The sequence below is a fragment of the Ammospiza nelsoni genome, chromosome 6 (assembly GCF_027579445.1).
Source record: "Ammospiza nelsoni isolate bAmmNel1 chromosome 6, bAmmNel1.pri, whole genome shotgun sequence".
Taxonomy (NCBI): Eukaryota; Metazoa; Chordata; class Aves; order Passeriformes; family Passerellidae; genus Ammospiza; species Ammospiza nelsoni.
The window spans coordinates 54,001,461-54,144,380 of NC_080638.1; the positions used below are offsets into that span (position 1 = coordinate 54,001,461).

At 45.6% G+C, this 142,920-nt stretch overlaps 1 protein-coding gene across 1 annotated transcript; it reads left to right on the forward strand.

Moving 5' to 3' along the window:
* The first annotated feature begins 33,745 nt into the window (after nt 1–33,745).
* On the forward strand, nt 33,746–115,552 carry RCOR1 (REST corepressor 1). The gene is made up of 12 exons (XM_059473847.1): nt 33,746–33,980; nt 34,076–34,135; nt 74,290–74,373; nt 91,885–91,937; nt 95,935–96,096; nt 98,752–98,870; nt 102,258–102,336; nt 106,806–107,000; nt 107,991–108,068; nt 108,234–108,291; nt 108,827–109,056; nt 111,191–115,552. The coding sequence occupies exons 1-12, from the start codon at nt 33,794–33,796 to the stop codon at nt 111,230–111,232; spliced, it is 1,347 nt and encodes a 448-aa protein (XP_059329830.1). The 5' UTR covers nt 33,746–33,793; the 3' UTR covers nt 111,233–115,552.
* The last annotated feature ends 27,368 nt before the right edge of the window (nt 115,553–142,920 follow it).

Consider the following 142,920-nt stretch of genomic DNA (forward strand, 5'->3'; position numbering starts at 1 on the left):
TGAAGTGTCTATGCCCTGTCCCTCATATCTTCCCCCCTAAGTTTTGTCTTCCTCCTTGACTTTTCCCCCTGCTTTTGACACATCTGTGAGCTTAGTTTTGCCATGTTTTGGTCCTTTGCACTGCACCTGGTATAATCCCACGCCATTTTATTAGAGTCTCTAAATCTCCCAAATTTTCTTTTTTTCTCCTCCAATTGAAGATCCTTTGAAGGTATCTCCATTCCAACGTGTTTGTAAGTCCTTCTTTTCTGTTTTGGCCTTCAGTGGGGATTAATTTTGGCAAGCTTCGCTGCATGTGCCTGCACTTGATGGCGTATGGCCTGCCTGCATTTTGATGGCTTTGACTGAGGGAAAGATTTTTTTTTCTTTTTATTTTTTTTTTTGAAGTGTCCTTGCCATGTCCCTCGTATCTTCCACTCAAAGTTTTGTCTTCCTCCTTGACTTTTTCCCCTGCTTTTGACACATCTGGGAGCTTAGTTTTGCCATGTTTTGGTGCTCTACAATGCAGCTGTTTTCCTCACAGCCTTGTTTTTGAAGACACTCAAATTCTCGATTTTCTGTTTTTTTCAATTGCATTTCATTTGAACCTATCTCCTTTCCAGAGTGTTTGTGAGCCTTTCTTTTGGGTTTTCAATGGGAACCAATAGAGGAATGTTTGGTGCATGTCCCTGCCCTTGATGGCATGCCATGCCTTTTGATGCCTTTGACTTTGGGAATGATTTTTTTCTTTTTTTGTTTTTGTATGAATTGTCCATGCCATATCCCTCATATCTTCCCCCCTAAGTTGTGTCTTCCTCCTTGACTTTTTCCCTTGCTTTTGCAACTGTGAGCTTAGTTTTGTCATGATTTGGTGCTCTGCAATGCATCTGATTTCCTCACTGCCTTTTTTTTTGAAGACACTAAAATTCCCGATTTTCTCATTTTTTTGATTTTTGTTTTATTTGTAGTTCATTTGTTCATATCTCCTTTCCAGTGTCTTTGTAAGCCTTTCTTTTCAGGTTCCCGAGATTCCTTTTCCCGTCTCGGAAAGAAACTGTGTACTTGCTGTCTCAGGTCTGGACTCCTCAGCTCGTTCTGGGCTGCAATATGGTTTCATGTTTTTGGCTGGGGCCCACTTAATTCCAGCACCTAGAGAGACAGAAAGCATACCCTTTGGCCCAGGGTATTAGTTGAAAAGGACCTTCAATTTTTTCAGATTCAAGTTTTCTAATTAAAACAGGAGGATTTTCTTGTAGTTTTTCCTCTTTGTTATTTTAAAATTTCCTAAAGGTTGGTGGATCAGGTTCTGCACCTGAAGCGTTTAGAAAATAAAAACATGCAAAGCCTTGTTCATCCTCATCTGTGGTGTGATCTCAACTCCCCCTCTCTGTTGATCTAAAATGCGTTTTAATGTTTTATGTGCCCTTTCAATATCTCCTTGGCTTCTGGGAGAGTGAGGAATGCTAAAGATGTGACAAACACCCCTTTCATTTAGAAACGTGGCAAATTTTTGAGATATATGTGCGGGACCATTGTCAGTTTTTACTTCTTGGGGTACACCCAATTAAGCAAAAGCTTGCAGAAAATTTTGACAGGCATGATTGCCTGTTTCATCTGTGTGAAGAGAAGCAAAAATTGCACCAGAGAACATGTCCACTGAGACATGAATATTTTTAAATTTACGAAAGGAAGGGTATTTAATGATGTCTCTTTGCCAAAACTGTAGACTTTGCAAACTTTGGGAGTTGACAGCTCCTGTAGAAACAGGAGATTGCACAAGCTGACAGTCAGGGCAGGTACTGATGATAGCTTTAGCTTGACTTTTAGACATTTGAAACATTCGCACAAGTGTTTGTGTGTTTTGGTGGAAAAAAGCATGACTGAATTTTGCTTGTTGAAAATGTTTGGCGAAGTGTTTGAAATAACTGTTGTTAGTTTGGCCGCTCTTGCGTTTCCTTCCACTAAACATCCAGGAAGCGAAGAATGAGCCCTGATGCAAGAAACAAAATATGGATTAGTTCTATATTACAAAGTCGTAAAAAGACATGAAAGCCAATTATATAGTTTCATTACTAACATTCTTTAAAATTGACCCTTCTAATCTCTTAACCACATTAGCAACATAAGCAGAATCTGTGAATAAATTAAAAGGTTGAGGGAAAAGCTGAAACACCCGAACCACATTAGCAAGCTCAACAAGCTCAACAAGTCGGATTCCCAAGCATTAGTTTTTTGATTCAACCAAGTTACAACTGATTTGTGACTTTTACTAGAGCCATCAGTGAAGAGGGTCGCTGCATTTAAAGGTTCTTCACTTAATTTAGGTTTTTCTCTGAAACTCAATTTTGCCTGCAATAGTTTGTGAGCTGGGTAGTGAACAGAACAAATTCCTGGGAAACCCAAGAATGCATATTGTAAATCATCAGAATTTTGCACTGCCCAATGGAGGTAATCTTTTTTAATGGTAAATAGATAACTGAAAATTCTTGGCCTGCTAAAGTTAGCAATCTGGTTCTGGCCTTAATGACAATGTGTGCAACCATTTCTAAAACTGTGAAAATAGTCTTTGGAAACCTGTAGGGAGGAAAAATCCACTCTATTATCAACAAAGGATCTAGCTCAGAAGGGTCCCACTGAAAAATGAGACCACAAAGTTGCATCTTCTGTCCTAAAACTGCAAAAAAGATGTGTCTGGAATGCAGCAATGAGCTTGTTGTCTTTGAAGAGTTGATGTTGCAGCCTTGGATTTTTGTCGTAGAAATGCCAAGTCCAGCACTCTGGATTTCAGTCCCAACACTAGCATGGGTTCGCTGCATCTCTGTTTGGGTTGAAGCTGCGATGAGCAAATCATCCATGTAGTGTAGAATCTTGGATCTTGGAAACTTCTGTGAACTGAGGACAAAACTTGTACAAAAAGATATTAGCAAATCATATACATCATGACAACCATATCTTAGGACAGGTAGAAAGTTGTTTTGGTTGGAATGCTTACACATGACAATCCTTTTTTAACATGACCAGGTTTACAACAAGCAAAGCAATGAGGCCTTTTGTCAGAGTCCAACTGCACAGTGCTAACAGAATTTTCCCAATTTTTTCCTTGTTTTTCTAAAAGCTTTTCAATTTTATCCATTCATTGTGTCAAATTATCTTCCAATGTTTTTCCTAAAGCATTGACCTGTAAATTTGCAAGATTTTGTGGACCCATAAGTCTGCTGCAAGCTGTTAGCATTTGCGTGACAGCTGGAGGCTGATCAGGCAAAGTTAAAATAATTTTTCTTCATTCATCATTAGCATTTACAAAAGCAAGGTTTGGAACAATATAGGAACGGGCCTGTTCATCTGGATATTGCCTTTCAACTGCTTGAGTTAATCTATCCAAAAACGAACCATAGGATTCTGCTTCACCTTGTTTAATCAGCAGATAAGAATTTACATATGTGCTAGCTGGCTCTACTGAAAACAAGGCCTTCCTAGCAGCATCTTTAATGTCTGCTAATACAGAGCAAGGCAAGTCTACTGCTTGATTTTCCGCTCTATGGTAAGGTGCATCACCTGCTAATTGAACAACATCTAAATCTGCATCATCAGTATCTGCATATTTTTCAACCAACTTATTAAGAAGTTTTTTCCATTGTAATTCCCATAATAGGTACTGTGAATTGGTTAAAACCAGAGAAGCCACATTTCGACAGTCAGCAGGGACTTAATGATAAGAATTAAAAGTACTTTTCAGCACATTGTTAAAATAGGGAGAAGAGAATCCACTTTCTTTCAAAGCTTGACGTAATTCCTTTATGTCATGGTGAGTCTTTCGTATTGTGGGTTACGATCATTACAACCATATCTTACAGGTAATGCAAGGAGTTGTTTCTTTGAGTCTAAATCTTTTTCTAATTTTTGGTTAAGGTAAGACCAATTAGGCAACCTCAATGGGAAGTCAGAACTGGAGCTGACAGTTTCACTGACAGCAGCTGTTCCGAGAACCCTGCCAGTGTCCGAATTCTTGGCAGGGATGTTGCTGTAGCAACAAAGTTTCCTGGGAACTCTGCCAATATGGACAGAAGAACACGCCCCCGAATTTTTGGCAGAGACATCCAAACAACACGCCCCCCTTGGAGCCCTGCCATGAGGGACAGAGGAGGGCTCAGCCAAACAACACGCCCCCTCCGAAGCCCTGCCAAAAGGGGCCGAGCGAAGGGCGTGTTCTCTGGACCCTGGAGGAAAGCCGAGATTCGAACTCCCCTGGGAAAGCAACCTTGGGTTTGTACTTTTGAGAATCTCTAAAGAATAATGGCATGTTTCACAAAGTCCCTTTGCCTGCGAAGATTCAGCTGGAGAACAGCCAACACCAGACAGAGAATTTAACACCCTATCCCTTCTCTCAACAGCAAAAGAAATAGATTTCGAATTCTTCAAAATCTCAGCTTGTTTCTCTCCAGAAACCCTTCGAAAATCTCCTGCTCTTTCCTCAAGCCTCTGCCCGGGCAGAGTGCCCCTAGTTTGGCTCAGTTCTTGGCTGCTGCCTGCCGCATTTGTCCTCCCCCCTGCCCTGTCCTGTGGACGAGCCCCACTCACTGCTATTTCATCCTATACATCAAAAGGCTGGCGAACAACAGAAAAACCTGGCAGAGGCTTATTTGAGCAATTTACCAAAAAAGAGCTCCCCGAATCACAAAGCACCCTACCCACTTGAACCGAATCCGAGGGGTTGCCTTCCCGAAAAGGGAAAAGAGTGACAGAAGCGACCGCCACAGCCCCCCGACCAGACACAGCAGACTAAACCAGTTTCAGCTGCCACTGCTTTTACAACTTCAGAACACATAATTCCTTTATCACAAAACCTGTGCAAATTCACATCTCCCCCCTCCGTGTGTCTTGCACCCGCCCCCAAACAAATTTCACGAACTCTTAAGTTCCCGGAACACAACAAAAATCCCAAACACTTTTCCCGGCATGGAAAGAGTTAATCATTTCCCGGAGGGGTGCTAGAGAGATTATTTTCTGCCACAGGGACACAGAGAGACTTGGGGGAAACAGAAGATCCGACCCAATCTGAAAGCCGTTCTGGTTCCCAGTTTCCGGAGGACGGGTCGCAGCCAGCATTTCCGGGAGAAGCACCGGGCGAATCGGGAGGGAGGGAATCATCCCGACCGATACCCGAAAAGTTCCCCGAGAGGGACGCAGGCTCAATTTTACTTGGATTTAAAGAGTCTGAGCAAGATATTTTGGTTTGTGGTTCAGAACTGTCTTGGTTACTGTCAGTTTGTTTGAAACACTCCAGCAAAGCCCTGGAGGTAGGGATAAGTCTACTTAGACTCTCATCTTTTTTGAGAGGGAACAAATTATAGATTTTCCAGTTTATTTGATCCCAAAAATCAAAGGTAAAAGCAGACTGTAAATTTATATTTTGAGTGTTCGCTTTCACCCAAATGAGTAAATCTTTAGGTTCAGTTTTTGAGATATCTGAACGTCCTTTATCCTGTAAATTTTCTCAAGCTGGTAAAAAACGTCCCATTCTGTTTTAGATAAATGACTTCCCATTTCCGTAACCCAGGAGCCCCTAGAAAAAATTACTTACAAACACAGAAGATGCAAATGACGAGGGGATTAAATATTTCTCCTGATTAACACCTGGGTCTCCGATGGCCGGGTTTTCCCACGATTTTCTTTTTTATCCTAGTCTAGTTTTCTTCCTCACAGAGGATAGGCACCATTTTGCCATCAGCACATTATATACAGCCACGAACAGAGACAGGACACCCAAAATCAGTGCCGTGAGCTGTTTATTTAGAACATCAGTATCAGTACATTGTTAGGACAATGGAGACAACTGATTCAAATGGAATGCCAAGAAAACGTCACGTTACAGCATAGCATAAAGCCATCTCAGTCCAAGTTTCAGCCAATCCCACATAGAGCAACAACATATTGACAATAATTCTATCCAATCATATGAAACACACATAACTGTAGTTAACACAATAGAGACTTATTCTTTAACACAATGGCTCGTTTATGAGAGACAAAGCCCAGAGACTCATTCATATTAACCTTCTAAAGATATACCTTAAATAAACTTGTTGCAACTAAAAGGGTAAATCACAGAGGCTTATTGTTATTCTATTATTCTTCTATGTTATTCTATTTCTCACATCTGCTCTACAGCTTAGAAAAGTTTTTCTGCTGCATTAGCACTGTTCACAAATCTGCTGTCTGAGGCCTGTCTTTTTTACCACTTTCTCAAAACCCTCTAATTTTATGGATCTCAACAGAAGTAATTAAGGTTCCACTGAAAATGCAACTTCTTGACCTAAGGCAAAAGTACTAAATTTCAACTGAGTTTTACTTTATAATCTCAGGTTCGGCTTCATAGCTGTGTAACATTTTATTGCTGATGGTGGAAACAGGGCTCTTGTATCCTCCTTTTGTTTTGTAGTGGAAGTTCACAAAGGTATAAAAAGCCCCTGAAAACCCATTTCCTTCCCTTCACAAAGCAAAGCCTATGATGGGGGCAAATATATATTTTTTTCTATTTAGGGTGCTGCAAACAAGCACTTTTAAATGTTCACTTCCACTGTAGGACTGGTGGTGGGGTGGCCAGGGTTTGTCCTTTTTTCACCAGGGCTGGGATAGGTTGTCTTATGATGCCTGGATCTTGTATTGCTGAGCTTTGGAGCTTCCGTCCCTTAAACCCTTCTGGGTGACACCTGCCCCAGGTCAGCTCTGGCCCTTGGAGCTCTGAAAGTGCTGCCAGCCCCTCACCAGCCCTGAGGGTAGGGATGGGAAGGGAAGCTGCGCCTTGCCTGCGTCTCCCTGAGAGCAATTTCCATGCAGAGGTGGGGGGAAGTTTAGGCCTGGCTCAGGGAGAGGGTGTGTAAAACTCACACTACAGCTGTCTGGAAATCTGGCCAAATGGGAATATACCCAAACCTCTTAAAAATCAATAAAGTAAGAAAGTGATGTGGACTCTTTAGAAAATCAGATGCTCCCATTTTGTCACAGAAGAGCATTCCATGCTGTCTTTTTATTAACTTGCAGGCATTCTTGAACAGCCTTCTCTTGTCATCCCTCCTTCTTCCCCTTGAACATTTCTAAAGGTTTTCCTGGAAAGAATGGACAAGAAAATGGCTGGTGCTTAATGGAAAACTAAAAGCCAACTGTTTTAGAATGACTTACAGGAACAAACTTTGCCCTGTTTGTCTGGGAAAACTTTACTTGGTTAGCTCTCTTGGATGAATCACTGCTGTTAACAGGAGAGCACTGCTGGTCTGGTCTCTACTGCATCCTCTTGCACCTCATCTCCAGAATATGTGCTGTTCATCCTATCTGGAGCTTGTTACTGCCTTAGAATTCTCCCTTTTTGGCTGGACAGGGTTGCTGCTACTGTTTATTAACAAGCAGAGTTAAAATATGCTGCTGCTTTTTGCCATGATGCTGATTTTTCTGACCCCAGCACCAGGAGCTTGGCTTGCCAGAGCAGTGAATAGCTGCTCCTGGAGCCTGGATCACTGCTGTCACAACCCCCTTGCTACAGAGCAGTGGTACAGCAGGAGTTCCTGCTGCACATCTATTGTATTCATATAGCTGTTATATTATTTCTAGAGTCCTGTACCTTATGAGCAGTTCTTCTCAGCAGTGTTGTTCCCACTGCTTCATCAGGGCTCCTCCAAGGCTCTCCCTGACCAGAAAGCCCACCCCCCCTTTTATCCCAGTTGCCTTCACGAGCCACAGCTGCTGCCCAGTTAAGGACTTCACAGCTGCAGCCCATTTAGAACAACTAGGACTGGGGCAAGGCCACTTATACAATACATAGATTTTACAAGGACTCCTACTACACACATCCACAGGGGCTTAAAACATTCTGACAAGTAAACTCTATGGGCTGGCTTGACGCAGGATCAGATAGAGTTTGTCAGGGCTGCTCCAGCCTCATGGTTCATTGGAAATTACCCATCTTCCCCCAGCTGGCATGGCCCTGGCACGTAGCTCCCAGGCAGCTGCAGTGCTCAGGGGAATCCAGGCCCCCTGTGCTTGGACCTGACCAGGACCAGTTCTGGACTGTGGGGAGCTGCTGGTGTTCACTCCTGGTGAGGGTGATGCCATGGCTGGAGTGAGCAAGGCCTGTTCCACCCTGCAGCTGGCAAATACTGCAAAGGAGCAATATTTTAGGGGGGCAGGCAGATCCTAGGGGACTGCCAATGCGCTGGGTAACCCAGCCCAGGCAAAGCTTTGCTGGGGCACAGATCACTGAGCCTCACCTGGGGAGGAGCTGGTGTGATCCTCAGCCCTCACAAACCCAGAGGCAGCTGAAGGGGTGCAGCCCAAGCCTGGAGGATCTATCCCTGTCAGAATGAGGAGTTCAGTATTTGTGGAAGAGGAGATGGATTGTGTTTGCTCAGCAGACCCAGGGGAAGCTGTGTCCTGGGGAGTAGAGAGTGGGAGGCAAAGGGAAAAACAGAGAGCAATTTAAAGGAGTCCTTCATTCACTGCCTGTGCTTGAGGTCAGCAAGGAGCTGACCTGTTTGGGAGCTTATGGCACTGCTGCTGCATTGTGGCATTTGCTAACACAGCTTCTACATCCAAGGGGGGGAGAGAGAGAAAGAAAATTGAAAATAAACTGAAATTTTTAGTTTAATATAAAATAAAATCTGTTAGATACAAAAAATGGGAATAACTTTCTCCCTGTCAAAATACTTTTGGATACAGTTTGGTGTGCAGACTGCCTCATTTTCATCCGTTTTGCAATAAAAAGCACTCGACTTCTCACCGGGGCTGGCTCTGGCAATATCCCTCAGTGACGCATTTGCAGTTGGCAGGGGAAGGAGGGAGAGGGTTCATGTGGGGTCAGACTCATCCCAAACGGGTGCTCCTCCAAGCGGGGAGAGCTGCAGTGCAGAGATGCAGCTGCGGTGGCTCCTTCTCCTTGGAAAGGCCCTGCAGGGCTGGGGAGGGACAGCAGTGTTCCTGTGCCAGCTCCCATGGGTGTTCAGCAGAGCCCTTCCCTGGGTTTTGGTCCCACTGGCTCCCTGTGGGCTCCTTGTGGTTTGAGGAGGGGCTGTGATGACCTGGGGCAAATCTTTCTGCCAGGCCTGTTCTCTGTGGGCTTTGGGTGATGCTTGGGTAGAGTTTGCTGTGTGTTTGTGTCTCAACACCCTCAGTTACTCCTGTAAGACGATACCTGCTCTTCCCTGCAGCCTTTAGGACAGCCTGGAAAGTGTCAATGTCTGGGTGCCACAAGCAGTGCTGGTCAAACCCCAGTGTTTGTGTTCCCTTTCGGTGTCCTCAGGTGATTATGTGTATGAGCCACACTGCTACTGCCAGATAATTGACAGCTCAATGTTTTCAGCATTAAAAAAAATCTACTTTTCTTGTTCTAAATGATTTCCAAACAGAAGCTGATTGTCTAGATTATTCCCCTTGTACCAGAGAGTTCATCTTCCCGTGTTCAGCACAGGGTCTAGTCCAGTAGTAGGGCTTTGGTTGCTCTGGCAAACAGTGATGATCAGGAGGAAGAATGACAGTGATGTGAAACAAAATACACTGAGCTGGACTGGTTTTCTTTGCAGGCATTTTGTTTTCTGGCAGCTGCAGAACTCTTTGCCGGAGGATCCCGTGCTGAGAAAAATACCCTTGGGAAAAGCAGTTCAAAGGCATTTTTGGGAGAAGCAGCTTTCTCCCAGTCCAGCCTTGACAAAAGCACACACAGACCAAAACCCCTCTGACCTCTCCCAGCAATGGGCTGGACTCCTCAGAAGCCACAAGCCTTCCTTTCTCCAATTCTTAACTAGAACCATCCCAGATACCAAGGGCTTGGCATCTGAATCATACAATTTGTCAGTGACCTGTGCTATTTGGAGGCTTGGGAATGTGCCACCAGGATGCTGAGCAAGGCTCTGTTTATAAGTCATGCTGCTGCTGTAACATGTCCTGGAGGGCAGGTCTCAGGGACACCAGCTCTGAGGTGAAAGCTCCCCTGTTCCCCCAGACAGGGAGAGGTGTCCAGCCCTTCCTGGACCAGTGCTGGTTGTGGTTTGGGGCTGCAGTGGAGGAGTTTTCATGTGGAGCTGGGGACTCTGGGGGAGGAGGGCACCCAGCCTGGCTGTGCTCAGAGCTGGCATTGGCCTGATCTGCTGGTAATTATCTGACCTCTCTTAATTAAGGGAGGGAGCCCTGGTTGGGGTGATCATCACCACAGTGGCTCCTTGCTGGTGCTGAGCTGTGCAGGGCAGCAGTGTGGGGCTGCAGACTGGGCAGCTTTCTGAGCAAGGGTATTTTAACAGGGGTTTCCAGAGCCCACACAGACCTCTGTATGCACTGAGCAGCCTCTGCATCCCAGGAGGGCATTAAAGGCAGCCCTGGAAGGGAAAATGACAGGATAGGGGGGCTAGGAAGTCATGGGAAGGGAGGCAGAAAAGATGTTAACCGAGGGCCTAATTAGCACAAGTGAAAAAGTGCTAATAGGGTGAAGAGAGACTGGGAAGGGAGGGAAGAGCTGTGTGTATGTAGAGACCAGCTGGTGGAGAGAAACCAGATGAAAGGGAAGAAATCAGAAACAGGAGAGGAGCAGGGATGGGGAAACAAGAGGTGGGAGGCAGAGAAGGAAGGCAGGAGGATTAGTTATTTTGAGGGACTTTTTCAGCAGAAGTATAAGGTTAGGGGAAATAGCATCTGTGAAAAGTAGAGAGGTGAGTTGAACTGAGGGAGGAAAACCTGTGCTTTAATATTTCTCTTCTCCAGGAAGAGAAGAAAATGGTTTCAGGGTAGCTGTGTGCTTGGTTACACTGAGAGGAAAACCCAGAGCAAGAAAAAGACCAAGATCCATGGTGAACAATAAAAGAACAAAGGAACAGGAGGAAGTTGTGAGCAGTTGGTTGCAGAGAGAATGCAACTGAATTTTCTTTTCCCCACTAAGCAGAATAAACGTGGGCTCAGCTCTCCTTCTCTCTCTGAGTAACCCTGAGGTGGCAGTTCTGCTGTTTCTCTGTTGATTATGCTGCTGTTGGGTTACATCCGTGCTGTGCACATTGAGCAGAGCTTGTCCACAGAGCTGTCTCCTATTTCCAGGCCTTCCCTGGGGGTTTCTCCTGCAGGGCTGGCTGTGGCCACTGGCTGTGCCTGGGTCTGCAGCCCCAACACAGGGCTCAGAAAGCCATTTTGTGATGGGATGCTCTCCCTTCACAGCTGCACCCCAAGGAAGCTAAACCTTGGCTGCAGCCTCCCTTGCTCCATGTCCCAGCTGTGTGCCAGGTGAGAACTGTTTTAATTACTGAGCAATAACATTTTTCACTCTCCCTTTGGAGCCACTGCTGTTGAACTATGCTGGTGTGCATTGCTCAGGATGCTGAGCACCTGTGTGCATCTGCCATGCCCAGAGCACACAGCCAGGAGAGAAACACACACCTTGAACAGCCCAGACCATGGAGACATGGCTGTGGTGGGACCATCTCCGCTGCTGGGCACAGACCAGGGAGTGGCAGGTTTCTCATTTGTTTCCTTCTTTCTGCAACATTGACCCTCTATAATTCCAGTAACAGGGGTGAAATCATGTCTAGAGGGCTCAGCAGCTCTTCTTCCCCAGTTCGTACAGCAGTACTATAGGCACAGGAACCTGGGTGTGATTGAAGAAACTGCCTTGGCAGTGCAGACTCTGCTCATAGCTGATGGCTGGGCATGTGAAGAACAGTTCTTTTTGGCCTGGAAAATCAATTGCAGGATTTCTTTGGTGTGTGTGTGGTTTTTTTTGCAACTTTGTATTCTTGATGTGAATTTCTGACAGACCTGATGAAAATGTTTAACAGCTTCCACATCACTTTAAACGTCCCCCCTGCCTCTCTTCCCCTTACTGTAATGAGGGGTTTTGTAAAATGGAATGAGAATTACCCTTGTGGTCTATCAGAGGTGCCAATGGAAAGGGTCCTTCTGTGAAGCAGAAATAGTTTTGCATTTTAATGCCCTTCTGGACAGATTTTGGTTCTGTGTGAGGTTTGCACCCAGCAGAGAGGGGAAAAATGTCTGTTAAGCAAAAATCTTTTATCAAAATGATGACACCATAATACAGACCCAAATGCTGCCTCTTGTCACCACCCAAGTAATCCTGTGGAACCAAAGGCAAGTGCCACTCCTGTAGGAATCTCTAAATCAGCTGTGGTGGTGGTGTAAGTCAGGAGTGACCCCAAAAAGTCAAAGCATCACCTTTCTGCTTGTCTCCTGCACGGGGAAGGCACAGCAAGTGCTGTGAGGTGAGGGATGTGAGCATGGTGTGCTCCTGCACATTCCAGCCCCCAGGGCAGGACTCCACAGCCACGGGGGAATCACTCTGGTGGAGTCATGTGTCCCCTCTTTGGGGGGATCCCCCCACCTCTGCAGCTGTCCTGCAGCACAGGGGAGCTGGTTTGCTGCCCATGCTGCTTGCCCTTGCTGCAAAAGGAACCATTGTGCAAACAGGGCTCTGCCTTTGATGGGGGAAGGCAAAATCCAGGACAGGGCAAAACTGAAAGCAAGGTGATCCCAGGTGAGTGGAATGAACCCTGTCTGAGGACATAAGTGATGGCAGTGGCCATGGGTGTTATGAGAAAATCCTCCTTCGATGGGCATCTCTGCCATAATGTAACTGCACTTCAGGCAAAAGGCACGTCTGATTTGGCAAAAGATAAAAGCTAAGTGAAACTCTTCTTGTTTATTTTTCTGAGCTTTACAACTCATTACTGGAGTGGCTGGGTTTCCTCCACAAAAAATGCAAAATTTAATGACATTGAAGCAGCTGAAAGGTAAAGCTAAGAAAAGCTGAACAGTTCCCTGTTTTTCTAAAAATTTCAGACTTTCAAACTTCAAACTTTTCTTCTGTTTTTACTCAATCTTTATTAATTTTAATAAAAACCTGAAAATCGTGGTTCAGTACCAGACCAAGCATTTAATTTCACATCAAACTGAAGTGCCAGTGGCAATAGTAATCATATAAACAGCAGTTTTAAAATACAGAGAAAGGGACATGCCGAGGCTGGAGATCTTGTTTGGAATGGGGGACTCAGTGGCTGCCCTCAGCAGCAGGAACACAAGTGCAGGCAGTGGTCTGTCCCTTTCATTGACAGAGTAAGATCACACAGTCAAATTGTACAGTCAGATTGTACAGTCACAAGCCTTACAGACAGAGAAGTCCTTCTGGGATCATGTGGTGCCTCAGAAAGTCTGTTGATGCTGCTCAAAGTCTGGGTCTGGCTGACTGCAAAAAGTGTTACCCAGCTTTTGTTCCCTTGGCTTGGCTTTCCTCTTTGTCCTCCCCTCTTATTTCTTTCTCCTACTGGGTAAAGTGAGCATTTGAATCTCCAGCAAATACAGACTTTAGGCAATTTAACAGAACCATGACTCCCACCAGCTCATGCTTCCTGTGCTCATGCTGCCTCCCTTTCTGGCAGACACAGGTCTCTGTATATGAAGATGTGTGTGTATATATATATATATACACACACACATACACACACACTTGTCATATATACTTATCATAATGTGTGACAGAAGCAAGCTTAGGTTTACCTCTGGGTATCTGTGGTTTTTCTGGCACTGTGATAATTTGACCTCTCCCAGCTCTGCGAGATGAGGAAGCTGACTGAACGTTTATTACATTTGTAGATTACATTTGCCCATCTACAGCATATGTTTACAGCAAATTTATAGACCCCTATAAAGGGGCTAACAGGTATTATATTTAATTAATGTGGCAGAAATTATATCATTGTAATAACTGCCTGGCCTTTAGAGGTAAAACTTAGTGCCAGGGATTCCCAGATGAATCATCTCTGATAAGAACCAGAAATGACATAGGCCATATATTGTATGGTGAATTTGTTTGGATTGGTACCTTTAGGGTATTCAGCCTTGCCAAGTCTCTGTGGTGCTGACACAGTTTATTACACATTTTCATTTATTAAGAGATTATTTGACTGCAGTTTGTTGTTTTATTGTACAGCAGGTGATAATTTTACACTAAATTAACTGTAACATCTCTGTTAGGAGCAGGCCGAAGAGGCTTCTTGCTATGATGCTAAATACTAAGTAATGGCTTTTATTCATCAAGGGAGTAATTTACTGCCATGTGCAGGGCTTGAATAAGACTTTCCACTTACCTGTGGAATTAGTCTGTGTGTGTTCAGGTTAGGGTTAATGGTCTTGTGCCAACACAGACTCCCTCTTAAAAACAGATATCTGTGCTAAAATTTCACACTTTTCTACTTTCAGGCTGGACTAAAAAAATTATTTGAGGCTACTAAATCTACACACAGGCAGATAAATAGCTGCTGAGGTCTGGAGATGGGTGATGCTTATTATGTCAGTCCTTGAGCTGGGATTTTAGCATCAGGAGAGGTTACAGATGGGCAGGCAAAGAAGTGAAAGCTCCTTGCAGAGTTTGACTCTACAATAAAATAAAAATATGTTGTTTCCACCCCTGGTTTAAATATTTGTTATTTCAACCAAATAAATAATTCAACCAGAAAATAATTTTCAAACCCTTTATGAAAACAAAGGAAAAAATAAGCAACAATAACTGTGCCTCTTTTTCCCCACAGAAATTAATAACTTTTGAAGGAAAAATATTTATTCAAAGCCCCTTTTTCCATTTAAAATAGATTACAGATGAAAATAATTTGCCTATCCCTTAATGAAATCCATTATACCAGACTAGTTTCATAGTCTGTCTCACACAGATACCATTGAGTTAAGCTTTGTGTTGGGAGATGGGAATTCCACACCAAATTGAATTGGAGACTGAAGCAGGAACAATTATGGCTGCAAATTATTAAAGCTTTGCTATATTGGAAATTCACAGCGTGCTTATAGCAGTAACTTACCATTTAGAAGAACCACACTACAAAGCTAAAAAATAGAGGAAAAAATCAGAACCATATTGCTTTGATCACAAGTCCATGTTTAAAGAAACCAATCATTGGCAAAATAATCCCCTTCCCAACAGCGCCGTGGATTAGCTTTGGTTAATGCTAACACTGCCTTTCTGTGGAGCACATCAAGGGAAAAATTATCAAATAAAATCTGGGGCTGCCTAAGTAATTCACAGTAAATAATGTGCTGGAGGGAAGTCCCTGACACACACACACACACTCTCTCTCATTCTTGCTCTCACTCAGGACTTTTCTGAGTGCAGGGTGAGCGACACTTCCCGAGCGGGCGGCTCTGAGTCACACACATCTGCTCTGACTGGACAAGCACATCCAGTGTTATGTTTCCAGCTACTGAAAGGATGATCAGAGCTCCTAAATTAGCTGTCCAGTGTGAATTTTTTGATGATTAGTTATTCCAAGCTGTCTTCTGGGGAATATTTTCCGAGCCTTCTTTCAAAATTTGCTGCTCAGATTGCTCTGCAGCAGGCTTGTTAGCTGGAGTGCTCATGGAGAGCTGCTCCCAGAGCAATGTGCATCCATATGCTGAGGATATGAAATAATATTCCTAACTCCTTTTTAGCAGTATTCCCCAGATCTACTGAATGGGTATGCCTCTTTTATTTATTTGGGGATGTTATTGATTTTAGATGAGGGAATGTGAGACTATATAAATGGATGTTGTCTTGTTGCCTTTTGGGAATGACATTTGATTTCCACCCCCCTTCCCCAATGTTTTTGGAGTCTCTGTTTTCTATAAAGGGAATGTACAGAAAATTTCAAGCTCATCCTTAATGTTGGATTTGTTGGTGTTTTGTTTTTTTTTTTTTTTTTAAGAGCAGGAGCAATACCAGCCTATGAAACAAAACTCTCCCAGGCCCCAGGCCTGGGAATTAAGAGTTGGTGAGTGGGAGGCTCTACCCATACATCCCAGCTTAGGTGTGAACATTTGAGGAAAAAACCTGCACATTTGAGAGTGGAGGAGGTGCATGGCTCTCTATGGACACCACAGGCTCAGCTGCATATAAGGGACACTTGAGAATGAATCCTTTGCTGGACAGCTATAAAAGCTGCTGCTCCTAAAGACACCAATGCAAAAAAAAAAAAAGAGCAAATCTTGGAACAAACTGGGAGATTCAAACAAATATTTTGTTTATATTCACAAAATATTCATAATTTTTTTGGGCATAGGTGAGATTTTAAATGCTTTCAATCCTTCAGAGGGAGTTTCAGTCACTGTGGTTTTAGAGGGATGTGGTCTTGCACCTAGCCTGCCTCAGCAGTAGCCCAGTGCTCTCCATCCCTGTGGATTTTAGGCAGCATACAAAGCACAATGTGAGCTTGTAAAGCCCTGAGAGATCCCTGAGTGAGGGCTGTTCTGCAGGGACCCATGGAGATTACAAATCCTGTTGTGTTCAGGCAGGATTGCAAACGCTGAGGTGAGCTGGCATGAGTGACATCAACACCAACTAGATCATGACTATTTTTAACATCCAGCAAAACTATTGGAACCAGTTATCATCTCTAGGGCTAAAGCCCCCTGAAAGGAGAAGGTGTTGTGGGACACCACATAGAAAGTGATGCTTGGAGGATACACCGCAGTACATGTACTGCATTACATTTCTACCCATCTACCATCCTTGTAGCCTGTTCAAAGAACTGTAAGTAAAAGCTGAGCTGCTGATAACCACCTTACAAATGAAAACCTTGATTTTATTTGATGGTGTAAGACTTGTGAAGAAAATTAGGGAAGAACATAGAACAGAATAAATTTTATTAGTTGAGTAGATGTGGCAGAATAATTACAGTTTCTGGGAGAGTGTGGAGAACAGTGTAAGAAGGCTGGAAAAAAAATAGCAGCTTAAAATGTGATTGTCTGTTTGGGGTGATAGTAAAGTCAAAAGTGCCATTTCCAGTCTAAAATCCCTACATCCAATACTAAAGAGCATTAGAGCCTAAATAAGGATTTGAATACAAATGTCTTCAACTCCAGCTCACCACAAAATTAAAGGATCTGTTCCAGGAAATACAGTGTCTGCATGAAGAGACCCCCCCTAGATCTCTGCCTTTGAAGCTTAAGTTTTAATTTAGGATTAAAAAAAAAAAAAAAAGTTGCACAGGGCCCTGCAGGAATCTGACAGTATCCTAGAAGAGATCCTGTGCTGCTGAGGGCTCAGCAGAGCAGGATTGGATTGGCGGTCTTGCCACTTGCCTGCCCTGGAGAAGGAACACTGCCCATGGTGATGCTGCTGATGCAAGAGTGATTCAGCTGTGAACAGGGAGAGAAATGCTGAATATGAGAGAGAAGCAGGGAATTCAGGGCAGGCAGGATGGCACACAGGCTGGCTGAGTCCTGCTGATGCTGGTTGTAAAGCCAAACACACATGGTTTGAATTAAGGCTGGCCTCCCTCTGTCCAAATGCATTGCAGATTATGGATTATGTGGGTTTTGCATGGGTAATTTCTTCTTTTTCATCTCAGTATAAGGCAGCCCAGGAGACACCATCATGTATGATGTGAGCATTTTTCTTGTGCTCTGTGTTTGATTTAATCAAAAGAGCTTTCTTAGCAGCCTGGATACACTGGGTGACCACTTCTACTATTCTCAGCATTTTGCAACATGATTATTTTGCCAGTCCTCTTTTATGTGCAGGCTTGAGTGCACTCAGAAGCATCAGGCACAGCTCCTTGATTTAGGGTCATCTGATCTGGGATAAAATAAGACAGTGGGCAGCTTTTACCATTGTGTCTTCACCTCCTGCTGTAGACAGGGCTGGAGGCAGGGTTACCTTCAGCCCATGGGTGCTGCTGTCAAGCAGAACCCCTCAGTGCTGCAGTGCTGTGTCCCAGCAGCAGCAGTGGCAGTCCCTGGATGCAGGACATTCCTCAGCTGGACTGCTGGGAGCTGACGCTGGCCCGCAGCTCCAGTGGTGTCTCACTGTCATGGTTTGTGGCCTCTCTGGTGTTGTCCCCAGGCAGGTGTCACAGACCCAGCAGCACCAGGAGGCTCTGCCTCAGGGTGACAGTGGGGATTTGCTGCCCTGCCTCTGCCAGCTGCCCAGTTTGCTTTGCAAGCAGTCCTGAGATTGGGGTACGTTTTTATTTATTCCATTACATAAAAAAATTCAAATTGGGGAAAAAAATCCAAAAACAACCCATGCCAATATCAGGAAAGCCCCCATTACCCAAAGGTGTTTCCAGAGAAGGATATTTCCCATTTGCTCCTGCTGGGCAGGGCTGCTGTCCCTTTGTCCCGTGGTGCAGTGCTTTCCATTTTGAGGTCTGATGCTCTTGGCTCAGACCTGGATGCAGGAGCCTGTCCAAATCAGGGGCCTGCTAAGCCTGGCTCATGGACCACCTGCAAGCCCCCTCCAAAGTGAGTATATGCAAATTCACTGATTGTATTCCTTGTCTTCCTGGAGCTTGTTGTGGAACTCAAGATTGGTTTCTGAGTCATCCTGCTGTGAGTCTCAAGTCCCACAGGAAGATGTGCCAGTGTGAGCCACATTAGTGAAAAGATCCAGTAAAGGGGTCGGTGACTTCATTTGAGCCAGTGGGGGAATTTGTACAGCTCAGCTTGGGCTCTGAGGGCAAGGAACCTTTGGTGAGGGGCAGCTGAGAGCAGACAAGGGGTAATTTTTTCACCTGGAAGAGATGCATTTTCCTGAAGAGGGAGGAGCCTCTGAATATCTCCTGTGAGCTCTGGAAAACATTTTGAAAATTTTTTTCTTCTTCAAATAAAGAATTCATTAAGTTTTCTGTTCCTCTGAGTCCCTGTGCTTCCCATTCCCAGAGGCATAATATTGAGCCTAATCACCAACTAGAACAACTGAGTCCTTTATTTTGGTGTAAAGCTGCATGAAAAAAGAAAATCCCCTGTGTATGCAGCTGTAACACTTGCATAATTTTAAGAAATATGGAGAAACTCACGACTGATTTCCAAATCTGTGTCTTCCTTTTTCCAATAATGAGTGTGATGCATAATTTACACAGGCAAGGAAATGTAGGAAGCTGATTACTTTTTTCTTTGTGTTTATTTTCCTTCAGTTCCAGAAGGGCTGGAACTGCAGAGAGCTGAGATAAGAGCCCTACCCCTTCCTTGGTGTGGTGAGCACGAGATGAAGGATGAAGAGGAACTCAAGGTACAACCAGCAGGACTTAGCTGGGTTTTTCCAGCAGTTATCAAAAACAAATATGTCTCATCTGTCTCCTGCCTTGAAAAGGAGGATCATGAGTGCTGTGGAGTGAAATGCTCAGTGAGTTTGGGAGCAATCACAGCCTCAGCCACTGAGATACCTAGCCACACCCACAGCTCTGGCAATAAAATGCTGACTACAAGGAATATTATAAAAATTCCTCCCTGGATGCCACAGACGTGTCGATGGTTTTGCATATGTTGAAAACTCCCTGGCTAATGACATATTTCCTCTTTGGGCTGACTCATGAGCTGCTTCTCCTTGTTGCTATGAAAGTTGGAAGCACTTCAATGCTGTGTGCTGCAAGTACATTTCATGAAAGGAGAGGAAAATCTCAGTATTATTTCTGGATTCACAGATTTGACCCTCTCACTTTTGCAGTCGGTGAGCTCTGCCACTTTGACATTTATTAAATAGCTTGTTAGTGGCAGGAGGAATGGCAATAAAATTTGTGTGTATAATTTAAAGCAAACAATCTCCACTCTTAATCCAGCCTTCAAGGCCTGAAGTAAACAACTGCATGCTACTGAGAAAAGGAAAGGTCTGGTGGGTGCTGCTGCTTTTAAGCATTGAGACAAAGTGTTTAACACCCTAAAAGCTCTAAGCCCTGCTTGTTCTGGGCAGATAACAGCTCCATTAATTAGATGATCAAATATTACTTTATTGGTAAATTCTTGCATTGGCCTGGAATGGCTTGTGCTTGCTTATGAGACATGTAACTCAATTCTTTTGAGCATTTATAATATTCTATAATATAATATAGATTATTTAATGTAATTGCCATAATTCTCTAATTTAAGTAATATTTTCATCAATGTTGTGTGTTGATTATGACCTGGACCAGGATGTTTATCTGTGCTGATTTTCAGCAGTTCTCGGGGAAAAAAATAAAAGGTCTTTTCATGATGTGCAAGATTGACACAGTGTCAAACCTTGTTTTTGTCCCTCACCGGGACAGGTGAGACTCTGTGTACATGAGCTCAGTTTGAGTTTGCACCATGCCAGCACATGAGCAGAGGGAAATGTGAGAAAAAAGAGGCCAGATAAAGCCTAAGGGCTGCTGACACAGAGACCAGGAGCTGACCTGGCTCCACTGCATCTGACTCCTGAGCAGGGGCAGTTTATGTGGAGGTGGACAGCACCTTCCTCTGTGTCTGTTTGCCCTGGTGCACTGGTGGTCAAACCACCTATGAGCTGCTGATGGCCAGAGGTTACAGCCTGGGGGCTTAAGGGAAGCTAAAATCACTGCTAATTCACCTTGAGAAGTGGGCTGCAGGCAGCGTGCTCAGGGCTGCAGCAAGAGCCAGAGAGGGGAGCTGGGGGCACACACAGTGACAGAGTTCTGCCAGCAGAAGTCACTCGGCCCTCGAGCCAGCACCAGGCTGTCTTGCAGGGACGTGGGCTGCGCAGACTGGAATCGCTGGTGGATTTAAATCAGTCCTAGCATTTCACAGCCTCTCCCTGCAGCTCCCTATGTAGGGACCTATACATTTGTGTACCATACAGCTCCTTCACAGCCTGCAGTACTTTTAACACATAATATACATGTTTAGCTCAAAGCAGGATAGACACCAATTAACACTGCTCGTTAATGAGGGCACAATCAACTTGCATAACCTTGAACCACTGAATACACACAGTGATGTATGAATGAGAGGTTAACTGCAGATGACAGCTCATTTCTTTTTGCTCTTCTGCCCAGAACATCCTGCCAATACACACATTATAAATAACATGTTCTCGTGATGGTAATGGGGGGGCATTTCAGAAGCAAGCATTGCTTATTTTTTTTAGGAGTGATTACATGACATTAGGGGGTTCAGCTTTAATACCATCTGTTACCTCGGCCGCTGGGATCAGCTGTTTCTGCTGCAGGATCTCCACTGCTGGTATCCTTGACCACAGCCCAGTTCTGCGTTCTGAATTAGAAAGTTGAATGTGAAACAATTTCACAGAAAAACCTACAGAAAAGGGCAAGTTGCATTTTTGATGCGCCTGAGACACCGGTGCCCATGTGACTCACAGTTCACGACTGGCAGAGTGGTGTCATTCGTAATTCGTGTGAGCGCTCCCTTGCTCACCCACACCCCCGTGTTATATCCTGCTTCTCCATGCAAAGCACTCTGCCAGCCACACAGCCCAGCCAGCAGCACGCTGTCTCTGCTCTCACACAGACTGCCACACCAGCGTTCCTTCTGTGGGGAATATATTTACTTGCTGTAAGGAGCCATCTAGTGAGGGTTTACTGCACATAAAATTAAAGTAACCGTTTCTTTACTGTTTGCCGGCAATACCGAAAGAAAACATGCTTATTTCTTCCCCTCTTCCCCCCCCCCCCCCCATGTTCTCCTTGCCACTCTTAAGGTGCAGCAAAAGCAAATGTCTTGAGCAGGTGAGGCTGTGCAGGATGGAACAGATTGCCCTGTGTCCCTGCACAAAGCACAGGAGCACATGTGCTCACCCTGGTTCAGCTGTGCTCTCCCACATGTGCTCACCCTGGTTCAGCTGTGCTCTCCCACATGTGCTCACCCTGGTTCAGCTGTGCTATCCCACATGTGCTCACCCTGGTTCAGCTGTGCTCTCCCACATGTGCTCACCCTGGCTCATCCCTGCTATCCCACATGTGCTCACCCTGGTTCAGCTCTGCTATCCCACATGTGCTCACCCTCGTTCAGCTCTGCTATCCCACATGTGCTCACCCTGGCTCATCCCTGCTCTCCCACATGTGCTCACCCTGGTTCAGCTGTGCTATCCCACATGTGCTCACCCTGGTTCAGCTCTGCTCTCCCACATGTGCTCACCCTGGTTCAGCTGTGCTATCCCACATGTGCTCACCTTGGTTCAGCTGTGCTATCTCACATGTGCTCACCCTGGTTCAGCCCTGCTCTCTGGGGACCCAACAGAGCCAGCACAGTCCGCAGGGACCTGCCCTGGGTGCTGGCAGGAGCGAAAGCCAATAGTGTGGGTGGAGAGCACAGGGAAGGGCCAGGCTCAGCAGAAAGGAAAGGCCATAAACCCAGTCCTGCTGCAGAGGCAGCTGGGGAAAGTGCCCGTGGTCACGCAGGCAGAGATGGCATAGCTGGGAGCTTAATTTAATTGGCAGAAGGCTGAGCCAGAGCCTCTGTCAGCACACAGATAAAAGAGAGCAACATTAGAATGGTGGGCACTTTGTGTGAGTTTGCTTTTTAGGTTTGTTTTGTTCTTTAAAATCTATGAGCTTGTGCAGATGGAAATGTGAGAGTGGAGTTGAGAGTGTCTGTGCACTGCCGAAAGCTGAAGTTACTGCTCCTGGAACATCAAAAGCACAGCTACAGCGCAAATTCATATTGTTAGGAACTGTGCAGTCCATAAAGGGACCAAGCACACAGTTAAATATTAAGCCCTCAGCCAGGGAAATAACAGCAGCTTTGCCACAGGTTAGAAGTAAGATTTTGTGTTGTGCTCTGAGATTTTCCCCAGTGAGCGCAGCTGGGGGCAGGGACAGGGCAGAGGGGCAGCACCTCCTGTTTCAGGGGTGCTGGAGCAGTCTCCAGACTGAAACCAAGCAGGCACTGGGGTCTCCATGGAGGTGTGTCTGGATGCTCCACAGCAGGCCATGTGCTGGAGCCTCCACCCTGACATTCACTGAGGGGGCTCCTCTGGTCCCTGCCAGCCTCCTGGGGGGAGTTTGCAAGCAAGAGAGCAGCTGCACAGCATTGGAGCAGCCTCATGATGTGCTGGCTCTGGAGTAACCTCCCCATCTCCTGCCTGCCTGTTTGCTGCTGGCTCTTAGCAGGGAGCTCTTCTGCTCCTCCATAGCTCAGCTCTGGCTCTCCCACGTTGTCCTCAGCTCAGTTCCCTTAGGCACAACTGGCCAGCCCTCAATGGGAGAGCTCCAGCTCCGTGGCACACTGGGGGAAAGAGACACTGAGAGGTTTGACACTGTGATACACAATAAACAGGACAGTCATTTTTCATAGCTGCGATGCATATCAGGATAGGCAAAGTAATCCAACTTTCATAAACAAGCCCATATTCTACAAAACCCAGACACTCTCTCATGCACAAGAAAATGCCCTGAATTATGAATATCTGCCATTTTACAATTTTTTCCCTGAAAATGCAATCAATTAATTTTTTTTACCTTTTTTTGTTTTTTACGGTGAGAAAATTCCCATTTTTAGTCCGTGGAAATTATTTGACTACATCAATGATTAATAGGTTTAATGTAATAGCTGCAATGGAAATTTAGAAAGCAAACAAGCCAAACAGAGCTGAATGGATTTGGTATAATGATTTCATTAGGGATTTTTAAAAGTTTGCTTTATACTTGCAGTTTGTTGTCAGAAAGAATTGGCTGAATTCAGTCAAAATGGTTTGTTCTTTGTCTGTCCGTGGTCACCATAGCTACCATTTCAATCTGTTAACATATGTGGTATTATTTTGTTCCTTTCTCTTAAACTCTGTTCACAGATGCTGTCAAGATTTCCCTTTGTACATATCTGATCAGTTCATGCCAGCCTTGGCTCCGTGCCTTTCCAGGGGAGAGCCTCCACCAGCAGGACAAGGTGGTTCAGCCCTCGGCGCAGCAGTGGAGACAGGATTAGAAGCTGGGCTGGGGGTGGCTCCCACTCTACAAGGCATGGGATCTGTGAGAAATACCTTGGGAAGACATTGTCAGAGGTGTGCCTTTTTCTGGAGAGGTGGGTATTGCCTGGATGTGCTCCTTGGCTGCCATACATCAGTATAAATGCATTCATTTTAGTGGAGGTGTCGTGTCTGCTGGAGTCAGGCCCTGTGATGTTGGTCATTACACAGGTTTTGGGTAAGGAGCCAAGAGATGAAGGGAGGCACGGCTACAACATTTTAAATAAATAAGTAATAAGACTGTACAGCCTCTGTTCTTTTGCTTTTCCCAGTCTTAGAAAAGGTTCAGGTTGCCACTGAGGATAGAGGTATGTCTGCTCTGTGCTATGGAGGGGATTGGAATATTTAGTGGAGATCAGATTATCCACATTTTGCATTTTAATTGGCATTGAGTGAGGAAAAAAATCAGGTTTCTCTATTGCTGAATGTGAAGGTGATTGAGATGGCTTCATTTTCTTTCCAGCTGTGAAGCAGACAGGTAAATATATTGATGTATGGATGCAGTACAGTTTACAGTGAAGCTGTAAGAGAAATCAGTCTGGAAAATACACAATTTCCTTTCCACAAAACACTCACAGTAGAGAGTAAAGTTAAGGTGAGTCTGTATATTTATATTTTTAAGAGCATAAAAGCATTTGTTTAAAGCTCTGTGGCTCTGATTTTTCAGAGCCACTGAGCACCCTGCTCTCTGGTTTCTTTTAACTGGAGATGTAGGTTTTCAGCATTTCTGGCAGCCAGGCCCCCCTTACTAATGCCTGAAGAGAGTAGCTGGAGAAAGTGTGAGAAACATTATTGTAATGAGGGGCTAATTCTGCCTCTCCTTCCTGCCTCAGTGCAGATGAAAGAGTGCCTGCAAGTCGTGTTATGTGCACAGGAAAAGGGAATTCTGATTACTGGCTCTGGCTCCCCAGGGGCAGGGATGATCTCCTCGCACAACTCACAGTAAGTCACATCTGCATTTCCAGTATAAGGCCCCTTTTTAAGGACTCCTAGTTTAGCTATAAAAATTCACTTAGCATGCATGAATAGAAACCAAATTGACAAGATAGACCATAACTGCTCTGAAAGGGCCATTAGTTCCTGTCGTATGAAAAATCCACATTTTTAAAAAGCAAGTATTATTCACATTTGCACAACAGGCTGTAACTGTTCCTTCTAAGTCATTACAGACTGTATAGAAATAATAATTTTCAAAATCACGATTGATACCACAGGCACAGAAACAGCAGGAGACAGATGCCTTTGCTTGATATTAATCCAGAGTCTTCCAGTGCCACTGAACAGGTTGGGATCAGTTTAAACCTTTGATTTACACCCATGTAACTGAGAAGAGGAAGACCACAGAATAAAGATTTGGTCTGATATCTGAGTTTGGTGCAACATTTCTGGTGTCATCAGAGGAATCCCAGAGGGGCAGTGGCTGTAAGAGGGTACCAATGAAAAACCATCCATCTCCTGTGCTCAGTGCTGCTGGGCAGGGGAAATGAATCTGTATTTGGTGTGTTCCATGCTTAATAAGGGGAAAGCTTGGGGCAGATAGGAATGTAGCTTTTATTTTATTTTTTTTATTGTGATTTTCAGAGGTACTAGGTCATGGCTTTTTATAAAATTGTTTCTTTTGGTTCATGATTAGTGCCTCACTTGACAGCAAGCAGAGGTTCCACTGATTTTTAAAAATTTCTTTTCTGGGTTTTCATGTGTTGAGGGTTTTCTTTAGACAAATACCAGTAAGGAACTAACCTGTATTTCTCTCTCCTTCCTCTGAGATCACTAGCATTTGACATTTCCAGATTATATTTAGGCTGAATGAAGAGAAAGTGCACAATCAAAAGCTGGCACTAGAGTCCTGTTGAGCTGTGCTGCCTTAGGGATGTGTTCACAGAAGCTGGGCCTGATCCTTCTGCTGGTTTTACAACAAAGGGAATTTCCAGAGATTTCAGCACAGCAATGAATAAGATGATTTTCTTCATGTTCATATGCATGTATGGACATACCAACCTGTACATTTTTACTCTGTTACAACAGTTTGCTTGGACCTATGACAACTATGAGTTCTGAAGGGAGTTTCAGATTAATTCTAATAGTTCCCTTTCCCCTGGGAATGCCAGTGCTCAGAGGCCCTGTAGGACAGCCCTGGCTGGATTTCCCTAAAATCCCTTGTGTCATGGGAAGAGATTGGCTGAGTGGTGGAGTAAAGGGGGCTGTGTTGGCAGAAAGCCAATGCAGGGATTTTTTGGTATGATTTCAGGAGTAAGCAGCTGCCTCTCAGCTGGACTTCTCATCCCCATTGCTGGGATTACCAGGATAGCAGCAAGACACATGGAGGACTCCCAGGGAGGCAGGAGACCACCTGGCTGAGGGACTTTGCTGTGCTCAGAGCCCTGGACACCAGCACCTCTGTGGGAGGGTGCAGGGGGGGCTGCCTGACATGGGGCAAAGGTGGGACACCTCTCTCTGGGACACCTCTCTCTGGGACACCTCTGTCTAGGACACCTCTCTCTGGGACACCTCTGTCTAGGACACCTCTCTCTGGGCAGTTTTTCTGCTCCCACCCTGGACTGCAATGACATGGAAAGCCACTGGAAAGCTGCCACCATGGAGGGGCTGGCATAGAGGAGTTTTCCTGCTGGATCCATGTGGTGTTTCTCATAATCTGTTATCCTTGACGTAGCAGAGTCCTTCAAAGGTAACTCATGCACAGGACTGCATGATCTCCTGGGGAGAACTGCTTCCCTCACTCAATTAAAAAAAAAGAAAAAAAAAAAAAAGGTTGATTTAAACCCTGAAATGCAAGGGATTGTATTCCTTGCAAAGCTCTTACAATGGGTGTCTGCTGTTAAACCTCAATCCTTGTCCCACTAGGTCTTGTAACAGAGAGGTCTCTGAAGGGATTGTGTGCATTTCTTGTTCAAAATCTCCTGTGAGAAGAACTATGTTATTTGACTCTCAGACACCCTAAAAATGATGGCAGCTGTCCCCTGCAATTCCATCTCCCTTCACAGACTAGCACTGCTCACTGGCTGCCCCAGAGACAAGTGAAATGGAAGTCTATAAAAAGAGAGTGGCATATTCCCAGGTTAAGTGCTGTGTTAACTGCAATCATCCCTACGATTAAGTGGCTCCCTAAAAGGAAATTTTTTTCCCCCATATGTTTTTTTAAGGAGTGATGAATCTCTTCACAGAGTGTGTTTCTCATCAGATATGGAGATTAACTTAAGCACAGAACTGAGTGAAGCAAACCCATCAGCTGTCTGAGGCTTTCTACTCTGATTTTGCTGCATGCCTCATCCTCAGGGAGGGGAAGATGCCTGTCCCACCTCACTCAAGGTTTGTTTTTTGGGAGAAGCCACCAGCTATGGAGGGGTTAATGCCATCAGGACCCTTCTCACCTACCCTCACTGCTGTGATTTCCCATTTTCCTCCTGAGCTCTTCCCCAGGGCTGATGGGGGGTGCAGGGTGGGGGACAGAGAGGGGCTGCCCGCTCTGGATGCTGCCAGCCAAGGGTGCCCAGCCCTGGAGCACTGCTGGTTGGGCAGCTGAGGGGCAGCAGGGCTCCTCAACAGCTTCAGGTGTAATTCACTGAGAGGAGCTCCCAGGAGGAAAGGGAAGAAATTGAGTCCTGTCCGGGAAACAGGGTGGCAGGGAAAGCTGTATGTCCCTGCCAAAAAGGAGCCAAAACTCGGCAAAGGGGTGCTCACAGTAGCATGTACAGATGGGTGACTCCTGTTCCCATCAGCTTCACAAGCTGTGAAATATCTCCTAGCACAAATGCTGAAAAACCCACTGGGGGCTGCGTGCATGCTTTGCTGGGGACAGACAGGGAGTTCTCTGCAGCTCTGCCCACAAGATTGTCCTGTGCCCTCGTCCCACTGCTCTCCTGGCATCGCCAGCCCCTGCCTGTGCAGGATTTCAGTCTCATCCTCTCCCTCCTCCCAGGTCATCCCTTAGTGACTCCCCTGTGGCCTGCTCCAGGCCAAGACAGTGCTTCCTCCTCAGCTGCAGAGGCTCCCCTGCTCCTGCCATGCTCGCCCTGCAGCTGCCAGCAGCCCTTTCCTGCCTCCCGCTGCTGATCCAGCCCCAGCTCTGCACCCTCTCACTCCCACCACAGTTTCCCCCCTCGATTTTTTCCGCTGGCCTCCCACTCACTACAGGACATGAGCCATTCTCTCCGGTGGGAAATAAAAGTTTGGATTAAAATTTACTATATAATTCCTTCTCTAAAAGCAACTTTTAGGCTGAAAGGCTCCAAGGACAAATTTCCAAAGGCCCGCAAGAGATTTAGGGATAGATTTTAAAAGTCTTTTAGTCACATTAAAATGAAATTAGATTCCCCTTGGGTTTTTTTTTTTTCAGCAAAAGGAGATGCTTTTGAAACTTGCATATCATGCCTGTTTATGTCTTTTAGGCACATAAATGCTTCCAGAGATTTGAGGGTTGAACACCCAAGTCCCCTTGAAACCTAAGAGAACCTGGCATCATCTCATGTGCATTCCTTCCAAATTCCAGCCAAAATTGTTGTCAAACTTGGAGCACCAAGTTCTAAAGTAAGAGATAATAATCCCGATTTCCTCTCTGCATTTGCAGGCAGCTTAGCACCAGGGGTAAGAAAACAGCCCATAGTGTTGACTGTAAAAACATCTTGTTCAAAGGGCAACACTTTCCTGATTAATAGCCTCTGAGTATTAAAAACAGTCAGTCTAGAGCATGATTAATTGTCCTTTTACTACTGGTAACCAGCTACATGTATATACATACATACATATATACTTGTGTAAACACACAAGTATACTCACTGGGGTAAGCATTTTTAGTGCATCTGTTTTCAAGGAAAATACATTAGGAAGGAGGTGAGAGAGCTGCTGCCTACAACTCCAGCTAATGGGAAGGGTTTTAACTCTCCTAACCCTTTGTTGCAAGAGCTAGCAGCCCCAAGCACACTCTTAAGCATTGCTGTCCTGGGGAAAGGCTTGAAACACTCCGCTGGCCAGGAAGGAGGCCAAAAATGAGGCAGAAGACACTCCTCTTTTCATCCAGGGAATAAAAGTTGCTCAGTTGTTGGGCATCCTGGCTGCATTTCTACTTCCATCTGTATTTTATTTCTGGGACTCACAGGGTTAATGACAATAAGAAAAGTTTTCCTTTAAAAATTGGCAGAGAGAGGTGCTTTCCCCTTAACAAAGAGAAACAAATTTCAAGAAATTTTTTAATATGACGGTCCTGGCTGGTCCAACCTGTTAGGCCACAGTATATGCACAACAGTGACACTGTCTTCATAAGGAAGAGACTTTTTTTTCCACTCTTTTTCCTCTGTTATCTAAACAGGTGAGCAGGTTAACCACTACATTACAGTATTGTCCAGAAGTTGCAGCCAAGCTCAGGTGCAAGGAAGATACAATCCCTGCTTTACATAACTGAGTCTGCTGCAGATCATACACGAAATTCCTCTTGAGGAGCCTGAGCAGGACATACAGGTGTGTGCAGTCATGTGTGGGATCCTGGCCTGATGTGTCTAAATGAAGTTTTGATCCAGGTAAACAAGACCCTGTACCTACCAGAGGCGCTCTTAGTGTTCAAAGAGTTTCCTTCTCATCTGTCCCACTTTGCAGAGCTTAAAAATAATGAAGTGTTAACACAGGTTTTCTCCAGAGCAAGTGCTGTGAGACAGAGGATAATTTGTTGCTCTTTTGGCATTAGAGGCTGCATAAAGTGTATTCACTGTTGCTGCTAAAAAATAAAACACAGTTCTGTACTTTGTGTACAGTGTCTGTGTACACATTGCCTACACTCTTCAAAGAGTTTTCTTTATGGCCAGAAAACAATTTTTCAAAGTTTCCTTCAAGAACAACACCAAAATCTGTTGTGCTGTTTTGAGACACTCCCAAAAATTCAGGCTTCTAGCTTAAGCATAAAGAAACCAAACACCACTGTTCAGAAAGCAGAAACAAACAGGAAGAATTTTCTCAATGGTTAGAAACAAAAAGCTCCATCAGCATCAGAGATGTTATATTCAGGCTCATGAATTTCTGCAGAAAGGCTGGAAAATGAAGAGCAGCCCTGCTGTGGATGAAGAGAGTGTTGTTGGCCTGGGACAACAGCTGTGACAGGTGCAGATGGGCTGTGACGGTGACAACGCAGAGACTTCCTGCTCTGGGGACACACAGGGCACACACACACAGGGCACACACACACATGCACAGGGCACACACACACACGCACAGGGCACGCACACACACAGGGCAGACACACGCACAGGGCAGACACGCATGCACACACACACGCACAGGGCACACGCATGCACAGGGCACACGCATGCACACACACAGGACACACACACACACACAGGGCACACACACACGCACAGGGCACACACACGCACAGGGCACACGCATGCACACACACAGGACACACACACACACACAGGGCACACACACACGCACAGGGCACACACACGCACAGGGCACACACACACACACACAGGGCAGACACACATGCACAGGGCACACACATGCACACACATCCACGCACAGGGCACACACACATGCACAGGGCAGACACGCATGCACACACACAAAGGACAGACACACACGCACAGGGCACACACACATGCACAGGGCACACACATGCACACACACACAGGGCAGACACACAGGCACAGGGCACACACACATGCACAGGGCACACACATGCACACACATGCACACACAGGGCAGACACACATGCACAGGGCACACACATGCACACACATGGCAGACACGCATGCACACACACATGCACAGGGCACACACATGCACAGGGCACACGCATGCACACACACACGCACACACACACACACACAGGACACACACACGCGCACAGGGCACACACGCACACACACACACACACACAGGGCAGACACACATGCACAGGGCACACATGCACACACAGGGCAGACACACATGCACAGGGCACACACACACGCACAGGGCACACACACACACACAGGGCAGACACACATGCACAGGGCAGACACACATGCACAGGGCACACATGCACACACAGGGCAGACACACATGCACAGGGCACACACACACGCACAGGGCACACACACACACACACACAGGGCAGACACACATGCACAGGGCACACACACACACACACATCCACGCACAGGGCACACACGCAGCCCTTGTCAGCCAGGGAGAGGCCCAGAGCTGCTGCTGCTCCTGGGCAGCCGCTTATCGCCGGCTGGGGCCAAGGAGCAGCCTGGCAGGAGGGCAGCGGGGGCAGAGCGTGCCCGGCTGGCCTGGGGCACGGCTCGGGCAGGGCTGGCATCCCCCAGGAGCTGGGGAGCAGGGAATGTGCTGCTTCCCAGCCCGTGGGACAGGCTGGAGCTGCTGAGCCCGCTGCGGGAGGGGCTGCGGGCAGGCTCGGGACAGGCACACCGCGGTGAAGGGCCCGCAGTCTCAACAGTTCAAGTGAGGGAAATTGTGTTGTAAATAATTGAGATGACTGACTTAAGGTTTTAATCCTGGGGCCTAAGTGGGTAATGGCCACGAAGAGAGGAGGAGGGAGGGAGGAAGAGGAAGTGAAGGAAGACCAAAATTAGGCCCAGATTTGCAAAACTGTGCACAGGTGTGTGTCTCAGCCTAAGCTGTACACACGTTTCCAAATGTCATCTGTGGTCTCAGGTTCAAGTTCAAGTTCAGGTTCAGGTATATTTCAGCCTAAGTCTTTGGTGAACTTCTTTTTTTCCCCCCTTCAGTACTGGGACCTTCAAAGCTCATTTTAAAATGAAAGATCAGATGTTCCCTTCCTGCCCTTGCATTTCTGGAGTAGAAATCCTCAAATACAGAGGAGAAGGATAATGAACACTCAGCCATGTTTGCACTCCTGTCTATCATGACAATGTATTCTCTACTACAGAACTAATACACTTTGCAATGGGAAATATTTGTGGCTGTCAGTGCTGGGGTTTAAGAGCATCACTAATTACTCCCCTAATTTAGAACTGGTATTTTCAAAGAATGTGGGATCTACAGCCAGCATAATAAATTTTAGTTTTGTGAGCTAGAAAAAGTTCGTTTTATATACGTAGTTATTTTTATGTAGTGAAAATAAGCTTAGTTTTTCAGTGGTAAATAACTGGGGTGAATAAATACTCACAGGTACATGCATGTGTAAACAAAGGAAACTGACTGCATATCAGTATGTACACACAACACACACACCGAGTGAAGATGGGAAAGGAGATACTGTAAAGACCACACTATGCTGAAGCAAACTACCACACACCTCAACAAGGTATTTATTTTCTTAATTTTAATGGAGAAGAATAGTGCGTGAATATTAAGGACCCTTTCCAAACTACTCCCTGGAAGTGAAATAATTTTGATAATCTTAGGCACAAGATAGAGAAGGAATGGTAAGGCCAGGCTGGAGACGATGGCTCTCCCCCGGCAGCTCTTTCCCCCTCCCCCTGTGCAAATTCCCTTGGATTAAAATGGCAGAGGGAGGCGGGGAGTGGCTGGGGACAGTTTGGCTGATACGAGATAACCGCTGCTAGTCAAATGTCACTTTTAATTGCTCGGGCCAATAAAAAAAAAACTTGCTACAGAAGTTAATTTGAATGAAAATAGCAGACACACCCCACAAGCTGCTTTCCATGACCGTGCATTGTGCTGCCTCAGCCTGATGTACAGTTCGAGTCGCAAATAACAGCGTGCGGTCTGGACACCCTTCGGTTGCCCATTTTGGCCACGGCGGGGCTGGACGCCTCCTTTCCCCCCAGCAGTTCTCCCCCACGCCGTGCGGGTTTTCCCGGCAGGAGCCTCGTGTGCCGAGGGACGGGAACGCGGCGCCGCCGCCGCTTTTGTTCCGCAGCTCGGCCCGCAGCCGGGTCACGGCGGGGAAGGCACGGAGCGTGGGACACGGCCGCCCCCCGAGAGGGCTCGGGGCCGGCTCCGCCCCGGGGCCGCGTGGGGAGCGGGATCCGCTGGAAATGCGGGGCGCGGGACTCGCGGGGAACGGGGGCGCGGATCCGGCTCGGCACAAGGGGCCGAGGGGGAGCCACGGAGTTGCTTGGGCGGACCCGGGGCGGCGCCCGGGGCGAGGGTGAGGCGGCTCCTTGGGCACCGTGCGGGGTCCCCGGCGGGCGGCTCTGGCCCGGGAGCGGCTGGCAGCGCCCGGCTGATGGGGCAGCGCAGCGGACCCGTCCGCGCGGTGCCGCTCCCCGGCTGGCTGCCGCCGCTGCTCTCTCCGACCCCGGCGCTGTCCCGCACTCTCGGCGCCGCTTCGGTCGGGCTGCGCCCCTGCTCTCCTCAAAGCACTGCTGGCCGCTGGGACTCCCGTCCCCTCGTGGGACTCTGCCACTGCTGCCGGCGGGAGCCGTCCCGGACAGAGCAACCACAGACCCCAACCCTACCGGGCTCAGCTCCCCGCGGGCAACTGAGCTTTGTATGGAATCTCATTCAAACTACGCCGTAACCTTCCGCCACGGGGGAGGCGGGTGGGGGGGGGCAAAGTAGTCCCTCGCCACGCTCCTCCCGGGTCCGCGTTCCCGGTGGGGCGGTGGAACCGGGGCCGAGCAGGGGGAGCAGCCGGGGAGGGGCTCCCCGGCGGGGGGTGCGGCCCCGCCTTCCGCTCCGCTCCGCTCGCAGCCGAGGAGCGCGGAGCAGAGGTATCGCTGGGCGGAGAGATCGCGGAGAGATCGCGGATCCCGCACACACACGGCCCGCGGTCCGCCTCCACCGCGCCCAGCGAACGGAAGCGCCGGGCCGCCGCGATGGACAGGCGGCGCCGGCCAATGGAGGGGCGGGATGGCCTCCCAAAATGTAGGTTTGGCCAATGGGAAGGGGCAGGAGCGGGAGGAGGCGGGGCTGGCCGCGGGCAGCAGCGCAGGTTGAGCGGAGTCCCAGCGCAGGGCTGGGATGAGCCTCAAAGTTCGGGGCGATCGTGGTGGGGGATGTAGCAGCGCCGCCACCGCCGCGCACCGGCCCGGCCCGCCCCGGCTCCCGCCCGCCCTTGGCGCCTCCCACAGCCCCCCCCCCCGCAGTTTTTAAACTCTGATCTTCTCCCCCCTCCCTTCCCTTCTTCTCCACACCCCCCTCCCCTTCCTCCCCTAAATGCCAGCCATGATCGAGAAGGGCCCGGAGGTCTCGGGGAAACGGCGGGGCAGGAACCAGAACGCCGCCGGGGCGAATAATAACAACAACGGCGGCAGCAAAAGTTTATCCGCCGCCCCCAACGGCAACAGCAGCGTGAACTCCTGGGAGGAGGGGAGCTCGGGCTCGTCCAGCGATGAGGAGCACGGTGAGGAGCGGGTGCGGGGTGCGTTTTTTGGGGGGGTTGGTTCTAGGGGCCGCTCGGGCCCACGCGGGTAACGCTTCTCCCTCTGCCTCCCTCAGCTGGCGGCGGAATGAGGGTCGGGCCGCAGTACCAGGCGGTGGTCCCTGATTTCGACCCCGGTAAGTCTTTATTATGTTTTAAGGGGGGCAACTCCTCCCCCTCATCCAGCGCTTTGGACCCTCCGCCCCCCGATGAGTGGGGTACGACCCCCCCCAACCCCCTCCCCCCGGGTTCCGCTCATCGGGTCCAAAAATAATCTGCCCCTAATTGCACTCTGAAACAGCCAGAGCAAGAACAAGGACCCCCCTTCCTCCCCCCTTCCCCGGCGCACACGGTTGATAAAAGAAGTCTCGATGCTTTCCAGAGGGCGCTTTGCAGGCAGGGAGGAACAGGGAAGCTGGCAGGGCTGGAGGAGGCAGGAGATGGCAGTTGGGTGGGTTTTTTTTCTTCTTCTTCTTCTTTCTTTCTTTTTCCATTTTTTTCCCTTTTGTTCGGATTTTTTTTTTTTGTTTGTTTTTCTTTCTTTCTTTTTTTTGTTCCGTCCTCTCATGAACTCGTGTTTCTGTGGTTTCAGTGATAGGGGTGGAACTAAAAGACATCAAGTTATAATTATAATTTTTTTCGAAGGTATTTAGAAGTGACTTAGGTCTGTGTTTTAATTTTCTCTCTCCCTAAGAAGCTGTTTGCCTCTGTCTTCCAAAAAAAATTGTTTCACGTTCCAGCTATTCTGCTTCGGTTCTTTGTAAGCTAATTTAAAGTGGTATGGAAGCAAATTTTGAGCAAACAAAGGAATTGGAGCTGTGCTGAAAGGCAGGTGCTGGAAGCACGGTGGTACTGATGTATCTCCGTGTATTGAAAGACAGGCTGTTGACCTCTTTAGTTTGAAATCCAAGCTTTTTTTCTTTTTTGGTATTGTTCCTTTGTAAGTGGAGGTTGTAGCTAGTGAAAGCCCTCCTTCTGTCTGGAGATCCCAGCGTTTGGAGTTGTCCGTTTGCCCAGCCCAAACTTAATTGAATCCTCCGCACCTCTCACACTAAAACAAAAAGAATGGTGTGGAAAGCCACAGTGTCTCCTTATCGAATAATCCTGAGAGTTACTGTTGTGTGGACTCAGGAAAAAGATTTATCGTGGGTCATCCTCAGACTGTGCACTAATGCTGGATGCCTTTTTATTATTAAATATAAATGTCCATTCCTAACTGTTAAGATCTCAGGGTGGGGGGGAGGGCAAAGAGGATTTTTTTTTTCTTAAGTTCACTATCACTTGTATTCATTTACAGAATAATTTTTCCCCACTCCTTCTCCCCTTCGTTTTCCTGCCAAAATAAGATACAAGGGAGGTCCATTTCTTGGTTGACCAGGAGGAAAAAGGGGGCGGACAGGGGGGAGGAGGAGGAGGGAGGGGGAGGAAGGGGGAGCTGTTAGCTAGGCAGCAGTTGACACTGGTGTTCAATCTGTAGGTCAAACGCAGCGTTTCTGTAGCACACAACGTGCATCACACCGACTTATCAGCCACCTATCACAACAGTACTTGGGCTTTATGGTCACCCTGGTGAATTATGCTCTTTTGAGCAATTCATTTATTGAACATAATAGGTAGAGGGGGAAAAATATTGTGAGCTGCTTCCTCTCTGTTGTGTACTCAGATGTGAATTGTTCTGGTTTAAACTTACAGACATACAGTGACCTATGCAAAGGTTATTGCTTTCTGTGCTGTGTGGAGTGGAAGGGAGGGGGAAGAGTGTGATCTGAAGAAACAATTTTTTTTCTGAGTAATCTGTACCTTAAGATGGGATCAGCAGGTGATTGTGTTTGAGTTCACAATGTACAGCAAGCTCATAGTAGGCTCACCCAAAGTAAATGATCAGTCTTCTGATGACCTGAATGGACATCAGATCCTCCTTTACTGGCCTCTGGGTGGTTTTTTTCTGTTTCTGAAAAGTAAATCTTTTAGGTATGAAGTTTGGAGTGAACTTTTATCTGCTTGTGTATGGAAGAGTTTGTTTCCTGTGTTGTGGAATTACCCAGGAATCATTTTGCAATGCCACGTTGTTGCCTGATTTTTGTCATCTCTTCTTGGTCCTAAAGGCTAAAAGCTACATTAAGTTCATTTGTCATGTTTCTTTTGTTTCCCTCTTTAAGAAAGAAAACCCTAAATAAGCCAAAAATGCTGCACTTAGACCTTTTGAATAAAACTGTTGTCCTGTCTTACTGGTAATGTCAGAAGTTAAATCTATGGAATAGTGTTATCAGAGTGCACAGATGCTGTGTCTGTTTCTCACTGAAAGTTTTAGTGATTGGCTGACCAAAAGATCCTAAAGCTTGAAAGTTAGTTATTGTTGAGTTGTGGAGGCTTTTTACCTTCTAGCTGGCTGGCAAAATGTGGAGTGCTGGTGCTGCTCTGACTGTGCTGAGGGGAAAATCACACAGACCAGGCCTTGTGTGTATTTCTTTTTTTAAACTTAATGTTCAGTTATACCTTTGGCTGAGGTATATCTGTAACTGTTTCTTCTTACATCAGCATTTTACGTGGGAGTTCCTCTGTCCCCATGCAGAGGGGCAGAGAAAGCATTTCATTTTGTTTCACTTCTCAGCCACATGGGAGCTGCTGCAAAGAGCAGTGAAATTAGGAAAGCTCTGAAAGATCTGAAATCTTTTTCTGTGCAGCTGCAGGAGAAAAGAGAGCTAGAACAAGGCAGTGGTGGGATGTTAATCTCGGTATCATGAGTTAAATAGTCAGAGAAGAGCAAAACACTACTGCATGGTATGGGCTGCATGTGAAGAGAGTGTTCTCAGTGGTTGCCTAAGTTTAGAAAGGGAAGGGACTTCATCATATTTTGTTGGCATGGGGAAGGATAGAAAGTTCTTGTCTCTCCCTTGCTTTACCAGAGTATGAGGAAAAGGGTTAACAAAGCTGCTGCTTTGCTTTTCCTTCATTCTTGAAAGAAAATGACAGTTCCAGAAACCAGAAAATGACAAGTTCACATTCTGAATTAAAATACCTTGGTGTAAGTGTAAGTTTAAAATATTCCTTGTGGCTAAAACTTGCTGTGGCGGTGGCCAAGGAAGGCCTGATGTGACTGTAAAAATGCTTTTGGAATCCTCTGTAGGAGGTGGTTCTTACTCACAGCTCCTTTAGAAAGTCTCTTTACAATGCAAGGCCTATTCCATCAGCTGGCGCAGCCTGTAGGTGCTTTGCCAAAGTTAATGTTGCCATCCTTTTGACCTATCCCCATCTCCCCGTGTTCTGGGAAAGTATGTTGTCACTACCTTGATCCTACTTCTTTTATTATCTCAAAAACTTACAGCTTTATTATTGTTGTATAATAATACAGTACTTAGACCTTTATTGTTATTTGTATAATAAGAGCAGCTGTGCAGTAAAGGCATGGCTTTTGCAGAGGCAGTGTGTGTATTAAACAAGCCAGTTCAGCTTGGGAAAAGAATAGGTGAAACTTCTTAGGCTGAAAATCCTGTGCCAGAGCTCACTGGACTCAGTAAAATTGCACTTCACCTATGTTTCACTGTTCAGCCTTGATTTCACAGATGTGATGTGAAAAATTGCACAATTGCTATTGTGCCTGCTATTTCTTCTCTTATTAGAGCTCAGAATCAATTATTTGCCAGCCCAAGATTCTGTGTGTTAAACAAAGGCTGATACTAGTAGGTCAGCATTTCTTGTGAGTTCTGAAACAGACACGGAAGATTTTGAAGAGGCAAACTATTATGGTTCTTTTAATCCATACAAATGAAACCCACATGTCCTGTTAATGGAAAAACTCAGTGGAAGGAAACATTGCATATCCTAAAGCTAAATAAAAATCTTTCATATGGGGAAACACTGATATTGTACTTGACTGTTTTATTTGTTGCTTATTAATTTATGCTATTGGAACACTGAAAATAGGAGGAAGAAAACATTAGTGAGCACTTTAACACAGCCAGTGAATTTCACTAATGATTAAAGCTTCCATAATTTTGAGGAGGGTTTAATAACTCCCTGAAGAGAACAGTTACTCCCAAATTTTGACTGGTATTGAAGGCAGATGAACTTTGTTTTTTTTTGTCCTGTGTAGCATTACAACTTTACATTTCCTTATTTGTTGCAATGGCAGTAAAACTACAAGCCACATCTTGTACCTTTGGACATTGGTTGTGCTGGTCATCTTTGGAAGGCAGCTTCTGGGGCTCTTTCCAGTATAAACAGATGAGGAAAAGCAGGTTTGACTCAACAGCACCTTGTGGAAATGCAAGTTTGGGATGTATGTCAGCTGTGAGACTTCAGTCCCTTGCTTGCAGGTTTGCTGTCTTCCCAGTTTTTTGGTTTTGTACTGTAACAGTAAAAATGGTGAAGGGAAATGCACCTGTAGTGCTTCCACCCCTCAGTTCAGAAAAGCCTGCTGGAAGGTGCTCAGTGCCAGAATGTCAGTAATCCTTGAGGAGCCTGTTCTCTGGTCCACACTGTAGCTGCACCCTGTGTGCTCCTGCACAAACATTTGGTATTCCCAGAGTGACCAAGACTTTGTTGTTTCAGCTTTGCCAAGAAAAGAAGGGAAAAAAGAAAGAAACCAGCAACTTCTTTCACTATAGTGAGAAACCTTGTCAGTGTAGTTGTGTCTAAGAAGAATTAAAAAAAACCACAAACAACCAAGATAGCCACGGCTGTCATATATCCTCGAGTGCCTGATCACTGTGTGGAAGTGGTGGCATGGCCATGTCCTAGGGGAGGAAGGTAGCACATCCATCCAACTCTGGCTGTTAAAATGTGCCTGCTCTCTGCCTATTTAGGTTCAAAGATTTAAAGTGTAATATCGGGACAGCCCCTGGGTGTCTGTCTGATTCCCCTAGAACTGTTGTATTTCTCTGATGGCTGTAAAGGCCATGTTTTATTAGGTTGTGTCATCAGCTACTTCATGGGGTTCTGGGCAGAGGCACCTATTGACCTCCACAGCCAGGACTGTAACCTTTTAACAAGAGGTTATTATAAGCCCCTTATGACTTACACTTGACAAATCCAGCTCCCAGCCTACTTTTTCTGGTTCCTTCTTTGTAGCTAGTCCTGTGCCTTGCAGTCTTAGTTGTTTGCAAGTAGTGTGAGTACCCAGTGGGTGTGGAAAAAATGGTGTTTTGCTGAATGGACTCATCAGAAAAGGGATGAGAAAAAAAGATTTCTTTTTAGGTGAGACCTTGGGAGCTCCATCTAAGCAAGTGGAAAATTCAAAACCAAACTCCTGAAACTGGAAATACTGGTATGCTGGAGAGCTATCTCATCTCTTGAAATGACTGTGCCTTAAACTCAACAGGCAGGAACTCAGCACAACAGTCCCTTTGGAAAAGAAGGAAGAGTTAAGAGGGTGTTTGATCTAATCAGAAATACCAAACCATAAGGTACCAATGCCCAGGGTGTTTGAACTGACAGAGGCTGCCTGGTGTCTTGGTAAACCACACACACCTTGGGTCCTTCACTGTTGTTTGAGGAGATGTGCATCCTGCCCAACAAGAGTGTGTTTTCAGAATTAGGTGGTGGAAAATTCAGGTACTGGAAAATTTAAACTCTGGTGGGAGAAGAGGAGCTTTTCCCCCTAGTTGTAGTGTGCTCAGTGCCATACTTCCTCATGGGCTATATTTGTCTTGCCCTCCTCCTCAGAGGTCACAGCCTCTGTGAATGTGCTGTAGTGCAGAGCAGATGAAAACGTCCTCAACCTCGAACTGCTCCACCAGAAACTGTGGCCAAACCCTTGGGTTTTTGTTTCAGCACTGCAGGAATTTAGGTACAGTCAGAGGGCCAGGCTGGTGTCCAGCAGCCCTGGGGAAGGGGGAAGGTGACTCCTGCAGTCTCCTTACTGGGCTGACAATTCTGCTGGTGTGTGGGATATTCCATCTCATCTTTTTCTGTCCGTGGTACATACTGCTGGTCCAATCTTCAGGGCAGGAAAGGCTGCAGTCCTGCTTCTACAGAGTGAAGCTGACTTGTAGGTGCTGACACTTCAGCTTATCCTCTGTTTTTAAAACCCATCCTGGGGAAAAAGGTGAGTAGTGCTCAAGTTGGAAACTGTTATCCATACCTCTGGTACCTCAGCAGGAGTACAGCTGTTGATTTGGTGCCATATCTTTTCTACCTGAGGGCTGCTTGCCTGAGGGGAGGCTGTTTTTGAGTCTACATTGCCCAGAATCAGCTTTCACCCAGCCTGTTCACTCATCCTGAAGGGGTGCAGAGGCTCTAGAGGTGAGCACAGCTCCCACTCAGACGTTTCAAGGCACGGCTTTGGAGCTTTCTCATTATTCAAACAGCACTGAGAACATCCTTCTCAAACCTTAATGCTGTTGTAAACAAACAAATCTCGGTGTAGCCAAAGCCTGTGGCTTCCTTGCCTGCCTGGCACATGCAGTGTTTGTATGTGGAGGTAACAGCTGTCTCATGTACTGACAAATGTATTAATGGCTGCACTGGAATTAATACTAGGTAGAGTGACTGCTTTGTTCTTCATAGCTGGTTCCTGCTGCTTAATGAGGTGCTCTTAAAACTCTTGTTTTCAGTCCTAGTTAGGTCTGTGACTTGGCCAAGGGAAGGCTTAGAGCTCCCTGTGATTAGTCATTATAATTAGCTCGGAAATCTTTGCCTCTGTGATCAAGGCACACTCTGTAATGCGGCTTACAGTGGGCTCTAGCCCTGTCACATACCTGCACAGGAGTGGGGATGACAGTGCTCTGCTGGACTTATGGATGTATTTAACTGTGTTGCAACTTCAGTATGCAATTCCTAAGATGTGCCAGGAAGGTAAATCTGAGGTAACTGCCTCCTCAGAAACTTGTGGTTAGTGCTAGTACCTGCTTCCCTCGGACAGGGCAATTTCTCGTTGTGGTTCTGGTTCTGCTTGCCTTGCCCATGCCAAATGTAAGGTAGGATTGAAACATGGTGATTAGCAGCTGAGTGTAGAGAGTAAATAAAACACAGGAACTTAGGGCTAGCTAGAGTATGCCCCTTTCCTTGAAGTCTGTACCTCTTTCTGCCCTGGGTGACCTTGTCTTTTGAGCCTTGGGCTTGGCAGTGTAACAAGATGAGCAATCCCACTTTAGGTGTTTAAACTTGAAAGAGCAGTTTGAAGTTCAGTTCTTGTAATACAAAGTTGATTTGTAAGCTAAACTTGATCTTAAAAAGCAGTTTTTAAGGAATGCTTGATTAGGTGTCTGTTTCTTTAAAATTTCAAGGCTTTAATTTTTGTTCCATGTGTGAGTTTTGATGACTTTGTGCTTTCTGAAAGTGCAAGAGGATGTGTTCAGCCTTAGTGAAGGCAGTGGAAGTTTCTCCAGCATACTGGAGAATTGGGATGCTTTTGTGCTCCTCACATTGTTTTGAAATGTAACTGATTGTGATGAGCACTGGCTTTAAGTATGGTAGGTGTCAAACTCAGTAAATTTTCTGTATTCTTATGTAAGATTTTGGGATTAAACCAGACAGTTTTACCTACCTTTCCAAGTATCTTCAAAAATTCAGCTTTATGCAGCAGCTTGCTCTTTTAACTTCATAAAGGAAGTATTGGTAAATGTTGCCTCTCTGGGGGGAGGAGGCTGCAGTAGTGTGATAAAATTGCAAAAATCCCCTTTTGTGAAGCAATTCTAGTCTGTTCTCTCCCCCTCAGCCCTGTCCCTCTATTGTGCAGGTATGTTTAGGGGACATCAGTAGGGTCTCATAGGTACTCTGTGGTGTGACTAGGTGTGGCTCTGGAAAAATATCCATGCCCTTTTAGGGGCAGGAGTTTAAGGCTGTGAGTTTTTGTCCTTAAAGTTATTAAACCTTTCCTGCTTCCTCCCCTAACTCTGTGCTCTGGACCTGGATGGATTTCACAAATAGTGACCTGAGAGAGCTTGCTTTTGCAGTGCAGTGTCTAATAGGGGAGTAGCCCCGTGGCTGTCTATTGCAGCTTTTCAGTTCTGCTCTCTGTAGGTGTCTGGGATAGCTGGTATCTGGTAGGTATCTGGCATAGCTTGTGCATATACTTTTAGATGGCTGGATGTTTTATCAGGTTGGTTTATCAGGTTTTAGTTAACAGACAGACTTTGATTTGAAAGTTTGGTATTGAGAATAATTACTAGTGTGCATGACCTTGAATTGGTGTCCTTCTAGACTTTGTAATCCTGATGTGAAAGCACAACATAACAAATGTGTAATTGCAGTTGTGGCTTCTGGGTTCAGAAATCTCTAAGGAGTTTGGATAAACAAGGCTTGCATGTAGAGGTACAGTGCCTGTTGGTCCCTGGAGAGGGTACAGAGAGATTCCAGTTCTACACAGGGCTTGGGGGTGGATAAAGACTAAGAAAAACCTCCCTTGAGTAGGAAATCACCTTCTGTCTGGCAGAACTGAGTTGACAGGACTGGGAAGATTTGGTCTATGTAACAGGATTGTTTTTGTAGCAATTCTTTACATGCAGCTTGCATTGAAATGCAAGGAGTTTTTTTCTATTTCCTCTGACTTCCCATCTTCTTTGGGTGTCTCATTCATCCCCTGCTCTCATCAGTAACCCTGGTTTGAGTTTTGGCCCTGTGTAAATTTTCTCCTCCCACCCTGTGTTGAGAGCCCACTGCCCCATGCAGCAGGTGCTGTTGGCTGGAGTTGTGCAGTTCTGCATTTAGGTTGCTAACAGCTGTGTGAGAAGCTAAAAGTGTCACATCTGTAACCCAAGCTCTTTTGTTCTAAAGAATGTAAAATGTTCAGTGATAGCAACGTGTGCATCTATTCCTTTGGCTGATGTCTCTCCATCCTTAGGAGGGAGCTGGTGTAGGTGCTTCTGGGAGGAGTGCAGGATTCTGAAGGCAGGCAGGCATACCAGGTGTAGCATTTGTACTTTCTCAGTATTGTTTTCTGTCTGGGAATCTTAAAGATGTCCCTCCTGGGACCCTTGTGCTGATTTGTGCAGCTGCTACCACACTGTTCATGACAGTAGCCATGGGAACACAAGTAGGATGATACAAGTTTAAAACTCTAACTTGTTGCTAGGCAGACCCAGCTCAATGTGTGGATTAAGTAGTCTTAACAACAACAAAAAACCCCACTCCCGATATTCTGCCACTTCTGTAGGGGAAGATAACTGGGCTCACCCCTAACTTTGGGTCTTTGTTTAGGCTGGCAGAATGAAGCCAGCCCCAGAAGAGTCCCCTGACACCAGCCAGCCTTGGGGGAAACCCCTCTTTGACATCTGAATCATGAGTAGGTGGTGGCTGGGGGGGTGGCAGTTTCAGCAGGTAGGTTTTGACACAACCTTTTGTGAGAAAGCAAGTGCTGTGAAGTAAAGCCATGTGCCTCCCAGTGCAAAACCTTTGTGCCACTCAGTCTAAAAGTTTTAGCCTGCATTAAAATAGGTACTGCTACAAGTGACATGCACTCTAAACAAAGGTCATGGGCTTAAAATATCACAAGATCACTTTTAAACTCTGGCTGTAAAAATTAAAATTATGACTAAAGCAAGGTAAACACTTTCAAAAATTGCACTGCTTTTCCACACTGTTAGCATAGGTGCTCTGTGTGCTGCATAAGCTGGTGTAGACCTTTTAACTTGTTAAGTTGTTCAGTCCCAAGCTTGTGTTTTGGCATTTCATGCTCAAGAAACAAGGACAGCCTGTTTCCTCAAGTTATTTTCGTTGTCAACGTGTGACAAAGGATGTGTGGCACATTATGGGGCCCAGAGGGAACTGGAGACCCAAACTTTCAGAGGGGGATAGCCCCTATATGCTACTTGAGGGCTGAGCTCCAGCATGTCTTTGTCCCTGCAGCTGTTGGCTTCCTGTATCACAGCAGTAATTAGTTAGGCTCTGGCCACTGGTTTAAATGGATCTTTTTTATTTTATAAGCATTTGCTCTGCAGTAACTGTCATTCCTGTTGGAATAAGGCCATTTATAGAGATGCTCCCAATTACCACCTGCTCTTTTTCTTTCTTTGCAAAATACACTCTTACCTAATTTAACCTCCCACAGCAATTGCTTTGAAGTTGTTTTCTCATTGCATCTTGGCTCACTGCTACACCTTTCCTTACTGACCACCCTAACAAACTGCAGTTGTCCTTGTTTGTCCTTCCATAAATTACCTGCTTCTGAGGAGGAAGCCTATCTGCTTAATTTGCCCCAAACACTTCTGTAGTCAACTCCTACAAGAAAAGATTTCTTTCCTTTAGTATGTCTCAGCCCTTTTTTTTGTTTCCTGAGTGCTATTTGTGGTTCTCCAACTTTCATTGGAGTTTTACTACCGTTTACAGATTCTCTCCACCTGCTTACCAACCCAGCCCTGCTTAGATTCTGTGCTCTTCTCTGTGCTCCTGAGTCCTCTTTTCTTGGTACTTTGTTCATCCAGGAGAGACAGCCAGGTCTGATCTTCATTGTAGTTGTGTTGTTCCCTCAGGCTGGAAGAAAGTGGTCATGATTTTTACTTTATTATCATTTTGCTCTGTAAGAGAGGAAAATATATCAGAAATCTGTCCCTTAACCTCTTTTATAACTTGCATGCCTCTCTGGACATAGTATCTGCCTGCTTTTCAAGCATTTGTGTAGCAGTGATGTTTCTGCCTTTTCAGGCTCCTTAAGGCTTTTGTTTCATCACTGAAGAATTTCTGCCTCAGCTTCTCCTGTGGAAGGAACTTGTTCTTGTAGGAGCAAATGCTCCCCCCCACTTTAGCTGGTGAAGTGTTGTTCACTTTGGCCAGTCATGTCACTCTTCTGAACTGTTGTGCTGTGATGAGCAGACAAGTGTGTGAGAAAGGTGAGAGAGCTGATCTTCCCTTCAGCCAGGGCTGCCCTGGCACTGGCTCAGTGCTCGTCTGGAGCCTTGAGCTGGCCCTGCCTGCTGGGCACCGAGGCTGAGTTGCTCAGAGTAGCTCTGAAGTCTGTATTTGGAGGGAGAGGAGAGGTCTCCTTGCCTGTTCTGTGAATAAAGCAAACCCTGAGGTTGCTGGCTGACTCCAATCTGCAGGCAATGAGCATTTTTCCTGAGAAAAGCAGGAGCTTTTCTCTTGGCTGTAGTCTCAGCCTCAGGCTCATCACTGCGTGTGCTGAGGGGAGGCTCGGAGGGTACAGCTGGATCTCATCTGAACTTCTCAGCACCTCTCTTCTCCTGCTCAGCTTCATGCAAGTATCAGATAACTTGGGAGAGAGGCTTGCTGGTGGGAATGTGGTGGTGGAAGGATGATTTTTCAGAGCTGTCCTCTGGATTTCAGCCCAAGAGCTGAGTTGCTTGGCAGATCATTTCTTCCTGTGTGTACTGGCTCTGAGAAGTGGGTCTGCTCTCTGGGAAACTGCTGCATTGTGCTCTAGCTCTTTCTATATTTTGGATGGGTTTTTAGTCCTCTTGGTTTGGTTTTTAAGATGATTCTCCCCCAAGATTTGCCTGGATTGTGAGTGCATGGGATCGATCAGTTTCTTTTCTTGGGCAGTTTCAGATGAAACAGCAAGCTGTCCTCCATACACAACTCAGGTGCAGTCCTTGTGGTGCAAACAGGGCAGGCACAAATCCAGCCATTCTGCCAGCAGGCTGAAAATTTGGCAAGGGTTTAGGAGTGTATTTGTAGATTTGGGTGAAAAATTACTTTTTCTACTGGAGCAGATGCAAAGATTATTGGAGTAGGGAGATCTTGCAGTTTTGGAGATCTGGTGCAGCTAGTGACTGGGGAACATCAGTGTACTGGTGCAGAGTGGAGATGGCAATCTGAAACTGACCACTGCTGGTTTGAAAGGATGGATGGAAATTGGGAAAACATTTATAAATGCTAAAGCTGTTTAAAGTGTGTGTGTGAGTAGTTATGTTAGGCAGATTCATGTTGTTTATTGTACTCATCTTGCTTAAGTTATTTTGAAGGATGGAAGAAAAATAAAGACAGAGCTTCTTGAACCCCTAATAATATTTTTAGAGATCATAAAAGCAAATAAATGAGCTCTTGGAGAGTTAGACTTAGATGCAGTCCTTGTTGCTCAGACACTTGCTGGGCAGGGGAGTGTTTGATGCCCTTTTATCTGAGCCCTTGTGAAAGAGACTCTGGGAGCCCACACTGGGCTCCTCTAGGAGCAGCCACCTCCAGCTCAGTTTGGTGGAATGCTGTCCTGTCTGATTATCACTCCCTTCACTGTGCTGCCCACAGCAATACTTCTGTAGCAGCAGCTGGAGAGAAGGAAACCACTGGGTGCAGGAGTGGTGCTTGTGCAATGATTTCAGTGTCTGCTGGGTGAGGGGGTATGAGGAGATGTGATGGGGTAGGAGACATTGTTTGTATATTAATATAGTGGATTTAATTCATGCAGCCAGGACTGGGACAAAGCTTAGAGCAGGTGCACACCCAGAGCTTGCTTATGTTGGACAGATGCCTGCTGAACTGTTTGTCAAACATAAGAATAAAAGGAAAAAAGTTGTATTTAACCTTTTTTTGATGATGCATTTTTAAAATAGCTTATGTTTCTAAAGTCAGCAGCAGTTACAAGCAGGGTTTGAAAAATGGACTTGGCACTTGGAAGGCACAGTGGGAAACACCTGTGCTGCAATATGCCCTGCAGCAGGAAGGGCTGCCAGGGTCGGGTGCTGCTGCTTACCCTGGTGCTTGTTGGCTCTTGCAGCAGGGCTCTCCTTGTGTGCTAGGATTGGCTTTGCACTCTTACTGCTGCCCTGCTCTTACTTGTTCATCAGTAGACACAATTTGGCTTGATATCTGTATTTCACTGCTGTAAAAGTGATTCTCAGCCTCTGGAGTAGAGAAGAATGAATCTAGTTGCTCTTAGCTCAGTTTTACCCCAGTAAAACTATGGTATGCAGTTGAGGCACTGAAGCTGCATCCAAACTAAGGAAGACACTACTGCACTAATGTGCTAATTTTATACTCTTACTTGGCAGGTTGCCTTTGTAATCAAAGGGCTGGAAATTTTTCAGTTTGAACAAAATGTTCTAAGTAGCTGTGCTCTAGGTGGAAACAGATTTGATATGGGATACTGCCTTCAAAAGAAATCCATCTTTCCATATCTTTCTGGGCATATTCATTCTAACTAAAATTCACTTTTGTGACGAAGTGAAGCTGTAGCCAAGATCTGAATAGGGCTTACCTCTGGAGTTTCCTTTGCAGAGGTGTATTTCATCAATCTCTGCATCTCATGGGAATGGAGGGAAGGGGATGTTTTCAGGAAGTACCTGGAAACTTTAGGAATGACAGTTGTAGTGAATTTTAGCAAAGCAATTCTATTGCATGTCACATTCTCCCTGTTTGATTAATAACTGTTGTATGGGCTTGGTGGAGAACTTGGTCAAAATACAAAAGCATTTTTAAACAAGTTTGAAGCAGAACATCCTGGTGAGTAGTATAGTCCCTGACACATGGAGATTATGCAGTAGGGAGTAAATACCTGATTCTCATCAATAATGTAAAAGTAATTGAAAGCATATTTTGATGCCCTTGGGTTTTTTGCCCTTTGTTTTAGGGAGTCAGTGACCACTGACTAGAGAACATATGTATCCAGGTTTACTTTTTCCAGCAAAATGTCCACAAGAATAGAACAATCACAGAGCAGTCACATATTTCTAAAGTGGTTTGAAATGAAATGCTAACTCAAAGGCCATGTTTATGTTACTGGAAAGCTTAAAACAAATGGCAGAATTGCTTTCAGGCTGTATGAAATGTGTCTTTCTGTTGCTTTTGATTTTTTTTTTTAAGTTACTTCCAGTGTTCATGATTTTCATGCAGAAATTTCAATACACTGTTTTCTAATGAGCCTAAAATTTCTCCTCCTGCAATACTGTAATGAGAGCTGACTGCTAAACTTCATTGCTTTGAGTTTGAGATGAAACAAAACTCTGTGTGCCATATGTTAAAAGGACAAGCTGACTTGACAACAACAGTGTGTTTTATCTTCTGCATTTTGGCAAGATTTTGTAGTCCTGGAGGGCAACTGTAGGGAGAGAGAAATGGTGAAGATTCAAGAATGATGTGAGAAGGACTTGTGAGGTCAGCAGAGCTGGAAACTTAAGTGTCTAAGATGGGCGGGGGTAATAGAAAGAAGGAAGAAAACCAAGATCAGCTGGAAAGTGACACTGGGCAAAATATAAATTAAAAAATATCTCATGTTTTTAGTGTCCTCTTCTAAAGATACTTGACTGTTCTCTATGTTGTTTTGTGATTTGATAGATTAAACACAGTTTTCAGTTCGGGTGAGTGCAAATCCACTTTCCTGAACTTTGGAGAAGGTGGTCTTGAATTGAATTTCTGGCATTGGAAGACAGCCAGGGCTAGTTGGGGTGGTGCTAGAAGGGAAGCTACACTCATGACAGTCTTGAACTAGCCAAAGGCTGCTGTCTGATGGCCTGAAACCTCCACATCGAGCTGAGCTTCTGCTTCTGCCTGCAGCAGCTCTTGTCTGTGTTAGAGGCTTACATATGTGGCTGGGTGCTGCTCTGGCACCCTGAGCAAACAGGCAGGGATTGCCTGGTGATGGGAGAGCCGGGCCTGTCCTTGCTGTCTCTCCTCCCAGGCAAGGAGACCTGTGGCTTTCTCTGCTCACCTGCCCTCTGCCAGACCTGCAGCTGCTCTGCCCATTCAGCTGCTCTGCAGGTCTTCTTTGCTGTGACTTTGGTTTTACCCTTTTCAGAAGCAGTGTGCTTAGAAGTTGAGGGCTTAAGTAGTGGGGTACATGTTGTGTTTGGCAGCTACTGTTGTTGCTGTCACTTGTGATTTCCCGTGGCCATCAGCAAAGTGGGATGTCCTCCACAGCACTATTTACGTGGCCCTGCTGTGCTGGGCTTGTCACCATGGAGCTCCTGACTGGCTTGCCACAGCCTGTGGAAAGGTGTGGGGGGGATTGCAGCTGTGTGTTTCTGCTGTCCTGCCAGTGTATTTTACCCCTCCTGTTGGTTGTCCTGCCTGTCCTTTGAAGCCAGGCAGTGTCCCTCTGTACTGCTGTCAGGGCATGGGGTCTGTGTGTGGTTCCCTGGATTGTGGCAGGCTGCTGGAAGTGTGAGTGAGCCAGATGAACTGCTGGCTCCAGGGAATGTGCCCGAGCCAGGTGCAGGAAGAGCCAAACGCTGACCATGCAGGCCAGCTCTTGGCACAGGATTCAGCTGAGTAAAGTTGCAGGACATGTGCTTTGCAGGCTCTTGAGTCTGGGTTCAGCTCTGAGTGCATTTTCTAAAGTCTTGTTACTTCTGTTCAGGCTTGAGTTTTACTGCAGAGGGCCTTTTCTTCCACCTCTGTGTTTTACTCTTCTAAGTTCTTGGCTAAATACTTGTTTGGGTTAAGAAACCCTTGCAGCTTTCTCTCTTTCCACCTCTAACTTCCCTTCTTTATAGATCCAGTGCTTTGTGCTGCTCAGGGATGAAGCAAGGTATCTTTTTTGGAGATACAATGGAAATATTTGGTGGAAATCTTGTTTTCATCTATGTTTCTGGACCTCTAAGTGGCTGGGACAGGCCTTGTCTAACTCAGATCTTGTGAGTAATGTCAGTTCCTTCTGGAAAACAAGCAGTCAGTCACTTGTGCCCTGTCCCCATGGTACAGTTCAGACCAGGACCCTCCTTTGCCATTGGGGTGTCCTTTATGCAGCAGATGGTCATTCTGGTGTGAATTTCATCAGATGTTCTGCAATAAGAACAGGCACTTAGTGCCATTGCTATACAGGCATGAGACCCTGTTGTACTTGGATTTTGGTACAGTTACACCCTGTTGTTTCACAGATGCACTGGTGTCACACAGCTGTAGGATGACAAAGCTTTTCTCGTCAAAACAGATGTTTAAGTGGCTATTTAACATTGTGATGGGCTAGCTCCGTGCAACTACAGCTGAGTGGAGTAGGAGCATGGACTAGCACTGAGGGAAGTGGTGAGAATAATGCCTCCAAATGGCCATAAATAAATAATCTTTGGTCGTGGCCAGGCGCAGCTACAGTGTTAGTGAAGAGAGGGAGAGGATGAAGTAATGATCCTGGACAGAGCCTGAGATGAGCTGGACAGGGGAAGCTGTCAGCACACCAAAAATGGCCCTTCTGTACAGATGTCTGACTAATTGGCAGTGATGGGAGAAAGCACACGTAGGATGCTGGGATGTGACACAAGCCTCTGGAGGGCTCTCGGGCACATCTGACCACTGCCAGTGGCTTGACTGATGAGTGAAGCTGACTGATAGATTCCTTCCAGGGTTTAGATGTGTAGGAACAAGAGGTGGGCAGTGGCAAGGGAAGAAAAATAACTCGTTCCCCTCTTTCAGTCATTTGGATTGTCAGAGTATGAGCTTGTGCTGGGATTGGGGAAAATAAATGCTCTTGCCTGCAGCATTTATGGCTCTTGGTACTTCAGTCCACATACAGGAGCTTGGGACATTTGTGTGCCACGGGAAAAGTAGAAACTGTTCCTATTTCAGAGTACAGTTAATCTGCGTGGTAAGATGAGTAATTAGCACCTCTACTCTGCATGTATGTTCTCCACAGCTAAGCATTTATCAGGTTCTTAAGTTTTGCATTCTCTTGGCCCCCAGCTGGGTCACTGCTCTTTATACAATAGGAGGCTGGACTTGAATGAATGGGAAATCAGTTGGGAGGTGAGCCAGTGTGGTATACAGATAATGGTGGGATGGTGTTTCTTCCCCTTCCTCCTTTTGGCTCAGTGGTTTAAAACCTTGTTCTGAAAAAATATCCTCCAGTTGATTTTTCAAGTGGGACAACAGACAAATCTTCCCTTAATAAGAGAAGGTAAACTTTGTTTAGAGTACTCTGCCCTGCAGCAAAGAACAGTGATATCTGAAAGTAAGAGGTGGTGGCAGGGAGAGCACTCAAAGAAAAGCTTGGTTTCATTAAGCAAAGTCACCTGAAATCCTGACACGTGAGAATCTTTCCACTTGGTGGAAATGATGACAGGTGTTTCACCATAGGAAACTCGTTGCTTGACTTCCAGTGTGACCTTGGGCAGAAAGCTGAACCTTTTAGTCTCTCCATTTTATGTTAAGACTACCTGTGTTGTTCAGTATGGGGATGAGAGTGGAGTGGACAAATGTGTGTGAATGTAGAAACATCAGAGAAGAAAACAGCAGCCTGGGAAGAGTTTGTACTTTATGAGGCAGGGCTGGAATTCCCCATGTGATCCGGTGACAAGTAAGGTGGGAAGAGGAGATGTCAGTGTTTGTGGTCTGTCATAGGAGCAGAACTGATGCATCTCTGAGGTCTGGTCCGACCACAACAGACTAATTCACCTTCTGGAGGTAGAACAGGAAGAAATGTTCCTCTGTAATCCGTCTTCCAAAAGTCAGAAGTGTTTCTGGCTGCAGGCTAACTGAGGTGCACTAACTAATTCCACTGTGAATTCCTCATGGAGACAGTGTGCTCCATCTGCCTTTATTGCTAAGCAAAGCAGGTGCAGCAGTGCTTGGCTTGCCTGGCCACCTCTGGGAGGAGCCTGCATTTGTGCACTGGGCGAGAGGGAGAGATGTTTCTACCAGGGAAAGCACAGGCTAAATTTACACATTTCCCCTTCAGGCTGCTTGGAAAGAAGAGAAATACATGAGCAGTAAATGTGTGTTGGGTTTAGCCTCTGTTGTGCCAGACCTGTTCTGTGCCTTATGAGAAGCCTTGACACATCTCAAAATTTAACTCCTTCTCCCTGCCTGTAATCTGGAGTGCAGATTCCCTGCGCTGTCCAGTACTGCTCATGTATGGGCACATCTCTCTGTGTTAGCTTAACTTTGTAGTTCATGGTGCTGCCTCTCCTGCTTGCTTATGAGAGTAAAACTGCTCCCAGGGACCACTGAAGCTGGGGGAGTTCCCAGGTCTGACTGCTTTGGTGTTGTCCCTCTTTCTGAATGTCACTTCTGTGGGTGCAGCCTGGCATCGTAGAGCAGCCACAGCCCTGGAGCCAGGGGGTTTCACCGGTTCAGGAGAAACCCTCTTACCCCTTACACAAAGGTTTTGGAGGGTGTTTGTTGACAATTTGTGTTCCATGCTTTTTGTTTGTGAAATAGTCACAGAAAAGTGTTTCTGAAAATCTGAAGACCTGTGCCCTGAAAATCTGTGAGGGGAATACAAGGTACCAGAGAAGGCAGGGAAACTCTCAGGTAAGTGTTCTGGCAGACTGGATTCAAGCAAGTGCCTAAAGCCCAGAATTTTCTGCACTCAAAGGCCTGATTTACTGCAAAGACTGAAGAAGGGAATGCCAAGTGATGCTAATAGAAGCATGTTCAGTTCTTCCAGATTTCTCTCTAGCTGCCTGCCTAAATAAACACCCTCTGCATCAGTCACACCGTTCATTGTCTCATGTCTCTGAGCTATGCTGATTTTCCCCACGATGCTGTAAAACAGGAAATGAATTTAGAACCTTCATTGAGAGACAGCTACAGAACTATCCCCTAGGAAGTGATGAGGGGACAGCTGGTCTACAGAGACACCACAGCATTTGTCACTCAGCCATGTGCAAGGTAGCCAGAGGGTGCTGGGTGCCTGCCATGTTCATCAGGAGTCCTTGGTAGCACATCTCAGGTTTGTTCCAGCCCACTCTGTGCAAGGTGTGTCTGCACAGCACGCCTGTTATTTGCAAACTTCAACAGAACTCGTGTTCAGTTGGCTCTGGGAAGGGAGAGATTAAAAGCAGGTCCTGAATGTGTCTGCTGTGGTCTGTGAAAACCGCGGTCTATTGGATAGTGAAATTATCTTCCTGGGTTCAGTTATAATGGAGCCTTAGGGCATCCTGAGGGGAATAAGCTCTTGTTACTCTGATGCTGAAGCATAATTTAAGGAGGCCCCTCTCAGGGTTCAAGGCCTCCTGGTGACCTACTTTACCATGAAGAGATGCTGTCGTGACATGGACAAGCAGGAGCTGCTCCAAGGCTATGACCAATTACATCAGGCTGGAGTTTGACGTGTGTTCTGACAGATGGGCACACAGGTGAGCCAAGAAGAGGGCAAGAGGTCAGAGTAGCTAGAACAGCTTCTCCTAGATCCTGCAGCCAAGCAGACATTGTCCTAATCAGTACCTTGTGAGAATGGCTTGCAGAGAGAAGAATGAAACAAACTCTGGCTCGTCAACCTGCTCGCTAGTCTGCACCCAAGGGTTCTGGCAGTTGTATTTCTGTAAGGTGCATTCCTAGCTATGGCAGGGCATTTAGTATCAGACAGATTGGTCTGTAGCTGTTCCTTGGTTTTCAGAGGACTTCTTGTAGGGTGTGTTTAGCATGCTAACAAAAGTTATCTGTCCGTCTAGTGACAAAAATCCCTGCTACTTATTCCTGGAAACTTGCTTTTGAGTTGTCAGAGTGCGAACACTGGTGGGCTGAGCAGCAAGTCTGAAGTGTGTTGTGCTGGCTTGGTCCCTGCTTGGCACAGGGTGTGCAGAGGATCCCGGATGGAGCCTCCGGGTGCAGGAGCAGTTGCTGGAAGTCTGGCTGCCTGCTGCTTGTGTCTTCTCAGCTCTGTGAAATTTTATGCTTTTAAGTGAATGATCTTTCTCAGTAATTATTCTAGGGCCTTGGAAGAGAGACGTGTGCAGCACCACGTTGTGCAGTAGAGATACTTGCAGGGAAGCAGGGAGCAATGTTGCTGGTATTTTGAGAGCAGTCCTTGAGGCACATCATTCTTAAGTGACACTGTGACTGATTCTGTCACCATGCAAAGGTCTTTCATCATGGCTTTATCAATTACAGCTTTAAAAATTTTTGGAGTTACTGGCTGTGTGCAGGCTTGTGATGGTGGGATACACTGTTATTTATATTGAGGTAGGGTTATGTGTCATCTGCTGGCAATCAGAAATCCCCCATATAGGTGCTGTGTGACCAGCAAACCACACCCTTGTGCAGCAGGACTTGCTGGGAGGTGATTCACTCCAAGTGCACAGAGCACAGCTCTGCCAGTAGAGCAGGGTACATAGTGGGAACGCTCCGGGGATGCTTTTGTACTTAACTGCTATGGAGTGAATCCATGAACTTCAGAGTGTAAATGCCATAACCCAGAGCCCAGCTGGGTCAGTGGAACAAGTCCCTTTTGGGTTGGAGGACTGCAGGCTGGGCCTTGTATTGCCATTTATCCTCTTTCCAATTTATGATGTGAAAGAATTGTGGTTTTTTCCCCCGTCTTACCACTTTTATGTAGCTAGTTTTAGTCCACGGTATTGTCTTATCCTATCACCTGTGATTCTCTGCAGTCCTAAGTTGGCAAGAGACTTGATTGAAGCTTAGTGGTATGTTAAAATGTTTTTTAGTAGTCTAAGAGCTTTTGTTATAAGAACAAAAAAGATTGCTAGAACCTAAATGTCATGTTTTCATTGCTTCAGTTTTTTGCTTCAATAGCAGATCTTTTTCAGGCAGTTCACCTGGTGTGCAGGTAAGACCGTTCTGAACTTTTCAGAATCACTTTTGCCCACTTGTCTCCCAAAGGTGTTCTGTGCTTGGAACCAGAGTGGCAGTGCCTGGTTGGAATAAACTGATGTTTATTCAGGCACATACAGAAGGATGGACGGGGGAAGCAGGGGAGGAGAGCTGTATCTGAAACTCCAAAGGCAGAGAGAGTCTCCTTTGTTATGACTGGTACCTAGTTCATTACTTTATTACTTTTTTTAACTACTTTTGCCTGTGCATTAGTTTTTGAAATAGTGCTAGAAAAGGAGAGGCATAGATGCAGTTTCCTCTATTTTGAAGTCTTAACAGAGATAGATCATTAGCTTCTCTGTAACTAACTTATCACCCTGAACTACTGCTCTTTGTTCCTGGGTTTTCCAGAAGATCTTGCTGACTTGCATCAAAACAGGAAGTCTGCAATCCTGTAAATAACTGGGTGGTTCAGTCTGATTTTTTTCCATCCAGCACTTTAGCAGACAGTTAAATTCCTTTTCCATCAGTCGTCCTGAGCTAGGGCTAGACTTTCTCTTGACATAAAATAATTTATCAAGTTTCATTTTGGAGAAATACGGGATTTGAGGGATGGTGGGATTGGTCCTGCCTTGTCCTTCTGTTGTATTTTGGCAATATTGCCTCCAAAGATACCATATGTAAAGACATTGCAGAATGGCAGAGCATCTTTGGACTCAGCCTGCAGGTTGCTGTCTGTTTTAACCTGACTGTAGGAAAGGAAGGTTTAGTTCAGCAGCCTCTGAGGAGCACACTCAAAGGACACAGAGGATTTTGGCTTCCTGGTGAAGTTCTGCTGCTGAATTGATACAGTCATGCCAGTATCACCATGGAGCAATCTCCCTGCAGTGCTAGAGTGGGCATAATGTGGTGAGGCTCCTTTTCACAGTAACTGCTCAGTTTAACTTGCTCTCATCCCTGTGTGTGTACAGAGATTTGAGTTATGTCATAACTGTCCTAGCTTGGCTTAGAGCTACAGGTAAGTTAACTGTACTCTGCAGTGAGGCTCCTGGGTGTAAGAAAGAACTTCATGCACTCCTGTTGGTAGCTCAGGCATATGGGTATCACTGTCCTGCTGTATTCTTGTAGTAGTTCAAGTAAAGCTTGAGCTGTGTAGCACATCTCTGGCTGCAGATCTGCATGTGCTTCTAACTCTTGGTCTGTACTAGAAATCCTCTCCTGTGAGAGCTGAACTAGGCTGTGAATTTAATCTGTGGTAGCTAAGGCTCTATAACCCTTACAGCGGAAGTCCAGTCACTTTGGAATAGCTTCCTTTTGTCTTCCTTTTCCTTTCCTTATGGGGTCTCTTATTTAGAAGGGACTTTTGTGATGTTTGGGTAGCTGGGGGCTTTGCTAGGTAGTCAAGGCTTCTCATTTCCTACTAGACTCCGTTCTGAGGCTGTGAGGCCAAAGATACCTTTCTTTTGTCTGGCTGGAGTAATGGTTTTTGTTTTTCCCTCTGTGGCCAGGAGCATTTTATGATATGTGGATCCTGGAAAGGCCTTTGTCTGAAGCAGAAGGGACAAAGCTTCCAGGAGACTTGCCCAGTTAACTGGCCTGACCCTGGTGTCTGCTCTCATTCGCACTGGAACCAGATATGCAACTGCTGGTGATGTCTGTACTGGAAAAATTAGACATAACTGGGAATGTGACCTCAAAGTGCAATAGCACTCCTGCAGGACTCTACATTTTTGTTTGTTTTTCCTTTCACCTCAGACAAGACATTTTTGTAGTTGAGTTTACTGTAGAAGTTGTTCTTCAGCAGGCACACTGATCTGCCTGTGTTGGTGAGCTGTTAACAGTGGGTGATTCATCCTTTGGGTGGGATGGATGCTGTGGCCACCAGGAGGTAACTGGGATTGACTTACTGTCGTGAGAAATCCCCCCAAGATCAGTCCTTGCCTGGCTGTGGAAGTGCAGGAATTCTTTTTGCCCTGGAGTGTGGCATGTCCTGATCATGGCCCTTAGGCTTTCTAGCCCTCTGCAAAGTGCTGAGGATCATCAGCGTTGAAGGCAGGAGCAAATTGAGGCACTGAGGTAAAATGACTTACTTCTGCTCCAGGGAACAAAACATGGTTTTCCAATAGCATCCTAGTCCCATGCTCAGTCACTTCCTATGGTAGTCAGAAATAAATCCATTTTTATACAGCTTTTTCTTCAGAACTGCATTGCATAAGCATTCTAGCAGGTGATCTAAGCTTTTGTTGTAGTGCTGCTTCAGAGGAGAAAACATGGGGCTTCTGGCCACAAAGCAACTTAGCAGGGTAGGTCTTCATGAATCAGTAATGAAATGCAGAGAGTCCCATTCCAAGGATCAGATCTTTTAGGTCTAGGAGAAAAAAATAATGATACCCTTGGGTTCGCTGTTTGTTTTAATAAACGAATAAAATGGTTTTATGGGTGTCTTACAAACTCTGGGCTCAAAGTCAGAAGGTCAGACTAACACATATCCTTATAACTGGAAGTAAAAGACACCTAGGGCTAATTAATGGATGATGGCATTGTGTTTCATGAAGGCCAGATACTTCTCTAGGCAAGATGCAGTACATGAAATACCTCTTAATCTCAATGGAAAAGTCATGGATGTTATGTACTTGATGTGAGGACTCGACAGGGAAGGAGAGTAATTTATAAGCTCTGAGTCCACTTTCCTCTCACCATGCCCATTGTGGAAAAATCAGAAGAGATACTCTTGAGATATATTTAAGATTAAAAGTTAAAAGCTTTAAATGGAAATGACTGTTGAAATTAAGTTATTCAGAATGTTTTCTGTCACTAATGAATTTGAATGTATGTTTCATTTAAAAAAAAGAAAATTGGTACATGTGAATTTAATTAGTGATAACATGGGATCAGATTTACTTTTTGTCCTTGATGTTTTTATGTCACAATGAAGGATGCTTCCATGCAGACTGGGATGTTGTGCTTGTTTCTCTATGTTTGCATTATGACACTAGGTCTTTATTTATGTACCATTTCAGAGCCCCCAGGATATTTAACCTTCTGTTTGAGTTAACAATATTGATACTTCCTATTTCTGACACTTTTCTTCCCTCCTTTTTCTCATTTTAGAGATTCACCAACTGGCAACAAATACATTTATTACTGCAGTGTGCTGTGATGTTCTGGTCTCACCTTTGAACAGTGACAAATGTACCCTGTATTAAAGAGCTTTATTTGAAAGCATACCTGGTGGAAATTTATAAGCTAACTTAAATAAGCATGACATGTTTCTCATTCCTAAATGAGACAGTGAAGTTCCAACTTCTTACATCTGACTCCTTTGAAAACTTCTGGGAAAGGTAGAAAGAAAAAAGTAGTTTTCACTCCCTGTGTTTCTAGACTTCCAGAAATAATTACACCTCTGGAAGACACATGAGGGGAACAAGACTGATTGTCTTTACATGATGATGTAAGGAGACAGCACATGCCCAAACCATTCCTTCTATCCTCTAGTACATTGTTCTGCCAAAATTTGGGTGGCTGGGGAAGTTCCCCTCTCAGATCACAAGTGCTGCTTTTAGTGGCAGTGCTGAGAATGATGCTGGAATCAGCCAAATGAAGGAAATGGGAGGAACAAGGGAACCTCATAAGGTTGTTTAATAACAGCAGAAGTGGTAGGAATGTGCTGTAGTTTCAAGAGTTTTATGCAGGAGAGCCAAGAAGCCTGGAAGATTGTTAGGATAGCTAACTGGCAAAACTAGGGAGGATAATTGCTGCTTCTAGTTAAAAAAAAAAAAAAAAAGGTAGTTCATCCCCTTGTGGCAAGGTTTTAGTGGCCAAAATTGATGGTTCTGTAGGAACAGCAGAGGAATTGCTTCTGAAAGCACAAAAATCTGCTTTCCTAGTGGTATTGGTAGCACGTCCTTGGCTGATACAATTAACTGAGTTCTGTGTTCTGGAAGGTGCCAGCATCATAGGGCACAGTTGGACATGACAGATCATAAACTTGACGAGGGAGCAACAACTGCCCACCCAACATGTGTGCACTGGGCAGTATTCTGTGGGGAGATGGCCGTAAGAGACAAATGTTTACATTTTGTCCCTACATACCATGCCTGGTGTGTTTCCTGTGCCTTTTGTCTGTGCCCTGCTCCTGCAGGGGAAATGTTCCCTTGCAGGGGGATGAGCAAAGGCACGGTGCCCTTGCCTTGCACAGAGCCTGAGCTGCAGGGCACTCGCTGAGCTGCTGCCACATGACCTCCGGTTTTAGGGATTGAGAGGCAAAGGAGAACCTTTGTGAAAGCTTTAACTTTTCAGTAGCATCAACTGAGCAAAGTGGGGCTTGGTGAAAAAATGTGTAGTTCCTGTGTTCCTGCAGACCCTGGGACTTGAGCAGGGCTCTGCTCGTGGTTAGGCTGCAAGGGAGGGGAGGCTGCATCGTGAGTCAGTGTCAGACGGAAACAAGTTTTCAACCTTGCCGACTCTGCACAGAAAGAACTGTTCAAGGGCAGTAAGCCAGGGATGTGGAAACTGTGCTCTGGTGTCATCTTTCCTAGAAATTGCTGCAGAGTTCTCTGGTGGAGATAGCACTGATATTTAAACAAACTGTGTAAAAGGGAGTGTAGTGTTCTTGGTGTGCTGCTCTAGTCAAGGGAGGAAGGACTCTCAAACAGAGTCTAGGAATCTTACAAGACATTGCTTAATTATCACTCCTTTTTCTTGTGCAGGAATAACTTAAAAGCTGCTCTCCCAGGCTCTGTGCTAGTCTCATGTGACTCTTCTGCATACTGACGGGGTAGTTGCATAAGGAGCTGCTGAGGTTGTCAGGGGACATGCCAGGGCTCTGGGACTTGTTGAACTGTTCTTGCACTGATCATGTCTTTTGATGAACCTGTTCCTGCACGTCGTCAAACTGTTGTGTCTAGGGGCGGGGGAATGAGGATGGGGGAAGAAGGAGAAACAGAAGATTTTTGGAGGGGACTGTGCAGATTTAGACCAAACTCAGCAGCAACAAACATCTAAACTCTCCTGCGTGTAAGCTGATGCCTCTGGTTCAGGACAGCATCAGATGCAGTGGGATTGTCCTGTTCTGCAAGTCTGGAACAGCTGGCAGTGGACCTGGAACACTGCTATGAGAAAGTGGTTTTTTATGGAGTGTTGTAAGCAGCTTTCTTCTGTCTTTCTCTGTGGGGGCAGGGAAACAGGCAAGGCCCAGCTGTCAGCAGTTTGGCAGCCTGAGGTACTGTGCCGAAGGTGGTTACAGGTCTCAGACTGTTGTTGTTGGGACTGTTTTTCTGGAGGCCATGTGAGTTGATCAAGCATGTGCCTTACCAGCCTGGATACCTGTTCTGGTACCTGGGATAATCATGACCTGGAGGAAAAGAATATCCTGTATTTCTGGGAATTGTCAGGGGTTTTTTTGTCTCCCTGCCTTGTGCCAATGATCTTGCAAGCATTACTGATGTTCAGGCCTTGCTGGAGCAGAAACGCTTGTGTTTGAGTCTTATGTAATATAGAGAGAGAGAGAGAGTGTGTGTGTGTATATATATACATATATCTATAAAACACATATATATATGGTGTCTGAGTCTTATGTAACGTATTTCTAATATACCAGAAAAATATCTGGGTGCAAAGATCTAGCATTCAGCTGCTCAGAAAACTTAGACCATGTTCCTACTGAATAATGGTATATGTCTTGGGCTTCAAAGAATCCCATTTCTCTGCTCCTTCTGTGTCTTGCACAGCAGCACCTGTTGTATCTTCTGCAGGAAGCTCCTGCAGCTGTTGCAGGATAGTGGAGAGCTGTCTGTGGGGGTGTGGGAGGGTGATCATGTCAGTGTTGCAGCTGGATGCCCTCATGCAGCAGTGGAGGTGTAGGAAGTGTTAACAAGGGCATGTTTGGAGTCTTGCATCTGGGGCCAGTACAGCCAGGCAGTGCCTTCTGTGGGCATCATTTGGGTGGGATCTTTGCAACAAGCAGAGGAAGATGTTCTTGTTGTTCTGCTCAGTAAAAGCATGCTGCAGAAATCTGGCACAGGAAAGGAGCTTTAGTTATTTTGTTTGGTGAAGCTGGTTTACTCCTGAGTATTTTTTACAGGCTATGGGCTCTTCCACCTTTGCTGTTGTATATTCAGGCTAGGTATCAGTAATTATACCAAGAATCACTGCCAGTATTATAAATATCTGACTACAAATAGCTTTGTTGTTAGAAAGTCAGACCAATTGGAGTCTTTAGGGAGCTGAGGATCTCAGCAGGGTCCCTGGCCATGCTAACAAGTGTTGGTGTAATGTGTGCAAAGCTTTTGCTGAGGGGTTGTGCATGTGCAAGGGGGGAGGTGGGGCTGAAGGATTTTCTGAGGTAGAAGGAAGAGCAGAAGTATGTGGAACCAATGTACCCTGAATTATTTTGACACTTATTCTTGCCTTTCAACATAGATATAACTGGACTTGTAGCAATTTGTATGTGAGTGGTGGCACAGAGCAGAAGACTAAAAACTTTCAAATGCACAGGGTTGCAGCAGTACCTGCAGCTCCTGGTCACGGATCAGAGCTCAGCTGAACTAAGAATAGAGGTTGCTACAACCTGTTTCATGGTACCTGTTCCTGCAGTCTCTTCTTTAAAGTATTTTATTGAAAGAGCAGCCTGTGAAAATCCAGATGTCAGGGAAAATGGTCATCTTTCAGTAAAAGAAATAAATAGTGTGGGAAAGTTACAGAGAAAATGCAGGCCAGGACAGAAGTGAAGAGGACACAGCTCTTCTGCTGAGGAGTATAGAGGTGTCTCAGAATGCTTGGCAGAGCCCCTTGCTACAGGTAAATGATATGTATTCACTGGCCTGTCTTGTCTTGTAGTTTTGACAGTCTGCTTTCTTCTCTGGTGCCAGTATGTCTCAGCTTTTCTGTGCTCCAGCCTGCATGTGCACCTGTACGGCTGTTGTGTTCTCAAAGATGCTCTGCAGACTTTTTTCCCCCTTTGAAGACCCAGCAATCTTAGCATGGTTTAGCTTCTCAGTCTCCAGTAACTCTAAATACTGGCCCTCCCCTGAGGCTCTCTGTCCTCTTTATGTCCCTGCGTGTTTTGTTTCCCTTGCTGCCTTGTTCTTGTTGCTGTGCTTTTTTTTTTTAACTTCTGCATTCATGTGTACAAGCCCCATTAAGCACTTCTGTACAACCTGGGGGAAGCTGAGGTTGGGATTTGAAGCAAACTGGTGGCAGAACAAGGAAGTGCTTTGGGTCACTGATGCTCAGAAGGTGTTAATACAGAGTCTGTTCCAGTGGCCAGGGTGGTAGCACTGAAGGTGGGAGGACAGGGACAATTGCTTAAAGAGTCTTTAGGTGTCTAGAGCTCAATATGGTGCAGTATGGAGAGTCACTGCTTGCTTTTGTGGAGTTACCCAGTATTCACTGGGTGAAGCAAATGAACTGGGAAGCCACACTGAGTTTATTGAGAGCAGTGTGGGGCAGCATAACTGATGTGCAGGGAGGCACATCTGTATTCCTGTCAAACAGCTGCTAGGGGATGGCCACTACTTTTTTGCTGCTGTTGCTTTTTCCATTCTCTGATTTGTGGAAAGGGAAAATAAGACCTCTGGGCTCTTAACATATGCAGTGACGATCTGGTTGCTTTCACGATGATGATGGTTTTTGGAAGAAAAGGAGAGAGGGGTTATTTTGGCCTAGAGGGGTTATTTTGGCCTGAACATACATTATGCCTAAAAAATATTCCAAATTGGGGAAAACAAGAATTTTCAGCCTCAGTAGAGAAGCCTTTATGTGCTGAATAGGATCTCACTCCTTGGATTGGAAAGACTAATGGCCCCGAACACAGTAAAATTAAGTTAATTTTGTAGCTGTGTGTGCTGTGCTGCAGCGTGCGAGCGACATGCTCTGGCTCAGGTGAGTGCTGTGCAAACCCTTCCTCTGCCTCCAGTGCCAAGCCGGGTTCCTCCCTCAGCTTTTCACCAAACCACACTCGGCTCCTTCCAGCCCCGTCCTGGCTCCTCAGTTTATCTGCACTGCCAGCCTGGCATTCCGCGGGCTTCTCCTTATCTGCCTGGCCTCGCTGTCCCCTTTGTGCTCGCTTCCTGCTGGCCATGGCTGGGGAAGGAGCCTGCCTCTCCCCTTCCCCCGTCCGCCTCCTGGCTGCCGAGGCTTTCCCAGCCCTCTCCCCGTCTCCTGCTGCTTCTGGGCTCTTTGTGTGCGCTCTGCTCCTGATGCTCGCTCACCACGTGGTGGCTGCGTTTGAGAGCCTGTAGGGCCCTGTGCCTGAAACTTGTGTGCTCTTTGTTAGGCAGGGTGGGGAAGGGGATCCTGTGTTATTTCACTGCCGGTTTGCCTTTCCCTGGAGCGACTGAGCAGAAAGCCGCGAGCTTTTCTGCAGGCTGCCCCGAGTGCTGCGGGCCTCTTCTCCGTGTTCACCTCCGGGCTCGTGTCCCGATTGATTTCTTTGTAAATATGCTGTGGTATGCAAATGCTGGCACTGCAGAAGGAGCGTTTGTAATCCTAAAGCAGAGGCAGCTCAGGAAAATCCAGCAGAGCTCTGCCCCTGTCTTTGCAGAGCTCTGCCCCTGTTTTGTTCCTCTGGGCTGCGAGCGTACTTGCTGCTGCTTAATGCCCAGAGCCTGTGTCTCCCGGGCTTGGCTCACTGTTACTTGGCACCTTTTAGGATCAGCTAGGTTCAGCACGAAGTGGGAAACCTGCAGAGTGAGTGCAAGGCAGTGCTTGCTGTGCAGCTGTGATGGATTGCTTAGCCTCTCCTGTTATCACACGGCGTTCTTGCTCTGATTATTAATGTAGATGCAGGACAAACTAGTTCTGAGATTCTTTGAAGGCAGGAGAAGGAGAGAAACCAGATAAGTTGTTTTGGATAGTCTTTTAGTAAAAGTTGAATGTTAAAACCAGGATGCCATGGTTGTTCGCTATGTTTTAATTATAGTCAGTACTGCGCCTCTGAGTTTGGCAGAAATGGGGAAAAAACAAACTAACTTGTGAAATCTGTTGGAAAATTGTGATCCGGGAGCCGCCTGCATTTCAAGGGCATGTTAAATCTGACTTCGTGTTTTTGGGTATGAATATTATCCTTACAGCACCCTGTGGAGGTGGCCCCCGTGCAGACAAAAGGAGAGGGACTGTCTGTACCTTGGGGAGCTTGTGGGCTAATGAATGCACCAGTCATCTCTGAGGAGAGCTGGAAGCAGACTGAGTTTTCAAGATCTGGTTTGAAATATCACAAATGTGTTATCTGTGGGTCCCTATTTGATTTCAGCATTTCTGAGAGTGGGGTGATGAGGGAGGATGAGCCACACTTCGGGCTCTTATATGGGGTTGGGGAAACCTTGCTCAGCCTCTGCAAGCCCGGCAGTCAGCTTTGCGTGTGTGTGTGTTGATAAAAGCTCTCATCTGCTGTAGGGGTGCTGTGAGGATAAGGACCTGGAAGAGTGTCTTGGATGGGGGTGAGAGGAGGATATGCAACTGTCACAGACGTTTAGAAGTCGGATTTGTGTGGGTTAAACTGGGCATGCTCGCGGCCTGTTGATTGCAGTTGCACACCACACCGTGCATGACTCAGTGCTGGGTGGGATTTGATGTATAAGCTTCTTGTGTGCTGGCGTTGGCCCGAGGACAGGTATCTGTTTCTGGAGGTGGCTGTGTTGGGAGAGGACACCGTGTCCCCTTTTCAGAGGCTGCTGTCTCCACAGCTCTGCCAGCCAGGCCACCTCTGTCAAACCAGCTTTGGGTAGAAATGGGATAGTTTAGGTGACTTCAGCACAGAGGTGAGGCCTCTCCTGGGCAGGCTGGCAGGGCTTGGTTCTGCTGCCCTTGGAGGACACTGCCTCCATCAGGGAGGTGCCGTGGTGGTGCCTTCCTTGGTGGATGTCCAGCCTATTCAGAGCACTCAGCTGAGTTTGGAAGATGTGTTTGCTGCTGTTGTGTGATGGGTTTTCCTGCTTGTGGCCTTGAGAAGTGTTGGTGTTTGACCCAGGCTTTAAAGAATAATAATGTGACAAACCTTTACTGTCTTTGAGAGCTGACTGTGCTTGATCGGTTGATTGGACTGTGTAAAAATATTTGGTATTGTAAGAGCAGAGTAACATGGAATTTCTCTCTCAGTTGTCCTTTTGGGTTGACTCTAGTCTGGATGCAGACATGAGTATGTCCTGTCTGCTTGTCTTTCACTGTACTGTCTTGCCAAGCAGTAACATGTGTGCCCAGCAGCCTTATTTTGTAAGCCATTGAGAATAGCTGGTCATTAGTTTTTTTAAATGTATTCTGATCTCCTGAGGTGTGGGGTGAGGATGAGAGGTGCCCACATCCCATACTCTTTGGAGACTAGGTTCTAGTTAGTCAGATATGTTCCTGACTGTCATCCTGGCAAGGTTTTTGGAAGTGGAAAAAAAACAAAAACCAGTCACTCTGTTCACCAAGAATCTACATTTTATGTCATTGGTGCTTCCTAGCCACTTGTTACTTCCACTAATCAGTTTAAGCTATCTGAAAAGAAGGCTGTTGTGAACTTTTGATGGGTGGGAAGGGGTGTTGCTAAAAATACCAAAAAGTACATTGTGCTTAGTGAGCACTTGAGACTTTTTTAGTTTCTTCTTGCATAGGGCAATAGAAATAGGCCAGCTGGTTCTTAACGTGTGGGAAAGATGAGTAAAACGCAGCCTGTGTGTCTTGCCATGGAATGGAAAAGGGTGGCCTGAGCTGAGGAATGGGGACTACTTGAATGGGTGGTCTAGGCAGCATTGCTGTTAAGCAGGAAAGGGAAGAGGGGGAGATGAAAGGTCCGAGAAACTTTTCTCTTGTCTTCTAGCTCCTTGTGTCACTTTTCCTGGGGAAAGAAGCCTTGGGAAGCCAAGGGTGTCCTGTACCTGAGGGTGGAGGGGAGTCACTCTTGCACTTGTCACTCTCCAAATAAAGTAACACTTGTGTATTCCCCATTTCAAATTATGTATCTTGTTATTTCTGTTTTTCACCTTATTTTTACTACTAGCAGCTGGATTGTTCTCTTGTCAGAAAACAGTGTGTGAATGGGAGGAGGGGGCAGCAGGGGGGAGGGAGTGTGGGCATCTGCTAAATGGAGGGAATGGGCACAGTGTTCAGTCCTGTGACAGGTGGCACTTGTTATGTGCTAACTAATATTGAGGGGGAGAGTAGGGTGGAACAGCCCTTAACTGTGTGTGTACAGTAGTGGCCTCTAAACTGCCCTTAACTGTTTGTACAGCAGTGGTCTTTAAATTTGGTGTTACCTTTCCAGATAAAGATCTTGGTAGACAGTGTTTTTTTTCATCAACTCAATGGTAATAATGGAAAAGCAAGTATATTGTTAAAAGCTGTTGTGAAAGCATCTGAGAACAAAATAACACCTCATTACGGCATGTTTTATAAATCCTGTGTTGTACCCTCTCTTTGAACACTGTGTACAGTTCTGGTTGTGTCCCATTCCCATCCCTCCCCCATGTGTACATGCTGCTGACAGCTGTAAGATAACTAAAGTACAGGAATTGTTCTTGTTTCCCATCTCCATACGAGGGAGAAGCAGAAAAGCCTGGACTGCCTCTCTTGGAAAGCAGACGACTGAGAATGTGTAGTAGGAGATCTGTAAAACAGCAAGAGGCACGAATGAGGTGAACAGGGTGCAGTTATTCTCTGCTTCTCATAAGGCAGGAAATGGGGCCACCAAATGAAATGGCTGGGTAGCAGCTTTAGAGTAGAGAAGGGAGTGTGTGCATGGGCTTTCTTTGTTCTCCTTCAGACAACAAACATATAATTAAATTGAAGCACTCTGCCACAGGATGTTGTAGATGCCAAAATTATAAATGGGTTCAAAAAGGATTAGTCTATTTGATGGACTTTTTTTTTTTTTTTTTTTTTTACTCCCTCCTTCCATGAAGGGCCATTAAATCCAGTGATGCAGATACAGTACCAGCTCAGGAAGTCTCTCTGCTGGTCCTGGTCTTGTTATTCCTAAGTGCTGCCTGTGAATAATGGGCAGGACTGGCCCAAGCAGCTGCTCTTGTTCTTAAGGGAACACAACAGAGGACCCTGTTCAGTGGGTGGGAAGAGCTGAGGGCTAGCTTAGTAAAGAATTGGGAGGCTGTATGAATGTGGAGCTGTGCATGTAGGAGTTGCTGATTGTCAAAGATCAGGGGAGGCAGCAGAATCAAGATCTGTGATGGAGAGAGAGGGTTTGTTTGCCTTATCTTTGCTTCCTCATGAGTAGGTTCTTTGGCTTCAGATAGATTCAGCAGTGTCTCGATGTTTGTCAGCAGCACAGGACCTAGCACTTGAGGAAACTGCTGTGTTATTGTTGTTCCTTTTCTGTGTATTAAATTCAATATGTGGATTTTAACTTGCGTGCATGTAGGCATTCCTGTGTAACTTTTTGGTCACCTGAATGAGACTGGAAGGGGAATAGCGTGGAAGGGGAAAAAGGAAGGAAAGAAAGAAGTGTCATCGTGTTAGGGAGAACAGAAGCTGTGGAGCAGGGAGAAGTGTGCATGGGAGGGCAGGTGAGCCTCATCAGCTCAGTGTCACACAAGTGCTGCAGGCTTTGGCTTTGTTCTGGTTGCTGCTTTCTGGCTGTGCATTCAGGATTGCTGTGGTATAGTTAACAGCTGTCCTCCTTAAAAAACAAAAAAAGTGGATGGTGTTTTTAAAAGGCTTGCAAGAGATGTCTGATAAAATCTTGATCAAATGTGCATTTTCTGTCCTCTTAATTTTATACTTTCTCTTTAAAAAAACCCTAACCCTTTCAGGTTTCAGTACAAAAGCCCAGCCATGTCTAGACAAAAGCCCGTTGTGATTAGCATAGGTGTGCTGCTCAATGCTAAGCATGTGCAGGGCTATATTCATGCTCCTGGTGGGGTAATGTGCTTCCTGCCTGTGTGTGGATTGCAGGGCTTATGTGTGCAGAACTCACTGAAGAGCTCAGGTTGGAATTGTATGGGTGTAGAAAATGTTGCACACTTAAAGTGCATATGGAAAGGCTGTTTGCTTGTATAGTTATTCAGACCTCATCTATGGCTGCACATTGGTGCCACCTGCTTGCAGGAGGGAATGAACAGGCTCGTGTTATTCAAGAAGAAAATACAAGGCAAGGCCTCAACATCTGTTCTGGCTTTATTGTTCGGTCTGGCCTGGGCTGTGGGCAGAATGTAGGGCACAGCTTTTGTGTTACAGTTGGGTGTTAAACTGGAAAGGCATCTTGGGTCAGATGTGTTCTTAAAAGGTTTAAAATAATAATATAAAGATGCAGAGTTTAAACTTAGGATGGGTTGAACTAGATTACTTTAGAGAAAAGGCAGCTATTACCATCTATGCTTTTTCTCATTTTCTCTTTCAGTTCTCCTAATGGTAATAATTTTTATCACTGCAAAGTGACCTTTGTAATCATTGCTGGGTGATTAATCTTTAACTGGGTAATTTTTAAAGCAATATTTTGCTCACAGTTGTAACATGATACTGTGGAGTTTTGTAGCACAGCACCTACAGTCATTTTGAGGCAGTAATGCTCTTGACTCCATGTTTCCAGTGCTGCTGCTCTGTATAGAAACCCAAATAGTTGCTTTTGTTTCCCTAGGCAGATACAAAAATGCCCTCAGAACTTTATTTGCATATAGATTATAGTGCCAGCCGGGTGTAGTCGTGTATAGGAAGAGCTAACTGCTGCTTCATTTATAGCTTTTTAATTAAAAAATGTTTCTCAGTTTGCAGGATTCCAGTTCTGTTTCATTTAATGCTGCTATAGTCTGTTCAGTGATGGTATTTCTATGAAGTACCAGCTGCTATGACTAGGCAGTCCTTGGAAAACAGGAATGAAAGGGGATCACAAGCATTATCTGCTGACTCAGGGAGAAGTCACATGCAGGAGGAAGTGGAGATGAGCAGCAAAGTTCTTCAAATGTCTTTGAGTTGCTGCTTGGGACACCAGTGCCAGTAGTGAGGAAGGAAAGTGGAAAAAGCTTTTCTTCTGACCCTGAATTTTGTTTGAATTCTCTTGTGTCACATAGGTGTTGTGCTGTTGTACCACAGCTGTGCATTTACAATTACACTGTGAGCTTGAGTAATGCCAGTGAACCCATAAGAGAATTTTTTTGTGCTCTGGGAGCCTGTGCCTCCCTTGTCTTATTTTGTTTAACAGCCATCATGGGTACTGTAAACAGGGAATTTTACACTATGCAATAAATTTAAGTTCTGCATTGACAAAGAAAATGCAGAGTTGGGAATGGAAGCACTTGTTTAATCTCACTTCACTAGAAGTAAATACATTAGACTTGATCCAAAACTGCTTTAAGAAGCATTCAGCAGCTAAGTTATTGTATGGCAGCTCCAGTTCTTCCAAACAATAAAAGCATCTATTCACCTTTGGATATTACACAATGCATGTTTTATATATAATGCTCAGGGTTGCATATTAAAAGGAAGAGGTGTTTCTTACACTTTCTTTTAAGATCTGCACTGTGTGATTTAAAAATGAGTTAGTATCAGCTGGGGGAGATCAGTAAGTGCTGTTAGTAAAGGAATAGCTTTTTTAGGTGGGAATCTTGCCATCCTTCACCTTGAGTATTTCAGTTGTTGTATAATCTTTATTAACTTCATGGAAGATGTTGTTCAGATCTGGAAGTATATTCTTACCTGTTGTTTTGCAAAAGATCAGTGCCTGAAGAATTGCCTGTAGTTTTATGGCAAGTGCTTTTAAACTTTGGTTTAAGGCTCCTGTTTGCTTCCTAGAGAAGGTACAGAAGGATGTGTTTGTATCCAGCACCTGACTGTGGACCTACTCTTCTGAGTTACCTTATTCTAAATAACAGAAGCAGCTGACTAGAGCAAGGTCCCACTCTCCATGGTGTGTGTTGCAGTGCCCTCACACAGTCATGTGTTACTGTGCTTTGCTTTGAAATCCAGAGGGTTTCAATAGCTCTGAAATGCCTTGTGCAAACAGCAACAGCAACAACATCAGAGATTACTGAGAGGGTTATGGAGAAGGAAAAATGCTGGAGGCATCCTGCCCAAGCCTCACTTCGACTTGGGCAGGATGCAACTAGGAGCAAAATGTGTCTTGTCATCTGCAGGAGGGGAGTATCCTTTCTCCAGGAGGTCAGTCCAGGTGTCCAAAGGAAATGTAAAGCTCCTGAATGGCTCACAGTTGTGCCTGGATCATGCAGCATCCTTGGGGAGAGCTGTGAGACAGAGCAGGTCCCTCAAGTGCAGGAACTCGAGTGGGAGCTGGCACTGCTGCCTTGCACAGAAGCAAAGTAACAGATGACAGAGTGCTTGGTGGCTCTTTGAGAGGCCTCTGCTCCTACTGAGTTTATTCTGGCATGTTTCTTCTCTAACTTGGGGAAGAAAAATAAAATGTCATGTGTCAGGCTGAAGCTGCTCAGTGCTGGGCTCCTGCTTGCAGACAGTGTTTTGCCTTCCTGCACTCTCTTTGTGAATGGTGTCCATTCCACCCGTGGGCCTTAAGGTAGTTTAAGCTGGTGCTGTGGGTGAGGGAGGTATCCTGACTGTCTCTACTTCCTTACTCTTCTTCTTGTCTCTAAATATATGTGGTAGAAATCCAGGAACTGGTATGGAGTTAAAGCTAATAGCTTTTTTTTGTTGGATTACTTTTATATTTTTAAAGCTCAGGTAGATGCCCTGCTTTGGTTTGTCAAGTAGATGGTGGAAGGGGAAACAATGCTCTTTAGCAGTGGTGCTCTTGAACCTTCTGATTATTTCCTTCTGATACAACTGTTTCCATGGCTAACTTGAAATTTGGGAGGGGTCAGAAGGACAGGGGAGATACTCTCTGACCTGTAGGGGGGACTTGATGGATGTACACTGCTACAGTGACCTTTGGCAGTTCCTTTGGTAGTTTGGAGAAATCCCTGTTTCCCTTTTCCTAGCAGATGTCCTGGCTTGACAGCTCATGGGTAGAGGTGAGGAGAGCCTTAGCTGCTGTGGATCAGGGTACCAAATCTTGCAGTGTGCTGCTCTTGCATGTCCAGGTGCATTATTAGCTCAGGGAGCCCCCAGGGATGGAGAGCCTCAGTCTTTGGGAAGAAGTGATGGGAAATAAAGGGGCTGTGTAATTTCTCTCCTGTGCAAATCAATGTATTTCTGCACACTGGTTTTGAGATGTGCCCTCACAGCTCTGGGGGAGGGGAACTCCAAACCCCCTCCACAACATTTTAGAATAATAGTGATATATATGTCTTCTGCTCTGCTTCATTTCCTCCCTTCCACAGTAGAACTTTTTGGGCTTGTGCAGTAAACCACATCTGTAAAATGGGACAAACTCTTAAAATACCTTTTTCTTCTCAAAGTGAATTTTAGGCTGGATTGGTTCTCTCCTGAGTTTTAGTGTATAGTCTGTGGAGTAGGGGTTATATTCTAGTGGTAAGAAAAGAGACAGATATGGTAACTGTTGTGGAAAAAGCAACATGATACTACTGTGCCTGGTTGGGGCTGCATTCTCTGCCTGGGTAAAGGCATTGGAAGTTTGCATTCCCTGTGAATTCTGATAGTGGAACAAAATTTAGGGGGTACTGGTTGTAGTAGGAGGTTTTTCCTCTTGGAGGAAGCAGCCATGATTCCTGACAGACTTGGGACAAATGGGAAAGCCAACAGTGGGAAAGTGATTACAGAGTGTTGGCTCCCACAACCACTGACATGGAGCTAATGGCTGTGGCAGAGACTTTACAAATACCTGGTGGGTAGCTAGATGAAAGTGTAGGATGACCTGAAATGTCAGATCTTGTCTGCCACTATACAGCTTCTCTAAGCACAGGTTGCACTGGTTTAACTGCAGTTGCTTAAACAAGCAAACCTCATTGATCTTAAATTGATCTGTTCTCCTAAAAAAAGAATAACCCTTGCCCTTCTGACTTGGCTATTTTTACATGAAATATGCAACAGATTAAATTGAATTATCTTTACAGCTTTATCACTGAAGTGCAGAGTGTCAGAATTCATCCTGATAGTCCTTGTTCAGAAGCATGGGACAGTGTTGGTGAGCATTGCAGCTGTGCTTGGAATGGTGCTATAAAGGGATGGAACAGCCACTCTGCTCTGAGGCCCCTCTTCTGCTCTCGTGGCTGATGCTCTGAAGCAGTGATTTCATTTCAATGTGATTCCAAATTCTGAGCAAGCTCTTAAGCTTTTTGTTGGTACATCATGCAGTAAGAGTATTATGCTGTGTATATTTGTGGTGGGGTCAGCACTGTTCTGGAAGAAAACCTGTCATGTCTGCCTTACATATGAGGCACAGTAAATGTGGGGCTGTGGGCTTGAGAAGGGGTGCTGGGGAGGATGTGGTGCCAGAAGGTGAAGGCCCTGGCAAGCATCTTGGAATGTAGGGAGGGAGAATCAGCCTTTATGGATGCCTGAGGAGCACGCCACTCCCATCTTTCTATGTGTGTTAGCCTTTAGGTGCTTCTGTCCTTTGCAGAAAAGCATGAGTTTCAGCATAACCCTACTGTATGTGCCTTGGAGTGGCCTCTACAGCTGTCAAGGAATGAGGCCCGAGGGTGGATAGGTGTGGGCTTGGGTGGAGAGGTGGAGCAGGGGACAAGTTGCAGGAACACTGGAGGTGCTGCTCCACACCCTTTGATGAGCCCAGTGTAACTTGGCTGGTTGGTGCTACAGAGGGGCAGGAGAGAGGAACTGACACTTGGCTGTGGGAATTGGGCAAATGGGGGTCCTGAGGGTGGCATGAAGCCCAGCATCTGCAGGCACCTCTGTGTGTGGTGCCCAGGGAGGAGGGAATGCCTGGCTGGAAGGAGGTAGCTCCTTAACCCAAGGCATTTCCTTGGCAGAGGGGGTTCCTGGGCTCCTGTTGTAGAGCTGTGGAGCAGCATGAGGAGCACGTTTGGCCACGTTGCTTTTGGGTGCCATGAGGTCCTGCAGCACCTCCCTGCACTGGGTATCACCTGGAAGGGCTGTGGGGTTCCCTCTGCAATGCCCCAAAGCCGAACTTGGGGTTTTAACCATGGGAGGTGAAACTTCACCCAACCTGAGCAGAGCTAATGGAGCCCTGCTCCTGACAGGGCAGCTGGGCTGCGATGTGCACCTCATGTGTCCCAGGGCAGAGGAGGTTCAGACTGCTAAATTGAGAGAAAACTTTCCTTTTCCTGATTGAGGTGGGTTCTCTGCTAAAGGCAGGCTGACATTTCCTGGTGTCACACCTCACCTGGCAGTGTTTGGGCATCCCCTGAGCTGCAGTGGGTACTGGTGGGGGTGTGTTGGGATTGGGATGGAAGTGTTTAAATTCATGAACACCTGACTGATGATTGCTGTCTTTGAGTATTTTTATGGGATAAGAATGTGCTTTTTCAGTGTAGGTTAAAGTAAGGAGAGAGACTTTTTACTCTTCTGTTCTATGAACCCCATGTTAGACTTCAGTAGAACAGGCTGTCCTGGATAAGGAGACTGAAGAGAAAAATTTGATAAAGGGGAGGCTTAGGGTTGACTCCTTTGCATTCCAGCCCAGACTTGAAATGAGGAAGAAGGTAAAATTTAATGCCAAATGTTTCAAGACTTGTAATTTTAATTTCAGACACTCTTTGTGTTCTGTGTCTGGTCTTCACCTCCCATCTCTTGCCAACAGAGGATGTTGTCTCTTCTCACTCCTTTTTTTTTTGCCTAGTTGGAAAGTAATGAACATGCAGAGCGTGCAAAATACCTTGTATGTGCAGTTGCTAACCACCCTAAAATAAAACAACGTGAAACCTTCCCAAAAACCTGAGTGAAAGATAATCATGGTGTCTGTTGTGAAAGAAACATGGTAGTTCAGTGTAGATATGTTGCTGACAGGTGGTTATTTTTAATATGTGCTATTTGTACTTTAAATTTAATGTTAAAATATTTTTGTCATCTGAATCCTGACTGTTCTTAGCTGAGCAGATTTCAGGTTAAAAACAGTGGTGAAACCATGAGTGTTCACAGTAGTGTAATGTAACTTTGTGTTACTAGATCTTTTCTGACCTGTTTGAATGCATCATGCAGTGATGGTTATATGTCTAATTGCACAGCACAGAGAAAATATGTGTTGAAATATTGCATAAAACTTGAGCGTTATGTGGCATTTTGTAGTGGAAATAGCACTGCAGGTACTCATTTATAACAAGATTTGCAAGTTTCTCTCTGCCAGGGCGGGTGGTTGGGCTGGCTGTGTGTGTGCTGACTCAAAGGAGGGAGTTGCTTTTTTTCCTCTTCTCATCCTCTTCCTTCTTTTGACTGCTTGTGACCGAACATCATCAGAATTGACAAGAGCTTGCTCTTGAAACATACCTTAGTTTGAAGTTGCTTTTACAAACTATGTGCAGCTGTAGATCTTCACTTGAGACTTTCAGAGCTCTCCTGCCAGCCAGGTGTTAAGCTGGTTAAAAACAGACTTGTCTGAGTGTGGGTTTGTGTCTCAATGTGGGTGTGGATGCATTTTGATTTCTCTGGAGCAGCTGAGACTGGGACCTGCTTGTGACCTGAGGGACCCAGTGTCACCTGGGTGGGCATTCCTGATTGTATGGGGCATGGAGGCTCAGAGGGGCTGCTGGGACAGTGCAGGAGGTGCTCAGAAGTGTGGTGTGGGAGGTTTTATGCATGTGCCTACCCTGAAGGGTTAATCTGTCTGCACTCTGCAGTCTCATGATGTCCAGAGCTTGGAGCCTGCTGCCTGAGCCTAGCTCCTCCCTTTTTCATTTAATGATGGCTGGAAGAAAAATAATCAAGTGTGCTGGAAGAGAAACATTAATTAACTTTTAATTTAGATCTAACGTATGCTGCTTAGTGTGCTGCATGAGGGTGTGCAGTGTCTGTCATGTTATATAGAGGCTGATGCATTGAAGAAACAAGGAAAAGCCTCAGGTCTGAATGGGAAGATGAGGTTTTAACTCTGTGGATGGGTTTTATATCTTGATTAAAAGTTGCAGATGTGTGATAAGTCGTTTTTGTATCCATTTTGCATCTGAAATTACTTTCTCTGTAACTTGGTTTGTGTCTGTTTTCTCTTAAGCCAAACTTGCAAGGCGAAGTCAGGAGAGAGAGAATCTCGGCATGCTGGTCTGGTCACCTAACCAGAATCTGTCTGAAGCAAAATGTAAGTCTCTTCCACTACTTTTATTCCCTTCTTTCCTTACATGTATCACTTGAAGAATGCAAAGTTGCCACTTTTGGTAGAGAGCTTATGTCTGTGACCTTTCCATTATGAATTAAAATTAATTTGAAAAAAGGAAAGCCTACAAAGCAATCCCCAGATGATTGTTCTCCACTGGGCAGTTACTCAGTGTCAAATCCACGGGGACAGGGAAAGCAAGAGAAATGTGACAAACATTATTCCATGGTATGAATTTTTTAAGCTACTGATCTGCAGACCTACACGATTGACTTTTTTTTTTTTTTTTTTTTTTTGCTGTTGGTGCTGTAGAAGACCACAGAAATAAAGGGGGAGAGCAAAATGAAAAGTGCTAGGGGCTGGGGGGTCCGGGAAATATTTGATAATTAGTAGTACCTTTTCCTCCACAAAGACAAATCCACATCTGGAGCCCATGGAGGTTTTAAATTCCAGAACAATTGCAGTGCCTTGCAAGTCCACGTGAGGGCAATTACCAGCGCTCTGTGTGTGTCTGGGAACAAGTCTCAGTGCTGCTGCCAGATGGCAGAGCCTGTGTTTGAAAGGCTTGTCTAGCTACAGTTCTCCTCATGAATAAGTAGGGCTCCTTGATTAAAGGGCTGCAGTTTGAATGCAGTAACTAAACCTAAGCGCTTTGGGGGGAGGCAGCTGAAAAGAGCTTATTTTGACTTTGTGCTTTTACCTTGTTTCTGATTTTGGGGGCCAGGAATGAGAATCATGCATTCCTGTTCCTCTGCAGTTCTTGTGGTGGCACTATTAAGTGAATACCTGATTTTCCTGTAGACCCAAGGCCTGGGATGCATGCTAAGGCACATGTGAAGATGTAGTGGCATTTGCAAATTAAGGCAGCAGAGACTCTGCAGCAACTGGCTCTGTCATGAAGGGCCTGTGCTCTGCCCTGGGGCATTTGTTCACTGAGCAAGTTACCCCTTAAGTTACAGAACGATGATGGTGCTGATCTGCAGATAAAAAAGGCTTTGCAAGGATCATGTTTGCCTTCTCTCCTTGTCTGCTCCCTGCTGGCTATTGGATGCTGAAATAAATAAGACTGATGAGGAGAGGAATGTATTTGACAGTTCTTAGAAACCTCTTAAGAGGTATAACTAGAAATAGTTGCCACCACCCAGAAGAGTGACTGTTCATGGGCTTTTGAATCTCAGCTCAGCTTTGGAACCTTTAACTCCTGCCTGATAGGAACTGATTTCTTGAAGAGAGAAAATAGAATGGAGGAAGAAAAGGAGGAATTGAGTAAAATAATTCTCAACTGAGTGTTCTGTGGTAATTGGCACAGAAATATACTCAGAGAGCCTAGAGGGGATGTAATATTTGCTAAGAAGATGTCATTAACATAAAGGGTAATTTAAAAAGTAGTTTGACATTGATAAATAAAAACTAGGTGGCAGCTATCTTTTAGTACAGTGAAAGAGTTGGGGAAAACAATGTGAATATTAGATGGGGGCTAGAATGAGTTTCTCAACATTTTGAATATTTTAGTAAGAGTGTAAGACTCACTAGTGAGTTCACCTTCCAAAAGAGAAGGTGTTTTTGCTTGCTGTATAGCAAAAAAATAGTAATACTCATTTGGAGTTTGGGAAAGTGAAGTATGAGGTTAGTGCACCATACATGGCACAAAAAATACCTCCCGGGTGCCTATTTGATACAGAGGGATGGAGTTAAGAAATTAGGTATCTAGTAATAGTAAAAATCCAAAGGAGCATTGTGAGAGTGGCTGAGGGGACCTTGGGGTGGCAGATGGGAAGAGGGCAGCTGTGCAGGGAATGAGAGAACAGGGTGGGGGCTGGTTGGTCATAGCTTTGTTTTGTGTCAATCTGAGCTGATCCTTTTGAAAGGAATCAGGTATTCCTGTCTCTATCTGGCACTTGTTAAAAATGAGCTGTGAAAAACAAACCTGCTGAAGGTAGGAGCTTTTGTTTTTTTGAAACTAAAAATGGATTGATTGGTAGAAGTAAGTTTATTGCTCTAATGTATTCAAGAGAGCTGTTAGGCACTGATTGCATGAGAGCCTGATTCCCTTCCTTGCAAAGGATGGGAACTTCCTCCAAAACACCAGTACTCTGCAATGGCTGTAGAGCACTTACTAAATGTATCACAAGCTGAGTTCTCTAATCTGCTTTTTGGTTTATGGTGAAATAACATCAGCAGCCAGGAGGTCTCTCCAGTATCCCTCAAGTTCACTGACAAGTCTTGGCATCGTTATAGTGAATCCAAATTAAATGTCATCCAGGGGGATGTGTGAGAGGACTGATGATGATCAGCATTTCCATCAGTGATGTGGGAATTGATATGGAATCGTGGATGAGCCGGTAGACGGACAGGATGGTAAATAAAATTAATGCTACTGACAGTATTGTGGAGTGCTTTGGGTCTTTTCCTCACTTGGCCTGCTGCCAAAGCAATGGGCTCTTAATGACCAACTGCAGGGTTGTGAATCTCAGTACTGAGATCTCTGGCTTTCTACATCCAGCCTGGGGTTTGGAAGGAAATGGCTTAGAGAGCAGTCTTGGGGAAACTGTGGGCAGGTAATTCAGCAAAGCTTCCCAGTGTCCTGCTTGACCCAGAAGATGGTGTGGGTGTAATGAGTGAGGTAGTCACTGAATAGTTAGCTGCCTCTCCACCCAGCAGCATTCAGGGGAATGAACCTTGCCTTTAGTGTTTAAAAACTGAGAAAAGGGTGGAGACAGGAGCTGCTGGAACGATTTGGAAACAGAAGCTGAAGCAAACTCCCATCTGTTTAGCTTATGAAAAGAGATTGAGAGGGGACTATTGTCAATTATTCTCTCAAAGAGAAATTTTGACATAATAAGAGACACACATAATACAAATAGATGGCTGCAAAATAAGCCCACACAGACTGAAATGAAATGTCCAAGTGTGTGGAGGTTTTTTTTTGGAGATTGACTACTGGAAGTTATCCAGGGAAGTGACGAATTCTTGTATTTCTTGATGCCTTTTTAAACCATGGATTTTTGTGATGTATTATCTTTGGTGGGGGAGATCATTCATTGGCAATGTGAAATTGCAAGTGGAAGGAGTTCTCCTCTGGTCTCCAGGAGGTTGGTGTAGCCCCTTGGGCTGTACATTGGTGAGTCCCAGCTAACACATCCATTTCAATGCTGCTTCTCAGGGGGAAGTGTGGTGAACAAATCCTTCCAGTCAGCACCCATTGGTACCTGTGGTTTCTTTTGTTTGTACTCCAAAGCCTTGAATCCATCCTGTGCCTGAGAATCACAGAGCTCTTCTCTGTTCCTGTGGCTGAGGCTCTGCAAGAAGATGGAAGCAGCACAATCAGCTCTTTCTCAGAGTGAGCTGTAGCTCTTGTGAGCAGGAGAGTTCTGTGCAATCAGTGGAACTTGTGCAACCCACCCTTGTTAAAGGGGAATCTGTGCTAAAAAACACTGACCAGATCTGTGACAGTGCTCAGAGCAGTGCACCTGATGGGTTTGGCAGTGGGCTGGCTAAACTGTTGGAGGTTGTGGGAGGGTCTCCTGTAAGCTGCTGAAATGAATCCCAGCAAGACCAGTGTGTCAGCCAAGACCTGGTGGATATCTGCACACCTGATGCTCCAGGCTCTCACAATTAGTTAAAAGCTTGTTGAGGTCCCATGCACCCTGTGTGCTGGAGAAATGTTTTAATTACACTGGAGAAACCTTTTGCCTGGATGTCATGAAATGATGGATGTATTAAGAGAACACGAAAGCAAAAGTATGTGTTGGTATATTGCTGATTTTTTTTTTTAATCCTCTGCCTTGCTAACCATTAATCCTGGGTACAAACCACTTACTGCCTTGCCCATATTAGTACCAAAGTTGAATGCTGCCAACATGGTCCATATCTGCTGCCAGACTTGTGCCTTTGAGGGGTCACTTGCATAGCAGTGCCACCACAGTAGTCACAAAGGTAGCCCAAAACTAGAAGTTTGTCCTTTCTCTTTTGAAGATGAAAGAAAGAAATGTCACTACGCAGGAACTGAACATTTGGACTTAAAATAACTGCTCCCCTTCTAGTTCTGCTCCAAATACCCTGTGCTGTGGCTGGGTCACACCTCTCACAAAGAGCTTGCTGTCCAAGTGAGACTCCCAAGAGGCTCTGTGGCCTTGGTGCCTTGGAGGGCAGCTGTTCTGGCTGTGCTGGGACTCTGTCACAGAGGGTGGGGAAGGAAACAGGAGGAAGAATGATGCCTTGAGCAAGGTGACATTGAGGAGCAGGAACAGCTAGGTGGAAGACAGGCATCTGCTCTCTTGGAGTGGCACGTGGTGAAGGAGGAGGGGAGATAGTGAAAACTGCATTGTAATGATGCTGTGGAAACCCTGCACAGGATCGAGCTGGGCCAGCATGAAGCTATTAATAAAACAGCAGTGTCTCTCTCTGTGCCAAGCACACCAGTGAGTGGAACCAAATAAATGACTTTGGGTTGGTTTAGAAGTGAGCAAGTGTTGGCATGCAGCAGCTGCCCAGGAGTGAGGCATGGAAACCGGGAGAGAGGCTAGGATGTGATTATTGCTTTTATGCATCTGCAGTTCAGAGGTGCATACAAGAAAAGAAGATGTATTGTTTTGCTAGTGATAAGCTCTGCTTTGAAACTAATTTTTTGTCTCTCTTTTTGACAGAATACATGTGCTGCTAGATGGGAGTTTTGTTTTCTCACTGATATCTTGGTGGATATCTCCAGTGGATTTACAGTTTATGGGGTGTCATGAGCAGGCAAGCACTGTTCCTAATACCTGTGGGACACTGGGTCATGGATGGCAGCTGGATCTTCTGGTCTTGCAGTGCTGCTTCCATTTAACCTGATGGCTGATTGGCATTGCCACCTTCAGCATTCACCAGTCCCTTCCTGTGTTATCCTGTGGCATCTCCTCTTTTGAGGCTGCAGCTGGCTCCCTGCTTTACATTATGCCTGCCTTGATGCACATTGGGGGAATTCACACATCCCCCTTCCCTCTGTGGGGGGGAAATAGAACCACCAGGGGACACGGGGACAGAGAAATGCCAGAATTAGGTGAAACAGCTGAGTGCTCCGGTCCTGTGGCTGGGGGGAAAGGGAGCAGTCCCTAAATGTGCTGCAAAACCTGATGCTGGGAAGGCAGTAATGTGCCAGCTGAGGCTCTGATGGAGGAAGAAGTGCTGGTTGCTATGGTTACTGAAGATATTAACCCTGTGGTGTTTGGATGGGCAAGGTTTAGTTAGCTGTGCCACAGGCTGGGTAACTGTTTGGCAGTTGGTGGTGCTCCACCCTAAGAAGTTACAAGTTGGCATTCAGGATTTGAAAAGCCCATGTCCCAACAACATTTTTAAGTGTGCCCCGGTCCTTAGTGTGTCAGCAGCCTTCTTAGGGTGCAAGTGAATTTTGGCTCCTCTCTGTTGTGATGGTGAATGCCAGAATTTCTGAGGACAGGTTGCAGGTTTAAGTGGCCAGAGTCTGTCTCTTGCTTTAGTTCAAGGGTTAGTCTTTGCATAAAATGGGCTCTGGATAACTAGTTTTTCTTCCAAAGAGAATGTTGAGCAAGCTTGGGAATCTGTTTTGTCTATTCTCTAATTTAAAATGACTTATCAGAATAAAGAACATGAAAATGTCTTCTAAGGTTTATTGCATGTGTCTGGTCATGATTTATGTAGCTGGTCTCTGTTTTCAGTGTGTGTCTGGCCATAGCTGTTTTAGGAAGAGCTTATGTTTGGACATAGCCTTTCCCCTTGGCTTACTTATTTTGCCCTGTGAGCTCTGTGAACATGTGACTCTGTCACATCGTCATTAGCTCTCATTTTCCATGGGGTGTAGAGTGCAATAAATAAATATGAGCAGAAAACCACAAATGGGAGAGTGTAGTCTGGGGAAAGTGCTGATCTTAAAATCTCCCTTTTAGAAAATAAAGCCCCTATTTACAGGATGTATTTAAAATGGAAGGGAATATTGCTTCAGGGATATTTGAGAGCCACGTCCTCCCCAGCACACAGGCACCCTTCCTCAGGCAGCAGCAGTGAGGCAGAGGATATGTCTTGTATCAGAAAAGCTGTTCTTAAATCCCTCCTCTCCATCATTCCCTAATCAAAGTCCTTGAAACAGTTGAAATTGTTGTTTTATTTTGAATCCGCTCTCCGCTCTGTCCTCTGTCATGACCTGGTTTGTGACTCCACAAAAGGTTGTGTTGATGCTCAGTGAAAGTGCAGCTACCTTGGCCAGGGATGCGAGAGTAGGAGCTGCTTGGGCTTTGCTACCAGAGAGAAAAAAGTGTTGTTGAACTCTCAGCTGAGGCTATAGTTGGGGTTTTTTTTGCAGTTGGCTGAGGGCTGTGGGAGGTTGTGGAGGAAGATGTATGTGTAGTGTGCTTCTGTTTTGGGATTTTTCTGCTTGTTTGTGTCCGAGCTTTTACTTGTTGAGGTGTTGGTTTCCTTGTTTTTTTGGTAGTAGTATGTATGAGTACTGAAAAAAGAGCTGCTAGGTCTCTAAGGGGTGGACTTCAGGAGCTGTGATTGTCTCCTGAAGGTACATGCTGACCTTTTGTTGCGCAAGTAAAGATGGCAAAAAAATCCAAACTTAGGTTTGTGCTGTTTGTGTGTGCTCCTTACCTAGAAATATCAGTTTGTTGTCTGTCCCAGTGGCAGCAAAAAGGATTAATGTAGAAGCAGAATTGGGTTTATGTTTATCCCTAATCCAAATTTCATATCATGCAGCGAACCTGGCAGCTGTGAAGCTTGGATGTAAATACAGTAGCTGAAGAATGCATTTCCATGAATTCAGAAATGAAAGAATTACTGTTTAATTTAAGGTTCTGCTTGAATTTAGCTGTAGAAATAATAAAAGTGAATAATATAAATAGAAATACAATAGAAATAATATAAATGTCATGACCACTCTTCCCAGCAGCTGCAGTCACTGCACTTCAGAAAATGCTCAAAAGACAAAGGTGAAGGAATGCAATTTTTAGTTTTAACTAAGGCAACTTTTGATGCTTATAGTAGCATATTATGAATAGCAAAAAGATGATAACCAGAATTCAAAGGCTGTGGGTGTATCCCTGAAATGGCTGAGTTGCCTCTAACTTAGCTGCAGTTTCCCCTTTGTTTGTCATCTGCTGTGCTAGCTGCTGTTGCAGCTCTGTGTGGAAATCTCAGAGCAGTTCTTTCATCATTATTGCTGCAGGTTGATGTATCTGCATCCTGAATGCATATTTAAATTAAGATGAATGTTTAACCCTTTCACAGTAGTGGAGTCAGGAAAGCAATTTAGTTTGAGAGAACTAGGGTGCATATTTGGATGGATTGCAACAAAGGTACAGTGGATTGTTTTTTGTTTTGGTTTGTTTTTTTTTTTCCCCCAAAGCCCACAAACAAAAAAAAGCCTGAAGAAGAGAATGTGTTGGAGACTATCCAAGAAAAGGATGTCTTATCTAAGGTAGCTGTGTTTTCCTGGAGGAATTGTTGCTGCTGTGCTGGGAGGGGGAGGCAGTCACCAGTTTCTTCATGTGCCTTGTTCTCTCCTGCCACCTGTTAGTGCCTCCTTTTCCCTGCAGTGTGATCCAGGCCTGCTCTGATCAGGTCAGGCTGACCCACTTTGAAATGCTGCTGCTGCTGCTGCTGCGGGATCCAGCCGGTGCTGGGCTCCGGGAAAGCTTTTCCTGAGAGAAGTTTAGAGACAGGATGATGTGGATGTAATGGAGTGATGATGGCTGTGTTCAGAGTTAGCTGGCAGTGAGCCTTGATCTGAAATTCATTTGGGAGCAGCCTTAGCCAGCCTGATGGGTGCTGTGTGAGTTGTAGGACCAGTATGACGAGAAGGAGGAGCTGCAGCTGCTTCACCCTGCCTGGCCCTGCCCTGGGACGGCTGAGTGTGCCCCAGTGCTGCTGGGAATGGCAGGCTTGGGGCATTGCAGAGGACTGGGTTGTTTTGTCTGGTCTCTTATGGTAGCTGTGAGCAAAAATTAGGAAGGGTCAGAAAACTGAGTGTAACTTTCTGTGTTATTTTTTTTTAAATTTTTTTCCTTAGAGCAAAGTTAGTCAGCAAATGCGTGTTTATAGGTATGTGATGGAAGCTGTGCACAGGCAGGGAGGAGCTCTTGTGGGAGATGTCTTCATGGAGGAATGCTTGAGGAGGTCATAGCCCTAACAGCTTGCTCTGATGAGTTCATGTGCTGCCAAGTGTGACCTTTACAGACCTGCTAGTGCAGGAGGCAAAGCAGCTTGGCTTTCTCCAGGACATGTGCCAGAGCTTCCCTCATCGTTATGTGTTTGCTGTGGCATCATTTGCTCTAATTAGGAACCACTCCTACTACTTAATTTTCCTGTACTCTTACTTTTGCACTCTACCTTAAGTTACTTCCCTGTTCATGTGCTTCTTGTGCAGGTTCAAATTGTGGTAGGGTTGTAGTGAATTTTCTAGCATTGCGAGCATTAGTGGTAATATAAATACATACTAACTTCTCAGTAAGGACTGGGTTTCTAACTCCTGACTAAAACCGTGGTAACCCACCACTCATATTCCAGGGTCTATTTAGTAACATTGATTTATCATAGGCTTTTCCACAGAGTGTCTTAGGGTCAGCCTTGAGGGCTGAGAAGCCTGCATGTAATCCAAGTTTCAGCATGTGCTCTATGAATCTGTAACTCAATTTTTTCTAAAACAACTTAATTTGGCAGTATTTTATTGCCATAATATCCCTCAGCATAACACTACTGCTTTGGTTTAGAGGCTACTGTAAGGATTATGTCATTCAAGGTCTGGCTGTGGAACTTTGCTGTCTTTCTGCATGGACTCCTTAGAGAGGTCAGACACAGCTTTGTACCTCTTCTGCTTCTAAGCCTATAGGAAGCAGATAAATGCAAGAAGGGATGCGCTGAATGTTAGTGTCTCCCAAAGGCTGACCTGCCTGTGGTGGGGTGATGCCCATCTGCTGAGGGCAGCAACTGTGTGACTCAGACTTGTCTCCTTCCTCTTGCTGACTGCTGGCTTGCCTGATGCTTCCTTTCTGCCCAAGTGGCATCCCTCAAGGAGGTAGCCATGGGACAAATTGATCATTTCTTTTGCTTTTGTGTCCAATATAAAGGGAGTCAGCGTGGCTTCTCCTTTCTTGTCACAGGCCTTATTATCAGTAACAATAATAATGAGCTGTAATTTAACCTGTTGGCTATTCTGCTCCTGCATGCCCCTTGTGCATGTTCCCTCGTCCTGCACAAAGACCCTGTGTTGTGGGGAAGTGGAGTTACACATGCTCTTTAGGAATCCTGGCTCTGATACAGGGCTTTCATTAGTCTGCATTCCTCCAACAGCAGAGAATATTATAGTTCTGGTTTTTAGGAGCTTTCAAAATCTCTTTGAGGTTGGAAAATTGACCTTGTGGAAGGTTTCACTCTCTTTAGAGTGTTTTCAGTCTGGATATTCCTTGGTGGCTTCTGAAGCTGGTTGGCAGCAGGTTGCTCAATGAAGTTTTATAGTATTCCTGCTGACTGTTTTGCAGACCAAGAATTTCAATGTATAAAGCATGACGTGGATGAAGAGATGAGAATGTTCCTAGGCAGAGTTCTGAAACCTTGTATGGGATTGCTAGTAACCTGACTCTGTGGCCTCCCATACTGATTGTGTCATTAGTGTGTATCAGATTGGTGTGTTGGTGGTGGTGTTTGTTGGGGTGTTTATTTTCAAATTGGCAAATATGGCTTTTGGAAAGCATTCACTGGATCAGGCATTCTCAGGGAGTGAACATGATAATTTCTATGCAAAAATCTGTGCAAAGGAGTTACTTCTAACCCAAGTTAGAATCCCCTGCACTGAACAATGATTATATTTGATTTAACAATCTACCTCTTGCCTCAACTGTGTTGATAATGCTCAAGTTGCTACTTGAGTTGCTTGGGTGTGTTGCTGACTGTAGTTGAAGTATATAATCCTAGGCTGTGACCTCCTAGTGGAGTGAACTCAAGCCAAAGTTTGACAGTAGAATAAATCTGGCTTTAGAGCTTCTCGGACTGAATTGAGAGCACTGTACTGAATAATGCAAAGAGCTATTCTGCCATAAACTCACTTTGTTGTTTCAGTGTTTTCTGTATGCATTTATCCTGTCTTGTAACTTGTTGTCATACGTGGGAATGAATGTTTGCTCCCTGCCAGAAGCTAATGTGTTTTGTTTCTCACATGGGCTTTAAACCCAATATCAATTGCTCTGATAATTACATTTAATACAGTCCAGCGTCTGTGTCTGATTTAGGATCAGGCTTGCAGTTCTAAATGATAGCCATGCTTGGATTTCATATGGTCACAGTTTAGGTCCCATGGTTATCTCATTTGGCTCTTCCTGTTCTGTGCTAGATCCCAAAGACAATATTTCCTCTTTGTTACTGCCTTGTCAGATCTCTCTCATAGTTTTCTGTAGCACATCTGGCAACATCTGGGTTTGTGGTACCCAGGGCTCTGTAGATATTTAAACCTGTGCCATTCCTCCAGTAAAGTGGTGTTCATTTGCTATGGCAGACTATGCTAAAGCTAACTCATTTGCTATGGCAGACTATGCTAAAGCTAACTCATTTGATATGGCAGAGCAAAGTTCTGACTGTAGGTTGAATGTGATGGATGTGTAAGAAGCATTCTTTTTTCCCAGAGGATCCTCTGTGCATGTCCTTACCATGGGCATCCACATGGCCCTTCTGAAGGAGAGAGCAGCAGCAGAGAGCATCACCCATCTGGCTTCCCTTCTGGCAGTCCTCATTAACACACTGCCCTGTGTACATGCTGTTTTTAGAGACTTTTCATGGTGTGATGGTGTCAGCAGAGGGTGCAGCTTCAGGAAGGAACATCCATTGGTAAAGGCTTTAAAAGTTACGTGTGTACTAACAAAAGGCCTTCCTTAGTAAAGAGTTTAAATAGTTTTGGCAAGCCACAAAAATGATGCTAATTAGTCAGTTCATAGTGTCTGTAGTACAGCTTTCTAGCTGGTGAAGCAAAATCTAAAGGCAGATGAGTGATGTCTTTAACCATCACTGAGGTTTCAGCTTTGAACTTGTCCTTAGGTGCAGGCCATGCAAAGAGCAGTATTAAAAATAATAAAAAAGGAGGTAGGAAATACAGTGTTTCTTTTTAGTTTATTAGTGTGCACTGCTTGGGGACCGATTGCCTTTGTGTGACAAAGGAAACTATTAGGGTTTTTAAAGGGATAAATCTCCCAGCAGTGGAGCACTCTATTTTATTCCTTGATTTATTCTCTCTCAGGCTGCAGTTTCTATGCTCCAGGTGTGGTTCTGTGAACAGATTTTTCCTCACCAGTGCAAGTTTATGTAGACCTGTTCCTACCTGCCTGATTATCCCTGCCACTGTACTGTGCTGGGGCAAGGAATGAGTCTCACTTTTGGTTTGAGTCAGTCTCATTCCTTGCTGAAACTAGGAGGGCTCATCATTTCTCAGGCTTGTGCAACCTCCCAATAAAAGAGATTTTTATATGCTACACAGTCATATAAAACTTCTATGAGTAGCTTTCAGCTTTGGTGGTGGTCAGTGCCTTGAGTGGCTGCAGAGCTGGCACAGGACAAAGGGGCAGCCTGTGTGGGTAGGGCTGGTGACAGGACAGTCCAGGACTGCTCCTCCTAGGAGGTCAGAGCATCTCCATACTGCCAGCCACCACTCAGTGCTTGTATGCCTTAAACTGCATGCTTGGGGAGGAAACTGATGTGCTGGGAAAGAGCTTTTGGGTGGCACAGTGTGCCAGTGTGGGTCCCTGGGATTCCAGGCAGGTGCCTGTGCTCACAAGTGGAAGGAGGTGGATGGAAGATAGGAGTGCTTAGTCTGGTCCTGCGGCCCTAGGAGATTTCTCATGCACTGGTACCCTGTGACCCTTGGTACAGAAGTAAAATCTGAGCAACAGGGGGTGGGTGGGAGGTTGATAGATTCTGAGGAGTCCCATGACTCAAGTTACCATGTCCTGCTCCAGCATATTTTCTCTTGGTCCTATCCAAGTAAGCTTCTCCAGGTAAGGGGTAACTTCTCCTTTGCCTTGCAGTTGCATCCAGACTTTATCCTCATCTGCTGCAGATGCAGTGGACTTGAAGCCCAAATCCTCTTGTGCCTTCAGTTGTGTGAAGAGGTTTTTAGGTAGCCTTTGTGTCTGTGTAACTAGCAGTCTCTGTTCCTAGAAAAGGTGATAAAGGAAGCTGTGTGCCTGCCCAGGTGGGTCAGCGCAGGACACAAAACACCTCTGTGCTCTGTCTCCCTCTCTTCTCCTGCCTGTTACATCACCTCTTACCAAGAAGAGAAAATAGCTTTTCCAAGGCATAAGAACCTTTTGAATAGAAGCTCAGAATAATTAAGGTTAGAACGACCTCCGAGATCAGGTGGAGTTTAGTTTCATTTAAGTGATTTTGTTGGGGGTTTTCGCCTGCCTCCCCTGTTTCCAGTTGCAGCTAACTTTAGGGAGCAGGTTGAGCAGGCTGCTGTGCTTTTGGCAGCTTTCTGTGCCGAGCTGGGACCACGAGGTGGCAGGAGCGTTCCGCGGGTGCATTGCCGGGGCAGCGGCGCGGCAATGCAGCTGCTCGCTTTCATCGGCGAGGCGAAAACTGCTCCGTTGTTTGCGTACCGTCGTAATTGTGTTTTGGAATTTGGAAAAGTTTCACGTGTCTACATGTCTTTATTTTCTTTATATAGTATAGATTTATTTTGGGTCTTGACTATCTCTTTTTTTTTTCTTTCATTTTTTTTTTCCTATTCTCAGGGGAGATGGAGGGGAGGGAAAGATGTATGGCAACATCCAGAATTCCTTGCAGGTTCCAGCATTGATCAAACCCTGTGAAGCACATTACTGAGGCTGCAAAGGATGCTGCTTTTGTCCTCATTTCACCCTCTTCTGCCAGGGTATTGCATCACGTAATATGCAAAGTGTGCAGAGCTCCTGCAGTACCCTAGTAATAGGGGTGAACTGAGGTTGCAGCAACAGCTCTACCTCTGCATTCCTGTTGCTTTCTATAGGCTTTAGCACACTCACTCATGCTGCAAACCTGCCTTGGAGTCATTGCCTCTGCTGAACACAATGTGATTCTTGTGGGACCATTGACAAGCAGTTTGGGTGGGGGGAGAAATTCTCCACAAGGACCCACTCAGAGATTGAAATGTGATCAAATGGTGATAAGGGGAGTCATTCTTTTCAGGCATTTCTCTTTTCACAGTTCTCCCGCCCTCCTGAAATAAATGCTCATGATTTACGTCTCAATTCACTGTTCGAGGATGTGGGACTGAAAATCAGCAATGCAGTTGTTTGCTCTTTTTCTTCCTTCCCTGTGTCAGCCAAGAGGTTCCTCTTTCTTTTGCCTCTGGTGAGGAATTTTTGCAGGGAGGTGAGTGAGCAAAAGGCAAATCTTTATGAGAAAGCTGGCTGGGAACAAGAAAACAATTCAGGGAGTTAAGGGCACCATTTTGGTCAAACTCCCCTCTCTAGAGGGCAGGAAACATCTTTCTGTGCTTCCTTTGCCACTCCCTTCCATTTCCCTTACCTCTTTGGCTGTCTTAGTGTTACACCCAGGGTCCTTCAGTTACCTCTTGTCTGGGAGATGTCTTGTAGCATCTGCGCACTCTGTGCACCTCTTTGCTGGTGACAGCGTGTATGTGAGGCTCTGTTCCCTTTGCATCCCTGCCTTTTGTGCTGCTCCTGCTTTCCTAAGCATGACTGGCTGTAGGAAGGGGCTCTTTGGGCCAATGCTCACTCCATTTTGGGTGTGGGGTGGACAGAGGGATCCTGCTCACCCCAACCCAGCTAAAATGCACATAAGAGAAGAAATGTAGCCAAGTAGGTGAAGAAATACATTTTATGGTTCTCTTGTCTGTCCCTCCCCCCATCTGGTTTCTAGTAGCAACAAGAGCCTTCAGAGGAGCAATGCACCTCCTGTCACACAACTGTCTGTATTCAAGTTTCATTGTATTTTTGGCCTGGTCTGTGTTGAAATATCTTTCTGGTGTAAGGAAATGAGTTGGATGGGAGGTGAGGATGCTCTTACCTGCCCTGTTCAGGAAAAAGTTATGCTGGTAAGAAGAGTGCTTGGTGGTGTATTTTATGCTGGGGGAAATGGGCTGGGATTGCTCTGCTGCTCTTGCTTGTTCTCTTCTGGAAAGCAGCTCAGAGCTGTGCTGGCAAGCTGTCTCTGTGGTGTAAGCAGGGCTCTGCCCCAGGCTCCTGTGATGTCTAAGCAGATTGCTGGGTTGCACACCGAGCGTGACTGAATGAATGCCACTGAAACACAGCAAGCACAATTCCACGTGCCCGCTGCCCTGTGCTTGCTGGAGGTGCAGAGGGAAGGCAGGGATGGAACAGGACACTTCTTTATCTGGTGTGGCATGCGAAGCATTGAGCTTGTGGCAATTCCAGGCTTTACTGGTATGGGAGACTAAAGGGATCGTGTGACTCAGCTGGTGCCGTGCTCTTCCTTGCCTACTTCATATGGAGGGGGAAGGTAAAGAAAGAGTGATGGGAAGGATTGCTCAGGGGACTGTCATTCCTCTGGTGCCAGCATCAGAGCGAGTGAGCTCACAATTAGCCAAGAAATGACGAGCAGGAGGGGCAGTAAGCAGGCAGGAAACAAGCCAAGGTGACAGCGTGGTGGTGTACTCCTTGTCTGTCCTTCGCCCACAGATGCTCTTTTAGTGCTTAGGAGTACTACTGCTGTGTGCTCACGGTCAGTTTACTGCCTTATTGCCTTATTCTTTTCTCTTTCTCCACTGTAACAATGAGATATAACACTGAGGTGTTACAGAGCCTACCATGACAGTAAAAGCATCTTTTCCTGAAAGCTTACTTTCATATTGTCTAGTCACTCACAATCTACTGTTTGGCTCAGTGGTGTATTGCCTTGTTGGAAGGGAAATTATATGTGGGGACCTTGCTAATATTGTTGCTTAGTTAGGAGAGAAAAGGCTGTAATGATTTTTTGGGGAGCAAGTGCGTTTTCGTTACTTAACATCAGGCATAAGAAGGATAATATGCTGGAAAGGAGAACAACCTCATCTCTTCTCTGTATGTATTAAAGGATCAGATGCTGAAGTCAAATGAGGAGCTGTAGATCTTTGCACAGTGAAAGCAGGGTAGTTAATGCAGTAGTACTTAGCATTCAGGAGCTTAATTCAGCCTTGGACTTGAGAGAATTCAGCTCCTTTCCCTCCTCCTTCCTTCATGTCCTCCTTAAACAAAATATATAACACTGCATGTGCAATATCTGTTTTTTAAGGAAGCAGAGAGCATTTAGCTGAACTACAGGGAAATGCTGCATATAGGGTTTCCTGGCAGCCTTTGCTCTTGATTTGGTTTTGTAACTCTGGAGGCACCTGAAGTTGCTGTTCTGCCCCCCATCCTGCTGAGGTTCCCTGCCCCACTGGGCATGTGGAGGGAAGGGATGGTGTATATATGAGGCAGTTCCCTTCTCTGTCCCTGTTTACCCTCTATGTCTCTTCTGGATCATGTTCTCTGCTTGTGATGTGGTTTTGCAAGTTGTTTTTTTTTTTTCTGTGGTGAAGCTGATTTTCAGGGTTTGTACTAGGCATTGGTAGCCCTCAGGATGTTCTATTAGGCAATGCAGCAGATTCAGCCTAGGAAGTTGGTCATTGTCCCAAGCACCTCCACTGCCTTTGCAACTATTTTATTATGTTTCCCTTGTACAAGAAAAGGTTGTTTGCAAGAATGGATGATTTTCATCTCAGTTCAACGTGGTTCTTAGAAATAATTTGTTGAGTTAGAGAGACAGATGTGTTTGTGTTGTAGTAATGCAGATGAATGGTTGTGGCTAGACCTTTTTCCAACAGGCTAATAAAACATATACTGAGTGGATCTAAAACATGGAGCAATGTACAGGTTTGTCAGCAACTCCTGTAGGGAGTTGCCATGGTGTGCAGGTGGGAGCCTGGAAGGACAAGAACCTCATGGAATGTCCTTGCTAATGTGGAGCTGTGCCTGTGTTTATAGCATGCTCTTCTCCTGGCACAACATGTGGCTGTATTAATATTCTTATGTACTTTTGTAGGGCACTTAACAAGTCCCTCTTTTCCAACATATTTTTGTAAAAAGTAATGCAAAGTTTTTGTACTTTTCACGTGAAGGTCTGTGATTTCTACCCCATGTCATATTGGCTAGTCTAAACATGGGATATCTACTTTTAAGTACCTAGATTTAAATTCTTATTATTAATGACAAGTTGAAAATAAGAGGCTGGTGCTCTCCTGCTGTGTGTTTTCTGATTTATCCTTTCTGTTTTCCCAGTACCTTTTGAGCTTATAGCTTACTTAATAAGCTGAAGGAATAATTGAGGACTGTCCCAGCTTGATGGAAAAGCTTTAAAGAATACTATGCTATTCTATAAAAGTGTTCATAAAGATAGAAAATAGGCAAGAAGCACATTTGAGGTCCAGACTGTGGGAAATGCAGCTTCCTTAGCTGCAGAGCGCACAGAACCATTTCCTTGCTGTGTATGCTCTCTGTGAGTCTGGTGCTCAGCACTGTAACTTGCTTTCATCCTTCCCTGGGTATCTGTAGAAAAAGAAGGGAGAATGATTTTTGAGTTCATTGCTGTGTGACTCATTGTGAAGTCTGATTTTTGTATAAGGATGAAAACTTTGGCTGTGTGTATCAGTTTTAGGTGAGGGTACTACTAGCATGTTATTGGGGACTGTACAGGCAACCTGTAAAAGGTGAAGCAGGAGTCTCACCTTTTGGATTAATTTGTTTTCAAGGGTGTTACTATCATTACAGTGTGGTTAATAATGATCAGACACAAGGGCACAGTCTTCACAACACCACCACTGCTCCTAACTTTGGTCCATTCCTCTCAAATAGGTGCTGTTGGACATAATGTGGGCTCAGTCACTCTGAGTGAAGACATTTGGTTTAGTCCCACTATACAAAACGTAACTTCCCAGTGCACATTCACATTGTAAAGATTAAAAGCTCATGGGGCATAATGATACAAGAGTGTGGGGTTTGGTCCAAGATAAAAATTGCTGAGATTTGAGAAATGAAAAATTTACCAAGATATCTGCAGTGGTTGTGCAACACTAGGATTCAGGCAGTATTGGAAGGCATGGATTGTGTCTGGGGATGTTTTTCCTTAAGAAAACAACTAATTTGGGTCTATTAAAAAAATCACCACCAACCAACCAATAAAAAACCCACCACAAAATGAACACTCACCCCAAAAAGCAGCTGACACAGTCATGTCTACAGTTTTGATGAACAAGTTCTGAAATACTATAGGCTGTGTTTCAGAAGTACTGGGACTGGATTGGATATCATGGATCATTTAGGCTTAAGGAGAATACATAGTTTGTCTGGTGGCTTGTTTTTCTTACATTTTCTTCTGTTCCTGAATTGCTGGAAACAGGAGCTGTTCATGAAAGTTCTCTGTGGAGGGCTGAAGTCAGGGCTGCAGATCTGGGTTTTAGATTGGGAAAGAAAAGGGGAGATGAGATCATTATATGAAATGCACTTACACCTTCTCTTTGTTTTTCAGTGGATGAATATATTGCCATTGCTAAAGAGAAGCATGGATACAATATGGAGCAGGTAACAACCCTTTGAGTACTTTATTTTAAAATATTTTTCAGCAAGTATTCAAACATGACTTCAAGTGACTGCCTAGAACTGCTTTTTTCTTTCTGTACCTTCTATGTTTTTTCCTCTAGTACTTGTCCCAGAATTGACTGTCCCTGATAGTAGCCTGTACTCTGTGGATACAGAGTTTACCCCTAGTTTTACATCAAGAGTCAAAAAGAAGGAGAAAAACAAAAGCATTATCATTTCTAATGGAGTCTGGCCATGAGTATTATGCTTCCTCTGGTGACTGCTTCTTGAGCACTTTCAGACCCCCTAAACAATGTTAAAAAGATTGGCTTATCTTTGGACAGCTGCCTGATTGCACTGCAGTTTCCAGCTGACTGCTCTGTCTCTGCTTCATAGATGTCTTGCCAGTTATTAATGAGCTATTGAACCATCATGTGCTTTTCTGAGGCAAACTGATACCCACAGTTATTTACCTTAAAACTGTGCTGCAAATCATTTTGCATTTCACAGATGAGCACCTTGCCTGTCACTGCACTAAACAGGGGATGACTTTGCCAGTGGCCACTGACCTTAGCCATGACCTGTAACTTAGGGCTGGAAATCCTGGTGTGAGGAACAGACCTCTCCTTTGTTCCCTGTGGTCTAAGATTGTCTACTAATCTTTCCTGTGTTAACTGACAATGATTTCAAAACTTGCTGGGGAGATGAGTAGATTTGTGCCTGGGAAACTTGTGTCTGAATTCTGTGGAGTTTCCTCATGCACTCATACTTGCTCGGAAAGGGAAGGCAGGGAATCTCACAACTCAGTGTATTGGCAAATCATATACTGTCTCTACAAGTACAAAAACCTGAAAGTTTATGAAATTGTTCAGGCAGAGGCTGTGAGCATAGAAACAAATACTTGGGATGGGAAAGGGCTTCTATGTAAATGATTCTGCTGTCATCCTTGAGTCAGACTTTCAGTCGTTGATACTCATGCTCAGAAAGACTTCTTGCTGAACAAGAACACTGAGGTTGAGATAGCCAGCAAAATTTCTGGCAAAACCAGGAATCATCAGGCTTGATAATTGGAGTTTCTAAAAGCAGAAAACAGCAATCAAGTGAATGTGAAGACATCAAAAGGCTGTGAACTTAAAATGAAAATAAAGATGGTAACTCCCTTTGGCTGATATTGGTATACCCTAGTATTGGTTATTGTGCATAACATTTGCCAAGAGTGATGGTCTTGGAATAGTAAAAATGGGTTTCATTATTTTAGTGGAGAAGTGTTGTTTGGAAAGGAAAGACTGATACAGAAGACTGATGAAAATGAAGCTTGTGATTTAAAAAAAAACCCACTGAATTCTTGTGGTTTGAAAAAATTAAATTTAGCTAACAAAGATTTGCATTAATTTTAATGTTGAAAATACAGACCTCCCACTCATTCCTTTGAGTCTTTTTCTCCATTTTTCTCTCCCCCTCTGTGTACAGAAGTTGCATGACTTGCCATATCAGAGCGTAAAGTGACTGAGCAGCTTGTGAAAGTGTCCCTGCTCCTAAAAATTTTCTCATTCCTTCTGTAGCACTCTCACATAATACTCTGGAGTTAAACATGTTTGCCATGTCCTTTGGGATTTCCTAGAGAGTTGTGCTAGGCATTTTCAGGAAATAACTGGAGAAGATCTAGGTTTTGTTGCTCTGGAAGGCACACATTCATTTTGTATTACAGGGACAAGTGTCAAGGCTTTCAAATCAGGATGATTATTTGTGTCACCAAGGGAAACCCTGTCTTCAGCAGGTATCATCTGCGTTGCTGTTGGCTGAGTAACTGGACAAGCTGATACAGACTCCCTGGAAGCCAGTAAAAGCTCACTTTAGCAATTGGCCACTGTCTGTGGGCTCTGCTGGCCAAGGCAGCCCTGTCCCACACGTGCATTCCCTGACAGCCAGTCACTTTGCTCCTCTGTCCAGGGGGCTTGGCTGACAGTCATCTACAGAGATTGCCTTTTTCCCACCTGTGCCCACTGCCCAAAACATCTCTTTAAAGGCTGGGATGTGCCAGTGTGCTGCAGGGGGTGGGAGCTGCTGGCAGGGTGCTGGGGTGTGTGCTGGCTGGTGCTGCTCTGCCCAGCAGGTTCCTGTCCAGCTGCCCGATCCGTGCCAGCCCAGCTCCCGTCCCTGTCCTTTCACTCCCCTTGCCCATGGCTCAGTGCCCTGCTCTTGGCTTTGCTGCTGTTGGATCATGGCTGGAGGCTCAGGGCTGTGCTGCTGGGAGTCCCTGCAGCCTGGCCAGGCAAAGGGCAGGCTCCCCACAGGCCAGTGAGCTCTGGCAGGGCAGGAACTGCAGCTGTGGGTTGTTGTGCTGTGCTGTAGTAGTGTCAGACTTCTAGAAGCACCACAGTAAGTCTGGCTGTGACCTGGCCTTCCCTGCCAGCCTTTGTCAGACACCCTGGGACAAAGGAGCCTGGGAAGGCCCTGTGCTCACCTGTCTAAGAGTGCAGAGTTCTTCCAGGGCAGCACAGGTGGGAGATGAATACTGATCTCCTCTTAAAAAAGCCTATAAGGAAAATCTTCTTGTTTACCTCTTGCTTTATATAAGCAGCTCTTCCCTTAGTCCTCACTAACACCTCAGTGCTATATAATGCTGCCCTGCCCTCCTGAAATGTCTCACTCCTTGTTTATCCCTTGTTTCCTCATAGAGATGTTGGATAGATATATATTTGAAGCTGAATGAGATTGTCAGGGGAGAGGAAACTCAGTCCTTCATGACTGCAGAATAGTTTCTTTGACCCATCCTTGCCAGAACGGCTGTGTGGCTTCTGTGACATCTCAAGTGAATGTGCTAGGACTGAGATTATTACTACTTGTTCTGTGTGATGGCAGAAGGGAGACGGTGTCCAGGCAGCACTGAGAGTCCAGCAGGATCTGGGCAAGATCTTGGCTAACATTAACATTTATATGCATGCTCTCTGCAGTGTCTCAGGGGTGTGAGATCCCATAAAGGAACTACTTTTTTGCATAGCAAAGTAATGGGGAAACCCCGATTTTGGAGGGATTTTGTAACGCTGGGCAGCCAGGGTGAAACTACTAGCTAAGGGTAACTATGGCTGTGAAACCTGAGCTGAGTTTGCATATGATGAGAGGGTTACTCTTACGTTTTACTCAGCATGTTAGGGGTTGTTTTCACTTCACAGCAATTGTGAAAGGCTGGTTTTTAGCTCTGCAGAGTCAGGCCTTCCCAAAATGACTTGCAGTGTTTGCTGGCATGCCAGGGGTAGTGTTGTGTCACAACACACAGGGGCTGTGGAGCCCTAGGAGAGGGGGGCTGTGCACGAGTGCCTCAGAGACAGCAGAAGGGGAAGGGTTTGCAGGTGATGAAGCACAGGCACTTTGGAACTGAGAAGCAGAGACTGCAACAGCAAAATGAGGTCTCATTTTGGTCTCTCATTTTGTTCCCTTGTTCTCTCAAGGGAACAAAAGAGCAGCCCCCAGAATGTGTGAGATTTATTCCTCCTTTGGGCTAGGGACTTCTTAGCAGCAAGTCAAGGTGATGCATGTTCTCTGCCTTTCCTTCTTCCAGTTCTTGTTTCATTCTCTTCTCTTTTCCTGTTCCTCCTCGGAAAGAACCCCATAAACAATTATAAAAAACCCCTGTCAAAGAAACCATCCTTCTAATTGCCAGGAAATGGAGTCCAGCACTGGAAAGAAGCTGCCTCCAGTCTTTTTTAGGTAGACTTCCCAAGCCTTTGCTCTTATCTGTGCATACCATGATCAGTAAAGTTGAAGTAATTGTTTAAGTTTTTTCTCCCACCTTCCTGTTGCTAATCTTTTATCACATGATGACCTGTGTGGTTTTGATAAACTTCGGTCTGGTCTTCACAGCCTAGGACTCCAGGTTTCTTGCACTCAGAAATTATGTCTAATGTGTTGCCTGAGAAAAATGTCATAGCTCTCCCTTTCCATTTTCCAGTAGTGTTTCTTTTGATTACAATTGTCACCTTGGTGTCTGTGTTATTTCTAGGCTCTCGGCATGCTGTTTTGGCACAAGCACAACATTGAGAAGTCTTTGGCAGATCTGCCAAACTTTACTCCATTCCCAGATGAATGGACAGTGGAAGACAAGGTCTTGTTTGAACAGGCCTTCAGTTTCCATGGGAAAACCTTTCACAGGATCCAGCAGATGGTAAGTGGTGTTGCAGGAGTGGGAAAGCAGAACAGACTGTTGTCTTCAGTGTTGTTTGTGCTGAATGTGTGTCTGATGCTCTTGAGAGAGAGCAGGCCAAAGGGGATGAGAGGGAGAATGCTACCATGAATAGAAAGAAACAATATTATTCCCGGAGTCTCTGTAGAAGTGTTTTCCTGAAGTGCTTTACTGGTTCAGGATAAACTATGACTGTGATTTTTTTTTTTTGGTTTTTTTTTTGTTTTTTTTTTTTTTTTTGTTTTTTTGGGTTTTTTTTGGGTTTTTTTGGGTTTTTTTTTTTTTTTTTTTTTTTTTTTTGTTGGAAATTACCGTTTTCAGCCCCCTTTTGTGCTATGGTAGTGTTTGTCTCAGCTGGAGTCCAGGCATGGTCTGTAGACATGCCCACACATATGCAGTAAATATCATCTCTGTGCAAAGTTGATTTCCTTTCTTATAGCCTGATTTTTAGGAATTAATTTTATTGAATGATGAAGTCTGTGCTTAATGTGATTTGGGACTGTCAGCAGATGCTGTGATGGAGGTTTATACATCCTTGCAAGCTTCAGTCCTTTGCTTTAGGTTGGTAATGATGCTGTTTTAAATGTATGATTGAAAACTTCAGGGATAGATTTCTGCCTGAAAGGAAAGGACTAGGGAATGTGCAGTTTTCTTTTGAAAGAGGGAGAGGATGGGTTGTAAAAATTTTTATTAATTGTATCTTGAGAGTGTCTTCAAGCGGTTCATCACCTGGGTGGGAACTAGACTTTGTCCTTTGCTCTCCTTCAGTAAAGTAGCCTCTTGAGCGTTCCAGCAGGACCCAGTTCCACTGTCTGTGACCCTTTGAAGTGAGCCTAGGCTGTTGCAGAGTGTTGAGCCTCTTTAAAGTACATGTGACACAGGTCTGTATTGCTGATCCTGCTGAAAAGTAAAAGGTGACTTGCCTTCCAAGGATGAAGGTCCCTTTTCAAAAGGATGGCAGAAAGAGGCTTGTTTTCATCATGTCTTCCTTCATGTTCCTTGTCCTTCACTGACATTTATTTCCAAATGTTCTTGGAGTCCTAGGGTCTCCCATTCCCTTGGGTCAGGTGGTGGACCTGTTGAAGAGTGGAGCTGCTTTATTCCTGAGTTCTTCTGTAGGAGGGAAAATAGGGCAGGGGAATGTCCTGGGGAAAAAGGGAACATAAAGCCCACCCTGTTGGCTGGTTAACTGCCAAAGCAAGAAATTCTCACTTTGGTTTATGTGCAGAAGCATGGCTCTGTCCCTGAGTGAAGTGCATTCCAGTGCAGGGATGCCAAGCTCCTGCACTGTTCCCTAGGTAATGATATTTTTTTACTGTTACTCCCAGGAAGGCGATTCTGCATGAAAGGAATTAAATGGCATGAAGCTTTGTGTCTAGCAGGGGACAGGAATCAATGGCTCAGGAGTTAGTTGTAAGTTTATAGATGCTGCCCCATTAGCACCCCTACAGATTGGAACTGAGGGGAGAAATCTCCAAAGCCAGAGAATGAAAGGCAACTTAGATTATTTACCAGAGCTGGTTCTGATATTTTGTCACTCTTAGTACAGGTTTATAGCCAAGTGGATGTTTGTCATGAACAGCCTTGTCCCTGGGTTGGTTCTGTGGAACTCTTTTTAATTTCAGAACACCAGCCTGTTGCATGGCTGTTGGCAACACAATATTGACTTAGCACCTGTGCTTTGCCAGGTGGATTTCTGCCTGTGTGCAGCTGTGAGCCAGAGTGGGAGTGCTGATGTGATCTGTTATTAGAACCTAAAGTCAGTCTGCAGTTTGAGAACCAGGCTTGTCTCAGGTGAAGACTTAAACTGCAGTGTTTGAGTGAAAGAGATCTGGCTCTTGCTCAGTGTTTTGTTTTCCTCCTCACCTGCTCTGCCCTTCAAACTGAATCAGACACTTAAGTAAAACATGTTTTATTCATCAGGAAAGACTGGACTTTCACCTTTCAAAAGTCCTGTGTAAGAGCATCCCTGTAAAGTGCCTCAAAAGTAGAGAATTAGTCTTAATGTAGTTCTGTGCTTTTTGGAGGCAGACTTTTCATTCTTAGTTACAAGGTAATGGCATTTGTGTAAGAGGACAAAAAAAAATTTCCATTTTCCTGTACTCTCAGTTCACCATACAGTAGCATTTCACCTTTTGAAAATATCCTTTGTTGAGACCTTTGAATAGACTTTGTCATGTGAATGGTGTGAATAAACCTATTTAACCAAACATCAAAGACATGCTTGGGATGTTTGCAATTCAGCAGTTTCTGTGATTGTTTACATATGTCTGTGTTGGCTTTAAAACTGTCTGTTTTAGGTCTGTTCTGGCTTTAAAATTGTTACCTCGCTTTTGAGGCCTCATTTCAGATTTGCTCTTGCTGTGTTCCCCTTTTCTGGAGGGAACCAGCTGCTTGACTGGTGAGGGAAGCTTGCTGAGATGCTCTTTGGAGACCTTAATGTCCTAAATAGTAGGACACTAACCTGAAATGCTCCCCATAGATCATTTTTGGAAAGGCTGCAGAACTGCCTTGCTTGAGCCTTTGAGAGAATCCAATATCAAGAGGTCAGATGTTCCTTGGAAAAACAACTGTATGTGTATCTTCTGGGGATACTTTACATATAAACATATAAAAGGATACATGTTTAATTTACAGCTTCCTGACAAATCAATAGCCAGCCTGGTGAAATTTTACTACTCCTGGAAGAAGACAAGGACTAAAACCAGTGTGATGGACCGTCATGCTCGGAAGCAAAAAAGGGAACGTGAGGAAAGGTAGGTTTGCAAGCAGAAAGGTCTTGTATTGCACACACTGATTTCTTTAGTCTGTCCCAGAAATTCCTGTTAGCTTGTAAGAAACCAGTTACAGGATTTTCCCCAAAATGTTTCCTGGTACCACACCTTTCCCCACCCCTCTTCCCTGCTATGTTTTGCTTTGCTTAAAGCCAAAAGGCACTTGGCAGTAAGCTGTGTTCCCTTTCTGACACTGCAATTCCTGATTGCCCTCCAGTGCACTGGTTACAGTCCCACCATTCTAGAACTTTTTCTGTGATACTGCTTGAGGGTTGGGAAATTGAAATTAAATCTGTTTACAATCTGATTGGCACTGTTGTCAGCAGAACCAGAAAAGCTGATAAGCTGATAAGCAGGACAGTAAAAGGAATTAATGAAAGAGCTGAAATCTGCCTTTATTTCCTCCATGTGATGCTCAGCAGAGTGAGAACGTGCACCTGCTACAGGAAACAGGCTCCAGTGCAGGAGCCCTCTGAGCCTGTGCCTGTACACACACAGACCCTTCCTCTTCTGCATCTTAGAAAACTGTGACCAAGAAAAGGCTGCTGGGCCAAACTGTTTTCTGAGAAAGATGAAGTTAAGGCTCTGATTTTGAGTGACTGAGAAGAGGGTAGCACAGGGGAGCTTAGGATGAGCTCTCTGGCTGAGCTGTTCCAGGGAGTGGTGCTGGGTGCTTTGGCTTTTGGGTGAGGCTGGTGGTGTTCAGGAGGTCATTAGACACTGAGATTTAGCAAATGAGCTTGAGTCATGCCTTTTCTGCAAGCTCACCCTCCCTGATACCCAGGCAAGCCCTTGAAGGAAGGTCAGCAGTGTAAGTATCTGTACAGTTATTGTCACTTGGTGGCTTCACCTAGTTCTGGAGCTGAAAGAGCCTCAGAAATGCAGAGGTTTCAGGTGACTGACAAAAACAACCACTGAACAGCAGCAACTCCAATTTCTTGATGCAGGTACCTTCTCAACCTGCTCTAAAATGCAATGAATGTATTTGCAAACCAGATTTGAAGTGTGCCTGCCTTTGGAAGACTTCTGACATAATTGGGCAAAATTCTGCAAACACCTTTCCCCTCAGCGGGGTTGTTGCATTTCCCAGTTGGCTGTTTGCTGGGTCCACTGCATGTGAGCAACTCTTGTTTGGGAAGGGGGAAGAAAAGTGTTTCTAGGGTTGAGCTGTGCTGCACCAATGACTCACTCAACCTCTCCCATCTCTCCTTTAGGTCAGCAATACTTAGCAGGCAGGGCCAGGAGAATACTGACAGCCAACTTGTCCAGTATTTGGTTGGCTTTCTTTGACCTGAGTCTCTTTTTCCATTATTTTCTCTTCTCTGCAAAGACTGTCTATTTTTCTTCTCCCCATCCTGGTTGTTGGGGTTTTTTGTTTGTTTAGTTCTTCAGCTTTCCCACTAAGTTATTGATGGGGGGGGGATTTTTTGTATGGAGTATGTGTTTGTCTTGGACCATGCAGTTTAAGGTCTTTTAATACTCATCTCTCTTTTTGTTCTGTGCTCATAAATGAAATTACTGGAATTTAGAAATATACCTCTCAGTACCTATGGCTGTTTGCTAGGAAAAGTAGCACCTCAGGCCATCTGGTGAATGGGAAAGAACTGTATGGGCTGCCATGTGCTGTAATTTTGTAACCTTTGAGGAAGGTAGCTGGATTGGGAATGCTTAACTTGGTTTACATCTGCAGGAAGCTAAGCACCAAACTTAGCTTGATGTTTGATTTCTGTTCTTCCCCTCCATTATGTAAACTAGTCAAACCCCTGCACCCTCAAAGGATTTGTCAGTGCAGCCATGCAGGGTGTGGGATCCACTCTGGGTGAGTTTAGGGTGCCTGGATTTTCAGGTTGTACTGTGCCATTTGGTGTTGGCAGAACTTCAAAAGTGTTCTTTGGTTATGGCAAATTCTGTGTCTGCAGAAATGAGGAGGTGGGCTTTAATTCAGCTCATGTCTAGGGGACTTGCTAGAATACAAGAACAAACTATCAGCACAGCAAAGACTTGTGAAAAGGCTGAAATCTGAACCTAGCTGAGAACACAAGGAAATTCTTTTAGAGATGGGGTTAAGAGAAGAGGCAGTCTGAGGTACCTCACTCAAATACCTCTATATCCCTTTTGTGGCTAGGCAGGGAAATTCCCCAACCCCTCAGATTGCCACTAACACAGCTCTCAGTGCATTTGGGACCAGGTATTCAGCACCTGTTCCCATACAAATGTGATGGACTTTGTGTGTGCAGCTCTGGGAGGGGCTGCTTGGGAGTGGATTCCTTGGAATCATCATTACCCAAAATAAATTGTGAATCAGCTGCTGAGCCAGGTGGCTTGGGAGAGCAGAAGTGGTTTGTACAAGTGCCTGCTCTTGTGGAGAAGGCTGGCAGCCCATTCCTCCTTGGGATGTGGCTGCAGCAGGGACGTGTCCAGGTGAGAGCTGATGCCACAGCCAAGCTCAGCAGCACGTGCTGTGCCTGCTGCCTCCTGCTCCCTGTGAGCACAGCCCTGCCCTGCCCTGGAGCTGGGACGTATCTGCACCAGCTGATGCTTCTCAGCACAGACTGTGAAGTTTGATATGACAAAATAGGCTTATTTCTTTTTTGATTAATGAAGATGCTTTGATTACATCAGCTTATTTCTTCTGTTTCTGGGCATCATTTCAAATGGACAATGCAATTTACTTTGGTTGTGTACATTAGAAAAATTCTAAATCATGAAAACACATTTGATTTGATGTCTGATTAAAATTCCACCTAAACCAGACTGTACAGGTGTGCCAAGGTTGCTTTCAATATGGCCTCAATTTCATGCCTATTATTACTCTGTAACTGATAACATCTTTTCCTTTTTCCGGGGAGAATAAAATGTGAGGCTGTCACTGAAAAAAAAAAAAAAAAGAAAAGAAAAACCAAGCATTGTTTATGCTTGTTCTTGAGGGAGTTCATCTTGTGCATCTCTGTTTTGCTGAATATTAAGGAATTGTATGGAATCTGTGTTTTAGCTACTTGCTGTATTTTTAAGTCTTTCTTTCTGTCTCAGTTTGCCTAAAGTAAAAATGCTTAGTGTCCCATGTTCTTTCAAAGATAACTTGTGGAATTAATTTCATGTTTCTTGCCTTCATTTGTGTAGATTTATTTTGCCTAAGTACACTGCTGAGAAGTGTCCCTGTATGCACTATCCTCAGAATTTAGAATTCATTGACTTGAACTGATACCAAATAAAATCAACACCAACTCCCCAAAAAACCCACATCCTGGGAAGAAAACTAGGGAAGGCTTTTGGGCTTGCTGTGGCATTCATGCTTTTGTTTTAGAATGCTGTTTATAGAAAAAGAGAGCCTCACAAACTAATACAGTACTGTCTGCTTTTGTCTTCCAGTGAGGATGAAATGGAAGAAGCAAATGGAAATAACCCTATTGACATTGAAGTTGAACAAAACAAGGAGAGCAAAAAGGAGGTATAATTCTGTTTCTTACTCCTGTACAAATGAAAGTGTTTATTTACTAGCTACTTTGTGACAGTATCTAATTTTCTTCAGTACTTTGTCTAGTTGTCATACAAGAAAAGAATTGTCTTCAGAATTATTCTTAGATCAAGACAAGTATAGATAAAGAAGTTGTTATGGATAGAGCTGGGAAAATTTAACACTTCACCATCCCATGCTAATGTACTATGTGATTGTTTCCAGTCCCTTTTATCTTCTCTCTGTGTTAGCTTAAACCACCCTCAGTGGTTTAAATCAACTTAACTGCATGGAGATGGAGTAGAAGTACATCCCCCTATGGAGATGGCTTGGTGGAGGGGGGGATCCATCCTTTTGTTCTAGGTAGACCAACAGAAGAATGTTTATATACATGTTAGACTCTAAGGTACATTCCTGATGTATTGAAATCCCCAGCAATCCTTGTCACTTCACCAGCACCAGGATTGCAGCTGTATTGGTGAAAAGTAAGGGAGAAAGCCTTTGTGCCTAGTTAATTTTGTCTGGCAGGGTGACCTTAACCTGTTGTCACATCAGCTCAAAATGTAGTACTTGTGTTTCACTTCAAGTACTTCATTTTCTGTGGGCATAGAGTTCTGGATGAAAATAGCTACACAAATACAACAGTTATAAAAACCCAGCCTGTGATGCCCTGCAGGAGATCATATACTTCATCTCCATGTGCCTAACCTGCAGGTCACCTGTTACTAAATAAAAACACCTTGTTCAGCAGCAGTGTGGGTTGAATGTATGAGTTACAGGAAGATGATTAAGACTTTCTTTCCTTGAAGTTAGCTCCCTTTCCTGGTTTCTTCTAGCCTGATTTCTCTCCCAGTCTCTCTCTCCTGGTCATTCTATTTCTTAATTTTTTTAAAGGTTATCTTTAGGGAAAACCCTCTAGAAGTGTTTAAAGACATGATCCCACACAGTCTAAAAAGGGTTCTAGAGTAATGGTTTTGTCAGTCACTCTGTGAGGTTAATTCCTCCAACAAATAATTTTGCATGGAAATAACTGAAAAATCACCACATTTCCATCTGCTCTTCACCCACGTGAGGGTGCTCTCTAGACTTTCCAGGAAAGTTTTGCTGTTGTTTCCACTGATGGAACCAGCATGTTCCTGATGTCTTCCTGGAGGCAGAGTGGATGTGAAGCCATTTGTATTAATCCTTACAAGAAACTGAGTTCTCAGAAGCCTCAGTAACACTCAGGAAGGGTTCTCACTTGGCTAAGTTCCAGCAGTGTACTGTAACTCTATAGTGTTTTGTAAATAATGCTATTGTCTCATTTCCCATTATTTTAATGAATTTGCAGTTAAGATTTTTCTGTAAGCTCTTCAAAAGCTTTCATCTGTAAAAGAACTCTGTTCAACCCCCTTTATTATTTCCCAACCAATGCTGACATGTCCTGAACTTGCTGCAGAAGAGAGAAGGATAGTTCTTCTCCAGCTTGGCTGCATGTAAGGCCAAAACAGATCAGATGTCTGGTTTGGACAGCTACCATCAAGATATTTTTGCAGAAAATGTTAGTGTGGGAGGAGGCTTTGTGCCCTCCTTGTAACACTGGTACAGGCCATGGCACTCGAACCAATCTGAAACTCATGCAGTGTATTGAGTCTGGCTGTGTGTGCGATGGCAGCCTTGTGGGGACTCTTCAGGACAGGGATTGTCCTGAAAATGGAGCTGACAGCCTTCATAGCCTGTTCAGAGTTCAGCTGTGCCTGTTCAGTCTGGAGAGGAGGAGTCTCAGGAGAGACCTCTATCTCTCTCTGCAGCTGCCTGAAAGGCTGTAGCAAAGTGGAGATTGGTCTCTTCTCCCAGACATCCAGGGATACAATGAGAGAAAACGTCCTTAAGGAGGGTTCAGGTTGGACATGAAGAAGAATTTTTTCACTGAAAGGATTGTCAAGCACTGGAATGGGCTGCCTGGGAACATAGCAGAGTCACCATCCCTGGAAGTGTTCAAGAAATGACTGGACGTGGCACTTAGTGATGTGGTTTGGTTGATGAGTGTTTGGTCAAAGGTTGGACTCTGTGATCTTGGAGGTCTTCTCCAACTTAAGGATTCAGTGATTCTGATCCTACAGTACCTGAATTTAGGGCTTATTGAAATGCCTTGAGAGACAGAGCAGGTAACCAGGAGGGGACAAGTTTGTCCTTGGTCATTAGGTTTCTTTAGTGATGTGGTCAGACATGCAGGGGCTGTGATGTGCCAGCAGCCCAGGACTCTTACTGTAAGGAACCTCCCTGTCCCAGATCTGCAGAGATGGTTTTTTCAGCTCTGAGACCTGTTGGTAATACTGGGATTTCTCAGAGTATCTGAAATCTTTCATCTGTTTCCTCTTTTGAGGATCATTGGAAGAAGAATGTTCTTTTTTTAAATTTAATTGTTAGTGCAACTGTTTGGATTTCCTTGCATATTGACTCTGTAATACTGAGGTCATGACCTAGACCTGCTTCCTTTGTATCTTCCTTGTTCCTGGAAGTGCCTCCTACTTCATGCTCTGTTTTTATGCAGCTTGAGATACCTTTATCTTCTTTTTACACAGTGAAATCTGAGGAAGGGAACATTGTATTAAGGAGTTTGTAAGACTGAAGTGCACTGGATAGCAGTGGCAATATCTAAATAAACAGGAGTACTGCTAAATCCCTTCTAAATCCCTGCATTTTAATTCTCTCTGGTTTTCAAAAATTGGTTTAATTCTCAAGAGAAATGTGTGTGGCCAGGAATGAAGAGTTTCCAGGACAGACTAGATGTTCCAATTTTTGCTGGGGCCTAGAGGCATTTGGAGCTGTCAAAAACTGTTCTGCTGGAGCTCTGGTTCTTGTCTGCAACACAAAAGAGCTTTGCATTTTTTTAACTGTGTAAAACAGTAATTTGAAACTGCTTTCATTTTTCTTTAATGTTGAAGCTTCTGGGATGTTTGGACTGCAGGCATTGCCTGTTGGTCAGCAGACAGGCTGAACCTGCAGTGAGGCATTGCTGTGTAGTCCTGGGAAGCAGTGTATGTAGATGAAATATGAGTGGATCTGAAATGTCTGTCCATGCTGAATAATTTACCTGGCTCAGTTATCAAAGTGCTCCCTTCTGAAGCAGAGAGCAGAGCTTACTTCACTTGTTCATAGCTAACCAGTCTGGTTTCTCCTGTTCACCACCTGCTGTGAGGGACATAAGGGTATCCCTCCTGCAATGGCCAGAGTTACCTCTGGGCTTGCCCTAGGCATTAGATCTCCTGGAATACTGTGCACCAGTGGATGGAAGAAAAAGGTTGAGAGCAGGCAACTGTCCACACTACTGCTGCTGCTGCTGTGGGGCTCTGGCCATTGTGCCCATGAGGAGGGTGAAAGCTTTTATTCATGGCAGCTGTGCTGGAGTCCTTTGGGAGTCAGAACTTCATACTTGGGTTTGGTGCTCAGCTTCATGTGGTTTCAAAGGCAAGCATTCAATGCTAATGGGCAAATGCCACAAACTGTGTAGAAACTGTATGTAGCTGCAAATTAGGAGGAAAACAATAGCACCAAGTGAAGCCAATGTGTTTAAAGCTTGCAGTAATCAAGCAGAGGATTCACATGTAATGCCTCCCCTCTGCTTTTTCTCTCCTTGCCACCCCTCTGTTCTGTGTTCTTGGCCAGGCTCCAGTCACTGGGTAAAAAATCTTAGGTATGAGTTGATTGTTGAGTGTAACTTCAGGAAGAAATGGGTTTGCTATCTTAGAATCAGCTTTGCTCTTGAAGGATCTGTAGTAAGTGTCCTGGCTAATCTACCTGTCTTTGCTTTAGACATAAAGGATAAAAATAGGAAGTGCTTTGTGAAATACTCCTTTTTCAAAAAAAGACTTAACATTTATTTTAGGTAAAACTGCACCATTTTGATGGAACAGTTGATATTCAAATGCTATGCAAGAAAACCTGGCTTCCAAGAAATGGTGTAACAGTCTAAGAATTACACTGTTGTCACCTCACTCCTTTATCCTTTGCCTTTAAATAAATTTGATTTATTCCTTCCTGTCTCTGTCAGGTAGTAAAACAACTCTCAGTAAAGTATTTTAGTTATGTTCTTTCTGTTTCCACACTTCACTTTGTTTCCTTCTTGGTGGTGTGTCCAGATCTGATGATGAAAACAAGAAGAAGGGTTTTGGAGGTTTGAAAATAACCAGAACATTTAACAAATGCAAAATTGGGCATCTGTCTCCCAAAATGAGAATGGGTAGAGAAGGCAACCACAGTATCTCTGTAAACACTGAAAGCTGCTAAAGGAAAGGAGAGATTTGTATAAGACTGTTTGTATGACATGCCACTGAAAGCAAAAATGTCCTCCTGTCTGCATACTGACATTGTTGTTCTCCAGCCTTTGATGTGGCTAAAAATCAGTGTCACAGAATGGTTTGAGCTGGAAGGGATCTCTAAAGATACTTGATTTTGTAAAATGACTGACTGCTGTTTGCCAGGTGCCACCTGCTGAAACTGTCCCTCAGGTGAAGAAGGAGAAGCACAGTACACAGGCCAAGAACAGAGCAAAGAGGAAACCTCCCAAAGGAATGTTCCTTTCCCAGGAAGATGTGGAGGCTGTTTCTGCCAATGCCACAGCTGCTACCACTGTACTCAGACAACTGGACATGGAGTTGGTCTCAATCAAGCGGCAGGTACGAGCGGGATGGCACAGGAGTCACTGCTGGGTTTGCTGGCACTGCCTGGTGCAGTCTGCAAAGCTGGCAGAAACTTGGAGCTTGGCAGTGATGATGCACAATGCTACATGCCTTAATTGACAAGCTACTGTCCTTGTGCTCTGAATGCAGCTCTGGGTTTTACATCTCTCAGGTTTTAGTTCCGTGGGCAAGCCTACTTTTGACCTGAAGTAAAACAAGGGAAAGTTCATAGCAGGGACTCGAAGGAACATTTGTTGGCCCCTAGCTTTTCTTGCAGTTCAGAATTCCTTCTACAGTTTTAATTGTGACTTTCCTCAGGTGGCATTGGTTTCAGCAGTATGCAATTTCCAACTGCAGCAGCTCTTTCTTTTGCCTTTTCATTTGGTACTTTCAGAAGCTGCAAATTTGTTTGGCTTAGTCTTTCCTAGACAGGTATCATACAGATTCCTTATGTACCTTTTGCTTCCTTGATGGATCTGCCTTTTAAACAAATGTTTTTCAAATATCTGTGAGTAAATACAGGTTTGCTACATGAGTTTATCGCCTAGATCTGAGCATTTTGCTGTTTCTAAAGCAGAGATCTGTCTCAAGCTCTTTATTGAAGTTAATAGAATTGGTATTTTGGCCTGAAGCCTTTTTCCGGCACTCCGGGAGAAGCTGAACTCTTTAGCAGTCTTTGATTCATTACTTGCTGCAGATGGGTTTGGTCTTCTTATGCTGGGCTTTATACAGACCTGGAAGTTGGGACAGTTCTTGCTTCAAATAACTTGTAGACAGCAGAGAATAAATTAAATGGGATCTCCTGATTTGCCAGCTGCTCCTGCTGTACATTATTCCAATATAGCAAACTTTCTTTTTGGAAAGGGCAGGCTGTGACAAAAACTGGAAGGCTGAGCTTTTGAGGTTCCTGCCAAGGCTGCTGGAAAAGGGCTTGTCCAAAGATTTTTTTTTAAAATTCTTCTTAAAGGGATGAAACTTTCTTTTCAGATTCAGAATATCAAACAGACAAACAGCGCGCTCAAAGAAAAGCTTGAAGGTGGTATAGAACAATACAGACTTCCAGAGGTGAGATAATTTTCTGACCTTTGTTAATTGTGAAGATAAATGCTAATAATATACTTTAACTAACAGTGAATTCCTTGTTGCACTTTTGAGAGGTTTTTATGAGCTCAGATACAAGTGAAAGTATATAAATGAAGTTACCTAATTTTTGTTGCTGTTGCTGTCTAGGTCGTCCAGAAATTTAATGCACGTTGGACCACAGATGAGCAGCTTCTTGCTGTACAAGGTATGGCACTACAAGTTTATTTGTACTTCAGTTGTTGGTAGTCAAAACCCTGGTTCATTTCAGAGCTGAGTTTCTCTTCAGAAGGTAAGGAAGGAGGACTTGGACACTGCCATGTACTAATGCCCAAAGAATGTACTTGAACAGGGATACAATATTCCTCCTTCTCCTCCCTGAGCAACATAAATGGCATCATGTGAATGTTGGGACATAGTGTCTGCCTGTCCAAGCTTTCAGAAAGTGAAACTCAGCTGGAGTCACTGCTGTCATCTTTGTGTAACTTTTCAAGCAGTACAGGCAGATTTAAACAGGCCTTACATTTGATTCCACCCATCTTTTACTACACCTCTATTCTCTTCTCCAGCACTGGTTTTAACTGTGTCTCTTTCCCAGTTTAGACTTTTTTTTATTCTGCATTAATCTGAAGAAGGTTTGAAACCTTGACAGAACTTCAGCTTTGGATCCTTATGCTGTGACTTGAGCCTGATTTGTGGTCTTTATGGAAATAACTCACTGCTTTTGTTTTTGTTGCTTTTAGCAATCAGGAAATATGGCCGAGACTTTCAGGCAATCTCTGATGTGATTGGAAACAAATCTGTGGTGCAAGTGAAGAACTTTTTTGTAAATTATCGACGTCGTTTCAACATAGATGAAGTCCTACAGGAGTGGGAGGCAGAGCATGGCAAAGAGGAGACAAATGGAACCAATAGCCAGAAGCCTGTAAAATCTCCTGATAATTCCACTAAAATGTCTGAAGAGGAAGATGAGGTAAATCCAATTTAAAAGTCACATCAAATTCCCAATCTGAGCTCAGTTCAGATAGATGTGTGTGTGTATTTATATATATAGTCTTTGCAAAAGCCATTTTTGTCAACTTTCAGTCAGTGCATATTTTACTTCATCTGGGTATACAATTCCAGTACTGATTTGGGGAATTGGGAGATCCAGGCTTGTATGAAAGTGGAAGGAGAACATTAAATTTGCAGCCCTCAGACAGTATGTGTATCTCATCAGAACATAGATGTTTTAATACCTCTTTCTGCTGAAGCCCCATGCATCTTAATTTTGGATTTTTTCCCTGCACTCAGTTCTCCCAGCTCTTCTAGGTTTGGCTAGGTTTGATCATAGAATCTTCTAAGCCAAAGCTTGCTCTTTAATTTTTGGTGAGTGGTTTCACTCAAATGAAGGGAAGAAAGCTATAAGCAACGTGAGTGCATGGAACTTCACTCTGGAGTTGCCTAAAGGCAAAGTTTCCTTAAGTTTACAGCTGTTTCTGTAAAGGCAAATTTTAGGAACAGCCTGTTCTTGATGGAGGTTCAGAGTTAACACTTTTCCAAAGGCCATGTGGGTTTGAAATTAACAAAGAGACTGTAGGATGTTTAAGTATGGAAGTTAGTTACAAAAATTCAGTATTAAAAATAAAGGTTAATACTTAGTCTTGTAGAAGAAAACCATGGTAGAGGTTTGTGTGTTAAAAAGTCTGATCAAGGACTTCCTTTGGCCTAATTTAAAAGACGACTTGGTGAAAAAACTGTGCATTGTAAATGCAAGCACAGTCAACAGCATAAGGCAAATTTTGGTTGAGCATGGGGTAAAGACTTCTCAGTGTGCTGTATATTTTTGTTGCTCTGATTAGGGCTGCATCACTTGGACATTCATTGTCCTTCAGACATTTAAAAAGCAGAACTTCACTGCTTCACAAAACCTAATAACATGCAATTCAAAGTTGCTTACATTTGGGAACTAAGTCCAAAGGTATGACAAATGGACAAAACCAAACTCAGAACACTTGCCTTCACTGGTGTGTGTGAGTGAAATTGTTCCATTCTTCCAGAATTGAGAGATGGAGCAAACCAGCATTGGTGCTAGTACATAGCCACCAATTTGAAAGATATGTGGCTCTTGCTACTGTCTTTTCCTGTGTCCTGTAGAATTATATGTTGATAATGCAGAGCTTTTCTTCTCTGGGCCCTCTGGAATTCTTCCTAGCTTCAGATACATCCTTGCTTCTGAAAGCTGAGGTCAAAAAAGGGGAATTTCACTTGACATAGGGAAGCAATGGCTTCAGAAGGAGCTGGAGTGGGCTGGTGTGGCCAGGTGGGTGGATACTGGAGCAATGAGGATCCCAAATGAGTTGGGAGAGTGAAGGCATGGCAGCAAGGTCTGGTAAAATGACAACTAGAGCAACAAGTGTGATCCTGAGATTAGTGATGGAAGGTGCCCACTCTGGAGCAGATCAAGTGCTGAGTGGTGGGAACCAGACCAAAAGAAGCTGTGAATGTGGAGCTCCTGCCTTCAGAGGTGGCATAAGCCAAGTGCTGACTGGGTGTCTGGCTCAGTGGTTCTGGGGCCAAGGTGAAACATCACTGGGGTTGTGACAAAAGTGACCTGCATGGGCTGGGACAGGGTTCCTGGTTCCTCCTTGTGCAGTGCTGCATGGCTGGTGCCTGCTCTTGGGGGCACTGGGACAGGCAGTGTCTGGTCAAGTCAGGTGGATTCAGCAGTAGCCAGAAGGCTCTGCTGGCCTAACACTGAAATCCCGTGGGTGCTTTCTTCCCTGGCATGCCTTGGCTGTCTGGCCACCAGCCTCTCCTGAAAGGTTCATCAGACTTGTGAGGGCTTTGGGCTTTGCCATAGCAAGGGGCCGTAGTTCCTTTTATTTGCAGGGGGGAGTTGAGGCAGTTGGTTTTAAAGCAGCATCAACTCTAGTCTTAATTTGTATGTGTTCAGTTTCCCAACAACAAATCCCAGTGAAAGCTGTTGGAATTCCCCCCATGTGGCAGGGTTGTATGTTTTGTCACTGTCAGTACCATAGATTTGGGCTGAAATTTGCAGATGCTAGAAAGCCTATGTGTATTCATTTTAAACTAAATGTCTGCTTTTTCTCTCCCCTTCCCTCCAGGCTACTTCTGTTCTTGATGTCAGATATGCATCTGCTTCGTGAGAAGGTGCTGTAGCCTAGAACAATTTGTGTTGACTACTGTGTTATCCAGGATATCAGGTATTAGCAAACCTCAGACAGCCATCTGCATCATATCTGTGGACAAGCAGCTATTACCAAAAAAAAGGCAAACGCTTCCAGTCCTGTGCTACATCTGCCTTAATCTCCCCTCATTCCTCCATACTGCCTCCACTTTCTTTCAAAAGCACCCAGGTAGCTCAGCTCTCCATTTCACCAACGTCATGCTTAAGCATGGGGACTTCTAAAACCAGTAACACCTGTCTATAAATTTTGACCAACCTGCAAAACAAGGAGCTCCTTAGCAGCCCCACAGTAACTCTACACGTTAGGAGTTCTTATAACACTTGGTCCTTAGGGTATAAGTATGTATTGCTGCATGGCCTCGTGGTCTCCGCTTCCTGTGTATTCTTACGATGACACTATGATTAGTGAGCTTTCTATAAAGGAGGGGCCTGTGCACATGCCAGCCGTGGCAGGTTTGTTCTGCAGTGACAGGACATGTTAGCAAGCAATCATGCATAATGCAAAGTGATAGGAAATGTTATTTCTAAGATTTGGTCAGTCCAAGGTTGTAGATGTAACTCATTACACTTCTGGTTTGTGCAATTTTTTCCACTGTATTTGTGTGTTCTTGCTTCATAGAAAGCTCCCTAATTGAGCATTTTATTCCTGTATATTTTAATGGCTTTTATTTAGTGCAAAAGGGAATACTTAACCTGAAACTGTTTGATACGCTATTTAACCCCTGGCATCAGCATTTGCATTGTAACTTGTTAAGTGAGTGCTACACAACTTTCTTTTTCCTGATCATCTGTGGGATTAAGTCAAAACAACTTTCTCTGGTGCCTCTCCTTTTGGGGAATATGTGCCTTTTTGCATTTGGCTACCATAGATCACTTTCTGTCCCAGTGTCTCATTCCTCTTCAGAGCGCTGTTTGCCAAAGACATCCAACTGCTTCTCCCACTGGAAGTCTGGATGAGGGTTGGAGCACAAAATTCAACCTTCAGGAGTTTTTGGTTTCTTGCAAGTGTAATGGAGAAGAACTGGGTTAATTTTCATTGGCCATTTTAACCCTTCTGAAGCACACATCGCTTTCATGTTCTGAACCAAAATATGCAATTTCAAATCTAAGAGGTGCTTTTCCAAATACTTGGTGCATGCAGCTTTCAAATCCCAGCCCTCTGCTCGGATGGCCCATGCCGTGGCCTGTCTAGCTGGCTTGAACTGGAGCTATTCTTGCAAGTCCCGTAGGAGGACTTTGCACCTTGAACAGGGTGGTTGCTGCCTGCTGAGCAGTGTCCAGGGAAGCTAGAAGCAGCAGTATTACTTCTTGTCCAGGGGAAAGCTGCAAAATAACACTAGTCACAAAGCATTTAAAAATGGTTAATTTAATGATGTTGGAAGAAACCACCAGGTGTCTTTGCAGGTGGAGAAAAGGACCTTCCTTGCCTCTCTTCCTCTACAGAGGATTGAAGCCAAGATGGCACACAGTGATGTACAGCACCATTCTTACACAACTTGAAATGAGCTAGCCTGTGGCCTGGCCTGCAGCTGAGGTTGATAAAGCTCAGGGCCAGGCCCTGGACTTGGTGCTGAGGTTTGGCTGCTGGGCTGTGCTGTGTGCTGTGATGGCTTTTCCCTTTGTACCTGAGCAGGGCAGGCTGATGTCAGCTGGGCAACAGAGCTGGCTCTGACACCTCCTGCGGTGTGGTCACAGCCCCAGGAAAGGCAGGGGAGGTGGCCTTTTGTGGCACTGAGGTTGGTCTTAGCCTTGGAGGAAAGTTCCATGTCAGAAACTGGGCAGCAACACACAGGCACAGCGCAGGTAGGGATTTCCTAGGGCAGGTTAGAGTGTGGAGCCCCAAAAGGGCCCTTTGAGCCACTTGGCAGCTGTTTCTGAGCAGTTCCATTCTAGTAGCTCCAGAGAGATCCTCTGAGGTGATGGGAGGCTGGAAGGGAGCTGTTCCCTATCCTCTGTATTGCCTAGCTGCTGCTGTGACCTGGCAGCTCTGGTGGCTCAGATGTTCCTTCAGACCTGTGCCGGTTGGAGCTGGGAGTCTCTTGTGGGAAGGAATGCTAGGAGTTAGCCAGTGTGAATTAGGAATAAAGACCGGGCAAATAGCACTGTGAATCCAGTTACAGTTGTGGTGTAAAGCAATGCTGCTCTTTAGAAACACTCTGGTATTGAATATTAAACCTCCTGCTGGTACCAATGCATGCAGACAGGTCCTCACTGGTGTGGGAGCTTGCATCCCAGCTGGGGGAGCTCATCAGGACAGGCTTCTGCTGGAGACTTAGGTACCTGTGAGGACTTCTCATTGGTTTTTTGCCCTCAAATCTGTCCATCTTATCAGAAAAGTTGTGTTTTGGCTTCATCCCCATGGGGTAGGGGGAAACGTGTATCATTTGTGATATTAGGAAGAAAAAAGTTGTTTAATTATTTTTCAGTTTACTGCTATCTTATTGTAGTTGATACATGCAATATAATAGCACTGTATTTTAAACGTTTAGTTTTTTACATTCTCTTGAACTATGTTTTTAAATGCGATAAAATCATTTTAGCTTTTGAAATGGTTTGACCTTGTTTAAGTGAAGACCCTCTTTTTCTTTTGTTAAATGGGTCAAGCATTAGATACATCAACTGGTTGCATTCTGACTAGAAGGGTCCACAAAGATAACTGCATAAAATAAGAATATTCACTTAAATTTTGTTTCTTAAACTATCGATGTGAATGTCATAATTATATATATTTTGTGGAAAATGGGAAATTATTTCTCCTAAGTATAAGTTATTGTGCAAAATATGGTATCGTTAAAGAAAATGATAGTTTAAGTTTTAGTTTTAGAAATCTTAAAGATATAAAAGTGTATTGCATATGCATAAACAAATTTCATTTGTTCTATTTAATTTTTATGTAGTTGTGTAAAGTGCTAGGTAACTTCTTTTTTCACTTATCCATTAAAACAACCTTGTTACTTGAATATTCGTGTTTAACTGGTTTGAAACAGTGATCAATTTTTGTAATATAATCTTATAACCAAGGGAAAAAAATACATGCCTCAGTTGTGCTTAACAGTAAAGCAACAATGTACAATCAGATGCTTAAGACCGTAGTAGCCATACCTGGTAGTGCAACCACAATGGTTGTGTCTCAATATATTTAATACCTATGGGGATAATGGTTTCTTAATATATTTTTACAAGTTTGCAACCAGGAAGACCCCATAAATATCCACTAGAACACTTTTTTAATAGTTAAAATAAGAGTGAAACTCTTACTCTCTCTTAAAGCAATGTCCTGACAAACATTTTTCTTTCCTGTACAAATACATCAGAAACATTATGTATTAAAATATGCTCATTGTCACTTTAAATTTCAGTTTTTATTCTATGAATTCGCTAATATTCTGTTGGTATTCTTGCACACCAAATATGAGCCAAACAGTGCATTACACTAACTTGATCACTGGATTTGTGAACAAAATCTCCAAGTCAATGAAATGCAAAAATATCATAGGAGATTTTTTTTGATAATGCATTTATTTTTCAAATTGGTATGAATTTGTACATAGCCCATTCAGCGATGAGTGGGCTGATATTTTCCAAAAAAAAAGGAGAAAAAATATTTTATTAGCTCCAGCTTGTCTTCAGTAAGTCAAAATCTAGTGATCTTGTGCAATGCCCCTAAAGCAAATACTTTCTGCCACTCCCTGGATTAATGCAGCTTTTCCTGTTGATAGTAAAGCACAATTGCAGTGAAAGTTACAGTTCAGAAGATGGAAGGTCAGTATAGTCTATGCATGTTGTATAATAATGAGTGTTTACATTCATATTCTCCTAAAATAAAATTTATACTGGAGTGTATAGTATTCCATTATGTAGATTTTATCAATTTTGTTAACTGCTTATAGATTGCTTAAAAGAAGTTTTTTCAAGATTTTAAAAGATGTATAAGGTTAAGTTTGCAAATATAATGGAAATGCTGTATAGCTTTTGAAGTGATGAAATACTCGTTGGGATTTTAAAGAAAGTATGTTGTAATAATGCTGTTGTAAGTAATATTTTAAATGTCTTTTTTGCCTGTTTTCTATTATTCAGCACACTTACTGTGATGAATGTTCATAGCATTATAAAATTGCTTAGCCACTGAAAAGTAACATTTGGTTTTGGATTATTTTACTGTATGAGGAATTATAGTGGGGTAAATTCCTTTGTGAAATTCTACATAATTCATTTTTCTATGATTTCCAATGTTTGCTGACATCAAATAAAATTTTTTCAAGCCATTGATGTAATAAAATATGTAGTAAAATGTTATTGATGTAAAATGTGGTTCGGATGTGTAACTGACCCCCTACCTTTCAGATTTTGGTCAGGAGATAACAAAAAGGGTTTTCCCTTTCCTGACAGTGTCATCCCTCAGATAAGGAAGACCTGAAGAATAAACTGCTGCCTCTTTGCTTCATGTACAAAGCACTTGGCTGTACAAGTTAACAAGATTGTCATCTTTCACATGAAATAAACACATTTAAATTCATAGGAAAAGGCAACACTTGCCCTCAAAGCTCAGCAGTGTGCAATGTTGCTATTGAAGATGCTCAGAAGGGTAGGAAATTTTGCACCTTGGAATTTTCACAAGATCATGTGTTTTGACTTCACACGCTGGAGTGCTGCTGAGCACTAAACACAGAAGCACAGAGAGGATTTGAAAGTGCTTTGAGCAGATTTCCCAGCAGTGCTCTGGGAGCCCAGGGTTAGCCCAGGACAGGAGACACGAAGTTCTGTGCTTTGCTCATGTGTGTTAAAGGCAGCAGAACTCCTGCAGCAGGACACTGGTGGTTCCCCCTCTGCAGCCTATGGAGGGCAGGAATTAGTCATGCATTTCTATATTGTAAAGCAAAGTGGTAGGGATGGAGACTGATTTGGGGTTTTGGAAGCACAAGCAGCATTTTTGAGAGCTGAGGGTGTTTCCTTACTGGAAAGCATTCCTTGTAATTTTCCTGCTGGTAGAGAATATGGTACCAATGTTGTAAGGTAGCAATCTGCTTTCTTAGGGGAGTTACTTAACTCCAAGCACTTAAATCTTCAATACAAACCAGCCTTTCTTCCCCATGTGCCCCCAAACCCCAAAGTAAAACAAAGAGAAACAAATAAAAAGGAAGTACCTTCCTTTCAATCAGGCAGCACAAAAAGGTGAGGAAATGGGGACTTCCCCTGCATGAACACATAGTCTAAAAGCAAAGGTAAAGTAGCCATAATGCCACTGGTTTTGGAAGCACAGGTGATGTACCTGTGCCTGGTAATGGTATGTGTTTGTAAATGGGAATGCAGTGTTGAATTAATGCTGTATTACAGCCTGTCCTACGTAAACAAACTGGAATCTGAACATGGTGGCACCAAGCACTTCTCCCTTAGAGCAGGAGCTGCCTTGCAAGTACAAGCTGGAGTTCAGGCTGAAAGGGAAGAGTTCACTCTTGGTGCTACTAAATGTACCAAGATCTTAATATGATCCCCAAGTATCAGCTTTATGAAGTAACAGTATAAACCTGAATTTAATTTCATAAACCATCTTCCAGTCTGAAAGATGCAGACTGATGTTGGAGAGAGAAAACCAGATATCAAACCTATTATTCACTTCTAAAGCATGCTCTGGCTCAGCCACCAAAATAGCCTTTGAAATAGTAAAAGCAAATGTAATTTCTGGTCATGCCTCTAATAAACAGTCAACAAAATGTATTTGTACAAACAAAATCAAACAAAAACATTTCTGCAAAGAGCCTGCTGAGAGTGGTGGAGAAATTGTTTTCTTTTGTTGCAGAAGAACTAAGGAGGAATCACTGTAAAATTTTATGGGAACAAAGTTTCTAAGGTTATCAAGAAGGGAATTATTGAGGACAAAGTTTCTAGGGTTATCGAGAAGGGAATTATTGAGGACGCTGGAATCAAGGAGATCTGAACTTTGATAGATGGAGCAATCACCTGGAAGTTTCCCCTGCTGAAAGGGGAGAAGTTTGTATGGAGGAAGGCTGCAGCCTAGCCTAACAAGGGCACCAAAGGGCAGGATTTTCTGATTCAGGTAAAAACATTGATCAGGTAAGGAGTTCACAGTGGCAGATCAGGAAATGGGAGTCGGGTCATGCTGACTGATACATTTGTATCTGGAGCCAAGGGTGAGGGAGAAGTGAGCTGTTTGTTCTGATTCTGGATGTGTTCTTCATTTTCATGAAGGTATTTTGCAACAGGAGCAGGTGTGTGGAATGATTCACACAATAAAATGTGAAGTGGGAGATGCTTTTCCCTTTCTGCACACTTTGGGGGCACAGACCCAATGTGTCTGACACGTAATGTGTGAGACCATGGCTTAGCAAGACCTAGACTTCCTTTTGAAATGGAAGATGAGACTGTGTGTGTGACAAAACCGAGCTGATTTCTATTAGAAAAAGATGAATAGGAGATCTCAGCAGCTGCAGACTTCTTGATGCTGCCTTGTGTATTCAAGTTTTAGAATAAGACACAATGGAAAGTGAATTAATGAAATAGAAGAATGGGTGCAGTGGGTTTGCCAGAGATCCACGTGTGCCTGATTAGTCTATGGCGAGGTGCAGGATTCATCTGTGGATAAGGATATCACTGCCTGAGCTCGCTGTCCAGATTCCCTTAGAGAGAAATAAGCTTTTCTAGGGTATAATTAATTTAATCCTAAATTAGATGTTGAAAACTGATCTAATGTATTACATCCTGAAAGTGCTTATTCCCTTCCTTATTATAGATCAAGGTAGAGCCTAGGGCTCTGTCTCTGATGTGGGAGCTGGCCATTAACCACGCTGGTGCCATGGCTGCCTGGGCTTAACCCAGGAGGGGACAAGGACTTGGACCCCTCGCTGCAGTGGTGGGCACTGTGCTTGGAGCTGGACAAAGAAATGTTGATGCCTCATACCAGTGTTTGGAAAGGTCCTCTGGGGTATTGTGTTCTTGACACAAGATACAGTGGGGAATCTGGGATGGTTGGAAACTTCTGGAGCTTCTAGACAAGTATGTGCTCAAAATCCCAGATTTTTGTTGCTTGTTGGAATTTGCCTCTGATTAAAGAACTAGCTCCCCAGTGGTTTGGAACCTTGTAAGTGCTCTGTAAAAGTAGATTTATTGTGTGGGTAAGCCCACTGGGCTGAATTTCAATTCCTTTTGAGCCCTGTATCCCACCTCTCTTGAAGGGACAGCTCAGGTAAGAAGTGTCCTGTGAAGAGTGTCACTAATGCTGAAAATGTTATAATGGTATATTTTCTACTATGTTTAGCCTTTCCAGTACAACTTTAGGGGCAGCTTTTCTAATACCAAAAGTAGCTTTGTGTCTCTTATCAATATGCTGTGCTGTTAATGCTCCCAAAAAATAAATTAAAACCAGCTATTAATAAACCAAACCCAAAAGCAGTCAATTGGATGTTCTCCTTTAAGCTAATTCCCTTTTGCTGCGTGACTGCTTCTCCCCCCTGTGTGGTCAAGTCTCGCTGGCACAAATATTCTGAGAAGATAACTTTTAAGCTTAAATAAATTATCCTTTAAAAGTATTTGTATAAAGATTTCAGTTTCTGCAATTAATCAGGGAAGGCCGTGGGTTCAGCGCCGTGCTTTGCTCGGGAAGCAAACAATACCCTGTGCCTGTTCTCCATCACAGGCAGCCTCTTGCTTTGACTTTCAATGAGTGACCCAGAACCACTGTGGGATTTAGCAGCAGAAAAATAATTTAAGAGAACTGTTCCATGCACACAGGGAAGATAAACTAGTCAAGCAATTTGTTATGAACAATGCCGTTAGCCCAAGGCATGGATGGATAACTTCTCTTCCTCACGGTTTTATTTTAGTGCATTGTTAGCAGTGAGGGCTGGGATCTGCCAGGCCTCCAGATTTGTGGTTCAGCATTCAGCGTCAAGAAAAAAGATCATAATAAATATCAACTGACTTACATCTTCTCTTCCCTCAAATGTGCACTGCCTAGGGCCTCCAGAATGAGAAATACACCAACTCCTCTTCTGCCAGTCTGGCTCTCAAGGTGCAGAGAAAATCTCTTACAATAAGAGGAGAAAACCTGATTTTTTTGTGTGTGTGTATATGTGTGTATATATATATAAAAGTAACCTATGACTCCCTAACTTCTGTTGGATTTCCCAAGGTATTTTTTGTATTAATGCTTTAAACCGTAACTCCCCTAAATGAGGGAGTGTAGCCCCTGCTGTAGACATAAATAAAATAGGGAGCCTAATCCAAACTTTGTTAGGTGCATTTACAGAGTCTGGAGGGAGAGTTGGATCAAGTGGATAGTAAAAAACTTCATGATGTTAGAGCAAATGCAGTTTTAAATTATTACCTGCCAGCCTCTCATTAGGTGTGGGTCAGGCAGAAACCTGACAAGGATGTGCTTTGCTAATGAGGAGATGTGTTGGTGTTCTGGGGAGCAGCAAGGCTTCAGCAATGCTTTATTGACTGGAGAGAATGTCCAGCTCCTCAAATGGCTTCCTGCTTAGTTGGGGGACCCGTTTGTTTGAGGACACAGAGCAGGGAATTCTGTTGCTTTCATGAAACATCTTCCTTTTCACTTTGTCCACTGCAGATGGTAATTCCATGGATTGAACTGGGTGATCTCAAGGATTTCACTAGTAATTGTACTAACAAGAGGGCAGTGAATGTGGTCCTGTTTTCCATCCTTCTGCAATATTTTGCTTCTGTTATGAAAAGAAAAAGTTATCTGTACAATGAAGCTAAGAGGGTGTTTGTGATTTTTGTTGCTGTTCTTGCATTTAAAGATTGCCATAAAGCAGTGGAATCATCTCTGTTTTTCTTGTAAAGGTGTGTTTTTTTTCATTTAGTAACTCAGTTTTGTTTCTACAGCCTCCTGGGATGGAGAGGTCACAGTGCTGTATAAATGAAAGCTGAGTAATTGAGATGGTTTTCAATGTTTTTACATTTTACAAAAAAGTTAAATGTTTACTTAATGGCCTGTAAACCCTCAGGAGAATATATCTTTGTTTAAAAATTCAGAACCTGCTAAAGGCTTCAAACAACTACTGGTTGCTTGGGGGGACTCAGAGCATTGCTGAGAGTTGCTAACGTGCTCATGGAGGTGGAGCAAAACTATAATTGCTGCTAATTCTGCCAAACCTAAGGCAAGGTTAACTCATCTGTGAGCTAGGACGTGTCCTTCCCCTGGATTAGTCCTAGAATAATGACCAGTTAGGGCTGGCATTGCCAGCCTGTGGGTGTTTGGGAGGTAAAACCTTTAGCTGATGTTTCACAGTAATAGAAAAGTACTTAAGGAAGAGACAATTCCTAATCCTTGTGGTACATGGCTACCAAAAGCCCCAGAGATGTCATTATAGGCCGTGTGATCAAGCAAGGTGGTGTCAAAGAGGTTTGTGCTGGATCTTGTCTAATAGCAGAGGGTTATTTTTGGCTGGTGTAAGACAAGCCCCATGAAAAGCCAGTGCTGGTGGGAAGGGGCTGACCTGAGCTGGAGGAGCATCACAGGCTGAGGTGGTGCAGCAGCCTGGGGGAGTGGGTCCTTAGCTGCATGCAAGAGGCTTCTAGAGAGATGTCAGCGTGGACTTGCTCTCTGGAGGCTGAAGGTCTCTGACACTGGAAGGATGTTGCCCTTGGGGTTGGCTTGCTCCTTGGCAAGGATGGTATTTTTAGCAGGTTTTTCTGGAAACTCCTAACCAGGCATAATCAAAGCACAGAGTGAAGTTGGAGAGCACATGAAGAATGTCTTGGTATTATACACATCAACAAGGTTGCTGGGCTGTGCTCCAGCTGCAGATTAGCGTGGGTGTCTAGAAATCAACACAAGGTGCCTGGAACCTGTGCTGGGAGCAGTGGAAACCCCATTGCAGTCTGTGGGGGAGTTTGGGCTTGGGACTGCTGCCATGATCCTGTCTCTAAGGCCATTCCTGAGTAATGGATGAAAAGTTTGGGTTGTTTTCCCTGCTGAGTCTGGCTGCACATCACAAGTTCCCTTTTTTTCATGGCAGCCTTTTATAGCAGGTTGTTCTAGAATAGCTGGAGCTTTGGAGAACAGTGTCCAAATCTCTTCAGTGTGTGACTGTTTTGTTCTAAATGAGTTGTTTTGCAGGCAGACCCCCAAGGGCCACTTGCCTGGGTGGCTTTAGCTTGGCTTGGTTTATTTTTTGTATACTAATTATTCCTTTGAGATTCACTTTGTGATTTCTGTTCATCTGTTTAGGTGTCTCAGATGAGAAGACAAAGTAACATGTCATTTAAGTAAATTAGTATGTGAAAACTGTGTCCTGAAGTGTTTGATTAATGCCCACAGAAGCCTTTGGAAGCCATGTGTTTGTGGCTGGAAGCTGGGTAGTGTGTGCAGGCTGCTGTCTTAAATAGCAGCTGCAGCAGGACTAGGGAAGAAACTGTCAACCCTACAGGAGGAAGGGGCATGGATGTGTCCTTGCATTTCCTCTGCACTCCCTTTGCCCCCCATTATGAGGAGACCTTCCATGTAGGAAGCTTGGCATAAATCTGCATTACTCTGGCCATTCAAAGCTACTGAAGTCTGCTGGCAAAAAATCCACCTCTTGTCCAGGGGTGAGGCTGAGGCTGCAGAGGGCGATGGCAGGAATGGTGAGGGGCCCCAGGGAGGTGGTGTGAGTCCTTGGGGAAGGAAAGGGGGCACTGAGTCCTTGGGGATGGAAAGGAGGCACTGAGTGTAAGCTGTGCCCCGGGAGCAACTTGGAGCCCTGGACTGAATTTTTGCAGGAGATGGTTTTTTGGCCAGGGAGGGTGAATAGCTGGATGCTTCAACCCAGGCTGGAAATCAGCTCTTGACAAAGTCCTGGAAATGAGGCAGCAAAGGGAATTAATCATTAGCAGAGCTGAGCGACAGATGTACCACGTTCTTCATTGCTGTGAAACTTTGAGTTTGGTTATCTTTGTACAGAAACTCTCTCTCAACAGCCTATGTTGAGTGCAGGAGTGCCAGGTGGCACCTCCAGCCTGTACCTAGCCAGAGTCAGCAAAGCTCTGAGGAGGCAGGGATGGGGAAGGTGCTCCCAGTGGCCCTGGAAAGTGATTAATCTTGTCAGATGACAGCCTAAGCAATGCCTGTTCTGAAGAATTGGGGACTGTTTCAATACGTTATGAATCACTAATGATTTGTTTGGGGGATTTCTCTGAAAAAAAGTCCAGACAAATATAATTTGAAGGGGAGGCATAAGCTGTGCTGGGATGCATGAAGGACCCACAAGTCTCGTGATAAATGATCAAGTGGGATGACTTCTTGTAGGTTTGGAAGGCTGGGGACCAAGGAGTGGGGTTCTGAACATGCAGCTGCCTTCACGTGTAACATGGTGGGTTGCAGGTGTTGGATGCCAGCCCAGCGTGCCCAGCTGGGGACAGAGGGTCCCACAAAGCAGGGCCCCAATTGCCCAGGTCAGCAGAGAGAGCGGGTGGTGCGAGTGGAGCACGGGTTTGACATTTGGTGCTGAGTGAGGAGTGTTTGGCATTTGGTGCTGAGGGAGGAGTGTTTGGCATTTGGTACCTGAGGGAGGAGTGTTTGGCATTTGGTGCCTGAGTGGGGAGTGTTGGGCATTTGGTGCCTGAGTGGGGAGTGCTTTCCCAAGCCCAGCACTGCTGGTATTTACCCCAAAGGCTCCATCCAGCCTGCCAGCCCAAGTGGGGCTGTTCTCTTTGGGAGGAGATGCCTCAGGTGGATGGGCCATCTGTACAGGCAATTGTGGGAGCTTGCTCTAATTATGCCTGTCTCCCCTTTCCTCTCCCACAGATTTCAGAGCTCCCATCAGGTGAGGAAAGCCAATTTATTCCTAATAGCATCCGCTTGATGTGGCTGTTTCCACGGCCTTTATCACATCTCTGTGCTTCCAGAACATCAGCTCTGTCACACCTGTAATTTATTCTCAAGCTGTAACAACGTAGCTCTTGGAATTATGCCCAGGTTTGACTTCAAGCAATGATGAATTCACAAGGTCCCTAAGCAAGTGGCTTCAATTTTGTTACCTTTGCTGCCTTAATTTGCCCAGCATCTTTTTTGTTTTCTACTTAGCATATCTCATTGCATCACCTTCTGCCAGATTAAAAACACTGATCAGCCACTTCTTCCCTGCCTGCTACTGGTAAATGAGGGGGCAGCTACCCCCCAGTCTTATTTTGAATAAACCAAGTAGTGTGAGTTTGCTGCTGCTCTCATTGGAAGGCAGATTTTACAGAATTTAAATGTCCTCCACACAAACTTGTGGTATTTGGCACTGGTGACCTGCAAAGGTGGATCTCCCTTCTGTGTTTCCTGGAATGAATTATCAGACAGGCAGGTTACTGGCTGCAATCAGTTCCCTGGTTCCTGTTTCATGGCTCCATTGAAGATGCTCTGGAAGTCAAGAAATCCATTTAACCCAGTCCAAGGTTTCTTCTACCCAAAAGGTGATTTCCTGTCTTTGTGTTCATCCTCGTGCATCAGCCACAGCTTGCTTGGAAATAATTGTGAGGCTGCTTTGCCTCTTTGAGGAGCCCAGGCAGAGCCCTCCTCCTGTGTGACAGAGGATGCTGGGTGCAGGGAGTGATTAAATGTTTGCCTAGCAAGTGGAGCAGCGTGTTTGGCTGCCTGGAGGAAAAGCAGGCTTGTGGGACTTGAGCTAAGCTCATTCATTTTCTGATCCCTGAACTAATCTAAATGAAAAAATGAAATACAAAATGAGAGCAGTTCTGCAATCTCTGCAACTCTGCCTCTAATTGGCAAAGGCCAGGCAAGGCCCCAGGTGCTCCCGAGGAAAGAACAGCGTGGTTTCCTTGGGGGGCCTGGGGGGCACCAGGATCTCAAGGCAAAGCCCAGGGGGCAGGGAGGTGGATGGAGGCTCCTCTGGGAGGGGCAGGAGCTTGGTGAGCCAGGAGTGCCACCTCTTCCTGCAGCAAGGAGCTTTCTAGATGTTACCTTTCACTCCAGACACAGCTCACAGCTCTGCACTCCCTGTGGTGCCCTCCTGTGCCTCCTCTCTGCTGCCACAGGGAGAGGTGGGGACGTGGTTTCCAGTGGAGGAGCTTCACTGGCATGGCAGGCAGGTCTGCTTCCATGTTTAACTCATCGTCTTGCTCCTTCTACCCTGTTTATCTCTGGTATTCACATGATGCAAGTTCAATAAAAAAAAAGGGGGGGAGGTGAGTTATTCACACCCAGGAGAAGGAATCATGGACCCTCCCCCTGGGGTCTTGTCAGCAAATATTGAGCATGGCCAGGGATAAATTGCAAAGAGCCCCTGGGTCAGCAATTTTCCTGTTGGGCAGGAAATGGCAGCCCCAGAAGTGTCATGCTAAGGACACTTGTCAGTGTGTAGGAGCTGGCAGCACAAAACCAAACACGGTGCTAAACTGCTCACAAATCTTACTCCAACCAAGGGGTCCCTTGGGTTCCAGCTCAAGCCAAGTGCCTCCAGGTAGAATGGGAAAAGGGCAGTGGGATGTTCTGTTCCCTTTGGAAGTGGCTGATGGTTCTGGGTTGAGCTTTTCTAAAGGTGATTTTCTACCCAGAGATGATGGCATTCAAATCTCCTCCTGTACCTAAGTTGAGGAAAGCATCTCCAGCATCTGAAATAATGAAAAATTGGAATAATGAAATAAAGCTCTGGAATCTGTGAAAGAGGCTAGAGGAAAGACAAAGGCAACTGCTGAAATTGCCTCCCACTAATGCAGTATTTCACCCACTGGGTTAGGAGGAATGATTATGGAGATACTTGGTAGTGACCAAGTGGGATTTATTGGAGTCAGCCAGCTGCCATTTGTCAGCAATGGAGAAAATTTCTGTGCTGTGCTGGGAGAGGAATTTGCAAAGCCCAGTACAAAATGAGTAATAAGGGTAAATCAATTGGAGATGCACTGTGCTTTTCCTGGGAATGGCAGAGTGAGCAGCACAGCGTTCAGCTCAATTGGGAGTGTTAGATAAAATGCTGCATTTCATATGGAGGCATTTACTGGTATTTTTTTATTTTTAGAAACTCTGTTGGCTTTTGTAATCGTGCTTCATTTTTGGTATGGCAGCAGTATTGTTGGGAAGAGAAATGGTGCAGGTGCTGGGTTTCTTCCTGAGTGCTGTCCCTCCCCATGTTTCTCCAGGTCTTGGGGGGAACTGGAGCCAAGCCCTGCCCAATCCACTGCAGCCCAGTTGGTTTGAGCAGGGTGAGCTGCTGCTGCCATGGTGGGAGCCTCCTGCAGATACCTTTGAGCAGTCACCTTGGGGCCCCAGGCCTCTGCTTCCTGCAGGGAAAGGTCAGGGTCACCTTTTCCCCGAGCCTGTCCCTTCAGCTTCAGCCAGAGTTTCTCCCTGTGCCTCCGGGACAGGCGCACAGGTGCTGAGCTCTCTCACCAGTATGCCACCCCTAAAACATCGGGTGCTTGCAGGCTCACAGGGAGCCTGCTCCAAGCAGGAGAACCTCTCCAGTGCAGTATTGCAGCTGCCTTTGCAGTGGGTTGGAAAAGTGAAGCCTTCCAGTTGCTCTCCAGGAGTCACTGGTGTCCTTTCCCGTGACTCTGGGTCACCGTGGCACAGGAGGGACACCTGGCACAGGGAGGGTGGCCTTCCTTCCCCATGCTTCTGGGAGATGGGTTAAAATGATGTTTGGGTTTGGTTTTTATTTTTTTTCCCTCTAACAGAGAGCTGTAATTAAATGTCTCTTTCCTTAATGTCTCCTATGGTAATTGGAGACAACTTATTAAAGTCTCCATGGCTGCTCCTGCTGCAGTGCTGCTGCCTCTGCCCAGCACCCCGAGCAAGGTCAGGGGTCTGTGTGTGATGCTGCACTGATACACTCTGAGATGTGACTCTGGCTTTAATAACCCACTTCTCAGTAGGTAGCTGGGACCTGTGAACTCCCAAAGGAGGCCTTTATTGTATTTTTTTAAGAGATGTTCCCTGAAATAGAGGAATGAGATGAATACTATATTTCTCTGTTACAGTTTTTAAAGAGGAAGGGTAAGCCATTGAAAATATTACTCATTGTTTTCCCAGTCAATGCTCAGGCATGCTGATGGGATGGACCAAAAGAGAAGTTTCTTCAGGGAAACAGTGCTGCTCAGTAGGAAATTTCCTGTATGAAAACCTCCCCCAAGTAAGGGCAGGAACACAGAGATTAAGTGTCAACATGAAGCTTCAGTTGTAGAAAGGAAAATAAATGACAGCTCTGAGGAGAAAATGAGATGTAATTCAGCATGCTTTAGCATGCACACTCTGCTAGGACTTCCAGCACTCAATCAGACTTCCTATCCTTTGAAAAAATAAAATAAAAAACTGCAGTCAATTAAAAATAAAATTGTCCCATGTGGATGAGTTCAAATGACTAGGCTGTTTTTTTTAAATGTTTACTTCATGTGCTTACACTAATTGAAATGCTAGTTATATTGAATGAGTCTTTAAAAATGCCCTGGCCTCACTATATCCCAGCAAATGTCACAGGGAAAAGCATATTTAATTATAGCCTGCTTCAGGAAAAAAAAAAATCAGGATTAAATTAATACTAATGTCTGTTTGAAAAATATAATAAATGTTAGACTAGGTGAGGAAGCATGAACAATCATCTGCAGCTTTACAGGACACTGCTTTTGCAAATTCATGGAAAATTAAAACCCATTAGCATCTTGAGTCCTTTGCAGAGGAATGTGAGCAGGAGTTGCTGGCTGGTGGCTGCTGTGTGCCCTGGGCTGGGTACCTGAGCCCTGCTCCTGAGCAGGTGAGGGAAGGTTGGATGTGTGCTGTCATCCTGCTCTGGGGGGCAGGAACCTGATGGGTGCCAGGACTCACCAGCCTGGAGCATCCCTGAGCCAGGGTGGGACAGGGGATCTGATCTGGGGGTTTAAATCTCTGTGAGAGGGGAGGCTGAAGGTCACGCGTGGCCCTTGGCCATCAGGAACACAAATTTGTTCCCTTTGCAAGAGCCAAAGCGATAAAACACACTGGAAGAGCCCTCCCAGAATGGCTGCCAGCCCTGAGATGAGTTTGTACAGAAGCTGATGTGAAGCCACAGTGGGAGGGCTCTCACTGCCATCAGCAGATGTTGGTGGCTGCCACTCTAAGGATGAGCTCAGCTGTAAATCAGTTCTTCTACCTCTGCAGGATTATTTTTTCTTTCTATAGTTTTCACTGTGCTCAGAGCAGCATCAAATTCTTCTCCATCACCCTCTCCCTTCTCCATTCTTTCTTGCGCCTCTGCCAGAGGCTAAAAATTCCTGGTTTCCAAACGTGAGCATCAGGCTTGCAGCAGAGCCTGAAGTCTCAGAGCTCTGGGTGCAGAGGAGCCACGAGAGAGCCCGGGGAGCTGCAGCCCCAGGATGTGCTGGGTGCCCTGGGAGCAGCCTGCTGCCCCTGCAGGGAGCTGGGATGGAGCCACAGGGCTGGCTGGGGGTGCCCAGCCCTGGCTGCTCCACAGGCTGCGTGTGTGGGAGGAGGGGGACGCTGCCCGACTGCAATAATGACTTGGATGCATCTCACAGTGTAGGAGATAAATCTAAAAGAATCCTCTTGCCAGCTGAAGGCATCTTCTGCTTGTCCCTGGCTGCAGACCCGAGCTGTTCCCAAAACTGCCCTGGCTGGGCTGCTCTGGGACACTGCAGCCCCACTGTCCAGAGGGACGGACGGACAGACTTGCACTGAACAAGCAATGCAGCAGGACTTGGTTGTTCTCAGGGCTGGCCTCCTCACCCCTGTGCTGCCCTCAATGCCCTTCCAGGTGCCACAGCCTGGCCAGCATCACTCTCCATCCCAGGGAGCCAGAGCTGCCCTTTTCCCCTGTTCCTGCATGAGCCTGACCAGGGTTTGCTGCTCTCTCACTGGCCTGGCCCCTCTGGGGATCCCTTTAGAGGGGCTGGGATTGCCCCCAGCACACAGAACACCACCTCAGAACACGTCTGTGTTCTGGGACAGCAGGCACTGCTTCCCTTGAGGTAGATAAGCTGAGATCCCAAACTGAGCCAAATTGCTTTGGGCTCAGAGGATTTTATTCACAATAATTCCCCTCCTGGAACAACTGAAGTTGTAACAGACGAGCTGAGCTTTGTTTATCTGTTGTTTCCATGGCTGTTCTGCTGTGACTGGCACACACACTTTCGACACATGGTTACTGTTTTGTAATCTTTAATCACACTATTTTGGGATGTTAAGGACAATGATCCAAAATCAATATATATGTTTTCCCAGAATAAGCAGGTCTTTGCCAGCCCTGGCCTGTGAATCTGGCTTCCTCCAGCATGTTCAGAAACACTAGCTTAAGTTTTTCTTTTATTTTCTTTTTCATTTTACTTTAGAGGTATTTCTTTCTGCATTGTCTTTACCTGCTACTGGGAATTGGGCTGTTATGTTGTTTTTGTTCCCTTGTTTGGTTCTGCTTCTCTTTATTTTTTCTCTGCAAGCTCCTGTACTGTGATAGGAATTTTTCTTCAGTTAGATGAGATGAATCCCATCCTGGTTTCAGATGATGGTGACCAATTGCATATCACTCATGTGATCAACCCATGTTTACCTGTGTTGTAAAGCCTCCCTTTTGATTTGATGAAGAGAAATACCCTCTTCTGGGACACAACTCCTGCTCTCCTAGGTTAGATCTCTAAACTAGGTGAGCTGAAAGGCATTTCAGCAGGGTCTTTTCCACTTTGGTGTCCCTGACAGCCCTTATAACCTACTGTTAAACCAGGCATTTCAGTATACTGAGTTGGATGTAAATCTCCCATCTCAGACCTGAGAAGTTTCTGTCTTTATATGAGAGTGATATCCCTCCAACATTTTTCTGTGAGACTGCAGTGTTCTCTTTCTTTTTCAGTGTCACCTAATTACCAGCTCTTCCCACTTAGCTGTAGACTATTGAGCAAGACTAATCTTTTTTGACTGTGAAAAATTATATTTGTTTTAGAGCCATGCTTTGCTTGTCTTCCTTTTGAGCATGTCTTCATAAAAATAAAATCTTGCATGAGCTTTTATTGATGGTATTTCTGGTGCTGGGCAGCTTCCTGTCTCTTATTTTCCAAATTCTTACAGACAAGAGACAAGTGTTATAATCCATTATTTAATTTCATATCTCATTTCTCCTTTGCTCCTGTCAGTTTTATCCATTTGATTCCCTGTGCTCTCAAAGCTCCATGAGCCTGTGGGTAATTTCCCGGCAGGAAAGGCAAGGAACATGGGGTTTTTTTAGAGGAAAAGCAGTGATTTTAGTTAGTGCCAATGCCTTGGCCTTTCCTAAAGCATTGAATTTTGCAGCCATAATAATTTGCATCAGTGATGTCAATCCTGCCCGCACATCTGGGGTGGCTTTCCTTGAATTGTCCCACCCTGCAGCACGGGATTAACTAATGCAGCATTGGCTCTGGGAGAGCAGGTGATGCTGTGCCATCCTGAGATATTTGGGTGTTTGAGAAGACCAGAAGATTGCCCTTGACTCAGGAAGCTCAGCCCAGCTCAGAAATGCAGGCACGCTGCTGTTCTGCACCCATCCTTACCTGGCCTGCTGCAAACAACAAACCCTGTGGTGGCTGCTGTCTGTCTTTCCTCCTGGATGATTTCTGTGAGCTGCCCAGATGGGAATACAGGGATTCAAGCCTGCAGCTGGATCCTCTGCTATACCAACCCCTGAAATGACAAATGAAGCTTTCAGGAACAGGTACAGTGTGAGCCCAGAGCTGCCACAGAGCGTTTTGTGTTCCCCTGCCTGCTTGCCCTCGTGCCTTATGATGCTTTTTGTTCCCCTCCCCTGTTATGTGCAGTGAAAAAATGGCTCATTCTGAGCATTTGAACTGAGAGTTGCAGCCCTCCTAATCCATAGCAAAGAGAGGCTGTAATATTTATTAGTCTGTCAATAAGGATTGCCTGAAGAGGGAAAAAAGGAGGTCTGAAATACAAACACAGAAAACAAACAACATATATACAGCTGACATATATTCCTCACAAATGAGCAGAGAAAGGAAACTGGTGTGTCCATGCTGTAGAAATGAGCAGCTACAGTGAAAGCAAGAGGAACATTATCACCTAAACCCTCACAAAAACTGCAAATCGACATTTTTCTGAGCTGAGCTACTATAAAAGAGGCACCTCTGCATTCAATTTCTAAATTAATTTGTGTAAAAGCAAAAAACCCCAACCAACCCCAACCCACACATGCCAAAACCCTGACAGATATCCAGCCAGCTCCTGTTCCTGTTGCAGTGGGGATCATTGCTAATTTTTCTGTAGAATGACTCGGTGCCAGACTCTTATCCTGATGCTTTTCACTTGGGCTGGAAATGTCCTGCAGCTCCTTCCGTCCCCTCTTCCCTCCCCAGCCCATGATTGATTGTTCAACGTCCTGGGAAATGGAACAGAAAGCATCAGCTAAAGGGAAAACAGCAATTCCTTGTGATGCCAGAGACAAGGTCATGGAGGCATCAGCTGCCAGGCATTTCTGCATGTTTGCTAGCAACAAATTTGGTTTGTTGGTGGCTGCAGGTTGGATTAATGCCGAGTCCTGTGCTGCATAAGCACCATGGATAAGGTCAGGGTTTCTGGTGAGCATTTAATGAAAGAATTTCTTGCACTAAGCTGAACCTGAAGAGTATTTTCTCACTGTGCCATAGTGAAACAGAGTGGGAATGAAGGACATAGGTACCAATCACTGTGAATGTCATTTGACTTGGAGCATGGTGTGACTCTTGAGCAGGGGGTGATGGGGTGAGCAGAGCTGGACAGAGGGAAGGGCCCTGTGCACCCATGGGGGGCTCACAGATCACATCAAAGCTCAGGCAGCCTCAGAGCTCTGCTCCAGTGATCCAGCCAAGGGCTGTCCTCTGCCCCATGGACATCTGCTGGCAGTGCCCAAATCCAACCCCACCCAGACAGATGGGGGCTCTGGGGGCTGGGGAGGAAAAAGCTGAGGGGGGAAATGAAGTGCAGAGATTGGGGAGCAGCCTTGGTGGGACATGATGATCCTTGCCTGAGAGAATCAGCTTGGATCAGGGCTGGGAGCTTCAAATGCCAGAGCCTGAATCCACTGGCTTTGGTAGGAATGAACCATGGGTGGGTTCAGATCAAGGAGAGAAGAGGAAGAAAACAGCAGGAAAAGATTAGGGGAGGAATGAAAGTGATAAAAGGAGAAAAGCCTGAACAGAAAGCAGAGCAGAAGGAAGATCCTGCCTCTCCACAGCCCTGCTGGTGCAGCTCTCCCCCTGGCTGTGGCCACACTCAGCTTGCTGTGCCAGGGTGGCTGTGGCTGCCTTTGCTCAGCACTGACAGCTGGGTGCTGTTGGCCACATGAGAGAACTCAGCATTTCTTGAGTGGTAAAACAGAAAATGAGAACATTACATGGGTTTTTGGTTTTTTTGGAGCTAAGTTACAGCCCCAGCCTGGAGGTCTTGGGCCTGGCAGGTGGCTGCTCCTTGTGACAGTGTCGTGCTCAGAAGAGCATCTCAAACTCCTGCAGGCACGGAGCTCCAGGTGTAGCTCCCTAAACTGACCTGCTACCTGTAACTTGAACATCCCAAGCTGGGATCCCATCAGGCAGCTGTGCTGGCTCTGACAGGCAGAGCTCACAGCCCTCACAGTGCTCTGCTTTGCACTGGCAGCTGCATGGGTGTTGATGACAGCAGCCCAGTGTCCTTGTGTCCTTCTGGCATTCCTTCTCCCACCAAAGGACATGGCAGTGGGCAAGATCCTGGGAGGGGACACAACCAGGCCAGCTGACCCAAATCAGCCAAAGGGATATTCCACACTGTAAGATGCCAGCTCAGAGATATAAGCTAAGGGAGAGAGGAGGGAGGGGGGGTTCCAATGAGTTTCATTTCAGTGAGTTTTCAGTGTTTGCCTTCCAGAGGAGCCGTTTTCTGCGCTGATTCCTGCTTCCCAGGAAGTGTCTGAGCATCACTGCTGATGGGAAGTACACCATGACCTTTTTCCTCTTCAGCTCTTGCAGGCACAGATCTCCACTTGTTTCTTTTTGCCGTGATAAAACTGCCTTATCTCACCCTGCTGGTCATTCTCCATCTTATTCTGTCCCCAGTCCCAGTGGCAAAGGAGTGATAGAGTGACTGAGTGGGCACCCAGCCAGGGTCAGCCTACAGCAGGTAACCCCCCCTGCCCTCTGGAACAGCCTCCAGGAGCCAGCCAGGGACCAGGGGCATTAACCCCACCCTGCTGGGGTCCCCTTTGCACAGAGGCTGCACAAAACGACCTCAGCCACAGGGCTTTGGCTGTGACTTGTGCTGGTCACTGGTGCCAAAGAGAGTGACCTCCTGGCTGGGGCGAGCAGTGGGGAGAGCAGGGCACAGGGCTCTGCAGGTGCTGAGCTCTTTGGGAGGCTCTGAGTCTCCTGTCCCTGCTCCTGGGCAGCCTGGCAGGGTGCAGGACAGCCCACAGCACACAGGGATCCACAGAACAGAGGGCTCTTGCCTGGGCCTGGCCTTTGCAGGGAATGAAAAATGGGAACTTTAAGGGAACTGCTCCCCTGTTCCATCCATTCATTATTTGGGTACAAATAAGGAATGTCCCTTCTTTGCCCATAGAATGGACAGAGCTCTGTAGTTACAGCTATAGCAGGTGTACCTGCTGTCATGGAGGAGTGTGGGACAGGGTCTCTGGCTTGTTTTACAGGAGCATGAAGTCACTTTTACACAGTAAAGGCACTTGTGTGCAAACAGCAAGTGCCACCACTGCATCTGCCCTGGCACATCATCAGGGCACTCTTTGCTTGTTTGGGTTCTCCAAACTCTGCCCTCAGTGGAGGAGAATGCAGGTGGTGGGAAAGGAAAATGAGACTCTTACTGTCTGTGAGCTTGAAATGCATAATAGGAATACTGAGTTCTCCCCCCTGCCCCACCTCCCCACATCTACACTCAATTTCAACTGAGCCACTGTTTGGTTTTGTGTGTCTGTAGAGCATCTGTAACTTCTGGAGAGCTCTTTTCCCCTGCATGGGCAGCAGAAGTTGGGAGTGATTTGAAGCAAGGCAGGCCATGGGTGAAATGCCAAGGCCTGAGCTGACTGCATTTCATTTGGGTGTCTTTCACTTCTCAGTTCTGGACCAGCAGCCAACTGTGACTGGGGTTCCAGAGAAGCAGCTGCAGACACCCAGCCATGGCAGGCAGCCTCCCCTGCCATGGGAGCACATGGTCCCAGCAAACACATCTAATAACTCCACATCTTTAGGGTGCAGTGATCCAAGGCACTCTCAATTCAGGCCAGGAAGGAATCCCTTGTCTTCCATTACTGTCTGCAGCCCTGGAGATGGCTGTGGATGTTTTTAGCCTGGATGTGTTTCTGCACTGTGTGTGTGATGCCATCTAACTCACAAGTAGCAATCAACCTGAGCTGCCTAATTCATCAGCTGAAGTCATTAGTTTCCTTAGTTTTGAAGCTATTATGCTGACAGCTTTTAGAGGGAAGTTTCAATTCTGCTCTAGCTAACAAGAAAAGGCTTCATTTTGTTTTTCCTGAGGTTGGGGGATGATTTTGTTTTCTTTCATAGAAGAGTTATCTCCTCGTTTTTAGGTACGCTCACAGGAAATTTAAAAAAAAAAAAAAGCACAGCAAAAGGTGGCAGAGCTGTTTTCTGCTGAGATTTGGGGAGTGCTGGGAAGTAGGGAGGGATGGAGATGCCAGGAAAGGAAAAGGCAGAGGTGAGGGTGAGGAGGTCGCGGAGTGGTGGGACATGGAGTGGTGGGACAGAGCTGGGCAGAAGGAGGAGGCAAAACAGAAATGTGACATGTCCTGAGGATCACCGTGTGATATTTAGAAAGTAAAGGATTTATTTAAGCAGCTTGCAGACAAAAAGCAAGCAGGTAAAGCTGCCTGAGGACAGAAAAACAACCATCCTACTCCCCTATTTTTGCTAAGGGGGAACAATGTGTGTGCTGAAGGCCTGCAGGCTGGAAAGGTGGCATGTAATGTTTAAGACCAGAGGTAACTTCATTAGAGCTGTTATATTTAGCCTGTCTTATAAAGACTATTATTTCTATGGAATATTACATAGAAACAGTTACTATGTACAACACAGTAGAAAAATGTGATTTCTGTCCCACAGAGCTCACAATCTGCCTCTGCAAATTAACTCTGCCCAAAAAGGTTAAATGGCAAGAGGTAGAATATTTGAATCTGTTAATTGTCACGTGAGCTCAGAGCGGGGAGTAGGTCTAGCTGAGAGACTGTCTGTCCTAGTGTCCCTCTGTCCTGGTGCCCCTCTGAGATGGTGCAGGCTCCCAAGGAGCAGAGGGTGACAGCTTTACACAGAAACAGAGCAGATTTGGGCTAAGGGTGAGAGAGACCAGCTCTGCTCCAGCTTTGATGACATTTTCAGATATTGACTGAGATTAAATTCCAGCCTGCCTGGATTTTATGGATGTCACCAGTGGCAAACATGGGAACAGGGCCCTCAGAGAGAACACAGCATCTTTACCCGCAGAGATGTACAAAGCCCATTTGAGCAACCTGCCCTGTCTGACCCTGGCAGGGCGTGCAGGGAGGTCAGAGGGTTAATTGTGAGAAGCACTGCCTTTGAAACTGGCACTGAAACTTGCAGCTAAGCTCTCTGCTCCCTAGGGAAGGTGTGCAGCTGCTGCTTCCCCTCACAGCTCTGCCCTGCACCCCAGGGATGCCCCAGAGCCCCCTCCACCCAAACACCAGCTCCTCTCTCCCCAGAGATGGCCTCAAGATGTGGGAGGGGAGAGCTTCAGGCTCAGGATGGGACAGAGAGAGCCCTCAGTGAGCTGCCCTGCAGGGGCTGGGTGTCCTTGAGGAGGGGGAGGCACTGAAGCATCCATCCATGGATCCATGCATGGATGGTTCCATCCATCCATCCATCATCCATCATCCATCCATCCCTCCATCCATCCATCCATTCATCCATCCATCCATCCATCCATCCATGCCTCCATCCATCCATCCATCCATCCATCCATCCATCCATCCATCCATCCATCCATTCATCCATCCATCCATCCATCCATCCATCCATCCATCCATCCATCCATGCCTCCATCCATCCATCCATCCATCCATCCATCCATCCATCCATCCATCCATCCATCCATGCCTCCATCCATCCATCCATCCATCCATCCATCCATCCATCCATCCATCCATCCATGCCTCCATCCATCCATCCATCCATCCATCCATCCATCCATCCATCCATCCATCCATCCATCCATCCATGCCTCCATCCATCCATCCATCCATCCATCCATCCATCCATCCATCCATCCATCCATCCATCCATCATCCATCCATCCATCCATGGAGGCAGCTGCCCTCTGGGCTCTCCCCATCCAGAGACAGGCCTTTGCTGGTAGCAGCCCAAGCCCTTGGGAGGTTCTCTGAGGAGCAGAGCCCTGGGCAGTGCCCGTGTGCAGGGCTCAGGGGGTCACTTTGCACCCACCCTGGCTTTGAGCACGAGCTGCCTCTGTGGTTCATGCAGAAAGCAGTGCTGGGGAAAGCCCCTGTGGCAGGGCCTGGCTGTGGGTGGCTTGCTTGTGAGAAGCAAGCAAGCATCACCTGGAGGAGAGCCAGACAGCTGTGAGCTGTGGCAGCACCCTGCTCTGCTCGCTGGAGGAAGGCCGGGTGCCCTCAGCCTTCCTCATCTCCTGTGGGAGCTGCACCCGAGCCCCACCAGCTCCTGAGGGGTGTGCAGGCTGCTGTGGTGTTTATTAAGGGTGGCTTTTGGGAAGCCCTCAGCACTGACAGCATCAGGGGCTGTGCTTTGGGTCAGAGCAGCGGCTCCCATCACTCAGCTGGGACGAGGTGAGCTGGAAGAGGCCTCAGTGCCTTTTTGGCAGCACATTGCTGCTCAGTGAGGCACTGGGTGGGCAGGAGCCATTCAAGGTGTCAGGTGGTGGCAAGGAGCAAAGAAAAACTGCAGGGAAATTATTAACCTTGGCTATAAATGCTCTGTTAAATTGCCATAAACTGTATGCAGTGGTAGCTTAAGATGTTGCAAACAAATGGTCACTCACTCAAGTCCTGAGCAGAGCTTCTAAACCACAATTAACATAAGCAAGCTCTACTTCATCAAACCAGAGTTTTGTTCTATTGTTTTCTATTCAGAGCAGTATTACAATGCTGGAATGTGTCTCAAGAGCCTTTTAGCCCTTGCCCATAAAAAGAACAAATGTCTTCAGCAAGACAGAGCAGCTGCCTGGCTGTGTCCCCAGCAAACCCTGAATGCTGGAGAGGAAAACTCCTCCCCTGGTAGCACACCTCTCCATGAGGTGGTTTCACACCATGCTTGCTGAAAGGAAGAGCTTTGGAGGATCACTTGCACTTTGTTTTCCATCTGGGCCATCATGGTACTGCAAAACCTGATGAGAGGTGAGGCAGAGGAGGTAAACTGTTCAGGAGATGCTCAGGGATTTATTCCTTGTGGGAGCACACCTCGTGTCAGAGCAGCAGCACATCAAGCTGCCTCTGGTGATGGGTGCATCCAGCAGTGGGAGATGCCAGGCATTTCTCAGCTGATAGCCTCAAGTTCTGGGTGACTGGTTTTATTACCCCTCTCAAAAAATCTTTTTTCTCCCCTAAAATCAATCATGTTTTGGTCACTGGGAGCTGGAACATGCTACAGACCAGTACAATTCTCTGCTTGCTTCAGCTTAACTTTGAGCTTTCTGTTTCCCTGCTCTCCTAAACAGCCAGCAGAAGGTAGGTCTGAAGCAGGGACATTACACAGAGACCTCCTCAGATTCCCTCTGTGTATTTATGCAGCCCATGCTGGGTGTGCAATATGAGTGGGCAACATGCTTGGCACCTTTACTGAGAGGAACCTTCTCCAGCTGATTTCCAGCAAGTCTCTGAGGGCACCCAGGTTTGAGGAGCTCTTGACTGATGTGTGCCAATGCTTGGTTAGCTGGCAGCTCTGGGTGGAGAAGCACCTCATCCTGAAAATGATTGTTTTAATTTCATTCTAAAGGTAGAGGATATTAGAACACGAAGTCTTAATGGCTGATGATAAAATATGGAATAGCAACTCCCCATTCCATTTGTTGTTGTCTCTTTCTTCCGTAAATCAATATAATTGAATTTCTCCCAACTTGCCCAGCCTTGCACGCAGCCGTGTGCAATCACAGGGGACACTGCACAAAGATGAATAAGCACAAAGCTGCTCTAAATCAGCCAAGCACCCAGTGGCCTCTCTCAGAGGTTGGTTTTGCAGCACGCTCACGTTCTCCCGAGCCGGCCCGGCTCTGTCCTGGGGGGAAGGCTCCTTTCCCTGCAGCAGCTGGGACTTTCTGCAGTATTGACAAGTAGCATATGGAATTCTCATTGCCAGGAATGTCTGAGTCTCAAGAGTGGATGAGCCTCTGCTGAAAAGGCTTTTCATTGTCAGTGAATTGATTCCCAAGTGAAGCTTGTCTCTGCCTCAGTTTCCCGAGTTATGTGACTTCACCAGCCACCTGGTTTCCCACCTGACTTTCTTAATTTCCTTCCCTTCCCGTTCCTCGTTTTGTAAAATTAATGTTGTGGAAACCCCAGGTTCTAAGGTCCTTTCTGCTGCTCCTGCTACAGAGCTGGCACATCTGCATCTCCCCTTCCCTCTCCCTGCCTCTCTCCAGGGCAGAGCCGTGTGATGGATCTCGCAGGGCCTCCCCTCCCTGCCGGTCTCAGAGCTCACCAGGAGTGGCTGCCAGCCCCTTTTACAGAGAGGGGAAACTGAGGCAGGGAGCCAGGAGCCTTGCGCAGGATCAGCAGGAGGCAAAGGCGCTGCTGGAAGCAGAGCTTCTGTTCCTGAGCTGTAGGTCTGTGCTCTCACCTCTGCCAGCGCTTGCTGGGGTGTGTGATACCCACCCTGGGGCAGGCTGGAGAGGGATGGAGCAGGAGCTCACCCTGGGCACGGGAATCCTCAGAGGCAGGGATGGAGCAGGAGCTCCCAGGGCACGGGAGGCAGGGATGGAGCAGGAGCTCACCCTGAGCATGGGAAGCTCTGGAGGCAGGGATGGAGCAGGAACTCACCGCGGGCACGGGAAGCTCTGGAGGCAGGGATGGAGCAGGAGCTCACCCTGGGCTCACCCTGAACTCACCCTGGGCTTCTCCAGCCCTCGCTGCAGACCCGCTGCCTCCCCTGTCCCAGGGAGAATTCAGGGTTTGTGCTTCACCGCACTCATTTGTGCTTGCCCCGAGGCTCCCGCGGGGACCCCGCAGGAAGCAAACAGCTCTTGAGTGCTGGGAATTCCCCAGAGGGGTCCGGAGCCGTGAGCTGAACGCGGGGTTTCACTTTCCATGCTGGGCTCACTGCACGGCCGACGGTCTGTGCCCGTCCCTCCCGGTCCTGCCCATCGGGACAGCACACACCTCCTCGAACAGCAGCAGCTGGGACACCGAGCCAGCCCTGTGAGCCATCCTGAGCTGCTGTGCACCGAGGGGCAGGCAAATCCCGGGGTCTGGAGCGGTGCTGTGCGCTCAGGCACTGCGAACCCTTCATGAGCTCTGACACGCAGCCTCTCACTGAGTCTCAGCCCCAGCAGGGACAGACAGACAGACAGACAGACAGGCGAGACCCCTGCTCTGCTGCGTGCCCAGTGATGCTGCTGCCTCCCGGCGCTGCTGCAATTGCAATGGGCACATCTGCAGCTGGAATGCATTACAGCCAGGGCCTGGGAAGGGGATTTCTGCTGCCCACCCCATGCAGGAGGGCTTTAGTCCCTCAGCAGCCCAGGGTGAGGAGCACAGGCGCTATTCCGGGCTGGCTGCAGGCACGCTAGTACACTTATCAGTCATTAAGCTCCTCCCCCATCGCCAAGAAACCCCCTAAAAATCCCAAACCACCATAAAAATGTGTTGGCAGAATGGGAGCGAGTCATGCAGTGCTATTTGGAAAACACAATCTTGTTTTCAAAATAGATTAATGATGGGTTTGGTGCCGGGGAGTCTGCCCTCCCCAGCCCCCCCTTGGAAGAGCATTGCAGGCAGGTCTGCAGTCCAGCAGTAGAACTTCCTAAAAAATAAATACAAGACTGGCTAATAATAACAGTGCCACTGCTGGTGCTACTAATAGTGTGCTTCTGGCTGGCAAGATCTGTGCCTTCACAGGCTGCTCTGAATGAGAGCAGCCAGGGATGGGGAGGTGACAAGCCCAATTAACGGGGATCCACCCTGGCAGGGGCACTGGTGTCACCTGATGGAAATTTAATGGTGAGGTTAAATGGCTGCCTCACACACCCAACACAGTTCCTGCTGCTCTGAGCATGAGCTAATTTGTCCATTTTTGAGGCTTTTCCCGCTTGTCTTACTGGAGGCCAGGCTCTGGCATTACCCCCACAGAGCCAGACCAGCTGGAAGTGTTGTGAGATCCAGCAGACAATGGAGATAGAAGTGATGGAAAATGCCACTTGGATATGCACTGGGCAGCTTTTTTTCCTACTAGAGCTTGTTTGGGGTAAGGGAGCAGAGGAGTTGTTGGGTACATTTATCTGACAGAAATTCACTTTTGCAGATGACCAGCCCCTGCACCCAGACAACTTTGCCTTTTGCTGATAGTCTGGTCTAGCTGTCCTGGTAAAACCCCAGCAGGGCTGCTCTAGCTCCTACCCAGATTATAGAATCATGGAATGGCTTGGTGTGGAGGGGACCTTAAAGACCACCTTTCCAGGTTTCTCAAAGCCCCATCCAACCTGAGCTTCAACAACTCCAGGGCGCTGGAGCAGCCCCAGCTTCTCTGGGTACCCTGTGCGAGTGCCTCACCTCCCTCACAGTGAAGAATTTCCTCCTAACACCTGATTTAAATCTCTCCCCTTCTAGTCTGAAGTGTTTTTCTCTGGCAAAATGAATTGTGGCCACGAGCCCGGGTGCTGCTGGGGAGGGCTGGGGCTGTGCCTGGCCATGCGGGATTGCAGCAGCTCTCCCTGGGCACGCAGGGCCCAGCAGGGCTGGGGGATTGCAGTCACACGCTGCTACTGCAGGGCTGGAGGAGAATTAGTAAAATTTGCTGCAGGATTCCCACACCCTTGCAGCAGAGACTGGCACTGCATCCCGAGGGCCTCTGATTCAGCTCTTTCTCCCCTTGGTCTCGGCTGCTAGCACTGTTTTTTATCAGATGCTACGGACTATAAAGTGATTTTCCTAAAAGCTGCTATTCAGAGCAATTTCCCCCCCCCACCCCATGCTATTATTTAATGAAATCAATACACAATGTTGTTACATGTTATGTTGTTTGTAAGCTATAAGCTTTCAAGCTAGGAATTGGAACAACATTATTCAAAGCCTTTTCAATTTGCTGTGCCTGCCAACTTATATGTTGATTGTGGCATTTTGTCCAAATAGCATCAACTTGCTAAATGGCAGTAAGAAATTTAGGTATGTTAACAAGAAGGATTAGAGACTGTCATGAGGATTCACCTGCATGCCAGCAGAGATGTCACTTCCTACACTTTGTTTTTCCTACCTGTTCCCCAGTTTGCTTGCGTGCATGTGTGGCACAGGCTCCTTCCAGGCACTGTCAGGCTGCACCATGTGCTGGCTGCTGAAAGCAGAGCCAAGGTGTGAGCCTGCAGAGGCTCTGGAAGTTGCATCCAGGCTGTGCCAAGCCTCCCTGAGCTCTGTGCTCTGCCAAAGCACCGTGACAGAAGCTGAAACACCCAGGGGAGCCCACCTGGGTCACTGCAGCAAGGCTGGACTATGGCTGCTGCTGAAACAGCCCCTCAGCTTCCCCTTTCTGAGCTTATTTTAAACTGCAATTTTACCGTTGCATCAGTGCAGAGTCCAGAACTGAACTTCTCTCCTTTTTCACAGGCAGGAGGTAGGGGAGCAAGTGTTATTGATGAAATAGCCCCAACCCCCATGAGGGTCCCTGCTCATTACAGTGGCAGGGCTGCAGCCACGCTGGCTCTCAGCGCTTTAGCAGTGCCCCACAGACCCAGCTCTCAGTGCCAGCGTGGTGTCTCCCCTTGCACAGAGATCATTCACAGCTTTCCCCTTTGGAACGAAGCCTTTGTAGTCAGATCACATCTGAGGAGATGGTTTGGGGCTCAGTGAGGTGATGAGTGAATGGATTGTGTTGCAGCAGACAGCCCCCACCTCCCACAGACCCTTTGGGCTTGTTTGCATCAGACATTTTATCTACACGAGGAGATAGCAGAGCTTCCCTCCCCTTCCTGGGCAGACCCAAAACTGTGTGTGAGTGGTGGTGGGGGAAAATGGGGCCAGGGAAGGGGCACAGAGGAGGTGGATGCTATCAGGGGTGCAATGGTCTGTCCTGCTGTTTTGCCACTGCTGTAATGCTGGTTGGCTTTTCACTCTTCTGTTGCCAGAAAATATCTGTGCTGGCAAATGTCCCAGTGCTGATGCAGTTGTATCACTTGAAAAGGACTTTGCTGGCATTGTTTGCTATCTCTTAAGAGCCAGTGTGAGATATTCCAGCTGAAGGAGGTTGCAATGAGCTGCCTTTCCTTAAGGGTGTTTGCTGAGAGGTGTGACCCATATCTGGGGAAGGTGGGGATGCTCAGGAAGGAAAAGATATCCTTGTGAAAACATGAATCAGCCAACCACTTGCAAATTCATCTGCATTTCTGATACTGAAACAAAAAATGAGGAAACAAGCCTCAGGTTTTTTGGGGTGCTCTCCTGTGTGCCTTTTGAACCTCTGCTCTTACTGTGAGAGCCAGAAAACTGAAAAGAGGAAAGGGGAGCAGTTTTATATTCTTGAGAACCACTAAGCCACAGAGACCAAGGGCTTTATCAGAGGATCTCTAGGAGGCCCTGTGGTAGTGGCTTAAAGCCTGAATGGACCTCCCCAGGCTTTGCAGGATGTTACTTCTTGTGCAGCAGTGAATGGGAGCCCCTGGCTGTGAATTGTCCCCCTGGTGTTAGTGGGCCAGCAGGGAAAACCCAGAGTTGAATTCATGCCCACAGAGAGAGGTCCCAGAGAGGTCTGTGACACACACTTTGCTGTGCTCTTGTTCAGCACATGGGAAAACTTCCCACCATGAAAGGCCAGGTGTTACATGTCCTGCTGTCCTGCCCTCAGCTCTCACACAGGACCAGAGGTTGCAGGTGACTCAGGCAAAATGGCCACTATGCAAGTGATGCTTTGTGCTCATATTATCACTCTGTCCCCTTCAGGTTTTTAACTTGTTTGATGAAATGATACAAAATTTCAGGGACCTCAGAAATACCAAGCTCCCTAAATTCCATGAGTATAAAGACCTGTTAGCACTCCTAACACAGGAAAGGAACAGCAACTCATCTTTCTCTGGGTGTCTGGTAAGAACTGAGCTTCACCTTTAAGATGTTGTTTGTAGAAAATGAAACTTTTTGCTGTACACAGTATTTCTGGTTGCTTTGATTGATGGCACTTGTCTGTTTCACTGTGTGAAGATCCCAAGCAGGGCTCTACGACACTGACACTCCAGGTTTGTTTAAAGCCCTGGGGCAGGGCAGCCTTTCCATCCATGTTGGACCTGGTCATGCCATGGTGCTCTGGGAGAAGAGGCATGAACAAGGGAGCAGCTTCCCTCAGATGTTCCCCATGGACAAACCTTGTGGCACAGCCTGGAGATGCTGGCCAGCAGTGATGGCCTGGGACAGGAGCAATCAGGTGATACAGACCAAGACAGCCCTGAAATCATCAGGGTGGTTTGGCTGCCTGTGCCAAAACCCAGCACAGTGAGTTCAGAGAGACCCCTGCCTGAACCTGACCTGGGCCTGCCACGTTGTTTGGGGTGTGAGT

What these genes read in the sequence shown, in the direction of transcription:
- RCOR1 (XM_059473847.1), top strand. Translation starts at nt 33,794, where the DNA reads ATGCCAGCCATGATCGAGAAGGGCCCGGAGGTCTCGGGGAAACGGCGG. An exon ending in GGTCCCTGATTTCGACCCCG is followed by an intron (nt 34,136 to 74,289) that starts GTAAGTCTTTAT and finishes TTTTCTCTTAAG; the next exon opens with CCAAACTTGCAAGGCGAAGT. An exon ending in TGGTCTCAATCAAGCGGCAG is followed by an intron (nt 107,001 to 107,990) that starts GTACGAGCGGGA and finishes CTTTCTTTTCAG; the next exon opens with ATTCAGAATATCAAACAGAC.